Raw genomic sequence first — 144,179 nt, forward strand, 5'->3', positions numbered from 1 at the left:
GAGCAGGGCCAGGCCTGAACTGCAGTGGCTCCTCTCCCCACACCACCCCGGCCTCTGGCCCTTCCTTCCCTTCCAAGGCTACTGTGTTCTTCCTCAGCCCTCCCCAACCATGACTCGGGCACCTTGGCCATGAACCCCACCTTAGAGGCCATCTGACCCCTGCCGAGCCTCTGCCAGGCCACTTCTCTTCACAGGGAGCTAGCACAGCCTCAGAAAAGCAGGTCCTTCCAGGAGGCAGCTACCGCACTCCCCAGAACGTTCTTCCACTGAGCCACACACGGCAGAATCTCAACCAGGCCTAGCCTCAACCACCTCCACATCTAATCTATCTCCCTATGGCAGCTCTGTGGCCACATCCACAGCACCTCCTCCTCTTTCTCACAGTGTCAGAGTCACTCACGTGCTTGGCAACAAGCTAACTACCCCCATCCCAACGCACATGCGCGCACACACACACACACACCATATTCCCCTGCAGCCCAGCCTCCTCGCCTACCAACACCCGTCAGCCCAAATCCAAGCTACTTTGAAAATCGGCAAGCTCCCTCTCCTCTAAGTGTTTAGGAAGCGTGTTTGGCCTAGATGATGTTCTAGAGTTGCATCTGCTAAGAACAACGTATGTTATTAGTTTCCACACACTCCAGAAACTGGGCTCTGTGTACATCCTCCCACAGGGCTGGAAAGTAGTTACGGTGCCTGTCTTACAGACGAGGAAACTGAATTGCCGCTCAGAGAGGTCAGGTGTCTCCCGGAGGGCACCAGCTGGTAAATGACAGAGCAGAGATCTGGACACGGCTGTCTGATCCTAGGGCCCAGGCTTCTTCCACCGGGCCAGGCCCGTGACAAGCTGATAACTCATTCAACCCATCACTCTCTCCACCCTTCCCCTGAGCCTGGCTCCTGATCCTGAGGAGCAGCTGGAAAGACTCATTCCCTGCTCTTCTCTCTTCTATCAGGATCTCTCAGAGGGGCTTGAGGCCTCTCCAAGGTAATGGGGCCCCTGACGATTGGCCCAGACAGAGCCACTTCCTGGCCTAGACGCTGCAAGGGGGCCCTCTCTACGTGAGATGGGCTCTTTTCCACGTGAGGGTTTTTATTGAACCAAATATCCTTCCCTGACACCTCGGGAAGTGAGGCTCACCTGTGCACCCCAAACTGCTCCTCCTGTGCACAACTGCACCTCAAGCATCGAGAACCTCGTCAACAAGCCCTGAAAATTGGTTCCCTACGCAAGCATGGTTGGTTTCCTTTGGTCCATCCTGCTGAAACCTTCATCCCCAAACCCCAAACCACAAGGAATTTTTAACTGTTTTAATTTTTTTATTATAAAGATATATCAGTACTGATTACAAGAGCAAAAATGTTAATAAATGGACATCAACAAAGCAATGTTTAAATTAAAAAAAAATTATATTTATTTTTGAGAGACAGAAAGAGCACAAGGGGGCAGGGGCAGAGAGGGAAGAAGACACAGAATCCGAAGCAGGATCCAGGCTCTGAGCTGTCAGCACAGAGCCCGACACGGGGCTTGAACTCACGAACTATGAGATTGTGACCTGAGCCAAAGTCGGACGCTTAACCAACTGAGCCACCCAGTCACCCCTTAAAATTTTTTTTTAACGTCTATTTATTTTTGAGAGAGAGAGAGACAGAAAGAGAGAAAGAGAGAGCAAGCAGGGGTGGGGCAGAGAGAGAGGGAGACACAGAATCCAAAGCAGTTTCCAGGCCGTCAGAACAGAGCCCAAAGCGGGGCTAGAACCCTCGCACCTGAGATCATGACCTGAGTCGAAGTCCAAGGCTTAACCCACTGAGCCACACAGGACCCCCCACAAAGCAACATTTAGTTGCCTTTCCAGCACATCTGTGAAACCAAGTACTATGTAGCCATTTAAAAGGGTACAGATCAGGGGCGCCTGGGTGGTGCAGTCAGTTAAGCGTCCGACTTCAGCCGGGTCACGATCTCGCGGTCCGTGAGTTCGAGCCCTGCGTCAGGCTCTGCGCTGGTGGCTCAGAGCCTGGAGCCTGTTTCTGGTTCTGTGTCTCCCTCTCTCTTTGCCCCTCCCCCGTTCATGCTCTGTCTCTCTCTGTCCCAAAAATAAACGTTGAAAAAAAATTTTTTTTAATAAATAAATAAATAAAAGGGTACAGATCAGTTTGTACTGACAGGGAAAGATGTCCAGGATACAGAACGGGTAAGAGGGTTACAAGACAGCTTGTATTCTGCGAGCTGCTCATGTAAAACCACACACAAGTCATCCCAGTATGCGGGCAGAGCGAGCTCACTGGGGCTTATAGTAATGCCACATATTAATACCTATAACTGCTCAGTGGTGGGAACTGAGGTGACTTTAGTCTCTTTTATACTTTTCTGCACTGTTTGGATTTTTAAAGTACATCTATATTTTTATAAGCCAACATAATATTCAAGTTATTGCACTGAAAAATAAGAGTAACACAGAGGCGCCTGGGTGGCTCAGTTGGTTTAGCCCCCGACTCTTGATTTCAGCTCAGGTCATGATATCACCGTTCATGAGCTCCAGCCCCATGTTGGGCTGTGCACTAACAGTGCAGAGCCTGCTTGGGATTCTGTCTCCCTTTCTGTCCCTCCCCTGCTTGCTCTCTCTCTCTCTCTCAAAATAAATAAAAATAAACTTAAAAAATAATAATAACAGGGGTGCATGGGTGCCTTGGTTGGTTAAGGGTCTGACTTCGGCTCGAGTCACAATCTCACAGCTTTGTGGTTCAAGCCCTGCATCAGGCTCTGTCCTTACAGCACAGAGCCTGGAACCTGCTTCAGATTCTGTGTCTCCCTCTCTCTCTCTGTCCCTTTCCCACTCATGCTCCCTCTCTCTCTCTCTCAAAAACAAAACATCAAAAAAAAGTTTTTAAATCATAAGAGTAATACATGCACATTGTTATTTTTTCCGTTTTCTGAAGAATAAAGAAAAAAATTAAAATCACACGTAAATCCATCACCCAGAATTAACCTCTGTTAACATTCTAGAAGTTTCTCCCAAGCCTGTTTTCTTCGGATACAATTTTTATATAGTTGAAATAATTCAACAAATATTTATTGAAGATTTACTGCTGGCAAAGCATTTTACAAGGGGATGGGTGAGACAGAAGTGGTACGCGCTCCTTCTGCCATGTTACACCCTGTTCATTCCCCCACTGATGATTTCTGATGGGCCAGCACTTATCCCTGCATCTGGATGCATCAAGTTACTGGGGCATTCCCCGACCCCCCCCACACACACCGGTTCAATGATAAACACCGCATAAAGTTTGGTGGGCATTTGGGAGGAATACATTCCTAGAGACAAAATCATTCAGTCAAAAGTCATGAAAAAGCTGATGAATGTTACAATAACTGGCTCATTCTTTCTCGTGGCAACCATGGTTTATTTATAAGGCAATTGACTTCAACAATTGTTCATTTCACAGACAGCAAAGCTGAGGCAAAGGAAAATGTTAGGGCTTGTCTGAACAAGGTCCAACAGGGAAGGCCAGAACCCCTGCGGTGGGCCGGGGGGTGGACACAGAGCACTCACAGGGACTTCTGGTGACGTATCATACTCACATGCCTCTCTTCTTACCCTTTTGCACCAGCCCCTGCGCAGACCCCCGGACCCATTCCTTAGCCCACCATCAGGCGACTCCACCCCCTCCTCCTCACTTCCTGCTCCCCACTCCACCCCCACGCAAGAAAAGACCTGAGACAGGCAGGCGGAAGAAACAACAGTGCAGACAACGAGGCAAATACAGCCTCTCTCTCAGGAGGCCCTGCTGGTGGCTTCCGGACAAGAATGCCCATGGACACTCAAGCCCCCCCCACCCCAGCCCCCACCCCAGCCCCCTGCCTCCCTCTCAAGCTCTCTTACCCGGGAGCTAAGTGCCTCCTCTCAGGGGAGAGCCCTCTACAGGCAGCCTGGGAGGCAGAGGCAGCTCTCATCCGGCACCCAGGTCTGAGGGCTGCTGCTTAACGAGGCATTATCACCACTTAGGCCATTTAGGCCGAGAGAATGACCTCCACGGGGTAGCTCAGGGCAGCCAGGATTAAGTTTCCAACGTGGGCCAACCACTTCCCCTCAAACCTTCGGCCGAGGCTGCTGGAATGAGGCAAGGAGGTCATTTTTCTCCAGCGCCTGACTCCTCCAACAGGTGGTCCTTCGGTGTCGCCATGGAGACGCCCTCCCAGCAAGCCACCTGGGAAAGAGAAGCTGGGAGAGGCTGCTGTGACCTTCCGACCTTTGCAGCCACAACAGCCGGGGGGGGGGGGGGGGGGGGGGGGGGGGGGGGGGGGGGGGGCGGAGCCTCCAGGGCGGCTCCCAGCCTGGTTTCCAGGAAGAACCCAGATCCAGAGCTACCCAGGCTCCCTGAGGTTCTCGCCGCCAGGGCCCCAAATCCACCACTCATCCCTGCCGGGCAGCCACTGAGTGCAGGCTCTGAGCCTAACTCCTAGCACGCTTCATCTCACTCACCCTCACCCTCGCAGTGAGATGAGTCGTGTTCTGTCCCCCTCGCTGATGAGGAAACTGAGGCACAGACTGGTGAAGCAATTGCCCGGTGCCACGCAGCTAATTAGGGGTGGGGATCAAACCCAGGCCAGTGTGATTCCATGCTCTTTCCCCCACATCACGACGCCTCCTGCCAACAGACTCTGCCAAGCACACCCCTCACCCCAAGTGCTCATGAGAAACTTGGAGGCTTTGGATAGGAAACACAGGGGCCCTGTAATAAGACCCTGTGCTCTGCCTAAGCAGCCGTATCAGGGGGTCCCTGGCCAACTGAGCCAGTGGCTAGGAGCTTGGCCTTTGGAGCCAAACTGTCTGTTCCACCATCACTAGCTGTATAACCTTGGACACGTGGCTTAAATTCCCTGGGCCTCAGTTTCCCCATTTGTCCAACGAGGCTAAGGATAGCACTCACCTCCTAGAGGTGTGGTGAGGCGTACATGACAATATTTCTAAAACACTGAGAGCAGTGCCTGGCACACACAGGTGCTCTCTGGGTCGGTATTACCTGCTGTGAGTATTTCGCTATTACCGCTATCGCTGTCGTGCCCCTCAAGGACCATGGCTCCACCGGGAGGGTGGTGCCCCAGACTCAGCTCAGGCTGGGGCCAGACGGGCAGCACCCCAACGAACAGGGAGGAGCCAGCAGCTAGCCAGGCTCTGCAGGCCCCAGGATGCAAAAGTCCAGGGAAGAGGCCCTAAGGCCATTCTCTCTCTTCCAAAAGTGACGAGTGTGCATCTGCCCTTCTCCCCCAGGAGGAAATACACTCTGGAGGCAAGTGGCCCTGATTTCCATCAGCTCCTGTGTGGTCCTAACCTAAAAGAAAAACCTCAGTGGTGAACGATTTTGAAGAAAATCCTCTGAAGCAAAGTTACCAAGGTAAAAACAAAAACACACAAGGATTTCGTGAATCCTCTCAGGAAACAAAACTCTGATCCCCAGCACCTGCGTGTTTGGTGATAAACTGAAAGAACCCCTGGGATTTCCTAGAGCTGCAGGAATAAACAGCCTGGGTCCCTCCCGGGGTGTTCTGGGGGTCCCACATGCCTCACAGCGTTTCTTGCCCTAAAGCTCCACCACTCCTAGTGCTAGTTCCCTATGGGACCAGAACATCTTACAGGGCCCCAAACCTGCCATGGCAGTGAGGAGGCTCAGGCCACACTCCAAATCCCTTCCCGCCAGATCTCCAAAAAAATAAGCATGCAGCTCTGACCGTAGCTGAGACAGGCCTCTGGGGGCAGGGGGCAGGGAGTAGGGGGGGCTGTATACCTCAGCTCTGTCCTTTGAAATCTTACCCTGGCCAAATCCACGCAAGGAGTGCCTGCAGAGTCAGGAGAACTGAGGGAAGGAAGGATTTCCCTACCCAGCCAGGGCCCACACACGACAGGCTGAACTCCGCAACCCACAGGCCGCCCAGCTGCACACCCATGCCATTGCGCCTGGAGGGCCTGGGGCCCCGCAGAGCCACCTAACAGGGCTCCCCACATTCCCTCTGGCTCCCCTCCAATCTGTTCTCCTAGCCACAGCCAGAGGGATCCTTTCAAGATGCAATCTGATCGTGTCACTCTCCACTTAAGCCCTTCAATGAATCCCCATTGCTCTTGGAATCGAGACAAAATCTCTACCGAGAACTACAAGGCCCGCGCGGCCTGCCCCCCACTCCCCCTTCTGATTCGCTCCCTCCTGTGGCAGGGCCTTTGAACTGCCATCCGTTCTGTCTAGAATACTCCTTCCTCTTTGCCTGATTCCAAGTGTTCCTTCCAGCTGGTCAAGCTCCCTATCACAGGCCTGCAGAACACCCCAAACTCCTCCTCTGCAGCACAAACCAGATGGATTTGGGGGCTTCCTTGGCTGGTGTCTCAGCCCCTGCGTGAGTTTATAAGCTCCCTGAGGACATGAACTGTGTCAGTTTTTTCTCACTGTTGTATCCTCAGGGCATAACACAGTACATGGCACCTCATAGATGCTGCATTAAGTTACTGCTTGAATGCATGAATAGATTTGCATTAAAGTGGACATATTTCAAACAGCAATGGGTTGAGTGGGTTTTCCAATGTTTCCCTGCTCCCCGCACCAAAGGGAAAAAAAAAACCTATCCTAAATAAGAATTACTCTCCCCGGGGTGCCTGGGTGGCTCAGTCAGTTGAGCGTCTGACTCTTGAATTTGGCTCAGGTCATGATCCCGGGGTCATGGGATCGAGCCCTCAGTCTGGCTCTGCACTGAGCATGGATCCTGCTTGGGATTCTCTCTCTCTCTCTCTCTCTCTCTCTCTCTCTCTCTCTTCCTCTCTCCCTCTCTCCCTCTGCCCCCCCACCCAGCTTTCTCTCTCTCTCTCTCTGAAAAAAGAAAAGAAATGCTCTCCCTATCCAATCATTATGTTGTAAACCTGAAACTAATCTAACACTGTGTCAATTCTACTTCAGTTTAAAAATAAATGGGGGCGCCTGGGTGGCTCAGTCAGTTGAGCGTCCAGCTTCGGCTCAGGTCATGATCTCACGGTCCGTGAGTTCTGAGCCCCGCGTCGGGCTCTGGGCTGACAGCTCAGAGCCTGGAGCCTGCTTCAGATTCTGTGTCTCCCTCTCCCTCTGGCCCTCCCCTGTTCATGCTCTGTCTCTCTCTGTCTCAAAAATAAACAAACATTAAAAAAAAAATTTTTTTTTAATAAAAATAAATAAATTTGAGGGCACCTGTTTGGCTCAGTTGGTTAAGCATCCGACTTCCGCTCAAGTCATGATATCACGGTCTGTGAGTTTGAGCCCCGTGTCAGGCTCTGCACTGACCACTCAGAGCCTGGAGACTGCTTCGGATTCTGTGTCTCCCCCTCTCCCTCTGTGCGTCTCCCCCCCTCATGCTCTGTCTCTCAAAAATGAGTAAATGTTTAAAAATATTTTTTAATAAATAGCCAAATTTTTAAAACAAAAAATTTTTTAAATTAAAAAGAAATGCTCTGCCCAAATGGACATCAGCCAAGAAAAGCTCCACACACTGAGGACACTGCTGTGTTACCAACAACTTCCTATAGCCCACAGGTGAAGAGACTGATTTTTACTCAGCTGCTCTCATAGGAAAATTCCAGCCCCCAGGGCTTCAGCTGCTCTGTTCCTCTACTTCCTTCAACGCATCAGCACTTCTGCCGCAGGGCCTTTGCCCATGCTGCTCTCTCAGCCCAGGACTTCCCAGAACAGTCCTTCCCTCCTCACCTGCCCACCAACACATACACCTGACTGACTCCTAACATCCTTCGGGGCTTCAACTGAAACATCTGATCTAGATCACCTCTTTTATGTGTTCACTCAGCTCCCCCTCCAGAGCTGGGACTGGAATTTGGAGTTGTGTGCAATAATATGAGATCCTTTGTTAAAGGCCAGTCTCTCCTGCCAGGCTAGGAGAAGCAGAGGCCACATCTGGTTTGCTCCCCACTTTATGCCCAGCACCCTCCACACAGTAGGTGTTCACTGAATAGAGTGAAAATAGGCTGATAAGCAATCCTGCCCACCGAGCCCGGCTGCTGCTGGCATAACTCGGCCCAAGCGCGGCACACAGTCCCGCCAGCTGGCTGAGCCTTGCCCACAATCCTCAGGCATCAGTGGGTCATGATCAGGAGGCTCCCCCAACACCTCCTGCCCCAGCAGAGACCACGGGCCTGGTACCAAGTGCTGGGACTGCCCTCCAGCATACAAGAAGTCAAGAAGCCCCAGGGACGAGTAGTCAGGGGCCCCATGCCAGGACAAAGATGCTGCTGGTCGCATTCTGCCTCAGGCTCTTGGGGACCCATCTTGCTTCCTTGGCTCGAATACTAGAAATATCTATACGATCACAACCAAGCCAACTCATTTAAGCCTCACGAGAGCATCTGGCTCACATTATGAGGAGACTGAGGCATAAAGCCTTTGAGTAACTTGTTCAGGATCAGCTAGCTGGTAAGTAGGTGGAGGACGTAAGCCTTAGCATGTCTGACTCCAGAGCCCAGGTCTTTCTTTCTCTTTTTTTAATTGCAATAAAATACACATAATAAAACTTACCACTTTAACCATTGTAAGTGCATTGTAAGTGCACAGTTCAGTAGTGTTAAGTGTATTCACATTGTTAAACAACAGATCTCAAGAGATTTTTCATCTTGAAAAACTGAAACTCTGTACCCATTAAACAATAACTCTCCATTCCTCGCCCCCCCCCCCACCGCGCCCTTGACCCTGGCAACCACCATCCTGCTTCTGTCTCTAGGAATTTCACCATTTCAGGTACCCCATATGAGTGGAATCATAATAGTATTTGTCTTTTTGTGACCAGCTTATTTCACTTAGCATTGATGTCCTCAGAGTTCATCCATGTTGCAACATGTGCCAGGATTTCCTTCCTTTCTTAAGGCCGAATTATATTCCAACTGTGTGTGTGCACCACGTTGTGTTTACCCAGTCATCTGTACATGGACGCTTGGGCTGCCTCCGCCCTTTAGCTGTTGTGAATAACGCTGCTATGAACATGTGCAAATATCTTTGAGACCCTGTTTTCAATCCTTTGGCCGCATAGCCAGACGTGGACTTGCTGGATCATCTGGTAATTCTGCTTAATTGTCTGAGGGATCGTCAGAATGTCTTCCAGAGGGGCTACACCATTTTACATTCCCAGCAATAGTACACCCGGGTGTTTCCACACCCTCACCACCAATTGGTATTTGCTGGTTTTTTGATAGCAGCCCTTCTAATGGGTGTGAGGGGGTCAGGGCCCAGCTGTTAACCCCCATTCCATGGTGTATTCTGTTCTGAGGCGTGAAGTCCACCCCAGTCTCTTCATTACCAAGGCCTGGACTTGCCCTCGCCAATCCCCTTCCCAGGTCTGGGGCCTAGCCCTAAAAGCACAGCCCTGCCCACCTCAGGCCCCTGAGAGGCTATCCACCAGCTAACGCTCTGACGCTGAGTCCTCCCACAACACCTCCCCACATCTCCACCCCCGACTCTGCTCACTGAACCCCCACCCTGAGGCTGGACACCTCCCTGTGCCGGCCTGCACTTGGGCCCACCCTGCAAACATGCGCAGGCCAGACTCAATCGCGGCCAATTTGCCTTCATGCTCCAGGGCTAAGCCCCCACAGGGGTTTCACAGGTGCTGAATGAACGTCCGATAAATGAGTGAATGAATGAAAGAAGCCAGGCCTTATTAAGATGCGTGGTGCAGTAGCCAGATTTTAAAGACTAAACACAAACACATCTCAGAGCCTCAAGGCTCAGGGACCCTGGACACCCCGCTCAGCAGCCGTCTGTGCCCCCAGGCACATGGTACGCCTCTCCAACCCACTCCTCAGCAGAGCAGCGATAATAGCTTCCTCCAGGGACAGTTGTGAGCAGAAAAGGGCAGGGGAGGGTAAAGCAGGGCTCTGAGCCTGGCCCGGGCTGGGGGCTTTCCAAGGTGACCACACACCCCATCACAATTCCCCGCTGCTGCTCTCCTTCTCTGACCTGTCTCCCCATCCCCAAGGGTCTGGCTCCTCATTTCCAGATCGCCCCCCAGCCCTCCATGCTACGATCCATCTGCCCCTACACTGCCGAGCCCACTCCCCCTCAGCGCTCCTGCGTGCTTTCCCCTCCCGCAGACTTCCTCACGGCTGACTCACTCCCAACCACCTGCCTTTGCCTCCCACTTCTCCCAGGAAACAGGCTGCCCAGCTTGGCCAGTGACCCACACCACAGGTCTAGAAGCTGTCCTCAGGCAGCCTGTCTGCTCTCCCAGGTGAAGCCCCCTCCCCATCTCCAAACTCCTTCTCCGGCGTGGCCAAGAAACACCTGGCCAGGTTCGGATGCACAAGCAGCCAGGAGCTCTTGTTCTCCACCTTCTCCTCCCCTGTTGCCTTCTCTTCCTCCTGAACCCGCCCACCCCCGTTTTGAAAATTTATTTATTTTGAGAGAGAGAGAGTGGGGTAAGGGGGGGGGGGGGGAGAGAGAGACTCCCAAGCAGGCTCTGTGCTGTGAGCGCAGAGCCTGATGTAGGGCTCAATCCCATAACTATGAAATCATGACCTGAGCTGAAATCAGGAGTCAGACTCTTAACCGATTGAGCCACCCAGGTGCCCCCTCTTTTTTTTTTTTTAAATGAGATATATAATTGACATACAACATTATGTTGGTTTTGGGTGTACAACACATTGATTAGATACCTGTATATATCGCAACATGATCAGCACAGTAAGTCTAGTTAACGTGTGTCACCTCACATAGTTACAACATTTTTTTCTTGTGATGAAGACTTTTAAGATCTACTCTCTTAGCAACTTTCAAATATACAATACAGCATTTCTTTTATTTTATTTACTTTGAGAGAGAAAGCAGATGAGGGTGGTACAGAGAGAGAGAGAGAGAGAGAGAGAGAGAATCCCAAGCAGGCTCTGAGCCATCAGCACAGAGCCCGATGTGGGGCTCAATCCCACAAACTGTGAGATCATAACCTGAGCCAAAATCAAGAGTTAGACACTCAACCCACAGGGCCCCCCGGGTGCCCCTGGAATACAGTATTATCAACTGCAGTCACCATACTGTACTTGACATCCCAGGACTTACTGACTTTATAGCTGGAAGTCAGTACCTTTGACCTTTACCCACATCACCTCCTGCCGTCTTACCATGGGCGGAAGCTAAAGTCAAGCCTCATGAGTCTTCAGAGGATGCACTTTCCTTACCAGGAAACCCAGTGCTTCTCTCCAAATGTGTTCTGGGCACCTCCTGCATCTGAATCGCCTGAATTGCCTTTGCCAAAAACCTGCTGAATCAGCATCTCGGGGACGGGTCTCGGAATCTGCATTTTATACCAGCTTCCCAGGAAATTCTTTTTTTTTTTTTTTAAGATTTTATTATTTTGTAAGTAATCTCTACACCCAATGTGGGGCTCGAACTCACAACCCTGAGATCGAGAGTTGCAGATTCTACCAACTGAGCAGCCAGGCCCAACCACTGCCCCCCGACCCAGGAAATCCTTATTCCTGTTGAAGTTTCTGTTCCACCTCTTCCCTAGGAGGCCTTCCCAACTGTCTCTCCAGTCCACATACTCTACAAAGTAACCATCCCCTATCCCTACCCTTAAGGTCACCTTTTAAATGTAGCTGATTATTGGCAACTCAAACAGAAGAAGTAGAAGCCAGGTTCTCTTCTCCCGTTCAGCCACCCTCCCCAAAGTTCACTCCATTCCCAAGATCATTCCCCCAGGCTGGAGGCTTAGGGCCCCATGACCTTCTCATTAGCTCTCTCTGTACTTCCTGCCTCGGTCCAGTCCTGTTTCTTCCTGTGGCTCTGCCTCTGTGGCTCAACTCCATGAGGACTGTGGCTGTTGCCCACTGGTACCGTAGCAAATTGCCACACGCTTAGGGGCTTAAAACAACACATATGTATTATCTTACAGCTCTGGAGGCCCCTTTTGGCTCATGGCCCCTCCCCCATCCTCCCACCCCTTGCTTCCATGGTTATATCTCCTACTGAAGCTGTTCCTCCTGCCTCTCTCTTACAGGAACCCTGTGATGATGTCAGGGCCACCCTGATAACCCAGGATCATCTCTCATCTCAAGATCCTTCACTGCATCTGCAGACCCCCTGTGCCATGTAAGGCAACATATTCACGGTTCCAGGGATTGGAACAGGGACATCTTTGGGACCATTATTCAGCCCACCATGATGACTATATTTTCTAAAGCAAAGATCAGAACCATAAAATGTCTTGCCAAATGTTTTTATTTTGTTAAACTTTTTTTTTAAGTTTTATTAATTTAAGTAGTCTGTAACACCCAACACGGGGCTCAAACTCACAACCCCTCAATCAAGAGTCACATACTTTTCTGATTGAGCCAGCCAGGCACCCCACGTCTTGCTACATGCTTAAAAAAAAAAAAAACCAACTCATTGAACACATCTTTTTTGAGCACCTACCAGACAATGGGACTACAAAGATACATGAGACACAGCCCTGCCCTCAGGAAACTCAAAACCCAAGGTACCCATCAAACAAACCAGCTTCTTAAAAAGCAATAAAGTGCTCTTCCTTCCAGAAGAATTCCAATTAATAAGTGTAGAAGGAATGAGGGAAATAGAAAATCAAAATTGCATAATAATGGTTGTAGGCAAGATCCATTAATGGATGCTAAAATTAGTAGGTAAGAATTTGAGGACAAAAAGTCTATGGCAGCCTCGATGTATCTCCCCCAAATATTTATTAACAGCAAATGTGAATTCAGTAATGTCACAGGGAAGAAAACAGGCAGACACTGTCTTAACCAAGAGATTAAGGTTAACATCACCAGCAATGAGACCTATCAGTGTCACCTACCACTGACAGGATGGACGGGGAAGGGCACACCATCCCTGCGGCATTCCTGCCAAAACTCTATTACCTCAATCCAATCAGGGAGAAACATCAGACAAAGCCAAAATGAAGAGCCTTCCAGAAAATAACTTACCAGTACTTTTCGGAAGTGCCCATGTCCTGAAAAGCAAGAAAAGACTAAGGAATTGTCACAGACTGAAGGAGACTAAGGGGAAATGACAACTAAACATCATGTGGAATCCTGGACTGGACCCTGGGATAGAAGAAGGACCCTGGGGCACCTGGGGGGCTCAGGCGGTTAAGCGTCTGACTCTTGATTTTGGCTCAGGTCACGATCTCATGGTTCTTGGGATTGAGCCCCACATTAGGCTCTGTTCTGACAGCACAGAGCCTGCTTGGGATTCTCTCTCTGCCCCTTCCCTACTCGTTCTCTTCTTCTCTCTCTCTCTCCCCCCACCCAAAATAAATAACATGAAAAAAAATTTTTTTTAAGAAAAAGGACGCTAGAGAAGAAGTTGGTGAAATCCAAATAAAGTGTGTAGCTTACTTAATAGCCTTGTGCCAATGTTAACTTCTTAATTTTGATCATCACGCTATGGGTAAGAGAGATGTTAACATTAGGGGAAGATGGGGCACCTGGCTGACTCAGTAGAACATGCGGCTCTTGATCTTGGGGTTGTGAGTTCGAGCCATGCACTGGGTGTAGAGATTACTTAAAATCTGAGGCACCTGGGTGGCTCCATCGGTTGAGCATCTGAATCTTGATTTCGTCTTAGGTCATGATCCCAGGATCATGGGACCAAGCCCCACGTCGGTCTCTGTACTGAGCACGGAGCCTGTTTGGGATTCTCTCTCTCTCTCTCTCTCTCTCTCTCTCTCTCTCTCTCTCTGTCTCCTTCTGCCTCTCTCCCTTGCTTGCATGCACACTCTCTCTCTCAATATAAGTAAGTAAATAAATAAATGTTAAAAATAAAATAAATAAAATCTTTAAAAAAAGAAAAGAAAACATTAGGGGAAGCTGAGTGAAGGGTATTTGTATTATTTTTGCAACTTTCCTGTAAGTCTAAAATTATTTTAAAATACAAGTTGCTCACATTTTTGTTTTAAGACTAAAATCACAGCAGTGGCAGTGAAACCACTGTCAATGGAAAAGCCAGAAACCACAGTGACCATAACCAAGTGGCCTCCCCGCCACCAGCCGGTCTCCCCCTCCACACCAGAGCCAGGCAACAGGATGTCGTAAAACACTACTTTGCACTTGTCACCCTCCACTCAAAACCCCTGGGGTGAGTGCTCAAAGGGTCTTTTCGAAAGGACACAGGGGCAGCCCGAAGGGGCTCCCCCAAACGTGGGACACACTCTGAGCATCCAAATAAATAATGATGGGAACAACCCAAGGAACAAAATAATAATCCCTGAATCCACCCTGTTATAAACAGACAAACAGATGGAGGAAAAGGCCAAGTTCTTTCTTGCGGTAGAACGCCAGCTGATACGCAGAGAAGCAATGAGGATGCTAGAAGTGACTCAGCGACGGCTGCTAAAACCAGTGGCAACGGACGTCCCAACGCGACCCACTGAGGACACAATGCCACTTACGTAGCATAACCTGCCAGAAGTGCATAACCTGGGCATAATGATGAGGATGGAACAGACGAAGCCAGACGGAGGGACATTCTACAAAATAACTGGCCTGTCTTCTTCAAAACTGTAAAGGTCAAGAAAAGCAACAGGCTGAGTAACTAGTCCAAATTAAAGGAGACTACAGAGCTGTCACAAGTGAATGCCATGTGTAATCCTGCACACACCTTCCGAGAGCCACGGATGACATTGTTGAGGCAACGGATGGAGTGCAAACAGAACAATGGAGCAGATACCAGTACTGTAGCAATGTTCAGTTTTCTGATTTTGATGGCCGTATTCTCAGAAAATCCACACCACGCTATTTAGACAGAAAGACTTACATTTCAATGTAATCTTCTTTTAAAATATGTTTTCTTTTTAAGCAGGCGCCATGCCCAACACGGGGTTTGAACTCACCACCCCGTGACGAAGAGTCACAAGCTCCACCGGCCGAGAGAGCCAGGCGCCCCTCCAACCTAATCTTAAATAGTTCCAAAAAACAAAACTGTGCCTATGCATACTATATGATACAGCAACCAGGGAAATATGAACAATCGAATGTGGATAACGGGCATATAGGAGCTCCTTATGCTTTTGTTGCAACTTTTGTACAAAATTGAAATTATAACAAAACAGAAAGTTACATGGAGCACCAAAGAGTCTTTTTGGGTGATGAAAATATTCTAAAATTGGATTGTAGTGATGTTTGCACAACTCTGAGGATGAAAAAAAAAAACCACTGAATAGTAAAAGAAAAAAAATTTGTTTTGATAAAAAAATGTTAGACACACACACACACACACACACACACTCCCTCTGATGGCTCCCTATTTCCCAGCCCCATGGCCTAGTGCCCATCCATTACTCTAACCTCCTATCTCAGAACTCACCAACACTAATGTACCCACCGGCTGGATCCGCTCCTTACTCTCCTCCCCAAATGTATGGCACTCACTTTCTCATGCCCCAGGTTCCCCTGCCCTCGCTGCAGCTCGGCCCTTACCTAGGTCCTGCCTGGCCCTCAGACCCCATCAGCCCCTCTCCCCACCCCAACTCCCGTCTCTTCATCTCTGACGCTGATGGACTGCTTGTCCCAGCGTTACTCTAAACACTCTACACAGAGTATCTCATTCAAACTCAGCCCTGCAAGGTAAGTGTCATCATTGGCTCCCCTTTATAGATGAAGTAACGGAGTCACTAGTGAGCCGGCGGGGATCTCTCAGGTGGTAGTGGATGGAGCCAGGATTCAGACTGAGCCACCCTCACACCAAAGCCAGCGCTGGTAGCCGCTGTGCTTTAGTCCCCATAGACATCTTCGCACACCTGCTCTTCTGCAGACAGACCTTTCTCGCCCACCAGCCTGCAAGCTCCCTGGGGAGCGGGTCCACACTCTGGACCTCTCATAACACTATGCACACAGCAGGTGCCCAACAGCTGTTTGTCCGCCACAGGCTGGGTTCCAGAAAGAAGAGGAGGGGGTTGCAAACTCCATCAAAAAGAGGAGCCCGTTCTCCACCCCCACCCCCTCACCCCCACCCCCTCCCCAGCACAGCCCAGCTCCCTGGCTACTGCCCAAGGCCCGGCCGTCATCTGCTCTGGGTAATAAGTATTTGTATGGCGATAATTACAGCATTTGGGGAGAAAATCCCATTAAGCAAGAGCCCTGCCGAGCTGCTAATGCCGGCACAGGACTGGAGGCCAAGCTCCTGTCTGCTTCCAATAATGCAGGAGCCTCCCGTCCCTGCCACCCTTCACCCGGCCCCAGAGAGCACGGCTGTCCCCTGCTCACAGCCCCAGGCAGCCAGGACCACCGAGGACCAGCCCCCTGCCTCCGAGAGGGGCACGGAGGCAGGGGCAGTGCTCTCGGGGGCATCCAGAACACCAGTGGCTACGCGGTGAGGGAAGAGGGAGCGGGGCCATGCTGGGACCCAGAAATGAGTGGTGCCCCAGTTCCTTTCATGTCCTTGCAATTCTGTCACCTTAATAACAATAGTAATACTACCATTTATGGGGCACTTGCTGTGTGCTAGGCCCTGTGCAAAGTGCCACTCCCAGCACTGTCGCATTTAAATCCTCACAACCAGCCTCGCAAGCAGGTCTGCTATCGTCCCCACTTTGTAGGCAAGGAAATGGGGTGCTGAGGAGTCACGCCTTCTCCAGAGTACTTACCCCAGTTTGCCATTATGCGTTTATTCTCATATTGTGCCATTCATCTCTACCTCCCTTACTGGGCTAAAACTCAGGGAGAGACAGGTGGTTTGGTGTTCTGTCCGGCACTATTCACTCAGCACGATGCAGACACTCGATAGACAGCTATCTGTTGAATGAATTAATTAAGCCCCATAACTTGTCCAAGGTCCCCCCAGCTGCTGAGAGGCAGAATGGGGCTAAAATCCCAGGCAGTCTGGCTCCAGAGCCATGTCCTCACGCCATCTACCCTGCAGAGAATCCCTGCAGGCCACCACCCTGCTCCCTCCTGCAAACTGCAGGAGACAAAGCTGCCCAGGTCCAAGGAAGGAGCACTCTGGACAGCCAGACTCCAGAAGAGTCCCTTGCAGCACCACCAACACTCACGTGCTTACCTCCCAAGCTCTCTCCTGCCCCACCGGAATCCTCAAACCTTTGCTTGAGCTTCTCAAATAATAATAATAACATCACCCAGTTAAATCACAAAGCATTTTCACACAGCCCTGTGCCAAGCACACCACCAGGCCCTCTACGTGCATTCGCTCCCTTAATCCTCACCATCAACCTGCAAAGCTGTCATCATCGTCCCTTTTACAGATGGGGAAACTGGGTCTCAGAGCAGATGGAGTGACAGCACCAAGGGCCTACCACCGGTCATGCAGAGCCCAGCAATAAGCCCAGAGCACCTGCTACTGGAGCCGCCAGCCCCACTTAGAGGCAGCCTCCCCTGCACAATGCAGGTCTCTGCTGCAGGAGACCACAGTACAGACATGGCTGCGGTCTGGCCCCCTGACCCCTCTCCATGACCACCACCCAATCGTCATTTGGAATTCCAAACAGGCTCCTGGCTGTCCTGGGAAGTCTTCCTTGGGCATGCCCACCCAGCCCCGTTGAATGGGGCCTCCAGATTCAGGGGGCCAGACCAGGAAAAGTTAAGGGCCCTCCAGGCCTCTGCAGCAGGCAGGCGAGCTAGGGCAGTGGACAAACTGGCCACGATGCAAGAGAACAGGCCCCCAGAACCTAACGAACAGCAGATCATGCTGGGCCTGAGGTACGAACGGAGACCAAGGGGCCTCCCCCAGGGCCTTTCCTGGCCTTAGCATCCTCAGGCCTCTCCTGTCTCTGCACCCTGCACCCACGAGGGCAATCTGTGACAAGTCTAGAATACAAGTGCCTGGGGTGGGTGGGAGAAGCGGTGTCCCCGCATTTTACACCCTCTTATCACACTCTCCTGGACGCTCTAGTCTAAAAGACTGTTTTAATTTTTAAAAACTCCAACTGAAAATCAAAGTCGTTGAGTAGAAGAAAAGACAATTAATAGCGGCTGTGGTTAGGTCCCTCTGAGCCTGAGTTCTACAAAGAGATGAAGCTTCCAGGCCTCCTCCACCACACCCCTAACCCTCACTCCATATTTTAATTGTTCCATTGCAGCGAATTATTCAGCGTCCCTGCCTCACGCAGCCCGCCAGCCCCACAGCCCCTCTGGCTGAACCAATCTCCTCAACAGCTCTGGAGTCTGTATGGCCCTTTCCCAGAAGTCTCTGCAGCAAACCAATCTCTTCCCACTTGGGGGGACAGGCCCGGACCCAGAGTTACGGGATATGTGATCATAAAGTTGCCGGGTCTCATGAGCTGCCATAGAAACTGCCCAGAAGACAAAAGGCGAAGGCACAGCTGCACTCTTTCCCAATTTCACAGCCGCAGAAGCCACTGTCTCAGGCTCTGACACTGCACAACACCCCTATCGATTAGACAGGGCGTTTGCTACAGCTATTTTGCGTCTGCCGGGGTGCTCACCAAGGCCTCTTTTCGGGGTGTTCTATTCCTCTTCAAATGGCTCTTCAGAGGCCTGCCTGCTGCACAGGCTTTCACCGCCTGAGAAGTTTTGCACTCAGCAAAGACCAGACTTCCCCCGGCTTCCCCCTGGTAAGTCACTCCTGGATTCCATCCCTGAGGTCCCCAAAGGAAAAATCCAGAGAGAGAGAGAGAGAGAGAGAGAGAGAGAGAGAGAGGACTTCCTGACTCTTCCTCACCTTCCCAACCTCAAGCCCTGTCACATCCCACTGGATGTGACACGCTGCAGCCCCGGGACAAAGCCGGTCCACTCACCCATCAGGCTGGCACACGCACACCTGCGGGCCTTTTGCCCGAACGTTCCCTCTATTTGGGCTGCCTGCCATCTCTGCTTGGCATACTCCGACCCAGCCACTACTGGGTCCCAAAGTATGCTAATAAAATGGCCCATCCTCTGAGAAGCCCCTTCCCTCCAGAAGAGTGCTTCCCACCCCAATGCTCCCCACCACAGCCCCATCACACTGCCAGCCTGGCCCTCTCCCAAGAGCTTCCAGTTATGTGTCCCCTGCCTGGTCCTCTCGCCTGTATATCTCTTGAAGGCAGGGACTTGCTCACTCCCTGCTGGAGCCTCAGCACCGAGGGTAGCTCCTGGCTCTGTTACACATTTGCTGAATTAAATAGAGACTTTTCTCCTGATCCTATCACAATAATACCTCTCACTTAGTAAACATAATGAACCAGGATGCTTTCCATATATGATCTTTGGTCCTCACAAAAACCATCAGCAGCCCCATTTTCTGGATGGAAAGTAACAAAGGCTCAGAGAAGTTAAGTAACTTGCCCAAGGTCACACAGCAACCTCAGCAGTTGAAGGCCCAACTCTCTTTTGCATTAGGAAATTTCACTTCTGTTCCACTCTGATAGCAAAAGAGTTCAAGAGTTCCTGAACGCCAAAACTGACACTGTCCTCAAGACTAAAGGTGGAGAGAAAGAGCAAGGAATGGGATGACTTCAGCATTCAGGTCCAAAAGCTAAGGCAATGGGCTACCGTGTCACAGACCTAGGCTGTCATCAGCATAACAGCTGCAAGAAAAATGCCTTGTGGATACAGCAAAGGAACAGAGAATAGGTCCAGGACAAACAGGTGTGGAGGGCGACCCTGCAACCTCAGGGGTCCTCTGGGCAGATTCCTGACCCTCAGTCCCTCTCCATAGCCACACAGGGTAATGCACAGGCTGCCCCAAGGAAACCTGATTCTGTCCAACCTCTCCCCATGCCAGCATCTCTCCGCAGCCCCACAACACACATGTACACACACACACACACACACACACACACACACACACACACACACCAATTCCCATCTAGATTGCATCTAGATTGCAAATTCTCTGAAACCTCCATGGGAATTTTTCAGACTCAGCCAAGAAGAGTCTGGGGCAAACGTGTGCTCACTAATTGCTGACCTTGGTACAGAGTTTGATCCAGGAGATAGCTCTCCCCAGGGTCAGATTTCTGCCTTTGGCCAGCTGGGAGCTGTGAAAATGCGCTCAAGTTATCGAGATATGTACGCCTTTCCTGAGAGCCATTGCAGTTGCCCGGGAGTGTGGGGAGAAGGGGCAGGCAGGTTTCAAAGGAGCTGGCAGCCTTCTCCAAAGTCCAGTTCAATAATCTCCCGAAGCAGTCACCTCTGCAGGCAGCACAAAGACCCTGCATGTGACCAAAAATCTACACACATGGCCCATGTACAGGGACTCTCACAACCTCCCACTACTGAGGTGACACCACGGGTACTAGGAATTCACACAGACACACATTCTGCAGGAGAATCTGGGGAAACATTATATAGATCCATACACACACACACACACACACACACACACACACACACACACACCCTACAAAGCTCAGCCCATCTAGAAAGGGCTGAGTTTTCTCAAGAATTTAGAAGTAAGAGACAACAGGGAAAGATGAATTATTTTTAAATGACTTCATGGTCCATGTCTCCACTCCAGGCTCCCGACCCCTCAGCATTATCACACCTACCCTTTTCTGGGTGTCGATGTAATACACCCCAGGCCCCAAACCCAAATCCCTCAGGTCCCATTGTCTGCCTTGGTTAGGGATGGCTGGATGTGAGGTGGGGGGACCAATGCCTGACACCTGCAAGAGAAGAATTCTTAAGGCTCTGGGGCAAACAATGGGGAGGCAGGGGAAGACTGGAAACTTCAACTCCATCCCATCGTGCGGCCCATCACCTGCCTGCTAGCCCACAGAGCCCAGTCCACACATGCAGCTCAGACCACAGCCCAAGCCCCATGTGCCCAAAAGAAGACATGGTGCCTGGCAGTGCGAGGAGCTTCCCCCCTGAGTGCCAGGAAGGCTTGCTGGCACCAAGTCACAGGCACCCTGTAGGAATCAAGTGCTGGTGCAGTGGGAATGGCCTGCCAGGGCTAAGGGCAGGGTGCAGGGGTGAGGATGGGAGCTGACAGCCCCGCCAGGGCCCTTTGAATCCTGGGAAAGGGAAACAGGGGTGCTGCTGGCTCCTGGCTCAAGAAGGACCGCGGCAGGCACTGACCGTCTATTGGCCACAGAGCCGGGGCCCCAGCGGTGCTGCCCCACCCCAGCCCTGAACTCGTCTTGGTGGGAGGGTAACCGCGGGGCTCCCTGAGCGCTGGGGATGGGGGCCGTACTCACAGGCGCTCCGTGTTCCGTGGGATGTTCTTTGGGATGGCCTGCAGCCCCGTGCCGTGGCAGTCCACCGTGGTGCCGGTGCAGGTGCAGAGGGCGGGGCACGCGGTGGCACCCAGGCGCCACGCGGCTGCCCACAGCAGCAGCCAGAGCTCGGGTCGGACGAGCCCCGCCGAGGGCCCCCTCCCGGGCGTCAGCGCCATGGTGCCCTCACCGCGTCCCGCTGGTGTGCCAGACGGCGGCAGCCGCTTACCATCCCCGTCCGGGGCGGCCTCCAGGTGCGGTCCCGGGGCAGCGCCACCGAGGAGACCGCGGGCTCGTACGCGATGCCCTTGCGGGCTGGGAGGCACCTTGCTCCTCCAAGCGACGGCGCCTGTGTGCGGACCGAGGGAGGGCGCCTTGGGCGGAGGGCGCTCGGCTCCTCTCCGGTTTCTCGCTGGCTGCGTCTGTCTCCCTCTCTCCCTCCCTCTAGCTCCCAACTGACTGCTGCGAGGAGGAAAATGGGCAGGCCCCGCGCGCGCACGCACCCTGCGCACACACACACTCACACACACACACACACACACACACGCACAATCACACACTCACACCCGCACGCTCGCTCCCACCCGGCAGTCATCCATCAATCGAAAAGCACACATCCAGGGCCAGACTCCTCCCCGCCCTCCCCCCAGCAGCCCCCTCCCCCGCCTCCCGACGACGACCACTCGGTGGCGGCTGCTGAGAGCAGCGTACAGTTTCAAAGGTGGAACCTCCGAGGCGCCGCGAGGGGGCAGGGGGCTACGGGGGAGGGGATGGGAGGATGGCCACCGCTCAACCTGTCCAGTCCTGGCCCTGGCCGACTACACACACACACACACACACACACACACACACCGCGAGTATGTGCACACTTAGACCCAAGCACTCGGAACCCGCAGCCCCAGCAGCTGGGCCAGAGCGAGGGGGAGATCTTATTTTGCCGTCCGGACCCCCTTCCCCAGGGCCACAGACATGCTTTCCCCGACGTCAGAAAGGCGTCCCAGGCCCCACCAGACTTGCTTTGTGAATACTTGGTGAAAGGAAGCTCCACACCCCAGCTGTCCAAGCTACCTACCTTACTTAGCCTTGGACTTTGAGGGCAGAGCCTTGGGGGGGGGGGGGGGGGGGAGGGAGGCGGAATGTACAACAGCCCTAGGCTAAGTACAGTCTTCTCCCCTGTCTCCACCAAGATGGCAGCAACCCACTTGTCTGAGGAGAAGACAGCAGCTACCTGCTCCCTCATGAAAATGGCCCTGATGTGGACATTTGCTCGTCGGGGAGATGTTATTTCTGCCCAGTCGGCTACACTGGCTTCCCAGGTGGGGATGCAGGGTTTGGGCAGAGTATCAGTGGGGGTTGGAAGTCCAACCCACACTCACAGCAATATTCTTCCATTTCTGACAGATGAAAACGAATATTCGGTCCTGCCATCAGAGGACTGCAGACAGGGCTGGAAGAGGGCTGGGTGGCCTGCTTGGGAGAGAAGCTCCTTCCACGGTCCACCCATGTCAACCCCCCAAGCCTCTTACCCTCCTTTGGGTAGGGACTTTTCTTACTCCAAGGCAGGTGTAGACACAGGTGTGGGCATGGGTGTGAACAGGAAATCCAGAGAGGGAGAGAATTATCCTCAAGCCCAGAAAAGATGAAGGACCTCTGGAAAATCAGGAACAGCTGTGGTTTGCTACCCAGACATCTTTTGTCCATCGTCCCCTGATTCCCGGCCACCTACAGGCGCTGGCAAGAAGAAACAGTTAAGCAGTTCCAGAAGCACCTCCCTTCCCTGGAGCTGGCTACCTGGGTTTCCCCTCGGGAGGAACCAGAAAGAAAGGTAGCTGGTCCAGGAGGTGTCAGGGGTAGGCACAGCATGGACACAGCTTGTGGGGGGCGTGGGGGGATGTGGCTAGTCTCCACGAGATTAAAGCCTTATCCACCAGGTATCCAAAGACTTGGGGGGGGGGGCTTTGTTTTTCTTTTCCACCTTGATGAAATTTTTACTATCTCCACTGTCATAGCAGAGATAGAACTGTGGCCAGTATGTCACAACTAGTGTGACTGGTGTTATGGGCTTTTGACAGTTCTTTTTCAGGTTTTTACACACTGCTCTCCATGACCTCCATCCCAGGCCATGGGTTCTTCAGTATCAATCAAATGACAACTTGAGGGGAAGGGCCCTTCTTGGGGGTCCCCAGGGGCTGTGACCTTAGAGAAGCTTCCCACACATTAAACCAGAACTCCAGCCTACAAGGGCCTCCTCACTCCTCTCCCTCACCAATTTCTGCTGCTTCTCCGCAGGGCGCTCAGCCCCCTCCTCTCACAGGCCCTGCCAGCTGCCTCAGGCAGAGTTAAATCCTCATTCCACTGAGCCTGCTGCTTTGTTTACCCCCTCTTAGCTGGAGCTGTTTACACATGTGGCTCCTTCCCTGACACTCCTCCTGGGGCAGAGCCTGCCTCTCCCCCACGGCTTACTTATTTCCTCGCTTTGGCACTTAACCCAGCACCTGGCACTTAGTAGGCCTGTCACAGACGGCACTCAGACTGTTGAAGATGTCCAGTTTCCAACCTTCTGCTCCAGCGGTGCCTCCCCAGCCCGGTGACCTCAGAGGGCTCCTCAGAAGCCAGGACCCATGTGGGGAAGAGGGAGAGTGTTGATTAACTGGGCCACTTGCCCTGGGGGCTTCAGAGTGGTAGGGTGATGGGATGGAGGGAGGGGTGGGAGCCAGCAGGGGGCTGCAAGATCAGCCCTGCCCGTGTCTCCCAAGAGCCAGCCAGTGCCCTAGAAGCTTCTAGACTGGCCTGGACAGCGAATCCCAAATTGTCACCACCTGGCAAAGCCTGGCATTTCCTATAAAGGGGAGGGAAGGAAGGGGGCCCCTCAGACCCAGGACAAAGACTCCCCATGCCAGCCTAGTCATGGGAGGCCCTGCCCCAGCAGCCAGGCAGCTCCCCAACTTGGCTCCTAGCCCCAGTTCCTCCACCCCAGAACCTGGCTGGCTCCCCAGTTTGGGAGGCAGCTAGCCATGAATGAACGCAGCTCATTAGCGTTCCTAGCACATTTACTCTTGAAACAACCGCCTGGCCAGCCGCTCACCCCCCACCCCCACTCTGCTTTGCTGGTTCAGTTTCCTCTCCCAGGCCCCTCCCTCTGTTGGATCTCCCTGCCCCCTCCCTACAGCAAGGCCACCTGCTCCCTCTGCACGGGTGGGGAGGAGGCAGCCTTGTCATACTGCCTCTGCCAGGAAGGCTCTGCCAAAGCCCACTGGCTACCGTCAGGGCAACCCGGGATGGCGGGGTGGGTGGGGGGGACTTGGGGCTGGGTCTCCCCATCCCGGTGGTGGGCATCTCCTCCAGCCCCCTCAGCCATGTGTGCTCAGGAGTTGAGGGCCACCTCCCACCTGAGACCGGGGAAACCTCTGGGGAGTGCCTCCTTTCAGCTTTCTGCACAGGGCCCTCTCCTCCACCTCCACCAGCCCTTCTGAGGCACCGAGAAGCAGAGCACCTGGGTGAGGCTGCAGAGCACTGCGGTTTGGATTTCTGGACTGCAAACAGCAAGAATGAGACAAAACGCCTGCCATCTGGGCGTTCGTTCAACACCATCTATTAAGTATCTATGTATTATGTACACTGTCCTGGGACTTGGCACTTCAACAGAGAATAAGAACTGCCCTGGCCTGCCCTGAGCTCCCAGTCCAGTGGGGAACAGAAAAAGGAAAGCCCACTCTGCATGATTAGTTTGGTAAGAAGGAGTGTGGAATTGCAGAGAAGCCAGAGTGTGGCACTCAGGGTAGGGCCAGAAGGCTTCCTGGAAGAGGAGGCACTTGAGCTGAATCTTGAAGGATAAATAGGCATGGGCTGGGCAGCAAAACAGGAAGAAAGCCTTTCTGGGTGAAGAGAAGTACAAAGGAAAGGCACACAGATTGTGGCAGCGTCTCAGTGGCTGAGCTGGGGCAAGTTCAGCAAGGCTAAAACGTGGCAGGTGTTCGAGTGGGAAGTGCAGGTAGAGATCTTAGAGATGCCAGGTGGGGCAGGGGCGGAGGAGGGCGGACATCCAAGAGGCCCTGGTGCAGCCATTCTGGCTTTACTGGGCTTGCAGAAGTCCCTGGCCTGTCCCCGTGCTCAAGCACAAGCGCATATATGTAGGTGCCTGCAATGCACTATCCCTGGAACCAGTGACCCAGAGAGGACAGGATGATGGCAGACGAACAGTTTCAGCATATGCTTTTTTTTTTTTTTTTTTTTTTTACTGTTAGGATTTTTTTTAGCTGTATAGTATGACTTAACCTCCCCATCACCGCCAAAACATTTTTAAATACCTTTGTATGCTTATTATAAATGCCAATTCCCAGGACCCACCCCAGACTTTCTTAATCAAAATCTTTACTGTTAACACACTGGGGAGTGAGAAAGTATGATTCTGATGCGGGTTCCGGGGACCATGCTCTAGAGCCTGGTGTGCTGAGTTAATCAGTTTGAACTTGGACCTGAAAACTCTGGGAGCCACTGAAGGAAGGGGCCCCGTGAAGACAAAGGGTCTGAGGCCTGTCTGCCTCCCTCATCTCCAGTCTCCACACACTCTTAGCAAAAATCAGACACATCAAAGAGAAAGGCAGCCATGGGGGACTGGCAGGGAGGGGACAGAGCCACGTGGCAATGGATTCGTAGTAGTAGCTTCAATCACAAGATGTCACAGCTGGAAGGGGATAAAGAAATCATCAAATCCAAACACCACCATACAGTTGGCAGCTCAGAGAAGTGAAGCAACCAACCTAACCTCACAGGGCAAAGGAATGGCAGAGCCGGGCCATGACTGAGGCTGCATCTTGATCTGCTAGGCCACACACCTGAGAAGAACACAGCATCTGGTCCATCCTGGGCACTCCTCCTGACCCTACAACCCCCACAGGGACTGAGAAGCCAGACGTCCCCAGGGAAGTGGTGCCAGCAGGGCTCAGGATATGGTAGCTTTAATCTCTAAACCCCTTGAGGCACTCCAACTTGAAGGAGGCTGGACTGCTTGAGGCTTTCAGTGACAAAGCCTAAAGCAGAAACAAGCTCCTAGACTTAAGATCAGTGGCTTTTCTACAGGCTACCATATGCATCCAGGACAACTCTGACGGTTGAGAAGCAAGAGACACGCAGAGGGGAGAGGGAAGAAAGGAGAGGTGATGAAGACAGAAAGCAGGGGGCAGAGTCTGTGCAGGCAGCCATTTATCAGACACTGACTGCATGCGGACTGTGAGCCACGCATTGAAATACAAGAGATTTTTTGCTTGGGATTCACTGGGCTTCTTGTATCTTGCTCATGGTTTAATTCAAATTTGATGTTTTCCATCATTATTTCTTCAAAAGCTTTTTACATCCCCTCCTTTCTTCACCTCTGGGGGCCCCAAGTACACATATGTTGGGCCACTTGACGTTGTCCCAAAGGTCACTGATGCTCTGTTCATTTTAATCTTCTCTGTGTGTTTCATCTTGGTGAGTTTCTACTGTTGTGTTTTCACGTTCATTATCTTTTCTTCTGCAGCGACTAATCTGATGTTAAGCCCATGCGGTGCAGTTTTATTTCAGACATTGTGGTCTTCATCTCTAGAAGATCTATTTGGGTATTTTTTCTCTCCCATATTTCTTAATGTGCTTATGGTTTCCTCTGCCTTCTCATGCATATGGAATTAGTTGCAATAACTACATCTATGAATTCTATTATCCTGCATCATTTCTGGGTCAGTTTTGATTGGTTGCTTTTTTTCTTCATTACGGGTCATATTTTCCTATGACTTTGTATCCTAGTAATTGTAGATTGGATGCCTGACATTGTGGATTTTACCTTATTGGGTGCTAGATATTCTTGTATTTCTAAAAAAATACTCTAGAACAGAGTCAAGTTACTTGAGAACAATTTGATCCTTTAAACTTTCCTAGGCAAGACCAGAGTAGCCTTTAGTGTAGGGCTGATTTCCCCACTACTGAGGCAATACCCTGTGAATAGTCTACCCAATGCCCTGTGAATTTGGAGGCTTTCTACTCTGGCTGGTGTCAACACCAACTCTGTGGGAGCTCCAAGGATTGTTTCGTCTACTCCATTTGGGTGGAACTTTCCCCAGCTTCAGATAGTTTATAGCATGCCCTGATTGATGTTCAGCTAAAGACTAGGGATGGGATGGGGCATCACAGGGAGGAACCATCTGCAAATCCCTCACTACTCTCTCTCTCTGCAGCAATTTCCTCTCCCATCTCCCTGGAAACTGTAGCCACCTTGGCCTCCCAATCTCTCAGCTTCAACTCCACAATTCAGCTTCATGACATGTTACACTTGGGTGCCCCTCCTGCTCTGTGGCCTGGAAACTCTCTCCAGCCTATAAGCCAAGGCAATTATAATGCTCATCATACTTGTTTTCCCTCTCAAAGGAATCACCATCCTACATTACCAGTTGTCCAATGTCTGAAAGTAGTTGTTTCATTTTTGGGTTTTGTTTTTGGTTTTTGGTTTTTGTTTTTTTTTTTAGTTGTTTAAGGTGGAAGGGTAAATTTGCTCATTATTCTACCTACACAGACACAGAAGTTTGGGGGCGCCTGGATGGCTCAGTTGGTTAAGCGGCCGACTTCAGCTCAGGTCACGATCTTGTGGTTCATGGGTTCAAGCCCCGCATCAGGCTCTGTGCTGACAGCTCAGAGCCTGGAGCCTGCTTTGGATTCTGTATCTCTCTCTCTCTCTCTCTGCTCCTCCCCCACTCCTGCTCTCTCTCTCTCTCTCTCTCTCTCTCTCTCTCAAAATTAAACACTTTTAAAAAATCTTTTTTAAAGACAGAAGTTTGTAAGAGATGTTTAGCAACACTCTATGCCCTTTAAACTCTCCGAACATGCTAAGGAGATACAATCAAGCAGTCACTTGACTTTGACAAGTATCACGAAATTGGCCAGAGAAGAAGGGGCCTCAGTCACATGGGGCTTCTCTCAGTTTATAAAGCAGCTCACACTCTGTGCACAAGACAGTCCCTATGCTAGCATGCTCTTTCTGCCATTCTCAACATGGCTTAGTCCTCCTCCTCCTCCTACGCAACACCTCCTCCAGGAAGCCTTCCCTGACTCCGGGTTGAGTCAGCCCCCTCCCCTGTCATGCAGTCTCCTGGCTCCCTGTGCCCCCTTCAGAACACTGATACTGTCATTTGTAATTGCTCGTTTACCTAATGTCTCTCCTCTCCCCCTAGGCTGGAGCTCCATGAGGGCAGGTTCCCATCTATCTTGTTCCCTAATGCCTAGTTTAGGGACTGGAGCATAGAAAATGCTGAATAAATATTTTTACTGAAGCATGGGGTGGGGGGAGCATTCAGGGGAAGTGTATCTTGAGAATAAAGGTGCAAAAAAGGCAGGTCTCCTGTAAAAATCAGGATAATAAATAGTCACATTTGGCTAGAAAGAGAATTCCCCAGGGAGCAGTGAGTTGGGGTGTTTTGGAAATCCATGAGCATGGTATAGCTTTTCATTTATTTGTATCACCTTCAATTTCTTCCATTAATGTGTTACAGTTTTCAGAGTACAGGTTTTTCACCTCCTTGGTTAAATTTATTCCTAGGCATTTTATTCTTTTTGATTAAATTGTAAAAGAGACTGTTTTCTTAATTTCTCTTTCTGCTAGCTCATTGTTAGTGTATAGAAGAAATGCAACAGATCTCTGTATATTGATTTTGTATCCTGCAAATTTACTGAATTCATTTATTAGTAGGTTTTTTGGTGAAGTCTTTAGAGTTTTCTCTATATAGTATCATGTCATCTGCAAATAATGACAGTTTTACTTCTTCCTTTGGATGCCTTTTATTTCTCTTTCCTGTCTGATTGCTAGGGGTAGGATTTCCAGTACTATGTTGAGTAATGGTAAATCTAATTTTTAAAAAAACATACCAAACATTAACATTATTGGGATTATGGGTGATGTTTAGCCTCTTCTTTCATACTCTTCTATATTTTCTACAAAAAAAAAAACCCCACATTTTAGAAATAAAAGTATAATTACTAAATCTATAATTATTGCCTGAATAAAATTACCATTAAACTTAGTATTCCAAATTTAATTATTTTATGAGCAAACTAACACATTTTACATTCCTGCATTGAAGAGCTGTTATAAATCTGCAAAGGATGCTTAAAATAAGTGATGGCTTGTATGAACTATCTAGAATAGGTAAACTCAGAGAGACAGAGAATAGATTAGAAGTTATCAGGGACCAGAGGGAGGAAAGAATGGGGAATTATTGCTTAATGGGCACAGAGTTTGTTTGTTTGAAAATAGTTAGAGGTGATATTGCACAACACTGCAAAAGAAATTAATGCCACTGAATTGTACACTTAAAAATGGTTAAAATGGATATATATGCCACAATAAAAAATAGTAATGTGATGGCTGCGTGTTACAGAACGCCCATCCGATCACTGGTTTGTCTCCAGCTGCGCAAGATGGATGCAACAAATTATGAAAACGGTAGTTACCACTAACAATGAGCAACTGCTGCCCAGAGGTAAATAAGCTGCTCATCATCACCTGCTGACAGGGATCGGGGATTTGAACCCAAGCAATCTGACCCCAGATGTCACACCTGTAAACCATTTTACTGCACTCGACAATGGCAAAACCGTCTGCTGTAGATTTCATATGACATAGATCGTCTGTAGGTAACCCTGCAAGGAAGGTACTGCTCTTCCTACTTACGGACAGAAATCGGAGAGGCCCACAGTGAACTGCTTGCCAGCTTATCCAGCTGGTGGGGGCAGGGTTCCATTCTTAGACCCAGACTGGTGCCTGCAAAGGCCTGACAACGGTGTAAATGACTGATTGCAGACTGAAAACAACCAAAGCAGTATTTAAATTGACTTGGGGGAAGTTTGGAGGATTTTCAGGCAGGGCAGGAAGAATTTTTAAAATCAACTATTAGGTTGCTTTGGGGCTTCTGCCAAGCCAGTTTGGGTCCTTGGAGGGTGTTTCATCTTCAATGAACATTCATCAATGAACATTCGTCAACCTCAGCCAGGGCAGCGGTCCAGAACCTAAGGTTCTGGGCAGGTTTGTAGACACTTGCTCCCTGCAGGCTCCACCTGGCAGGACATGGATGGGGTGCCACTGCGGGTTCCGGGGAGAGGGAGAGGTGGGTGAGGGCAGCGTGGATGCTCAAGGATGGGGTGGGGCCATGTGGACCTGCTGTCGGGGGGGGGGGGTGCTGCTAAGCGGGGGGGCTCCCACCAAACAGAAACCACTCACTTTTGTTGGATCAATCAGGACAGTGCCTCCGGACAAATGGGGATGGACACAGCACAGAGGCCCTCTGGGAAGTTTCAGGCACCATCTGCAAAGAGATGAGGGCAAACTGTACCCAGGGAAGCACTGAACTGGTCCAGCTCTGTGACCAGTCCAGTATGTCCACCCACCCAGACCTCAGTTTCCCTCTATGAGAACAGATGCATAGCACAGTTCAATGCTTCTCCAGAGATAAACTGCAATCCCCAAGCTACAGCTCCATTTTACAGATAAGGAAATAGAGCCCCTAGAGGAGAAATAACTAACTCAGGGTCACAGAGCTGACTGGCTATCATAGATCAGCTTCCATTATGTTCATGTTTGCTGTCCAGCACCTAGAACAATATCTGGGACCTAGCAGATGCTCAAAAATGTTTATGAAATCAAAATGAACTGTAATGGGAGCAGAAAACCCAGGTCCTCGATCCTTGAGGAAAGACAGAATTTAGAAATCCAGTTATCGTAACAGTCCAGAGCCAGACCAGCTGGCGTCTAGATAAATGTGCCCAACCAGGGACCCCGGACTGCTGCCCAGGCAGATCCACTCCTTTCTGCTATGAAAATCAGTTGCTTACCCCTTTCCCTAGCTGCCCATTCCCAGGACTTAGGGTGAGGAAATCACCTGAAGGCTTTGCCTTAAAACCTTGGAGCTGGAAGGAAACTTCCACAGCCTCTAGTTACAGTTCTGTGTTATGTCTCCTTAAAAGATTTTCATCAAGTGGTTTCAACAAATATTTGTTGTGCATCCACTATGAACAAGGCTCTTTATTGCTAAAACAAGAAGTGTGACTCTTGTTAAAATTAGAAGCAAGTTTATAAGTCAGAAATTTTCTACAACCAGAGGTATTTAGTGAGCCAACATAATAAGTTTTCAATACAAATGGTATATACAGCAGCTATTATTTCAAAAAGCAAAGATCTAGGGTAAAAGAGGTCATTTTTTGGAGAAATTGCCTTCTGGGTGGAAAAAAATAATAATTTCCAGGCATAGAAAACTCATTAGTGGACTAGGGAAGTATCCCAAGGCTCTTCCCAACAGACACAGACAAGATCTGCTCTAGGACAACTAAAGAGAACTGAAGATTTGACATCTGGCAAAACAAACTTTAGACAAGCCCCTGAAAAGTCAAGAAAGAATTAGAGGGAATTCAAGATTTACTCAAGCCTGCAGAAAACCAAAGTTCAATTACATAATTGAAAATATTAAATTTTCTACAAATATTAAAACAGTGAAAGGTTAGAGAACAAGCTGCCTGGTTATATAAAAGTGTTTGCTTTAAAGTCTTGTGCTGAACTGATGTCCAACCTCAGAGTCAGAGTCTGAGTTCAACAGCCTCATGCGGACCGGGAGCCCAGCAGCGCATTTGATGTGAACAGAGACTCGATTCACATTTGATGCAATTCAGTGCTTTGTGAGTAGAAATCCATTCACCTACCCTATGAACCAGCTAGTTCTCTCCTAGGTAGAACTATATGGATATGGCTACAGATATAGATATGGATAGAGATAGAGACAAATTACTGTCTTAGCTCTGGCTGCTACAATAAAATACCACAGACTGGATAGACTGGGTGGTTTGAAAACAGACATTTATTTTTCATAGTTTTGGAGGCTTGGAAGTCCAAGATCAGGGTGCCAGCATGATCAGGTCCCTTTTCCTGGCTTGCAGAAAACTGCCTTCTTGCTGTATCCTCACACGGCAAAGAGGAAGGTCTGGAGTTTCTTCCTCTTCTTTTTTCTTTAAGGTTTACATATTTGTTTTTGAGAGAGAGAGAGAGAGAAATTTATTTTTGAGAGAGAGAGAGAGCAAGTACACACACACATGTGCACGCGCACGCAAGCAAGGGAGGGTCAGAGAGAGAGGGAGACACAGAATAGGAAGCAGGCTTCAGGCTCTGAGCTGTCAGCACGAAGCCCGATGTAGGGCTTGAACCCACGAACCAAACCGTGAGATCATGACCTGATCTCAGTCCAACACTTAACTGACTGAGCCACCCAGGCACCCCCCACCCCTTCCTCTTCTTATAGAGACACTAATCTCATCAGGAGGGTCCCACCCTCATGGCCTCACCTTAACCTAATTACCTCAGAAAGGCTCCACCTCCTAATACCATCACATTAGGAGTTAGGACTTCAAAAAATGAATTTGGGGCGATATAATACTCAATAGAAATGAGGGGGTTAGTCCACCAGAAGACATGTATAAAACTATTTAAAACAGCCTCATTCATAACAGCCCAAACTTGGAAAGGAGTCTGCTGTTCATCAATAGGGAAATGGATAAACAGATTGTGGTGTATCCATACAATGGAATAATGAGCAAGACATGAATAAATCACACAGGCATTATGCTGAGTGAAAGAAGCTTGACACTAGAGTGCATACCATTTAATTCAATTTATATGAAGTAAAACACAAGCAAAACTAATCTACAGTAATAGAGATCAAAATAATGGTCATCTTTGAGAGAGTAGTGACTGAAAGGGACACAGGGGAATTCTTCTGGGCTTCTAGAAATATTCTTTATTTTGATCTAGATGGTAGTTGTGTGTGTGTGTGTGTGTGTGTGTGTGTAAAAATACACCTCGTTGTGCACTTAGGGGTGCCTGGGTGGCTCAGTCAGTTAAGTGTCTGACTTCAGCTTAGGTCATGATCTCACAGTCATCATCTGTGCTGACAGCTCAGAGCCTGGAGCCTACTTCAGATTCTGTGTCTCCCTCTCTCTCTCTGCCCCTCCCCTGCTCATGCTCTGTCTCTCTCTGTCTCAAAAATAAATAAAAACATTTAAAAAATTTTTTAAAAACTACACCTCGTTGTGCACTTAAATTTAAGATATTATGTCAAGGTTATGCCCCGATTAAAAAAAGAAAAACATTTCTATCAGGGAGGACAAGTAGATGGTGGGTGGGCTACCATTATCCCCTCCCTTGTCCATTAATACTGATTGATCACCAGACTCCTTTCCACTGAGCTCAACTTCAGAATCGTTCTCAACCCAACACTCCAGCCAAGTAGCTTTGAATTGAAAACTGTTAGCATCTCCTCATGTACACACACAAGTATCTTAATTAAGATATGCTATCATCTTCCACTTGTTGGTCATGCTTTGGGGAAGCCTGGCTTCTACTGACTGACTGCTGGCAACTTCCCTGAATTCCAGGTTCAGTTCCCAGAAGACAATGGCTTCAGAAGAGCAGACTTGGAAGCTGGAGAACAAGAGCGTGAGATATACAGGACTGTCCCGGGGCCAGGTGATTAAGTCAGCACCACACATAACAATGGGGCCCAGCAAAGGCTAACATTTGACGGGGCCCACTTTCTTTCTTTCTTTCTTTCTTTCTTTCTTTCTTTCTTTCTTTCTTTCTTTTTTAAATATTTATTTTTCAGAGAGAGAGAAACAGAATGTGAGTGCGGGGAGAGGCAGAGAAAGAGGGAAACACAGAATCTGAAGCAGGCTCCAGGCTCTAAGTTGTCAGCACAGAGCCCAATGCGGGGCTTGAACTCACGGACCACGAGATCATGACCTGAACCGAAGTCAGATGCTTGACCCACTGAGCCACCCAGGCGCCCCGATTGGGGCCCACTTTCCACCGCATAGAACAAACTGGCTTTCTCTAGTAGCAGGGAACAGAGAGGGAAGAGGAAAGAAGAAAAGTCTGGACCGTAGGAAATGACACCCTCTTGATCTGCACAAGGTCCTCTGGCAGCTGAAAACATAGCCTCTGTGTCATGTCTTATCAGGAATGCTAACTTCCTGTGGGTTCACTCTTCACAGCTTACAAAATCCCCTACATCCTCTATCACACAACCATGTGATCTGGACAGAGTGGGAATACCCACTCCCATTTTAAGTAAGAAAATTGAGGTTCATCTCTGTTGTGTGACTCACAAACACCCCGTTAACCAAGTAAGAGATCCAGGATTCAAACCCTGGACTGCCTTACTCCTAAGCCCACACTCCTTCTTTGTCTTTTCCTTTCAGTTTTTATTTTTACATCAAAGCTATACATACACAAAAATAGTCAAATGATCCTGTAAGATCAGTTATGAAAATGGCAGTCAACCTCCACAACCACCACCATTTGCCTTCCCAAGAGCTACCAACTTGTACCTCCTACAACTGACCATTTTGGAATTTCTCTCCATGACACATGAAAATAAATCCACCAAGTTAAGTCACTGTGGAGCTTCAGCATACTGAGAACGCAAAGAAGTTCCCACAAGCTCCCAGAAGGAATAAAAATAACATCACCTACAAAGAGCTAGGAATTAGGGTTCTCTTGGCAGCAACACTGGAGCACAGAAGGCAGTGGAATTCTGAAGGAAAAGGACTCCCAACTCAGAATTCTATACACAGTCAAACTATCAATCAAATGTGAGAGTAAAGTAAAGACATTTTCATTTACTAAAAGTCTCAAAATATTGACTTCTCATGTACCTTTTTCTCAAGAAGCTCTCAGAGATGCCAACCCCTTTACGACCGAGCCACCCTTGTGTTGCTGTTATACCTCTTCTCCTTCCTCTGTCTTTGCAGATCCTGCACCTTCAGTCAATTCAGTAGAATTTTAAGAGAGAGAAAATTGACCTATTCACTCCGTTATCATTACCCAGAAGTTCTCTGCTCTTTTTTTTTATTCATTGTTTTTAAGGCAATGGACCCGTTCTTGAAACAAAATCTTATGCAAAAATCTCCATTGGCTCTCTGTTAAGAAAGTCGCTGCCGCTAATTACTGAAAAAAGGAATGGGCAAATTCGAACAACAACGCCATTTTATACCTATAAATTAATTAATGGATCTAGGTATTGAGTATCAGCTGCTGTTAACATCACGCCTTACATGAACACAGGCAAAATAACAACACAATACTGTGTGCACCTTTTGATGAAAGAACACACCATCGCCTATCGACTTGAAAGAATCACAACCTGAATGGATCAAGCTTCTGTATCCAACTACCAATTTATTGTAAATACAGATGCTGAACTGCAGGCAGCACCGGTATGCAGTCAGCAACATGCAGACAGGGGAAGGTCTGCTGGTCCAACGCCCCTGGGATCTTCAATGAATAATTAAAAGAGCGGGCAAAAGGGATGGAAGGAGAATCCGTGGATGAAAAGAGACCTTAAAGACATATCAAATAAAAACGTGGGTAAGCACACACCCACGTTCATAGCAACATCATTCACCCTAGCCAAGAGCAAGGGTCCATCCACAGGTGAATGGATAAACAAAATGTGGTGCCCACATACACTGGGATGTAATTCAGCCTTAAAAAGTAAGGAGATCCTGTCACATGCTGCAGCAATGTGGATGAACCCGGAAGACACTAAGGCTAAGTGAAATAAGCCAGTCACAGAAAGACAAATACTGTGTGACTCCACTTAATATGAGGTGCCTAGAGCAGTCAAATTTAGAGAGACAGAAAGTGGAATGGAAGTTATCAGGGGTGGGGGTCAACGGAATGGGGAGTTGTTCAATGGGTAAGAGTTTCAGTTTGGCAAAGTGAGAAAGTTCTGGAGATGGATGGTGGTGAGGCATGCACAACCAGTAGGAACATACCTCACACCACTGAAGTATACACTCAAAATGGTGAAGATGCTGAATTTTATGCTGTGTATAAATTGATGTGTACAATGAAAAATTGTACTTTTTTTTTTTACTACAACTAAAAATGTTTAATTTTTTTAATGTTTATTTATTTTTGAGAGAGAGAGAGAAACAGAGCCTGAGCGGGGAGGGAGAGAGAGAGACAGAGACATAGAATGCAAAGCAGGCTCCAGGTTCTGAGCTGTCAGCACCAAGCCCAACACAAGGCTCGAACCCATGAGCAGAGAGATCATGACCTGAACCAAAGTCAGACACTCGACCAACTAAGCCACCCAGGCGCCCTGAAAATTTTTGCTTAATTTTTAAAAGTGGGTAAGACTGAATGGTAGGGTTTAAAAAGGTGCTCTTGGGTGGTAAAGTTTACTCAGGAATGTGAGGAAGCGATTACCATAAAAGTTGGGATGGGGAGAAGAAGGGAGCTACGCCATTTCTTGACCGGAGTGCTGATTTACCCTAATGGTCACCTGATAGGAATTCATTATGCCATACATTCATCTTCCATGGATTTCTGTATCTGTTTCAAGTATAATTTAAAAGTAAGGGGGGGGGGGGGGGAAGCCTGAGAAGAAAGAAAGCTGCTACAATCCTGTCAACGAGCCTATTCCAGTAAAACAACCACCTCATTTGAATGAACAGAGGAGAATCTGGAACGAGGCAGCCTGAAGCTGAGCCTACTCGGCTCTTCCTTTGCTCTCCCTGCCCGAATACTTTTGCGAACCCCTGTCTGTACCAAGTCTCCTCCCTGCATTTGAACCTCCTGCGCGCAGCCCGCCTCGACGCCTAGGGACATTCTCACAGAGCTAAAACAGCTGAGCTCCACTGGGGGTCACAGGGAAACAGGACTCGGCAGCATGACAACAACCCAGGGTCTCACCCACATGAGTGCAAAAAGTAAGACTCAGATGCCTTTGTTGTCAGCTGTCAAATTTCATTTTCTGGTTCCCAAAATCTCTAATGTGAATTCTGCTAAAAATCTTTGTGCCACCATAATGTGCTGTCACAGGGTCAGGATGGCATAGTTTTCTGTCAGCCCGCAGTGATGAGCGTCCCAGTATGGAGTCCCTGATGCTCACAAAAACACAGCCCCCGGCGTGCACAGGAGGATGCTGTGGGACACTGGTTAAGAATGCAGCTCTTGTTCAGTCTGCCTGGGTTCAGATCTGGGCTCTGCCACCCGACCTCACACAACAGGCTCCTTATGATCTCTGGGCCTCTGGGTTCCCATAGGTAAAGTGGGGGGGGGGGGGGGGGTTAACAGCATTTGTTCCACTGGGTTGTTATAGGGCCTCAATAAGCTGAAATATGTCAGGTCTTGAAAAAGAGTCTCGCTCAGGGTAAGTAATCCGTGCTTATCCTTATTTCCCTTACAGACACAGCCCCAGGCTCACAATGGCCAGAGAGGAAAAACAAGGAGGAGGGGAATCCATCAATCTACCCATCTTTCCTGCATCCTGGGGCTGGGAGAGCTTGAGAAGTCTTGTAGCTTCCAGACCTATTCCTCCAACTGCCTGGGCGAGTTCATACCTCAAACTCAACACGACTGCAAACCCAGTTCATGAGCTCCCCTGCCGCCCTCCTCTCCCTATTCCCCTCTCCCTATTCCTCTCTCAGCATTTCCCACTCCTGCCTGAGAGCTGGAGATGACCATGCCCATTTGACAGCTGAGGAAGCTGCGACCCAGAGGTAGAGAAGAACTTGCTCTGTCACAGACTGAGTGCCAGTAGACTGGGAACCAAAGCCAGGTCATTGGCTCTCTTCTGGCTACACCAGCAGAAGGGATGGGTTTGATACCATGTTCATCAGGACTCTCCATTACAAGTATAAGGGGTGTGAGCCAGGCCAGCCCAAGCCTAAGAGGCGTGTATCTGCTCCATTCCCAGCTGCAGACCGGGCAAAGGGATGGCTGGGTCTCTCGCTCATCTTTGCTTCTCTCTGACACCATGCCTTCAGACCAGCTCCCTACTAGGCTGGAATCACAGCCACCAGCAGCCTTGGTCTCACATCCTAACAGGCAAGGGCCAGAAAGAGCAGGGGTCTCACTTTCCCCAGGTTGACTTGTATCAGCCATACTTGGGCCCCATGCCCACTCCTTGGCATTGTAAGTCTGGATCCTGAGTGCCACCTTCAGGCTCTGTGGCTTGGCCGCTCCAACCCTTCTATCCTGAAATGAGGAGAATAACAGTAGCCGCTTCACTGGGCTGTGGTGAGGATCATTCATCTCATTCATCTGTCCAACCAACACTTAGCGCAAACCAACTACGCGGCAGGTGGCACGGTAGGTGCTGAAGCCACAGCAAAGGATGAGACCCAGTCCCTGCCCTCGTGGAGTTTACAGTCTAGCAGGAAAGACAGATATTAACTGTATAGACGTGTGAATGAATACCTCTGTTACACTTCTGGTAAGTGTTCTAAAGGAGAAGCACAGAGCATGATGGGAGAGAAAGAAAGGAACCTAGCTTAGGCTGAATGAGTAGCATTAAAAAGCCTGACTCAGGGCATGGAGTAAGCATTCAATCTACAGTAGCTATTATATAGGTTTTCTCCTGGCATCTTCCCAGTCATCTCTCAACCAACTTACCTTAAGAAGAGCTAGGTGACCTGGTGGCCCCGCCCTCCAACTCTGCAACCAATTACAAGGCTCCTAAGGGATGGAGAGAAAGTGTGACGCATGTGTTGGGACAGCTCAAGTGCAGCAGGTCCCCGGGCAGCCTGTTCCTGGTGGATGGCACACACCCAACTCTCACCATCCCTGCCTAGCCAGAGCAGCAGCCCCTTCCTGGCTCCAGCTGAGGCTCCAGGGGCTTCTCAGGCCAGGGTCTCCCAGGCTCCTTCCGCTGGCTCCGTGTCAAGCCCTAAATGAAGAAGTGCTGGAGAGAGATTTACTGCGTAACAAGCCAATTTTCCATTCACCATTGCCAGGCTCTTCTGCTGTCCCCACAGCTCCTGGCCGTAGGGACGAGGGCCCTGCCCCTGTCTCTGCCCCAAGCCCCTGGGCTGTGTAATCATGTCCTGGTGACTGCCTCTGGAGGGACCATTTGCAAAACTCTCTTTGTGATCAAAGGATGTGTCTGTAGAACGCACTCAGTCCCCACCAGGCCCCTCTGGGGTTCCATTACCATCTCTCTTATACAGACACACTGGTTTTTGTTTTTGGGTTTTTTTCAGGGAAGGGCCAAGAGCCACTGAGTGTTAGATTAATTGCCACAAATGGTGACTCCATTCCTACATCCCATCACCATCACCACGACCCCAGCTCAAACCAGCAAGACCCTAATCAGGACTGTGGTGTCAGCCCATCTTGGGGTCTCCCGGCCCCCACTTCTCCCTTTACCACCGCAGAGACAGCCAAAGGGGCTGCCTGGCACACACATCACTTCTCCATTTTGCCACTTTCCATAGTTCTCTGGATCTGAACAATCTGAACCAGTCCACTTAATGTGGCCAACAAGGTCCCCTGTGATCTGGCCCCTCCTAACATTTCCAACCGTGTATTCTCAGGAAACCAAGCATCTCATGCAGGGTTTTCCCAGAACATCATACACTTTCTTCATCCAAGAGTTTTCTAACACATGTCCTTCTCTTGTATTAATTTGTTCATTAAATAATGAATGCCTACTATGTGCCAGCCTCTGTGTTGGCTCTGGGATGCCAACAGTGAGTCACACAGACACAGTCCCTGCCCTTGGGGAGTCCATGGTCTCCTATGAGAGGCAGACATCAATGAAAAACAAAGAATCGCCAGATTTTATAATTACCAAAAGTAGTGAGAGCTGTAAAGGAACCACGTAGGATTCTGGGAGCCCAAAAAGACTTCCAAGAGAGGTTGAGATGACGCCCAACCTGCCATCAGATGAAGAGTAGTGCATCTGGGTGGGAGTCTGGGGGTGGGAGAATTCCGGACGAAGCCCTGAGGCCAGAGGGCATCTGCAAGCTCTGGGATCTGAAAGCCTGGGTGGCAGTGGGCAGAGAATATGGAGATGGGCTGGAGGAGGAAGTGAGAACAGCCAGCAGATCATGTTAGAAGACTGTCCTTGACCCAGAGGACCTGGAGGGGCGTTTGAGCTAATCAATGGACTCAAACAGAGCATGAGCCTCTGGACTGGGAGGAGGTAAGAATGGTAACAGGGAAGTCTGGTGAGATATGATGGGGACTGGACTGACATCACCACAGTTGAAATGCTGGGCCAAAGAGGACTTTATTTTTTCTAACTTTGTACTATGTACACAGATTTTCTACTGTGTATGTGTAAGGGGGTCACCATCCCTAGCCCCCTGACGTTGTTCAAGGGTCAACTGTTCTCAGAGGTACCCCAAAGTTGCAGATATAGTTCTTCTGCTCCCACTTTGTAGCAGCAACCCAACTTCCCTTTGGTTCAGAGACACAAGGGGCTCAACATGGCCAGATGGCAGTCTCAGTTCAATGGACTCATTGTGTTTCCCGATGGAAGCATACCTCCATCAGAACGAATGCCTTCAAACCAGCTAACCTCAAAGTTTCTGCAGGTAAGTTAGAGGAGTGACTTGCCTCAAGGTAACTTAACCAACTTAACTGACCTTAACCAAAGGTAAGGTAGAGGACTGAGAAGGTTGATTACTATGGGAGACAGTCACAGATCTAAAGCTTATAGTGCATCCTGTAAGACAGAACCCAACCTTCCAGGACAACTGGTACCATAACCAAGCCTTCAGGAGGCCATCCCATGTCCCATCAGGTCAACTGCTTCCGGGTTATAGGGCATGTGGTAAGACTAGTGAATTCCCACCAGCACAAATCTGTTGCTGCTCTTATACTGCTCTGAAATGAGATCTGCAATCAGAAGCAATATTTTGTAGAATACCATGACAGTGAATGAGGTATTCTGTGAGCACACAGATGGTTGGGCTGGCAGAAGTATTTCAGGAAAGGGTGGCAAATCCTCATCCAGAATAAGTGTCTATTTCAATGATGACCAAATCGATGCTCTCCATGATGGAAGGGGTCCAATGTAATCAATCTACCACCAGATGGCTGCCCGACTGCTCCCCCTACATTCAGGAATGGTAAGCTTCTAAAGTGTCTGGAGGGCATTTCTTTCCTTCTTTTCCTCACTCAAACAGTAATTTTCTGAGTCTCCCCCTGCACCACAAGCCCACCGCTATGCTCATCCTATAAGTGGCACAGCAGGAGGGAGATAGGCTCTTGGCCATGGTGTCTCAAGGTTTTTATAAACAGAGACATGACAAACAAGATGGCTGTAACTGCCACCACTTCTCAAATAGAATGATGTGGCACAAAGAGCACTGGACAAGGAGTCAGAGCACCTGACTTCTAGTTCTAGACCAGCCATCAGCACTCCTGTGATGTAATGGAGGCACACTGCCTCTCTGGCCTTAGTTCCTCATTCCTAAAACAGAATGAAAGCCCCAGGATAGTAGGTATCTGTGGTACCAAGGGTGGTGTGGTCAGATTGGTTCCCTTTGGGTGCAGGCAACAAGGGAGTCAGTTGTTTATTGAGATTTTTTTTTAATGTTTATTTATTTTTGAGAGACAGAGCACAAGCAGGGGAGGGGCAGAGAGAGAGGGAGACACAGAATCTGAAGCGGGCTCCAGGCTCTGAGCTGTCGGCACAGAGCCTGATGCGGGGCTCGAACCCATAAACCCTGAGATCATGACCTGAGCCAAAGTTGGACACTTAACTGACTGAGCGACCCAGGCACCCCTATGGGGATTTTTTTTTAATAATGAACTAGTAGTTGGTCTGCTTTTTATTATGACCATATACCTGCAATTCTAAAAAGTATCAGTGAAAGAATATTCCTCACCCAAAAAAAGCCTTTTGTTTGCCTAAGTCCTAAACAATTGCTACCATGACTATTAAAATTTAGTAATATATTTGTAAGCTATAAATAAGCACATTTTTACTACCTATCTTTCGATAAACGTGGCATTTTACATGGTTGTCAACTTGGAACAATCCCAATTATACAATTGGCCACAGACACACACAGATCCAGCTACCTGTGTTTATTTCTAGGGTAAGTTTATAATGGTTGTCAATCTTTCAAGCTCACTTCTGACTAAAATTAAAACAAATAAATTAAAGAAAGGGAGATTTAATTGAGGTCCCCACCCATCCAGCCTCTCATGGCTGATGCATTAACTGGGTGAAAGGTCACCTGCGCCATCTAATGGTAGAGGTGGTGATTACAGGCACATGTACTTACTACGAAAAAAAGAACGTAAAATGAATTGCATGTTGCAATAATATTGAGGGAGTGGGGAACAAACAAGAAATTTAATTAGTCAACCCTAGGGCTAACTGCATCACAGGTTTGCCTAGGTAACAATGGGCAAGTCTCTTCACTTCTCAGGGCCTCCGTTTCCTTATTCTTTTTTTTTTTAATTTTTTTAATGTTTATTTATTTTTGAGAGAGAGAGAGAGAGAGCAGGGAGGGGTGGAAAGAGACAGAGTCACAGAATCTGAAGCAGGCTCCAGGCTCTGAGCTGTCAGCACAGAACCTGACGCGGGGCTTGAACTCACGAGCGGTGAGATCATGACCTGAGCTGAAGCCAGGCACTCAACCAACTGAGCCACCCAGGTGCCCCTCCTCATTCTTAAAACAGATTAATGATACCTACATCACAGACTGTAATGATTAAATGTGATACGGCATATAAAATTCCTGAGAGGCAGTGGGTGCTCAGATGTTGGTTTCCTTCCTTTCAGAGCTAATCAAAAGGGGAGAAAAACTAGAGTCGGTAGTCTCCCTAGGCACTGTCAGAAGGTCTGGATTTACTTCCCTTTTCCTACATCATTGCTAAGCTGCAGGTGCTGGGGCTGGGTATTAGCTCCCTGACTTCGAAGAAGCAGCCCCAGCTGCAGCCCTCCTGGGCATCCCACTTGACACTGTGTGCCCACCCCAGCACCAGCTCACTCCACCCTCTGCCAGGTAAGGCTGAATCTGCCTCTGCCTCTGCCTAGGTGTCACCGCCCATATACATGCTCCTCCCCTTCCTGCAGGTTGCTGACTCCCAGCCCCATATTCCACACCCACGACTGGTCACAAACTCTCCACCCACTGCCATCTCTACATCAGTGGTTCTCGGTGTGGCCTCTGGACCAACAATATTAGCACCACCTGGCACCCTGTTAGAACTGCAACTTCCTGGGCAACTGACTCAAACTCCAGGGGGTAGAGGGGCACCTGGGCGGCTCAGTTAAGTGTTCGACTTCAGCTCAGGTCATGATCTCACTACTCCTGAGTTCGAGCCCCATGTGGGGCTCTGTGCTGACCGCTCAGAGCCTGGAGCCTGCGTTGGATTCTGTGTCTCCCTCTCTCTCTGCCCCTCCCCCACTCATTCTCTCTCTCTGTCTCTCTCTCTCTCTCTCTCTCTCTCTCACTCTCTCAAAAATAAACATTAAAAAAATTTTTTTTATTTGAACAGTTCACCCAAAGTACCACCTAAAAGTTATTTCGGGGAAACAATGCCTTTTTTTTTAAACTTTTTTTTTTTTTAACGTTTATTTATTTTTGGGACAGAGAGAGACAGAGCATGAACGGGGGAGGGGCAGAGAGAGAGGGAGACACAGAATCGGAAACAGGCTCCAGGCTCCGAGCCATCAGCCCAGAGCCTGATGCGGGGCTCAAACTCACGGACCACGAGATCGTGACCTGGCTGAAGTCGGCCGCTTAACCGACTGCGCCACCCAGGCGCCCCTCGGGGAAACAATGCCTTAAGTGTAGTCTGGCTCTCTCAGAATACACTCCACCCACCCTGTCCATCCCCCCAGAGCTTCCATGTCCCCTTTGCCTCTCATCTAAATTCCACACTTTTGTCAGTAATACCTTCCTGGACCATTCAGCAACCCCCTTCATCAGCCCCACCTGTGAGGCTGATATCCCTGAGAACTCCCCATGAAACATCACTAGTTCGGGAAATATATATGGAATGACTCAACTCTGGGCCCCCAAGATGTCCACCCCTGCTCCACAGCATCCAGGCTCCCCAACATTACATACTCTGCCTAAGCATTACCTCCAGGAAGTGTCCCTAGGCCTCCCCTTCTCCCATCTTTCCACCTTCTCTCTGCATCTTTCCACCTTCTCCCTATCCTCTCGGCCGACTTTCCACCCTTACCAAGACCAAGAGCCAAACACTTAAATAATTAGTACCTAGTTAAAAATCAATTTCCTTCATGCCCCTCAAAATACACACACACATTCTATTGAAGCATAACATACATAGAGGAAAGTACAAATATGGTTAAGTGTACAGCTCAGTGAATCTTTGCAACGAACACGCCCGCATAACCAGCATCTCAGAACTTCCTCACGCCCCCTTCCGGTCCGTTAGCACCCCATGGCCACCCTCAGCCCAGAGTAACCATTCTCCTATTTTCTAATAGCATGCATTCATTTTGCCCATCTTTATACTTACATAAATTAAATCATACAGCATGTTCTCAGCCATATTGTTACATGTAATTGCAAATCCTCCGTCCTCATTGCTGTGTAGTATTCCACCATATGAATATTCCACGTGTTAGTTTCTCATTCTTGCTGTAACAAATTGCCACAAATTTAGAGGCTTAAAACAGCACAAATCCATGATCTTACAGTTCTGGAGGTCAGAGGTCAGAAATGGGTCTCCTGGGCCAAAATCCAGGTGTCAGCAGGACTGCCTTCCTTCCCAAAGGCTCTAGGTAAGAAAGAGTGTTTCCTCACCTTCTCGGCTTCCAGCAGCCGCCCGCATTCCTGGGCTCACGGCTCCTTCCGTCTCCAAAGCCAGTATAGACTGGTGGAGTCTTTCTCATACCACCGTCTCTGGCCCTTCTGTCCCCCTCTTCCTCATTTAAGGATATTTGTGATACATTTGACCCACCCTGATAATCCAGGATAATCTCTTTAATGTCAGCTGGTTCACCTGTTAATCCCATTTGCTGCCTAATCCCCCTTTGCTATGTAATGCAACACATTCACAGGATGTGAACATGTGGGAGGCAGAACCCACCATGCGGGTATCCATTCGAGTATTCGTGGGCATCTGGAGAGCTCCAGGCCAAGCCTGTTGGTGAGCATATTTCTGTTGGGTATAAACATATCAGCGGAACAGCCTGGGTATAGGCTAGACCTTCCGCTAGTTAGTTGATCCTGCCAGTTTTCTCCAAAGTGATTGAACCAACGTAACACTCCCGCCAGTCACGTGTGAATGCCAGTTGTGCTCAATGGTGCAACACTTGGCATTTTCCATGGCTCTTGCTGACATCGGGGACTCCCTTGCCACTCTGCCCTTCTCCGTGTCTGCGGGTCCAGCAACGTTTCACCCTGACCATCCGTTCATTTCCATTTCTGTTCCCAGGATGCAAAACCTTGTTGCAGAAAATGGCCATTTTCAGAGCATTTTCTGACCCAAACCTCAAATGTGTGTGGGTATTTTGGGGCACTTGTGGCCATTCAGCTAAACCCCGCTACTTACAGAATCTTAGGATGACAACAACTGCAGGGGCCACATACGTTCCATTTTCCCATTCAGAGCAATTATGTCACATGACCGTGGTCTCTCAAGTCGCCATGCCTTAGGCTGGTTCCTGCACCAAAATCTCTTTCCACAGGCTACTTCTCACCATCCTTCATGACATGTGCCCTCCAGACAAGCTTCCCCAAATCTCCCAGTCGGATTCTATGCCGCTCCCCTCTGTCTCCACAGCATTCAGCTACCTACCTACCACCTACCACATCATATTAGAACCCACCATCTCTCCCACTGCACTGTGCCCCTGGGGCCGAGCCAAGACGACTGGACACAGCTCTTGCCCTGTGTCTATCCCTCAAGGTCAGAAACTCAAACTCACTTGTGTTCATTAGTGATAGGCACCACCACTACCAGCACATTTTTATCCAGGAAGGAACAGAACAGCTTCTCCAATGGATAATCATTCCATTATTGGACAGATACATTTACTAAGTACATTTACGAAGAGCTTCCTATGTTCCAGGCACTGTTCTGGTATTGCAGAAACACAAAATAAGGAACAGCTCCTGCCTTCAAGAACTCTGGTTTCCACAAGCCAGATTCACTCTTTCCTGCCATTGGTCTCAGAAACAGTAACAAGGGTCCTCTCTCCTCCACATGGGAACACTCAGATATTTCAAGTCAGCCAGGCAGTGAAAGGAGGCTTACTTAGTCAATACCCCAACTGCAAACTAGGCAACGGAATTGGTGACAAAAGGAATTTCCAGTGATAGAAATGAGATGGTAGCCTGGGGCAGGCACATGGGGATTGACTGTACAGTGGCATGAGAGAACTCTCTGGAATGATGGAAATATCGTACATCTTAATTGGGGTGGTGGTTACAGGGATGTATACATCTTATCCAACTGTATGCTTAGAGTTGCTTTAAAAGGAAAGATGAAGGTGCCTGGGTGGCTCAGATGGTTAAGTGCCCAACTCTTGATTTCAGCTCAGGTCGTGATCCCAGGGTCCTGAGATCAAGCTCCCCATGGGGCTCTTTGCTGAGCATGGAGCCTGCTTGAGATTCTCTCTCTCTCTCCCTCTGCCCCTCTCCCCGACTCATACTCTCTAAAAAATTAAATAATTTTTAAAAATAAAATAAAAGGAAAGATGAATTCAATTCTATACACTATACTCACTGCCACTCACTGGATGTATCACCTCAGGCCTAAGTCACTATTTTTCCAAATCTCCATTTCTATCTGTAAAACATCATTTGCGAGCTAGTTTGATGACTTTCAGGCTCCTTATTTATATAAATTCTTACTGTAAATCAGAGACAAAGGAGCTAGCTCCCTGGCTCAAGTGGGCATGGGGAATCTGGTGGTATGCTTCCAACCCCTTCCCCTCCTCACAATGGCCCTGAGAGGGCGCCATTGTCCCTAAGTCCCAAATAGCTCTGCCAGGCGCCGATTCTGTCTCTGCAAAGGATTTGCCTGAGACTAAATATATCCCCTTTTCCTCCATACCAGATGGTTTCTAGATTGCTCTGGAAAGAGTAGGCTTTTGTGCTTCCATGGAAGAGGGAAGCAGTGACAAAAAAGACGGCCATGCCTCTCCTCTCCATTCTCCTCCTCTTCCTGGTTCATTGCACACAATTCCCACAGCAAGCGTTCAAGAAGTGGCTGCAGTACAAGACCTCTCATTAATGGTCAATTCCAGTTACATTAAAGTACTTAATAAAGCCTGGATTACTGGGTGATTAGGTTTCCAGTAAATCCCAGTGGCTTTTCATCTGGGCCGGCAGAAGGCCCTGGCCCCAGGCCTGTAAGCTGAACAGAAAAATTAATGGGTGTTTTATGCCCAAGACAGTTGGTCATGAGGAAGGAGGTTACATTTTTAACGTTTTCTTTCCTGCTCTGACCAGCACAACTTCCTCTTCCTTTGCTTTTAGAGAATTCATCACTAGTTCCCTGCATTTGGGAAGATGAAGACCCTTAACACCCACAAATTTCAGTTTCTACACTTTACAGCTACATTTTTATCCATATAGAAACTACAGGACACACACACACACACACACACCTTATTATGAATTCATTAACTTAAAAAAGATCTTGATGGATCACAACACGGACAAACACTGAAGGGCGGCATCGCCTCTGGGAGAAGCAGGCCGTGCTCAGTGCACACCCTGACTTGAAGTCCCTTTGTAACAAATCCCAGCAGCCCCCAGGGCTGTGCACACCAGGAGCAGAGGCATTCCCATGGCCAGCCATAGCAGGCAGGAGCCAATCCCAGAGAAGCCGGCGGCTAAACCTTTTATCACCTTTCCTGTGACCTTCCCTCCCCTCTCCAGGGTGGTCTCATGACTAAAGGAAAAGAGAAGATGTGGCCACAGATGCCACTGGAGTTGAGGAGTATGTTCTGGGAAAGAAAGGACAGCTTAGGATTAGAGCCCCAGAGGCTCTGGCACACAGCAATATAACATGAGCCATTTACGTAAATTAACATTTTCCAGTGACCGTGTTAATTAAAAAGGTAAAAAAAAGAAACAAGTAAAATTCATTTTAGTGGTATAATTTATTAGCCCAGTATATCCAAAATATCATTTCAACATGTAATTCTTATAAAAATGGAGACATTTTCACATGCTGTTTTCCTTACTAAGGCTTTGAATTCTGGGGTGTATTTCACACGGAGAGCACATCGCAGTTCAGACTGCCATATTTCAGGTTCTCGATATCCTTTTAAGATGAGGGGCTACCATATCCAACAGTGCCTGTGAGAGAGCAAAGAAATGAGCAGTTCCCAGCAGTCAGGGGAAGGGGGTGGTTATGGTGGACACCCCCCTCCTGCATCCGAATGCCATTCCTGACAGGCACGCCTCCTGTCTCCCAGACCCAGCACTGAGAAGCTCAGGAGAACGTCCTACGCAGACCCAGGGCCCCGCCAGGAGATGCGCAGCAGTGTCACACAGAGGATGCCGAGTGGAGCTCGTGGGCCAAATCCAGGCTGTGGAGGAGTTGTATTTGGCTCCTATGCCGTTTTTCAATCTCTTGAAGCAGTTGTTTTCACAACCTTGTATTTCCCTCCTGGCTCTTTTAGACACTGGGTATGTAACTCCTGTATGAGACCACAGTTCTTGAAGTCAGGTAGCCCTTCATGCTAATCCTGACTCTACTGCTTTTTGGCTGACATTGGATACATTAAACCCTTCCTATGTCTCCTATTATAAAATTGGAGAGAACAATACTTTACAGACATGTGTGACTTTAATGAGATAAGGCATTCATTGGCTAGCACGAGGCTTCGTACATTGTAAGTACTTGATAAATGGTGGCATTAGTGTTTCATTCACGGGAGGCTTGAACTCCTTAGAGCGCCTACCAGTCTTATTTCAATATGGGAAATTGGGAAGTTCATGGACAGGAGCAGCTCTTAAAAGCAACCTCTACTTGCCTACACCGATGTTGACGAACGGCTTCTGCACTAACAACCTTTAGACAGTCTGTTTCTTTTCTCTGTGGTTCAACTGAATTAAGCAGCCCTCAGTACCAAGGCACCACAAATTTTAAAAGGCTTATTTCTGGGAACGAAAGCGGAAGCTAGCAATGACACCAGTGGCTCCTCCTGCTAACCTCCATCCTGGTTCCAAGGTAGAAGACTTGGGGTCTGGGCACCAGATGCTGCTGATAAAAGATACTAATGATCGGGGTGCCTGGGTGGCTCAGTTGGTTGAGCATCTGACTTTGGCTCAGGTCATGATCTTACAGTTTGTGGGTTTGAGCCCCACGTCAGGCTCTGTGCTGACAGTTCAGAGCCTGGAGCCTGCTTTGGATTCTGTGTCTCCCTCTCTCCCCCTCCCCTGCTCACTCTCTGTCTCTCTAAAATGAATAAATGTTAAAAAAAAAAAAAAGATATTAATGATCAAGTTGGAACAAATCTTGGCCATTGCTCCACCCCAATTTTTGCTTTTGCTTTTCATGGAGAAATTAAGTGGCTGGGACTTAAAAACATCTAAACGATGATGAACTCCACACCACAACCCTCTAGCCTGGGGTTCAGGCTCCTTACCATCCCCACCGCCATATGCCTTTACTTTTCATTTTTTAATTTTTTGAGACAGTGAGAGCAAGGGAGAGGCATAGAGAGAGGGGTACAGAGGATCCCAAGCAGGCTCTGCGCTGACAGCCACGAGCCCGTTGCAGGGCTTAAACTCACAAACTGTGAGATCATGGCCTGAGCCGAAGTCGGACGCTCAAAAAACTGAACTACCCAGGCACCCCCACCGTATGCTTTTAATTCAGAGATGTAGGTAGGAGCAAAAAGCGGGCAGCCCACCACAGGGGACAGAGGCCACAGAACTAGCCCAGGAGGAAGGGGAGGCTAAGGAAACCTTTTCCCAGTTCTGTTTCCCATCTTCCCTTTCTGCTATTTAATGCATATCTTGCTTCTTCATTCCTTTCTACAATTCAAGTATTGATAATGTGCCCAGCACTGTACTAGGCATTTTGAACCTCCTCCTATTTTTCAAAATAACTCTTGTCTCCTCCACACCTTTTTCTTTCCTTTTGCATTACTCAGTTTCCCATGTGCTATCTATGAGTCTCTCCATGATTCACTCCCTGGAAAAAGATGTGGCTCCTTTCTTTACAGTAAATAATATATGAGTTGGCCCCTGCGGGCTGGGAAGAGGGACAGACAGTTCTGTGCAGCACCCAGGGAGCCTACATGGCAAACGAGGAGCACATGGGTAGGTAATGGAGTAAAGACAACTGCAGAGGTTTTATTTCAGTACAGATTTAAGTAACTCCTTTGTTATCAAAAATAACTATGTCAGCATCAATAACCTGCTGCTTATAAAATGTATTCTTGGCAGACATAGAGAGAGAATTAACATCTAATGAATACTTGCCATCTGCCAGGCAGAGTGGAAGTCTCGTAGTTCTTGGTATTTTAGTGGTCAAGGACTCCTCTGGGATTCTTGTGGAAGTTACAAAATCTCTCCCTTAGAAAAATTCAAACGTACACAAAATTTTACATAGAATTACAAGGGCAAACAATGTTCCAAAGCACAATCACAGACCCCAGACTAAAACTTCTTGCGAGGGGCACCTGGGTGGCTCAGTCAATTAAGTGTCCGACTCTTGGTTTCACCTCAGGTCATGATCTCATGTTTTGTGGGTTCGAGCCACACTAACAGCATGGAGCCTGCTTGGAATTCTCTCTCTTCCTCTCCCTGCCCCTCCCCCACTTGCACTTTTTTCTCTCTCAAAATAAACATTAAAAAAAAATTGGGCCAGATGAACATGAGGGAAGGGAAACAAAAATAATATAAAAACAGGAAGGGGGACAAATCAAAAGAGACTCATAAATATGGAGAACAAACTGAGGGTTGCTGGAGGGGTTGTGGGAGGGGAGATGGGTTATATGGGTAAAGGGCATTAAGGAATCTACTGAAATCATTGCTTCACTATATACTAATTTGGATGTAAATTTTTAAAAATAAAAAATAAATTAAATACTTCAAAAAAGAAAAAAAATTGGGCACCTGGGTGGCTCAGTTGGTTAAGCGTCCGACTTTGGCTCAGGTCATGATCTCACGGTTCGTGAGTTCGAGCCCTGCATCGGGCTCTGTGCTGACAGCTCATTGCCTGCATCCTGCTTCAGATTCTGTGTCTCCCTCTCTCTGCCCCTCCCCTACTCGTGCCTCTATCTCTCCCTCTCTCTCAAAAGTAAATAAACATTTAAAAAAATAAAAATAAATAAAAAAAGGCTTTTCTGCCAAGCCCTTACATCTGAAAGCATAGCATTATTGAGACAAGATGCCATTAACCCCACCTGACAGATGAGGGTACATCCCCAAGGTCATATACATCATAAGTGGCAGAAACATTTCAACCAGGTTGTCTAAACACCTCAACTTGTTACCCTAGATGAAAATATCAATCATTTTTTACTGTCATTATAACCGTCATTCCTTTTTTTTTTTTTTTTTAAGATTTTAAGTGATCTCTTCGCCTGATGTGGTGCTCGAACCCACAACCCTGAGATCAAGAGTCACACACTCCACCAACTGAGCCAGCCAGGCACCCCATCATTCCTTATCTTTACACGAGGAAGTAAAATCATGTGAGAGACTGAATCTGTGCAAAACATTCTAGACTCAACCACAGGACGCCAAAAATCTCAGACTTCCCAGAGGTTCCAATCCCATTTCTTATCAGCCAAAAGCCCCACTCCCTGTGAACTTCATCTACTCAGCTGGAAAACAAGCCAGAGGTGATTTTCTTAGACAGGTTTCATATTCCTCAGAATAAGAGGCCAACCTCTTTGTCAATATCTCAATAAAACTAAGGAGAAAAAAATTTTTTAAGAAGCAATCTCTCCTTAAGACAATCAGTGAAAATTGGAATTAAGAGACCAGTCAAAGCCTATGGATATGAAACAAAAGATTTAATTTCAGAATATTACATGAATAAAAAAGACAGTGCATATGGTTGTTTCTTTACAGTTACATAGATCTATCCGATATATAGTCAAATAAGAATGATATACAAAAAATGGTGAAACAGTTAAGAAACCTTGTTTCCGTGTTGAGGGAGCTCAGGGAGAATGGGAGGGCAACCCCTGCTATGAAGGGCCCCGGGGGCAGGAGCGTTTTTTTCCCAATAGGCTCTGCCAGGCTCCCAGCAAGTGTGGGCGAGTGCTCTGCTCAATGGCTCTCTAGCCCCCAGGCTGTGGCCTCGAACACTCCAGCTTCCATGGCAACGCAAGCGCTCAGACTATCACCACCCCACCTCCTCACTAGCCCCTGCACTGACTCTCCACTACACGTTGGCATTGGCTGCTAGGGAAGCTAGCTTTTCCCTGGGGAGTTTTAGATTGGGTTAATTACCACTGGTTTGAAAAGCTTGTGCATCTTAGGAACCCAAATCTTCCCCAGATTCTAGAGCAATCTTGCCAAATGCTGGTATCCAGGTTTAGATCAAGGTCTTGTCTTCAGTACAAAAGCTTCAGGGTGGAGGGGACAGGGATGAGGTTCTCCCCGGAAAAGGGAAATCTACTTAGAAAAGACCTTCCAGCATTTGCGTGAGGCCCTGTGTGAAGTAAGGAAGCAGCAAGAGTCTAGAGAAGTCCATTCCCAAAGATGGCTGCCCCAGGTAAGCATGGGCCACACAGCTGGTCACTGCGAGGCACAGTTGCGATGACCACAGCTTCTCCTAGGAGGCAGTATTTTAAACCATATCCTAACAGAGACTCCTGCGAGGCAAGCTGCACAAAAACACTGCTATCCGGGAGGAAAGGCTCTGCTCCGACACTCTGGGATCTGCTGGCTTCCTCACAGGCCAACAAAGGGCTGCCTATGCAGTGGTCATCACCGTCAACAGCCCTGCACTGCTCCATTTCCCAAGGGTGCTCCCTTGTCATTCCTGACAGACCCTAGAAAGATATTCAGGGTGAAGAGTGTATGGAGGACCAACTGCCGCTTCAGTTACGATTTGTAAACAACCATCTCCTTTGACATGTTTTGGCACTCAGGTATCATCAGTATCTTCTAATCTTCTTTTGCTGCGGCAGTGGAGTTTTTCAAACCAGACTCACTGGTCCCAGTGCAAAAGTCTGTCATTATAAAAGGTTAGAAACCCCAGTGACTATGGTTTTCACTGATTCACCCAGTGATGTGAATCAAGGCGGTGCTCTGTCTTTCCATGCTCATGCCCACTGGCACAAATACACTGCCCTGCACTGACGTATCAGAATCCATCGCAACCGACCCCAGAAAGAAATGAAATCTTAAAAATCATAAGAAGAGGCATTTCCAAAGAGACTGTTCCAACATGAAAAATAAACATAACAGATTTAAAAAACATCTTATAGATTAAAAAACTGTTAAATACTGGCTCAAGAATACCCGCCCACCAAGTCAGAAGGGAGACAGTACCCTTCTGTGGCAAATGACAAAGGGCTTTGTCTTTGAGTTCTCCGTAAGATTCCACAGGATTAGAACGCTTACATATTACAAGGCAGAAGGTTATGCTGTTTATTTCTCAAATTTGGATTCCAACTGGATCACAGCTTCTGTTAAAAAATTACCTATCACACCCTTTAAGCAAGGGAAAGTATATTTAATAAATAACTTAAATGAAACACACATACCCGAATACACACATAAATTGCCCAAGGAAGCGAGCTATATAAAAGCATGTGCGTGTGGCAAGCATCTTTCTCACCATCCTGGTGCCAGAACACTACCCTGGGGTATCAATTCCATCCAACCAAAGAAAGTCTCCTAAATCTCAGCCACCTTCCTCAAATAGAACGCCAGAACAAACCTGATGAGAGGGAGCTATGAGGTCACTGCCCTGCTCTCTCCACCTGATGCCAGGCATGTTTAACCGACCACGCCACTCTGGGATGAAACATTTAGACGAATAAAGAAACGAACTACAGAGTTAAGGGAGAGCATTACTTCAGTCTGGTCATACCGAAAGCAGCGTCTGTTTGCATTCACTGGTAGCTGGTGCTTATTTTCTCAATAAGAAAAAAGCCAAATAGAAATCTACATAAGTGAAATTGCTAAAAATATTTTTAAGAATGACATAAAACTGTTTTAGAGAAAAGGGATTCTACGCAGGTTTATACTCCTCACCATCTACCGTTCACAATCCATTGAATTGGAAAGCCAAATTTTACATTTCCCTTCACTACTGCTGTTACAGCAGCAAATGAAACAGGAAGCACGGAAGAGAGGACTGACACCTGGACACAAAACCGAAGCCTGCTCCCCGCAGAGTCATCTTCCGTTTCAGGAGAAACGCAGCCTTTTCAATAGTTTGAAGATAGTCAGCAAATCATACTTTGCCGTGCAACTGCTTCCGCACAGAGCCTGACTCAGCTCCAGCACAGGGCAAGAGCGGCCGCGCAGCTTAATAGAGCAGGCCCGCTCCGAACGTCCTAGCCGGCCACACACCGCTCTCCGAGTGAGTCCGCACACCGGATCAAAGCCATGCCACCGCTCACCTCCAACGCACAGCACGTGAACATCCCCAACCAGGTCAAAGCCCCAGCCCCACCTCCAGACCACTCCCTTGCCCATCCTGACAAGGAGGGGGCAGCACAGCAACCCTCCTCAAGCACGGGTGATAAGCCTTAACTGCTTCCAAAGGAGAACATGCTCCTTTAAATCCTCCCAGCCCTGCAGAGTGATGCTGGCTTCCTCCCTGTGGCTCCAGCTTGCTCTCAGGAGACAGTCCAGCCCGCACACACCATCCCTTAGAAGGATGCAATATAATCCCGTCCACAAGGAGTCACCACGGTCATAAAGCCAGCTGGCCCCATCCTAGTCACACTCCAGAGCTTCCACTACATTCAGATGTATCAGCAAACCTCTATTAAGCCATCAGTGACTTTCCTTGAGTCACAGTGATTTCGCACAGAAGTACTGGCACCAGAGATGTTTTAGGTGAGAGGAGACTGAATGAAGGAGACGAGTTCAGCAACCACACAATTACTTTGGCATCACTGAGGAAAGGGGAAGAGAGGGAAGAAGGGAGAGATGCAAGGAGGGAGGAAGAGACAAAGTTTAACAAATGACATTTGTTAAAATATTCTATCATTCTGAATTCTCCCTTTTCAATGCCATCGGCCAAATACCCTGCAATCTCAGGCCCAAGAAATAATTTGTAAATTTCCAGGAAAGCTGTTAAGTTCTTTGGACACAAATGATATTGAGGAGTACAGCCACATGAGACAAAGAGCTTTCCCAAAGCTTAAGGTGAAAAAGAAGGGAAAGACACCTGTCTTAAAGGCAATTTAGAGTACCTATCCGAAAAATGGCTTTAAAAAAGACAACAACAAACAAACAAGAAACAACCAAAATACCCCCAACACTAACAAAACAGAGAAAAGCCCCAAATATCAGTTAAAAATAGTATCAACCCACGAGGATTGACAATACTTTTTTAAAAAATCACTGACAGTTGAGCACAACTTTCATATTTTTAAAAATAATATCTGCCTGAACAAATACATGGAATGAGCACTGAAGCCCACCTGGTCCTGCCCATTTACTGCGCTGTGTGAGCTGGTTGGCTAGTTCAGTGGTTTCCCCATGATATTTTCAAAGAGAGAGAAAGAGAGATGCCAGCACTCATTCAGTAGGCAGAGTCTATAGACATTATCCAGTGAGTGGGGTTAGAGGTGTCAGTCAGGTCACAGGATTAGGTGACTCTCACAATTCAAAATGCAGCAAGCAGGCTGCAAGTCCAAGTTTCTCCACGAGCGGTAATGATGCCTGGCCCACTAAAGAGAAAATTCTGGGTGGACAACAGGAGAACTCTGGATCCTTCAGGGGAACCCTAGGCTGAAAGAAAAACAAGAACATTAAGCACATTTATAAACATTTCTTTTTGCAAACATCCCACCTAAAAGCTAGAGAATCTACACTTAATATTTCTACAAACTAAAGGTTCAATAGCTTGAGAATTTCTGACTCTCTATCAAATAAACATCACTTTGTCCACTTGCCCTAATCTCAGTTCATTGTAACAACTTGGGACACCTGGGTGGCTCAACTGGTTAAGCATACAACTTCGGCTCAGGTCATGATCTCAGGGTTGTGAGTTTGAGCCTCACATCAGACTCTGTGCTGACAGCTCAGAGCCTGGAGCCTGCTTCGGGTTCTGTGTCTTCCTCTCTCTCTGCCCCTCCCCCACCTCTCAAAAAATAAAGATTAAAAATAAATAAATTAAATTAAACTAAATTAAATTAAATTTAAAAATGTAATGACAATAACAGCTACCACTTTACTGCTCTGAGTTTCTTATATACCTTATCTCATTTATCTTCATAACAATTTGTGCATGAGATAACACTCTTGCCATTTTACAGGTGAAGAATCTGAAGCCTACACAAGTTAACTTGCCCCAAGATAAATAGCTATTGAGCAGCAAAGCTGGGAAATGAACCAAAGCCTAACTGAATGCAGAGCTCATGTTCTTACCACTACTACGCCTCTCACCAGCAAATGTTTACTAAATGCCTACTAGATGTCATTACTGGGAGAAAAAGAACAGGAGACAGGAGACCACAAATATATTCTTAAGTCTGGCCCTGTCTTTCAGAAAAGAAACTAGCTACAGATATTAGATGATACAAGTGAAGTAAATAATAACGATAAATCATACTAAATGTCAACATTTTAGTAGTGTCCACAAGAATCCAAAGGAAAACGCACATCTGGCTGGGTTAGCCAAAGAAGGTTTCAAAGGGGAGATGTGTGGTTCAGGTTAGGCTTTGAAGAATGGGTAAGATTCTAACTACTGAAAGTAATGCTCATTAATAAGGAAGTGCTACATCAGCAATTCTCATCTGGGGGTCCCCAGAGGACACTTGGCAATGTTTGGAGGCATTTTGGGTTGTCAAAACTGGGGGAAGGGTGCTACTGGCATCTAATGGGTAGAGACTAAGGGATGTTGCTAACCATGGTACAATGTACAGGGTATCTCATACAACAAAGAATTATCTGACCCAAAATGTCCACAGAAGCAGTTGAGAAACCCTCTGCTAAATAAATCTCTTTGGAGAGCGTGTTCTTTTTTTTTTTTTCTTTTTAATTTTAGAGAGAAAGCGCAGGTGCACGTAAGGTGGGTAGGAGGGGCAGGAGAAAAAGAGAGAATCTTAAGCAGGCTCCACACTCAGCCTGATGCGGGGCTCAATTCCATGACCCTGGGATCATGACCTGAGCCAGAATCATGTCAGATGCTCAACCGACTGAGCTACCCAGGCGCTCCTGGAGTGTGTTCTTGATGATGATAATTAAATTACATTATTTCCCTCAAATAATATTTGTTCCTTTTATAAAATCACCATCAAAAAATCTAGTTATATTGGGAATGCAAGCTGGTGCAGCCACTCTGGAAAACAGTTTGGAGGTTCCTCAAAAAACTAAAAACAAAACTACCCTATGACCCAGCAACTGCACTACTAGGCATCTATCCAAGGGATACAGGTGTGCTGTTTCGAAGGAACAAATGCACCCCCATGTTTATAGCAGCACTATCAACAATAGCCAAAGTATGGAAAGAGCCCAAATGTCCATTGATGGATGAATGGATAAAGAAGATGTGGTGTGTATATATATACATACATACATACATACAGTGGAGTATTACTCAGCAATCAAAAAGAATGAAATCTTGCCATTTGCAACCACGTGGATGGAACTGGACGGTATTTTGCTAAGTGAAATTAGAGAAATATCATATGACTTCACTCATATGAGGACTTTAAGAGACAAAACAGATGAACATAAAGGAAGGGAAACAAAAATAATATAAAAACAGGGAGGGGGACAAAACATAAGAGACTCATAAATATGGAGAACAAACAGAGGGCTACTGGAGGGGTTGTGGGAGGGGGGATGGGCTAAATGGGTAAGGGGCACTAAGGAATCTACTCCTGAAATCATTGTTGCACTATATGCTAACTAATTTGGATGTAAATTTTAAAAAATAAAAAATAAAATCAGGAAAAAAAAGAAAACTTCACAGTACTTTCTATTATAGCATTTTTGGCTAAGATTTAAACAGGAGAAACCTGGAGCTTCGATGTATAACTTGAAAATTTGTAATTTTTCACAGCAGTTTTTAATCCAAAGAATTTTGAATAAAATCTAATTAATTATGGGAAAAAAATACGAATAAAGATTTCCAAATAACTATTAAAAAAATTTAGTTATATTCATTGCATTAAAAGAATCAGACAGCAGGTAAGTGGATCTGTGTCCTTGGAAACTGGAAGAGAATTCAGATCTGGAGATGCAGGTCTGGCAGCAGTTATCCTAAAGAGAGAATAGAGCGGTGGATTAGCCCAAGCTGCTGAGAGGGAAAAAGCAAGAGCAGAGATAAGCAGGGAACTCAAGACAGATCACTTAAAAACAGGAAGCAGAGGTAGACCAGCAACAGTAAGCCACCACAGAAGTGGAAAAGAATTAACAAGGAAGGAGAATAAGAATAGGATATCATCATGACAGCCAAGGAAGGCTTTTCAAGATGGAGGAAATGACTAAGGGGAGGGCAAAGCGAAAATGCCACTGCTTAATCCAATCAAAGGTGCTCATTATCTGTGGGCTCCCACTATTCTGAATCCTTAACATTTTTTTTTTTTTTTAATTTTTAAGTAGGCTCCACGCCCAACATGGGGCTTGAACTCACGACCCTGAGATCAAAAGTCGCATTCTCAGGGCACCTGGATGGCTCAGTTGGTTGAGCGTTCAGCTTCAGCCCAGGTCAAGATCTCGGAGTTCATGAATTTGAGCCCTGCATCCGGCCCACTGCTTTCAGTGTGGAGCCCACTTTGGATCCTGTGCCCTCCTCTCTCTGCTCCTCTACCGCTCATGCTCTCTCCCTCTCTGTCTCTCTGTCTCTCTCTCTCTCTCTCTCAAAAAGGAATCAACATTAAAAAGAGAGAGAGTTGCATGCTCTACCAAGTCAGCCAGGCACAACTGAATCACTAACATTTTTGAGAATCTAACAAAACTATATATTCTGTCCTCCAAAAAAACGTACATAGGCATCTACAAATGAAATAACATTAACAATACTAGGAACTTTATCAGAGTCTTTAGAAGGTCCACAGGAACAGCTCAAGAACCCTTGCTCTAAATCTTCTTGGTAAGGGGCACCTGGGTGGCTCAGTCAGTTAAGTGTCCGACTTCAGCTCAGGTCACAATCTCATGGTTCGTGGGTTCGAGCCCCACATTGGGCTCTGTGCTGACAGCTGACAGCCTGGAGCCTGCCTCGGATTCTGTGTCTCCCTCTCTCTCTCTGCCCCTCCCATGCTCTGTCTCCCAAAAATGAATAAAAAAAACATTAAAATTTTTTTTATAAAAATTAAAAAATCTTCTTGGTAAAATATGAACCTGGCTTCTTTTTTTTTTCTTTTTTTTTTAACTGTTTATTTTTGAGAGAGAGAGCACAAACCGGGGAGGTGCAGAGAGAGGGGGACAGAGGATCCAAAATAGGCTGTGCGCTGACAGCAGAGAACCCCATGCAGCGCTCGAACGCACTAATGGAACCATGAGATCATGACCTGAGTCAAAGTTGGACGCTCAACCAACTAAGCCAACCAGGCACCCTGAACCTGGCTTATTTCTGTAATGCATTTCTCTCTCCTGAAAGTAGAACTGTCAATATAAAAAGACTTATTATTTCTTGATTATTTTAAAAAATAAAAGCCACAAAAGGTATAATTGATACAAAACAATGTATCCTTCAAAAATAACTTATACTTAGCTTTGATTCATGGATATATAGGTTAGGTAAAAATATTTAGACACACATAACTCAAACACCCAACTTGCCTCAATCAGACAGCCCCTCCTTTAAGTCCGAAGATGGAAAGAAAAAGAGCTCAGATAATTCATTCAAGGATAAGGAATAAGACTATACTGAAATCTGGGAATGCAAGCTGGTGCAGCTACTCTGGAAAACAGTACGGAGGTTCCTCAAAAAATTAAAAATAGAACTACCCTACAACCCAGTAATTGTACTACTAGGTACTTATCCAAGGGATACAGGTATGCTGTTTCGAAGGGACACATGCACCCCAATGTTTATGGCAGCACTACTGACAATAGCCAAAGTATGGAAAGAGCCCAAATGTCCATCGACAGATGAATGGATAAAGAAGATGTGGTATACACATACAATGGAGTATTACTAGGCAATCAAAAAGAATGAAATCTTGCCATTTGCAACTACATGGCTGGAACTAGAGGGTATTATGCTAAGTGAAATTAGTCAGTCAGAGAAAGATATGACTTCACTCATATGAGGAATTTAAGATACAAAACAGATGAACATAAGAGAAGGGAAGCAAAAATATAAAAATAGGGAGGGGGACAAAACAGAAGAGACTCTTAAATATAGAGAACAAACAGAGAGTTACTGGAGGGGTTGTGGGAGGGGGGATGGGCTAAATGGGTAAGGGGCATTAAGGAATATACTCCTGAAATGATTGTTGCACTATATGCTAACTAATTTGGATATAAATTAAAAAAAAAATAAAATTAATAAAATTTAAAAAAAAGACTATATTGAAATCTAATCTTTTAGAAAAGAATAAAGATTTATCCATAAGGATTGGATTTTTGTTCTCTTTCTGTTGCTGATATCTCAAATCATAATTATGCTCAGGTCTCATTAGTAAAGTGCACATGTCAAACCAGAGATCACTTCATCTGCCACAGGAGCCTTTTAAAATAAGACCAAGTCTCAACCATTTTTCTCTAGTCACACTAGCACAACTTATCAATGCTTCTAAAACACTATTTCAATGAAGCCTCACAAGATATCTGTGAACTAGATATAACTATTATCCTTATTTTCAGAGAAGGAAACAAGCTCAGAGAGAATGAATGGTCTTCCTGGGCCAGAGGAATAATGCCTTAAATCAGGTCTAACAACAAGTCCCCTGGTCCTCCCAGTGGGCCACATGGCTTCTTCAGAGGAAAGCACAGCAGCCGCTACTTTTCATCCCCAAGCCTCGGGCAACTGGCAGTCAGTGCGAAATAATCTTTTTCGTTCTAAGTATCGTCTGAAATATGTTGTATGATATGATTTCCAGGATCCGTCAGCTGTTTATTCACTGAAAGCCTCACTGAGTAAACAAGGCCAAAGTCTACACAGAAAGAGAACATAACTATTCCATGTTTATTGAGCATATTCTTAGCACTTCTGTACTTGGTTTCACAAATTAGTTTACACTTGCTTTAAATTTTCTTAACAAGTATTCTTAAGATTTTGTTCACATGTGTCCCATCTGTCCAAGAATGCAGGGACCATGGGGGCTGTCTTCACAGCTCTGCACCTCAGCACTGGGGACAGCGCTAGGTATGTTATCAATAACCATCTGCTAAACGAACTCAAGGGCAAAAAGACCCAGTCTTTCTATTTTACGTTGCTTCTGACACTGGGAATTCAAAAACTGCTCCTGACTGACTAAATGCAGAAAGGACTTACATTCAGTAAGAATAAATATAATCAGTACCTTTTTTCCCCTCTTTCTTCCCCTCAGACCATTTCAATCTTGTTGGCATCAATGTGACAGCTGGAGAACCAGGAAATAACTGTAACAAGAAAATTTTATAGTGGCTTAATGTGCTTATATCATTCTTATACATGGACTACTAACAGAAGAATTATTTGCTTGTTCCATTTCAGTGTGAAGAGTTTCACGGAGGCAGATTGTATTTATATCACTAACCTTAATTGATTTTATTGCTGGCTTGATGAAGCAGCATGTCTAGTATACCTGAGACTACCCAACAAGTAATGCAGTGTCAAGCAGGCCCAGCTCAGTGTTATCTGCCCCCTAGAGTCTCCCCATAAGGACTGGAATAGTTCCAGCACTTTGTGGAGCTATTTCACCATATTTGTCACCTCTGCGTATGACTGGCTATACTCTCCTGGAACTGCACATGTGTTTGTTTTGACCATCAACATACGTGAAAGGACTGAAGAAAAGGCATAGTTTCATGGCCCAGAGAAACACAACAGGAAATAAAACAGATGACAGACAGTATAGCAATATTTCTCCTTTCTACAAATGTACACAAAGAGAAAGTCTGAAGAACAGGATCTTACTAAGTTCATATTTTCTTTGCTGGCTCTCTTCAGTTCACCCATGGCTATAGATTCCGGAGTAGGGCACTTGTTTTTCTTTTCTGACATCATCTGATTTCCCAGGACCTTCCGCTGATTTAGGAAGAGAAAATATGTGATTTATAAAGATTGACTCTATCTGTATAATCGCTATACTGATCTTTTAAACTACAGTTTCTTTCTTTTTTTTTTTAAGTTTATTTATTTTGAGAGAGAGAGAGAAAAAACGAGCAAGTAGGGGAGGGGCAGAGAGAGAGGGAGAAGGAGGATCCAAAGCTGGCTCCATGCTGTCAGTGCAGAGTCTAACATGGGGCTTGAACTCACAAACCATGAGATCATGACTTGAGCCAGATGCTTAACTGACTGAGCCACCTAGGTGCTCCACTACAGTTTCTTGGTTTAAAATTTTTTGAAACAAATAAAAAAGTTACAAAAATTAAAATAACTAAAAATAAAAATTAAAAAATTTCAGCTTTCTGATAAATTCTGCCAGGGCATCTTATACAAAGGAGTCCAAAGCATGTTACAAAAAACCTTGAAATTATTGCCTTTCTTTAGGTGATCACTTTTCCTCTACATTTAAAATAGCTGAAATGTAAGAAGCAATTTTATAGTTGATTTAAACTAGCTAATGCAGGCCAATTACAGTGTGTTTCTAAGAACATTAAAAAACAAAACAAAACCCCCAGTTATTTACCAATATAATTTTTTTCCCAAAGACATGTGGTCTCTGGCAGCTATTAAGAGTCCCCTCCCCGGGTGCCTGGGTGGCGCAGTCGATTAAGTGTCCGACTTCAGCCAGGTCACGATCTCGCGGTCCGGGAGTTCGAGCCCCACGTCGGGCTCTGGGCTGATGGCTCGGAGCCTGGAGCCTGTTTCTGATTCTGTGTCTCCCTCTCTCTCTGCCCCTCCCCCGTTCATGCTCTGTCTCTCTCTGTCCCAAAAATAAATAAACGTTGAAAAAAAAAAAAGAGTCCCCTCCCTACTAAAGGACACTTCTGCGAGGTCCACTCTACAGCCTCCCTGTCACATCCTCATACAGGATTAGAAAATTTGGGGAGAGTCTTTAAGAGTTTCTAATACAGCCACAAGAGCATGCAGGTCTTGTTACGAGGGTCACATGCCTATATTGTCATTCAGAGCAGGACAAAAAGCCCTTTCATCTCTGAACAGCTTAGAAGCTCACCTAACCTACTGTAACAGCTGACAGTGACAATTCTATCATCTTTGAGGAAATCTTCCCGTTTTTCTTCTTAGATTAAGTTTAAATCCCAAAAAAGGAATGTAACAAAACTAAAAGATTAAACTTTACAATATAAATTTTAGCAGCAATATTAAGAATATTCCAATGCAGGGGCACCTGGGTGGCCCAGTCGGTTAAGCATCTGGACTCTTGATTTAGGCTCAGGTCATGGTCTCAAGTTTGTGAGTTCGAGCCCCGTGTCAGGCTCTGCGCTGACAGTGGAGAGACTGCTTGGGATTCTCTCTCTCTCACACCCTCTCTCTCACCCTCCCCCACTCTCTCTCTCTCTCAAAATAAATAAACTTTAAAAAAAAGAATATTCCTGGGGCGCCTGGGTGGCTTGATCCGTTAAGCGTCCGACTTTGGCTCAGGTCATGATCTCATGGTCCGTGAGTTCAAGGCCCACGTCGGGCTCTGTGCTGACAACTCAGAGCCTGGAGCCTGTTTCAGATTCTGTGTCTCCCTCTCTCTCTGCCCCTCCCCTATTCATGCCCTGTCTCTCTCTGTCTCAAAAATAAATAAACATTAAAAAAATTTAAAAAAAAAAAGAATATTCCAATGTAATAAATTATTTACATGAGAGGAATTCTGGAGGAAAGGGTCTAGCCCAAAAAAAAAGGGATCAAAGCAGAATATAAATCAAATACCTAAAACATAGAAGTACCAGAAAAATGAGACCACTACATCTTCCTTTCTGAAATCAGGTATCACCTTAGAAAAGCTGAAATGGGGATCCTAGGAGCCATAGGACAGGCTATAAAGCTTCCAATGAACTTTTAAAAAGACATTTCATTACCCCGTCTCTATTGAGCAGAAACCTCTATTATTAGCTCAAAAGTCTCTTCATTTAGAACAAAAATACTTTATCCTTCTGTTTCATAAAATTTGTTAATGTTTGTATTTAAAGTTGCTGTTCTAAAATGTTTTCTCCTGGCAGAATTATAAACTCTATTATAATTCTAAAGCTCTAAATTCTCTCTCAGTAAGTGGGCACTTGCCAAAAGGATATACTCTATATTTACATCTGAAGCAACACTTAGCATGACATCTAGAGCCACCGCAGAGACCTCACTAGAAAGAGAAAACTACACCATGTAGCTTCAGTTAAAGAAACATTTGTTTGACACATAGAAAATATCTGACTAACAACTTTTCTTGTTATCAATAATCTCAATGACAGGAAGTCAGAGGAAATGACAGACTTCCAAGTAAAATGAACCAAAAAGGATGTTCATTTCATGAACTACACCTAAGCAGGTGAGTATACTGCTAGGGTTCTAGCAAAATAAATTACTTTTTAATTATAGTAAAATATACACAACACAAAATTTACCATTTTAACCATATTGAGTATGTAGTTCAGTGGCATTACTTCCATTCATATTGTTGTGCAACCATCACATCATCCACCTCCAGAATTTTCTCATCTTCCCAAATAGAAACTGTCTACCCACTAGACAATAATTCCCAACTCCCCCCGCCCCAAACCCTTAGCCCCTAACAACGACCATTTTACTTTCTTTCTCCATGAATTAGACTATTCTAGGTCTCTCGTATAAATGACATCACATAGTACGTGTTCTTTTATGACTGGTTTATTTCATTTGGCATAATGTCCTCACGGTTCATTCACGTTGTAGTATATGTCAGAATTTCCTTCCTTTTTAAGGCTGAAGAGTATTCCACTGCGTGTATATACAACATTTTGTGTATCCATTCATCCGTCAACAGATACTTAGGTGGCTTCCACCTTTTGGTTGTTGTGAATAATACTGCTACAAACACGGGTGTACAAATATCTGGTTCTTACCCTTGCTTTTGATTCTCTTGGGTGTGTACCCAGAAGTGGACTTGCTGAATCATATGGTAAAATCCTTTTAATTTTTTGAGGAACTGCCACACTGTTATCCTTGGCAGCTGCGCCATTTTCCATTCCTACCAATAGTGCACAAGGGTTCCAATTTCTCCACATCCTCCCTGACACTTGTTCTTTTCTGTTTGTTTTTTTATTTTTTTTTTATGTTTATTTAGTTTTGAGAGAGAGAGAGAGAGAGAGGAGAGAGCGAGCGGCAGAGGGGCATTGAGAGAGGGACACAGAATCCGAAGCAGGCTCCAGGCTCTGAGATGTCAGCACAGAGCCCAATGTGGGACTCAAACTCACGGACCGCAAGATCATGACCTGAGCTGAAGTTGGACGCTTAACCGACTGAGCTACCTAGGCACCCCTGTTTGTTTGTTTTTTTAATAATAGCCATCATACTGTGTATGACTTGCTATCTCACTGTGGTTTTGATTTGCATTTCCCTAAAAGATAAGTGATATTGAGCATATTTTCATGTGTTTATTGGCATTTGTGCATCTTCTTTGGAGAAATGTCAGAGTCCTTTGCCCATTTTTTAATTTTCTTTTTCTATTGTTGTAAGAGTTCATTATATATTCTGGACTCCTTACCAGACATATGTTTTACAAATATTTTACATTCTGTGAGTTGCTCTTTCATTCTGTTGATCACAAAGGCAATTTTGATGTTAAGCAAGACTAATGTAGCAGAAGGTACTCACCCCCCACAGATCAGGATTGAGAGTGAAGTCTAAACTTCTATTAATGATAATAGCTAAGACCAAAATTAGGGCTAGATGACATAGCAATGGCTAACAACTGCAGCTTACAGAAAAAATACATATTACAAGGTCTTTATTTTTTTAGGGAATAATGTTTACTTTTAAACAGAGCTCCTTAATGTTGCTGAATTTATAGATTTTAATAACATTAAAACAATTTTTTAAATAAAAACAGCAGAACACAGAACTGTGCTTAATCTCTCTCCAAGTTAACCAGAACGTTGCCTTAGTTTATGCCTGAAAATTTGAACCCCATAATTGGGTTATCTACTGCCACCTAATGGCAACATCCCTTAATCACAAGTTGAGATCATCCGTGAAGACCTGTGAATTCAACCTACAAGCATAGTGAGGGCAGCAACAGCACAGAAGTAGATACTGTATTTGTTTTAAAAACAAGATTTTTAAGTAATTTGATACAGAGGAAATATACAACTGATTGAAATAATAAGCTTACAAAAATTTCAGCTACCTGAAACTCACTAGGCTATCAGAAAATCCATTTTCTGGGGGCACCTGGGTGGCTCAGTTGGTTAGGTGGCCAACTTTTGATTTCAGCTCAGGTCATGATCTCACAGTTTGTGGGTTTCGAGCCCCACATCAGGCTCCACGCTGATAGCATGGAGCCTGCTTGGGATTTTCTCTCTTTCTGTCCCACCCCCGCTGGTGCACAAGCCACACACGCTCTCTCCATCTCTCTCTTCTCTCTCAAAATAAACTTCAAAAAAAAAATCCATTCCCAAACCATTTGCACAAGCCTGTCAACTCCCTCACTTCTCCAAGAGCTTTTGTAAATTGTGCAGTGAAATGTGTAGCACAAAACAAAGAACTCTCTACACTGCTCAGGAATGGGACTCTGTCCTCAGCCCCCAAAGAGAAGGAAGGACCTTCCTTTTATTCTTCCCTTCTCCAATCACAGAACCCCTTCTCCAATTTGAAACAGAAAAATGCTATAAAAACTAAAAGTTTTTCCAAATTCTATCCTTAACCTCTTACAAGCAAACCCTTTATAGGATCCCAAAGAATAGAAGAAAACTGTTTATGCATAAGAAAAGTCAGACTGTTAAATTTTCTCTAAGTCAATGCTGAAAACGACAGCACAGCCTACCTACCTTGATAAGGCCACTGAAGGAACGTGAACGGGCTCTCTTCTGTACCTGAGGAGTAGAAGATTCTCGCCCTGGTGTCTGAGTCACCGACTGCTTATTAAACTAAGAGAAAACATAAACATTTTACTATTATTTCCCCCATCAAGAGATAGGATTCTGTAATCATCAATAGCTAAGTATAAATATCCAGAAAAATCCAGGAATAAGTGTGTCTCCACACATATGGATTGGTAGGTTGGCAAGCAAATCTCAAAGCAAATGATGTTGCCAAAAAAAAGTCAAAATTTTTTAAATTGCTCTAAGAAGACTGCACTTCATTTTCCTTTTCACATGTACTATATGAGGTTGGAAATGTTACCCCTATTTTACAGACAAGGAAACTGAGACTCTGGGAGTCATGTAATTTGTCCAAGATCTCCAGCTGGTAATCAAGACTTTTCTGCAGAAAGTACCTTGAACAAAGAGAGTGACTAGCACAACCTAAAACAGTCCTTAATTTAACATAAATTGCACACAGAATAAAAAAGTGACTAAAGCTCTTTAAATGGACATCTGTCATGATTGCTTGCCAGCGTTATTATCAGAGGAAATACATCAGAATAAAAATTTGTCAGGGTACCTGGGTGGCTCAATCGGTTAAGCATCCGAATCTTGATTTTGGCTGAGGTCACAATCTCACGGTTTGTGAGACTGAGCCACGAGTCAGGCTCTGCACTGGACGTGGAGACTATGTAGGATTCTCTCTCCCCCTCTCCCTCTGCCCCTCCCCAACTTGCTCGTACCCTCTCTCTCAGAAGAATTGGCATTTTTATCAATATCAGCTCTCTGTTTAATAGTATCTAACATGGAAAAATGGAAGACCTAAGACATTATATAGTCTTATTTAATGCTTTGATTAGCCATTCATCTTCCCAGTTACAAAAAAATGACATAGTATTTAATTCTACTTATCTTCCTTTTCGACATATCGTTTTTACACGTGAATTTTAATTTTGCAAATTTTTATCAGTTCAGGTTCAGTTCTGGAGACTTTAAAAAATGACACTTTTCATACATATTATATAGGTACCAAAATGTTCTCGACATTAATTATCTCACCTGACAGAAAATTTAGTCACTTCTAAAGAGCTTCGCAAGCAAGCATCCCTCCAGGGTATATTGGGACAAGTGACAACCCATCATTCCTGATCATGTTGGACAGGTACAGTAAGGTGGGTTCTCTTGTATCCAGCTTGTGAAAGCGTTAATAATTTTCTGGGAAGCTGTTTAGCAATGTATGTCCAGAGTCTTTTAAAAATGCATACAGTAGCCCCCCTTTATTCATGGTTTTGCCTTCCGTGGTTTCAGCTACCTGTAATCAACCACAGTCCAGAAGCAGATGATCCTCCTTCCGATGTACGGTCAGAGGTCAGTAGTAAGCCTAACGCTACATCATAATGCCTACATCATTCACCTCACTTCACCAAATCACATGAGCATTTTATCACTTCGCATTATCATAAGAAGGGTGAGAACACTATAGTAAGGTATGTTGAGAGAGAACACATCCACATAACTTTTATTACAGTATACTGTTATATCTGTTCTATTTTATTATTATTGTGGTTATTGTTATTGTTGTTAATCTCTCATTGGGCCTAATTTAGAAATTAAACTTTATCATAAGTATGTATGTATTAAAAAAACATAGTATATATAGGGTTCAGTACTATCCACAGTTTTCAGGCATCCACCGGGGGTCTTGGAATGCATCCCCTGAAGATAAGAGGCAGGAACTACTGTATTCAAAAACTCACACCACCTATGAAGTTCTTACCAAAAATCAAAAAACCTAATTGATATTCAAATCAGTTTCTATAATTAGATCTAACTACAAATGTATAATAAATACAGAGGATGGAGGAACATGTTAAATAAAACCGCAGAAGTGCAACCAGCAAGATCCAGTCTGTGGAAAACAATCTGGTTTGTTTCACAAATGAAGTGCAGAGAGAGAATGTGTGTATTTAAACACAAATGTGGTAACCTGGATTAGATCCTGACACAGAAAAAGGGTATTAGCGAAAGAACTGATAAAATCTGAGTAAAATCTATCATGTTAATAGTAACATTAAGTTTTAACAATTTTTTTTTTATGAGAGAGAGAGAGAACACAAGTGCGAATGAGGGAGACAGAGCAGAGACAGGGGGAGAGAATCCCAAGCAGACTCCACAACGGTGCAAAACCAGACATGGGGCTAGCAGAAGATCATACATGACCTGAGCCAAAATCAAAAGTCGGATGCTTAGCCAGCTGAGCCACCTAGGCATCCCAGTCTTAACAATATTAACATCAGGAGTGAAGGGTACCCTGAGTGAAGGGTATGTGAGAATTCTCTGTATTATCTTTGCAAGCTTTTCCTAAATCTAAATTCTATTTATTATTTTTTTAATGTTTATTTATTTTTTGAGAAAGAAAGAGAGACAGAGAGTGAGTGGGGGAGGGGCAGAGAGAGAGAGGGAGACAGAATCAGAAGCAGGCCCGAGGCTCTGAGCTGTCAGCAGAGTCGGATGTGGGGCCCAAACTCACAAACCATGAGATCATGACCTGAGCTGAAGTCGGACGCTTAACGAACTGAGCCACCCAGGTGTCCCGTAAATCTAAATTATTTTAAATTTAAGGGCCAGCTGGGTGGCTCAGTCGGTTGGGTGTCCGACTTCGGCTCGGGTCATGATCTCACGGGTCAGCTCTGTGCTGACAGCTCCAGGTCAGGCTCTGTGCTGACAGCTCAGAGCCTGGGGCCTGCTTCGGGTTCTCTTCCCTCTCTCTCTGCCCCTCCGCCCCCACTCACATGCTCTCTCTCTCTCTCTCTCTCTCTCTCTCTCTCTCAAAAAATGAATATTTAAAAAAAAAAAATTTAAGTTTACTCAGGGACGCCAGGGTGGCTCAGTCATGTAAGCATCTGACTTCAGCTCAGGTCATGATCTCACGGTTCGGGAGTTCAAGCCCCGTGTCAGGCTCAGAGCCTGGAGCCTGCTTCGGATTCTGTGTCTCCCTCTCTCTCTGCCCCTCCCCTGCTCACACTCTGTCTCTCTCTCTCTCTCAAAATTAAATAAACATTAAAAAAATGAAAAATAAGTAAATAAACAAATGAATTTAAGATTATTCAAACAAACTTTGGCAATGTTTTAGGGGGAAAAGGGGGGGGAGAGAAAGAGAGACCTATATATTAAAAGGGATCTAGGGGCGCCTGGGTGGCTCAGTTGGTTAAGCATCCACCTTCAGCCCAGGTCATGATCTCACAGTTCATGGGTTCAACCCCCATCTTGGGCTCTCTGCTATCAGCGCGGAGCCCGCTTCAATCCTCTGTCCCCCTCTCTCGCTGCTCCTCCTTTACTCCCGTGCTCTTTCTCTAATAAAAATTTAAAAACTTTAAAAATAAAAAGGGGGGGCCCCTTGGTGGCTTATTCAGTTAGGCACCCCACTCAGCTCAGGTCATGATCTCACGGTTCGTGGGTTCAACTCCCACTTTGGGCTCTGCACAGACAATGCAGAGCCTGCCTGGGATTCTCTCTCTCCCTCTCTGCCCCATCTCACTCACACACTCTCTCTCAAAAATAAATAAACTTTAAAAAAAAGTGACCTAATAGCTATAAGCTACACCCAAAAAAAAAAAAAAAAAAAAAAGCATATCCTTGGGTCATGCCACTTCTAGGAAAAACTCTGCAATGAAAATAGCTATAAGCAAAAATGTATAAGCTAAAAACAACCTATTTCCCAAACATGTTCAATGTTAGGCAAATTGTATATACATTAGATATGTGATGAAATATTATGCAAGTGTTAAAAATGTTCACGACCCTTTTTGTTGTTGTTGTTTTTTAATATTTATTTGTTTCTGAGAGACAGAGAGAGAGAGAGAGAAAGAAAGAGACATAGAATCCGAAGCAAGCTCCAGGCTCCAAACCGTCAGCGCAGAGCCCAACGTGGGGCTTGAACCCACAAACTGCAAGATCATGACCTGAGCCAAAGTCGGACACCCAACCGACTGAGCCACCTAGATGCCCTTGTTCACGGCCTCTAGAAAATGATCATGATATAATATTAAATGAAAAGGACAGGAATATAAAAACTGAATATATATTATGATCTCAAGCAAAAGAAAAACATGTCAAATACATATTCATGGAAAGAAACGCTAGAAGAAAATACTCCCAAATTTTTATTGGTGGTTATCTCAGGATGATTACAGGTGATTTTTCTTCTTTACACTCTTCTGGAGGTTTCAATGTTTCTATAGTAAATATTTATTATTTTTATAACCAGAGAAAAATCAGGAAATAGTAAAATTACACTTTCCACAAAACAAAATGGCAGTATTTGAAACGTATGCAAGGAGTTTGCAAGCATGCATGAGAAAATGCTTATGCTGTAATGTTTAGTAAAAGAGATAAAGAAAGTATGTGGTATGCTCCTAATTATGTAAAAATTTATTCATAGGAAAAAAACGAAAAGAAATACCAAAAAGGTAAACACTGGTGGGATGAGTGATTTATTTTCTTCTTAACCTTCTCTATAATTTCCTATTTTTCTAAAAAGACCAAAAATGATGCTAGCTTTTTCCTTCATATTATCTTTAACCCTCTGCATTCTTGATGACAAAGTCATTACACTTGTCCTAAGTTGCTGTCTTAGTTTCTATCAAGAATTAAATCACTGCAGTGCTCTGAATCTGTGATAATACTCAGACAACACCCCTGAAAATTCCAGTCATAACACGATTTGCTAGATCTCAAAGTAACTTCAAAGAGTGTAACAGAAAACTTTTCTTAAAAGAGTCTATCAACTATTAAGAATAGCTCAGTTACACTTTTTCTGAGCACTTGGTTATATCTGGCCCTACGCTTGAGATTAGGTATAAAAAGAAAAAGTAAAAACACAGACTTCCCTCAAGAAGGTCCCAGTTGAATAAGAAGTCAAGAGGCTGACCTTGCCTATTCAGCTAAAATTCAAGAGGGATTGAGACAAAATATATTTCCCGAGAAAGAAATTAACCAAGTCGTTGGGATTTACTCCTGCTACACTTCAAGTCTCAAAATGGCAAATGAGAGCACTAATTTGTTCCCACGGCTCCAAAATCAACAAATTTAGCTACCAGAATTCCTACCTTCTAATATCAAACCAGGCCCGCTTTATAGTGTTTCCTAACTGCAAACAACTCATTAGTAAGAGCTACCGCTTTCTGCTATGCCAGCCACTTTACATAGATTCTTTCTAATGTTTATAGTCATGAAACGTGGACATTTCAATTACCATTTTACAAACAAGGAAATTGGAATTCCAAAGGATTAAATTATTTGCCAAGAATATCTGAAGGCTTTAAACTCCAGAACAATATATTGTATAACTGCTGGTTCTCTCTCAGCATATTTGGTACATGACCGAAATTAGAGAAACTCTAACTACACTTGGATCCTTCTGTTTAACTGCAGAAATCCAAGAGCCTCCCTCTACTCCCTTCCCTAGTGGGGCAGTAGTATAGACACTGCCACTGAGATTCCACTGACAAGTTTGCTTCCTTGGCCGAGCCAAGTGTAGGTCAATACGAGCCAAAACTTAAACGAGATTTGTAACAGTATTCCCTAGTGATTCTACAACCTGACTACATTCCTAAAGCCCGTCACCATTTCCTGCATTCAGGTACCTGTCTAATAAGCTGTTTCTTCTTCGCTGACTCTGGCATATTGTGAACGTGTTGGAACAGCTCTCTCAATGCCTCTTCTGTACGCTGCTGGGTCTCCTCCTGATGAGAGCAGGAATCAACCCAGTTCCGTTTCTGAGATTTTGCCAGCTGGAAGGACTTCGTATGACATGAAGCTATCAGATCAAGATCATCCTAGAGAAAATTTTAAAGAAAAGCAAATTAATATATCCTGCCAGCTTATTTTCAGGTTCCCACAACCCTGGAACAAAAGAGGGGGGAGAAATGGGGAACATGGTACACTCTTAAATCAAGGAATAAGAAAAACCTAAACATAAAATTACCAGATGAAGAGAAATCGCTAATTATGGACTACATTAACAGCCCACTCCCACGACCTACATAGAGAACCTAAATTCATTTAGAATATTGCCACCAAAAATTATATTTATATAAGAGTTCAGTTTTCAAAGCATCTTTTAATCGCATATAACTCTCACTGCTATCCTATGAGGTAAGCAGGGAAAGTATCATCATTCCTATTTGATAAAAGAAAAAACTGAAGTTAAGCTATAAGTTTAAAGTCATTTAGATATTAAAAGGGACAGACCCATCCTGGAGACCAAGTGCACGGGCTCTTGGCTGGGTGCTCTTTCCTACACATGACAACATGATGGGGTAACTACACTGCAGCGGTGGAGGAATGGCAACAACTCTCTAAGAAAAACCAAACTCCACTTACACTAGTTGAACTCATATACTGTCTTCCAGGTCACACCAAATATTTACTGAAGAAGAGGCAGGAACAATAGCATAAGATGACAGCTTAAGTTTCTAACCAAGACAGACTAAATAGAAATCGTTAAAAAGTACTTGTGAAGTTTTTTAAACTTCTCAGTTTTAAAGCACAAGAATCATATGCAATCTTGTTAAGAAGCATCACACATTTGCTTTCTAAGCTCATGTGGTCTCAAGCGTTTGAGACATTTGGTAGACCACTGAACATGAAATAAGAATGTATTATATAAAACTAATTTACTGCTGCAAAATATTTAATACATTGCTATTTACAGACTGCTTATATCATATGCTGTAAGAATGCATAGGGGCTTTATGAAAAACTTCAAACATGCAGTCTATGTCATCACTCACATGTAGAGGATACCATCTACCAGTGGAGCACCTCTGAAAGGAAACAAGAAGACTGCGGGGGGCGGAGGGGGCACTTTTGTTTCAATACATAACTTTCTTCTCCGTCTTTTTCCTTATCTCAAACTGACTAGATAATTTTGAACTATAACACTAACATTTTATTTTCCATGGATTATTTTTATTTCATACTTTGTTTTATTATTTTTTCAAAGTTTATTTATTTTGAGTGAGAGAGAGAGAGAGAGAGAGTGCGAGCGAGGGAGGGGTAGAGGAGAGGGAGAGAGAGAATACCAAGCAGGCTCTGCACTGTCAGCCCAGAGCCCCATGCAGGGCTCAAACTCCCGAACCATGAGATCACATGACCTGAGCCAAAATCAAGAGTTGGACACTTAACTAAGTAAGCCACCCAGGCACCCCTCACACTTTGTTTTAAAACTCCACTAATCCCGGGGCGCCTGGGTGGCTCAGTCGGTTATGCATCGGACTTCGGCTCAGGTCATGATCTCGTGGTTTGTGGGTTCGAGCCCCGCGTCGGGCTCTGTGCTGACAGCTGGGAGCCTGGAACCCGCTTCGGATTCTGTGTCTCCCTCTCTCTCTGCCCCTCCCCTGCTTGTGCTCTGTCTCTCAAAAATGAATAAATGTAAAAAAAAAATTAAAAAAAAAAAAAAAGAACTTCCTTCCCTTTTAAAAAAATAAATAAATAAATAAAAATAAAACTCCACTAATCTGGGGGGTGCGCCTGGGTGGCTCAGTTGGTTAAGCACCCAACTTCAGCTCAGGTCATGATCTCGCAGTCCATTAGTTTGAGCCCCGCGTCTGGCCCTGTGCTGACAGCTCAGAGCCTGGAGCCTGCTTCAGATTCTGTGTCTCCCTCTCTCTCTGCCCCTCCCCTGCTCATGCTCTGTCTCTCTCACTCTCAAAAATGAATAAATGTTAAAAAAAAAATTTTTTTTTTTAAAAAACAAACTCCACTAATCTGGGAGCCTGGGTGGCTCAGTCGGTTAGGCGTCCGACTTCAGCTGAGGTCATGATCTCACAGTCAGTGAGTTTAAGCCCCGCATCGGGCCCTGTGCTGACAGCTCAGAGCCTGGAGCCTGCTTCGGATTCTGTGTCTCCCTCCCTCTGTGCTCCTCCCCTGCTCACGCTGTCTCTCTCTGTCTCTCAAAAACGAATAAATGTTAAAAAAAAATTTTTTTGTAAATAAAATAAAACTCCACTAATCTTAATTAACTCTTTCTTTGAATAGGCTAAGAGCAATTTCCTATTCTTACCTTTGATGCTTGAGATCTGGAGCCCAAATAGTGCAATCTAGCACATTCCCGAATATAAACAGGAGCCTGGGCGGGATATAAAAGAAAACCAAGAACAAATGGTTAGCAGTATCTAAATTTCTTTCAGGCCACAAAAACAGTGACTCTCAAAATAACTGGACTAGCAGATTACTTCTGAAAAACAAAAGATCCCAGGGGCACCTGGGTGGCTTAGTCAGTTAAGCATAGTTTGAACCCCACATTGGGCTGTCTGCTGTCTACTGTCAGAGGGGGATCCTATGTCCCGCTCTCTCTCTGCCCCTCCCCGACTAGTGTGCATGCACACCCTCTCTCTCTCACAAAAATAAACATTTAAAAGAAAATTTTAAAAAAAGAAAGAAAAACAAAAGATCCTCAAAATGCCCTATTCCATAGCTTCCTTTCTCTTGCCCCCAAAATGGTACTTCAACAAATCTGATAGGAAAACTGTTTTTGAGAAGACACTATTATAGATATAAAAATCAAATATGGGGCACCTCGGTGGCTTACTTAGTTAAGTCAGTTAAGCATCTGACTCTTGATTTCAGCTCAGGTCACGATCTCATGGTCGTGACATTGAGTCCCACATTGGGCTCTGTGCTGAGCATGGAGCCTGCATGGGATTCTCTCTCTGCCCCTCTACCACAAACGCTCACTCTCTGTCTAGCAAAATAAATAAATAAACATTAAAAAAAAAAAAACCACTCTGGATATATTTCAGAATGGTTACTTTCCCCCTGGCCACAATTTAAATTGTCATTTAAAAAAAAAAAAAAAAAGAGGGGGTGCCTATGTAGCTCAGTGGGTTAAGCGTCCAGCTCTTGATTTCAGCTCAGGTCATGATCTCACGATTTGTGAGGTCGAGCCCCAAGTTGGTCTCCATGCTGAGCACGAAGTCTGCTTGAGATTCTCTCCCCCCCCCTCCCCCTCCCCCACTCATACTCACACACTCTCTCAAAAGAAATAAGTAAACTTAAAAAAAAAGATTAAACACAACCTAAATGTCTTTTTTTTTTTAATGTTTTATTTATTTTTGAGACAGAGAGACACAGAGTGTGAGCAGGGAGGGGCAGAGAGAGGGCGAGACATAGAATCCAAAGCAGGCTCCAGGCTCCGAGCTGTCCGCACAGAGCCCGACGCGGGGCTCAAACTCACAAACCGCAAGATCATGACTGAGCCAAAGTCGGACGCTTAATGGACTGAGCCACCCAGGTGCCCCCTAAATGTCTTTTAATAGAAAACTGGTTGAATGAATTTTTATACATCCATACAACACAGAACTATCTAGTTACTAAAAACGAAAGAGGGGAGAGGGTAAGGGAAAGAAGGAAGAAACACTTTATGAATTGATATGAATGACTTCCAGGATCTACTGTTGAATGAGAAAAGTCATGGAACAGTATATAAAGCACCTATGTAAGAAAAAGGAAATAGGAACATACATACATATGCACACTTATTTGTTTTTATAAAAAGAAACACAAAAGGAACCAGATAAACCAGAAAAGGATAAGCCAGAAAATAATGAAAATGGTTAGGAAGACGACTGAGATTTCTCTAAGTATATACCCTTTTGTGTAGTTGGGCTTTTGAAGCATGTAAATATACTACAGAGTCAAAAAAATACACTTAAACCCAAAAGGAAATAAAGGTAAACCGTAAACTGAACACAAACAGGGAAAAAAATGAATATATCTGAGTATATGATTGACAACATAAGCACAGAAAAAGAATTATTCCACCTAACTTTTGGAAACTGTATTCTAGGGGCATCGGTTAAGCATTCCAACTTTGGCTCAGGTCATGATCTCATGGTTCATGATTTTGAGCCCCACGTAGGACTCTACGCCGACAGCTCAAAGCCTGAAGCCTGCTTTGTTTGCATTCTGTGTCTCCTTCTCTCTCTCTCTGTTGCTCCCCTGTTTGGGCTCTAGCCCTCTCTCAAAAATTAAACATTAAAAAAAAAAAAAAAAAACTGTATTCTAATTATACATCCTGAGTGAGATATATTCTAGGGGAAAGGAACTATAAGGGAATCTTAAACTTCCATCAGCATGTTTATATAGGTGTATTTTTTAAACTAATTTTTTATATGTTGATATTTTATATATTGTAGGATAAAGCAAATAGCATATAAATGCTACTAAAATCTTGAATTTGCAATGACTGAAAACAGATACAAAGTAAAAGAAGTCAAGAAAAAGCTCTGGAATGATAAATCTGAATTGGAAATACTAATATGAACTAATAGTTGCTTTTAAAAAAAATTTTAGGGGCGCCTGGGTGGCGCAGTCGGTTAAGCGTCCGACTTCAGCCAGGTCACGATCTCGCGGTCTGTGAGTTCGAGCCCCGCGTCGGGCTCTGGGCTGATGGCTCAGAGCCTGGAGCCTGTTTCCAATTCTGTGTCTCCCTCTCTCTCTGCCCCTCCCCCGTTCATGCTCTGTCTCTCTCTGTCCCAAAAATAAATAAACGTTAAAAAAAAAAAAAAAAAAATTAAAAAAAAAAAATTTTAATCTACTTCCTGCCCTCAAAGAGCCTAGAAAGCAATGACACCCCAGAAACAATGAGTATATCTAGGGTCACTCAAAAAAAAAAAAACAGGGCTCCTTAAAGAAAATAATTGATTCCAGGCCCAGGGCAGAGCAAATGCAAAGTGAGCTGGGGACATTTTATGCCAGGAAGGAAACACTCAGACTGATGGAGTCCTGTCAAAAAGACAGCAGGAAGAGCTGGCAAGGGCTCTCACTGGCCAAATCTGAGACAATTTGAAAATTAAAATTAACAACTGAAATTGACTAACACCTCGAATAACTATAAACCTATGAGTCTATAGGGGTATTCATTAAAAAAAAGAGAGAGAGAATGAAACAGAGGAAAGGAAAGCTCTCCTCCACAGGAAAAAAAAAGTCAGCTAATAAAGATAAAACAGAATTAGAAAAACACTATTTCGTAATACCCAGTATCACCATAGATTCCAGCAGGATTACAGATGGGTGCTAAAATCATTACATTAGGTAATCATCCTGCAGGTTACTTACTAATTGCAAAGGGAAAAATGTACCTTTGTAATTAAGAGATGTGGCAGTTAGCAAAATTAGCATCACTGAGGGTGAGACAATCTGACATTCTGTGCCTCTGAATGTGATGCAACATGATGCAATAGGAGATACACAAACATCACCTATAAATCTTTGCCAAAAATGCTTAATATGAATCTAATCAAGCCTCTAGACCTAACTTAACAGTTTACAGGAACTACATAGAAAGGGATACATAGGAACAAGTTAAATAACCTTAAGAAAACAGTAAGACAAATTTAGAAGACGGAATATTCTGTAACACAGTTGGCCTGAATACTTCAACAAGTCCATGACATGAAGAAAAAGCATAGGGACTATTCCAGATTAAAAGTGACATAATAATCAAGGCAATATATGAACCTCGATTAGTATATGTTATTAAAAACAGCAGCTATGAAATACATTCTTAGGATAAATGGGGAAATTTGAATCTGTACTGAATATTAGCTAGTATGAAATCCTCATTAATTTTCTTAGACATGATAATGGTACTGTGACTATTGGGACAATGTTCTTATTCTTAGGAGATGTACGCTTAAGTACTTAGATGTGAAGTATCATGTCTGCAATTTACTGTCAGGGGTTCAGCCAAAAACAAACACCAAAAAAAGCATAAATATATAGAGTAAAAAAAAAGCAAATATGGCAAATGGTAACATTTGTTGAATCTGACAGTTATATGAGTGTTCACTGTTTTACTCTTTCACCTTTTATCTGTATTTGAAAAACTTCATAACAAAGTTTTAAGAAGACTCTTGTGACAAAAACATTATGATATCTTGTTTAATTTCTACCTTGCTAAACTATAAAGCAGAGCTCAAAACCAAAGGAAATTTCCTCCAAACAAGAATATGACAGAACCCACTCCACCTATTCTATAAACTTCATTTAAAAAAAAAAAAACAAAAAAAACCAAAAACCTGGGGCACCTATCTGGCTCAATTGGTGGAGCATGTGACTCCTGATCTCGGGGTTGTGACTTCGAGCCCCACATTGGGTGTGAGATTATTTTTTTTTAATTTTTAAATTAAAAAAAAAAAGAAAAATCCCTGCCCCCAAAAGATACTATGAGCTTAAGACATATCCAGAAAGGGAGACAGAAGCAGATGGGCTTAAATGAAAATCTGGAGGTGTTAAGTATTTTACAGTTCAGAGGGAATCAACAAAAGGACTTCTCACATAAAATGGGAATTGGCCTTAATTGTATATCATTATAAGTCCCTAGGAAAAGATGTTGTGACTCATGTTAGGGAGACATAAAACCAGATTGGGTCAGAGGGACTGATAATAGAAGACAGAACTAGAAATAGGAGGAATTTTAAGGAAAAAAATACAAAGAACACAGAATCTGAGGATTAGGAGGTAAAAACTCTACCCAAAGAAGCCTGAGAAGAAGAAGACACAGCAAAGCACAAGAACAACAAACCGGGGGTACAATAGGACCTCAGAATAAGTGATAGAGCACACAGAACAATCGACCATTTTTCATCCAAAGGAAAAGCTCAGGAAAGAACCTAATTAGCCAAAGTGGTAAAGCCCCATAAAGACAACAGTTCTGATGTGAGTATCAAAGAGGAGAGACTGAAGACTAAAATCTCAAAAGAAATGTTTTTTTCTCTCCTTCAAAGATCAACAGAGGCTCAAAGAGTGCTCACACTAGTCTGGAAACAAAGGTAAAGTAGCAAACAAGAATCAAAACCCCAAAGATGAGGAGCTGAAACAGGAATCTATATAAGGAAAATGTAGAGTAAAAACAGACTGTTTGAAAGGGTCTATTAATTAGAACTGTACCAAGCTGAATTACGTCCAGGAGCCCATACTCTTGTTTTATCTCTAAGATTTGTGTGATTTCTATTCTCAAAATCCTTCACAGTGATATGTTATCTTACATGGTAAAAAGGACTTTGCTGGTGTGACTAAGTTAAGAACCTTGCAATGGGGAGATTAACTAGGTTATTCAGATGGGTCCTTAAAAGCAGAGAACCATTCCCAGCCGTAGTTAGGAATAAGAGAGAGATACAACATTGCTAGCCTTGAAGATAGAGGAAGGGGACCATAAGCCAAGGAATGTGGGCAACCTCTGGAAGATGGAGAAGGCAAATAAACAAATTCTCTCCTAGAATATCCAGAAATGAAAGCATCCCTGCCAACCTTGATTTTAGACCAGTGAGACTCCTGTAGACTTATGACCTACAGAACTGTAAGATAACAAATTTGTGTTAAGTCACTTAAAATCCTTCATAGTTAAGTACAACCTCATTGTATACTTGAACTATGTACATTGAAATCATGCACAAGGGAGAATGGATTCCACAGGTAAAGAGATCAGAAGTAGAAAGGCTAAAAACCGTGGGGTGCAATGAGATCTCTGAGATCCCACTTCTCTTTTAACTTGTGAGTGGTGGACTATGAAAAGTTAATCCTATAGCAATAGTAACAAGAAAATTCAATGAAGGAGAGTTCTATTAGGAACTGCACCTAGAAACTCTCCATTTTGATTCACAACTACAGTCAAGTAATTGCCTTACTGTTCATAATCACAACTCCTCTCTACTTATTCCCATAAATGCATGTTTTGGAACTAGCTGTTCCCCTCATCAGGAAGTATATAATGAAGAGGTCTGAAAGATCTTTGTTCATCATTAAAAATCATTTTTTCTCCTGTTGTCCTTTGACTACTATTCTAATTCACTTATCTAGATCTTGACCTCTAACTGATGATAATCTTTGACCTGGGCACCAAAGCCCCTGATGTAGCCCTGACTCTTTGTTTTTTAACCTAAGATTCTGATCTTTCATTTCTAAACTCTGGACTCTGGATCACTCACCACCTTGTAGTCAATAAATCCCAGGGAGGCCTCCATGTTTACACCCTGCATTTACTACAAAGCTATAGTCATCAAAATAGTGTGGTACTGGCATAAAGACAAACACATATAGACCAACTGAATAGAGAATCCAGAAATAAATCCTTAAATGATTTTCAACAAGCATGCCAAGACTATTCAATGGAAAAAGAACAGTTTTTCAAGAAATGGAGCTGGGAAAACTGGATGTCCACAGCAAAAGAATAAAGTTGGACACTTACCTAACACCATATTAAAAAGTTAATTGAAAATGGATTTATAAACTAAATATAAGACCTAAAACTATAAAATTATTTTTAAAAAGCATAGGACAAAAGCTTCATGGCATTGGATTTAGCAATGATTTCTTGCATATGACATCAAAGTCACAGGCAACAAAAGGAAAAAAATAAACTAATGGGGGATTTCACAGAAGTTTTTACATTTTGTGTAGTAAGACTATCACCCGAGTAAAAACGCAACCCACAGAATGGGAGGAAATATTTGCACATCATATATCTTATAAGGGATTACTAATCAGAATATATAAAGAACTCCTACAACTCAACAATAAAAAAACCCAATTCAAAAATGGGCAAAGGCCTTGAACATTTCTTCAAAGAAGACAGGCAATAAGCACATGAAAGATGCTCAACATCTCACTAATCATTAGGGAAATGCAAATCAAAACTACAATGAGATACCACCTCATAGTTACTACCAAAAAATAAAAAATAAGTATTCATGAGGATGTAAAGAAATGGGAACCCTTGTACGTCACTGGAGGGAATGTAAAATGAATACAGCCACTATAGAAAACAGTATGCCCGGGGGCCCCTGGGTGGCTCAGGAGGTTAAGTGTGCAACTTTGGCTCAGGTCATGCTCTCACAGTTCGTGAGTTCAAGCCCCATGTCGGGCTCTGTGCTGACAGCTTAGAGCCTGGAACCTGCTTCTGATTTCTGTGTCTTCCTCTCTCTCTGCCCCTCCCCCACTCGTGCTCTGTCTCTGTCTCTCAAAAATGAATAAACGTTAAAAAAAAATTAAGAAAGATAGAAAGAAAGAAAGAAAGAAAGAAAGAAAGAAAGAAAGAAAAAAAGAAAGAAAGTAGTATGTCTAAAAAACAAATAATCCAGTGAAGAAATGGGCAAAAGACATGAACAGACACTTTTCCAAAGAAACATCCAAATAACAGACACATGAAAAGATGCTCAATACCACCTCACACCTGTCAGAATGGCTAAAATTAATAAGGCAGGTAACAATAAATGTTGTCAAGGATGCAGAGAAAGGGGAACACTTTTGCACTGCTGGTGGGAATGCAAACTGGTGCAGCCACTCTGGGGAACACTATGGAGGTTCCTCAAAAAATTAAAAATAGAACTACCCTATGACCCAGCAACTGTACTACTAGGTATTTATCTAAAGGATACAAAAATGCTGATTCGAAAAGGAACATGAAACCCAATGTTTATAGCAGCACTATCAACAAGAGCCAAATTATGGAAAGAGTCTAAATGTCCATCAATTGATGAATGTATAAAGAAGATGTGGTATAATATACAATGGAATATTACTCGGTGATCAAAAAGAATGAAATTTTGCCATTTGCAACAACATGAATGGAACTAGAATGTATTATGCTAAGTGAAATAGGTCAGGCAGAGAAAGACAAATACCATATGATTTCACTCATATGTGGGATTTAAGAAACAAAACAGATGAACATAGGGGAAGGGGAGAAAAATAGATAAAAACAGAGAGGGAGGGAAACCATAAGAGACTCTTAAATACAGAGAACAAACTGAGGGTTGCTGGAGGGATGTTGAGTAGGGGAATGGACTAAATGGGTGATGGGCATTAAGGAGGGCACATGTTGGGATGAGCACTGGGTGTTATATTTAAGTGATACATTACTAAATTCTACTCCTGAAACCATTATTACACTATATGTTAACTAACTTGGATTTAAATAAAATTAAATTAAAAAAAGAAATAGCAACATAAAAAAAAAAAAATGAAAGAAGAAAAAAAACAGTATGGCAGTTCTGTTAGAATTACCATGATCCAGTAATTCCACTTCTGGGTGTATACCCAAAAGAATTGAAAGCAGTGTCTCAAAAAAGATATTTGTACATCCATGTTCATAGCAGCATTATTCACAAGAGCTAAAACATGGGAGAAATCCAAGTGTCCTCAACAGATAAATGATAAGCAAAATGCAGTATATACAATGACAGGGATATTACTCATCCTTAAAAAAGAAGGAAATTCTGACAAGTGCTACAATATGGATGAATCTTGAAAACATTATGCTAAGTGAAATAAGCCAATCACAAAAAGTGTGATTTCTCTTATATGAAGTACTTAGTCAATTCTCTCTCAATTCTCAGTCTTTCCAGATGGCAAGATGCTAAAATTGAGAAATTCACTATCAGGAAAGTGTGCTCTAAAGAAAAAGCCAAGGATATGACTGTACAACTTTTTGTTAAAATCTTAGAAGCATCAGGGCGCCTGGGTGGCTCAGTTGGTTAAGCATCTGACTCTTGGTTTTGGTTCAGGTCATGATCTCACAGTTCATGAGTTCGAGCCCCACATCAGGCTCCACGCTCACAGTGCAGAGCCTGCTTGGGATTCTCTCTCTCTCTCTCTCTTTCTCTCTCTCTCTCTCTCTCTCTCTCTCTCTGACCCTCCCCTGCTCATGCTGTCTCTCTCTCTCTCTCTCTAAAATAAATAAACATTAAAAAAAAAAAAAAAACAATAATGAGGCACCTGGGTGGCTCAGTCAGTTAAGCAACCGACTTCAGTTCAGCTATGATCTAGAGGTTCAAGAGTTCGAGCCCGATATCTGTGCTGATAGCTCAGAGCCTAGAGCCTGCTTCGGATCCTGTGTTTCCCTCTCTCTCTACCCCTCCCCTGTTCTCTCTCTCTCTCAAATAAACATTTAAAAACATTTTTTAATAATAATAAATAAAATAAAATAAAATAAAACAAAACAAAATAAAATAAAATAAAATAAAATAAAATAAAATAAAATAAAATAAAATAAAATAAAATAAAATAAAATAAAATAAAAATCTTTAGGGGCACCTGAGTGGCTCAGTTGGTTAAGCACCAGACTTTGGCTCAGGTCATGATCTCACAGTTCATGGGTTCGAGCCTGCATCAGGCTCTGTGCTGACAGCTCAGAGCCTGGAGCTTGCCTGAATTCTGTGTCTCCCTCTCTCTCTGCCCCTTGCCCACTCACACTCTTGCTCTCTCTCAAAAGTAAACATTAAAAAAAATTTTTTTTAATAAAATCTTTTAAAACATCAAAAGGTCAAAGTTTTCGGTCACACAAAGGACCCTTTCAAAAGAATAAAGATCCTCTCAGTCAGACCAGAGGGCCTCTGGGAAGGTTAAAGGTATTGTCCTTCAGCCTTCTCAGGAGGAGACCAAGGGAGAGAAGGGTTTGTCTTAAAAAGATTTGTATATGTGGTTTTTGTCTAATGGAGTGAATCCCTCTGAAATCCACAGAACCACAAAGTTGAAAAAGTTATATGGGCAGAAACATTGATAGTGTGGACTAAAAGGGACAAAGAGTACAAAATGAAAGCAGACTGTCAGACCCTCAAAATTCTCCTGGCAGGAAGCAGACAGAATAAACTCACTCAACTGCCAGTACAAACTGCCCTTCGTGAAAAAGTAAGGGTGTCCCAGGTAGGGCCAGTTATCCTACTCAGCCTCCAGGTGCCTTACTATTTCTCCCCACCTTAGTTGTTCTGAGTTTTGCCACTGTCCCATCTGGTTTCAAGTCCGAGGCAGAGACTTTTTTATTAGTCATCCTTGTAGCCCTACTGAGGATTCCACCATGCTCCAACCTCCTGTCCTATCACCACTCAAATCCCATCCCTTACCTACCTTAAAAAGTTTCTGGGAATGTTTAATCATAAAAGCCATCCCGTTGTTCAACTTTGTGATATTCTCTTGAAGGTCATTGGCAGTGGCCTATTCATAGGGAAAGAAACCAAAAGAGGATTAAGAGCTGAGAAGTAGAAGAGATGTTCCATTTACTTACCAATAAGCCTATTCTTTCAAAGGTATAAGGGTTTCTATCCCGAACAAAGGTGTCTGTACTATAGTGTTTAATTCTGGAAAGGCTTTTCAGTTCAGCAAGTTTCTACTGGATTGGACATATAACCTAGAAGAGACCATGTGTCCCCAAACTCAACAAGAACCTATGAGAACCAATCTTTATTTCCTAATTCTGCTAGAGAATTATACATGCAAGCAGTGTTGATAAAGAAAATCTAGTCTAGGATCCAAAATGGGCAGGAAGAACAGAATCTATACAAACTACCAGGGACGCTGCCTCTTCAGAGAAACTGGAGTTTCTCCAAAGGTGAAAGAAAACCATCACTAGTAATTGATACCAAAGGTAACATCTGTTTCTTAAAAACGCAAATGGTCACTGATTCTCTTATTTCTCCTGTTTTTTAAGCACTTGAGTATCCATCTCTACTATCCCAAAGCCCTCATCCTCAACATGCATCTTTGTTACTTAATTTGTTTGCTTTAACCAAGATCTCTTAATTTTTTTTTTTTTTTAATGTTTATTTTTGAGAGAAAGAGAAAGCACACGAGCAGGGCAGGGGCAGAGAGGGAAGGGGACAGAGGAACCAAAGCAGGCTCTGCACTGACAGCAGAGAGACTGATGTGGGACTCAAACTCAAGAACAATGAGACCATGACCCAAGCCAAAGTTGGACATTTAACCAACTGAGCCACCCAGGTGCCCCAGCATTTCTTTTTATAGACACAGATTACTCACTCTTTTTTCATGAGATCAATTGACTGGTTCTAAAATTCTTTCATTGCAGCACCTGGGTGGCTCAGTCAGTTAAGTGACCAACTCCTGATTTCAGCTCAGGTCATTATGTCACAGTTTGTGAGATCGAGCCCCGAATTGGGCTCTGTGAGGGCAGTGCAGAGCCTGCTTGAGATTCTCTACCTCTCTCACTGCCCCTCCTCCACTTGCTCTCTCTCTCTCTCTCTCTCTCTCTCTCTGACCCTCCCCCATTTGCTCGCATTCTCTCTCTCTCAAAATAAATAAAAATAATTTTTTTAATTATTAAAATTTTTCATTAGGGGGCACCTGGGTGGCTCAGTCAGTTAAGCATCCAACTCTTGATTTCGGTTCAGGTCATGATCTCACAGTTCATGGGTTTGAGCCCCCACATCAGGTTCTCACAGAGCCTGCTTGTGAGATTCTCATTCTCTCTCTCTCTCTCTCTCTCTCTCTCTCTCTCTCTCTCTCTCTCTCTGCCGCTCCCCTGCTTGCACTCTCTTTCTAAATAAATAAACTTAAAAAAAACAACAACAAAAAAAAACTCATTAGGAGGCTTGATCTCCTTAATATGGACAAATGTTAGTGTGTCCTTTTCTTCTTACCCCACCCCCACCTTTGTGTGGGGTGGGGTTCTTCCTAGCCTGGAACATTACATTTTTTCACTAGTTACTTGTTAGGTAAAATGTTCCACACAACTGTTCTCCTTTTTTTTTTTTTTTAAAGTAAACTCTATGAGGGGCGCCTGGGTGGCTCAGTCGGTTAAGCGGCCGACTTCGGCTCACGTCATGATCTCTCGGTCCGTGAGTTCGAGCCCCGCGTCAGGCTCTGTGCTGACAGCTCAGAGCCTGTTTCAGATTCTATGTCTCCCTCTCTCTGACCCTCCCCCGTTCATGCTCTGTCTCTCTCTGTCTCAAAAATAAATAAACATTTTAAAAAAATTTAAATAAATAAATAAATAAATAAATAAATAAATAAAGTAAACTCTATGAGCCCAAGGAGTCCAACACAGGTGGGGCTGGCACTCACAACCCCAGGATCAAGAGTCTACACTCTACCAATTGAGCCAATCAGGCATCCACAAGTGCTCTCCTTAACCCTCCTTTTCTCATTTCTTATAATCCCAAAAACCTTTTATAAATCACCATATCCTATCATCCTATCTACTTCCATTATCTTCCAAAACCTTATAAGTGATAAAATACTAATTTACGCCCAGTTTACAGAGGAAGAGCCTAAGCATAACAAGGGTAAAGGACACAGATAACATAGCTGGTTTGCAGCTTCCAACCCAAGTGTTCTGGCTCCCAATTCCAGTATGCAATAAAACTTATATTATGAATGTGCAGGAATAGAAAGCTGTACACCTCCAGGTCAAAAATTAGTTCAAAAGACATTTAATAATTTATTTCTCATGTAAGTCACTGAGAAAGCCATGGTCTCAGTAATAAAAAAATACATTCAGCTTTATCCGAGGAGAGCATATCTACAGAAAATAGAAGGGTTAGGATAAGAAAGGATTGCTCTATCATCTTACCTGAGGGCTTAGTGACATTATCCAGTAAAATTGTATGGCTCTAGTCTAAATTTATGCCATTCAATCTTCAGATATCAATTTGATTTCTCAAGAAGGCATATATATTGACCAGCCAAAACAAATATTCTATTTTAGTTAGTAGCTATAATTTTCCCCTAAAAGCTTCCACTAATAAATGTCTTTCAGCTTTATCAGAGATTGATTTACACATGAGGTTAACAGGAATTGGCCCCTCATGTTAGGTGACTCTTAAACGTATTCATGAAGTATGTCCCTAACCTTGTAAAGCTGAAGAGTAGACCTTGGACCCTTGATAACCTCACCAAGATACAGCCAGAGGATTAGGACCAGCCCAAGAAAACCAAGCACTCTTTGCTCGTCCCCTCAACACTCACATTTTTCGGCCACAGGACATGGGGTGCAAACATAAGGGCAAGGTTATAAGCAGACATCTTATTCTTGTCTTGTTTCTTTGCTGTCTGGTACAGGAGATCAAGCAATAACTTCAGCAAGTTACGATTAGGTGGAGGGAGAATGAGGAAGAGCAACTGGAGAGCCTCAATTTGCCGCTCCTTATCTGGTACATTGGTCTTGTTTCCTTTATCATCAAACTGCATCAAATCTTGAGGACAAAAGAAGGGAGAAAATACAAGCAAGAAAAATCAACATGTCTACTATTATCCTCCCCTGAACTCCAATCAAAATGAGAAGAAAGATGTGGTGCATGGGGGGCTCAGTCAGTTAAGCGTCCAACTTCAGCTCAGGTCACGATCTCTAGTTCGTGGTTTCCAGCATTGCATCGAGCTCTGTGCTGACAGCTCAGAGCCTGGAGCCTACAGCCTGCTTCACATTCTGTGTCTCCCTTTCTCTCTCTGCCCCTCCCCAGCTCACATTCTGTCTCTCTCTCAAAAATAAGTAAACATTTAAAAAATTAAAAAAAGAAGAAGAAGAAGAAGAAGAAAGGGGCGCCTGGGTGGCTCAGTCGGTTAAACGTCCGACTCTTGATTTGGGCTCAGGTCATGATCTCACAGTTTGTGAGTTCAAGTCCAACGTTGGGCTCTGTGCTGACTGTGGAGAGCCTGCTTGGGATCCTCTCTCTCCCTCTCTCTCTGCCCCTCTTCCCCATTCATTATCTCCCTCTCAAAATAAATAAATAAACTTAAAAGAAGAAAAAAAGAATCAGGCATAAACAGAACTTAGAGCAAAATATAATAACAAATAGTGTCAATACAGTTCAATAATAAAAAGACCAAAATTTTTAAATGGGCAAAAGATTTGGGTTTTTTTTTAATATAATTTATTGTCAAATTGGCTTACATACAACACCCAGTGCTCATCCCAAGTGCCCTCTTCAATGCCCATCACCCATTTTCCCCTCTCCCCCACCCCCCCCATCAACCCTCAGTTTGTTCTCTGTATTTGAGAGTCTCTTATGGTTTAAATGGGCAAAAGATTTGAATAAACGTCCTCCAAAGAAGATATATGAATGGCCAATAAGCACTTGTATACTCTGTTTTATTTGCTATCAGTGCGATGTAAATTAAAACCACAATGAGACACTACTTCATACCTCCTAGTATGGCTATAACCCAAAAAACTGAAAATAACAAGTGTTGGCAAAAATGTTGAGAAAATTAAACCCTCCTACATTGCTGGTGGGAATGGAAAATGGTACACTTTGGAAAACAGTTTGTCAGTTCCTCAAAAAGCTAAACATAGCGTTACCATATGACCTGGGAATTCTACTCCTAGGTATATATTCTTAGCTATACAGAGAGATGAAAACATGTCCAAAAAGATCTTTGATAATGCCACCCTCTTCACTTTTCCTCACACAGGGAAAGAAATATGAGAGTGAATTATGCCCTGATAACAGGATAATCTAGGAGCTCCTCATGACATCAGAATCACTGTTTCTCCCCTAAGAGGCTACATAGGTTATCAATAAAAACAGTCCCCTGGATAATCAGAATTTCAAACAATACAAATAACCATTTGGATATAAATCATATAGACCCAAAAATAGTTAGTATGTTGTTTAAACTATTTAACTTCAATAATAAATCCAAGTTTAGGAAAGACAGGTATTATTTCTAGAAACTATTCCTTGTTAATATGAAACCAAAAACAAAAATACCTTCCAGTTATCAGCAAGGCATATCAAATGCTACAACTGTGCCACACCTCAATATGATTGCAAAGAAGTGTGAGTCACGGGTGGTGGAGCGGAGGATTTCAAGTATGGCACTAAATTAACTCAAAGTAAACGGAACGAACATTCTTCATATTAACACTTACAAAAAACGTACCAATATTTTCCATATCTTTTTCAAGATCCAAGTTTATTTCTCTCCAAAATAATTATAAAGTTATACAACGTTTTAATAACATTTACTCATTTATATAACCTGAATGTCCTGAGAGTGCTAAAAAGAAAATCTAATCTTAATTAGAGGTTAGAAATTCAAAGCTAGTTTTTTAAGTAGTAAAAATTATTCAACAGAAAAAATAATCTTATATTTTACTTAAAATTAAAAGAAAGAGGAAAATACCCAAGGACACAAAATCAAGTAAGTGCAGTATAGATTTTGATGTCATGTGCACTTAGAGCCTATAGCAGCCTAACAGCTGTACAATTCAAGAATGAATTCCCTACCATACAGGCATAAAAGAGAATGAGGTAAATATGAGCTGAAAATGGAACATCCTCCAAGATATATCAAGTGAAAAAAGCAAACCACAGAACCATGTATATAATACCCTACCACTACCAATACCTAAAAGAGAGAAAAAGAATATATGTATTTGTTTGTAAATGTATAAAATACCTCTGGAAGGATACATAAGAAATCAATAGCAATGGTTGCCTCCAGGAAGAAAATCTGGGTAGTGGGGGACAGGGGCAGGAGAGAGGCTTTTCACTCTATACTTTTAAATCTTTTGAATTTTGAACCATGTGAATGTATTGCCTATTTAGAAAACAAAATTATTTTCAAAAAACAAGTCTCCTAGATTAGAGATGATCTCAACTGAGGCATAATAATACTTAATATTAGCAAATGCCTCAAGCCAAGGTAAATATAGCAAACCTATAAACATCTCAGGTATGTGAATCAATCCAATGAAAAGCATTCATTTACTGAGCAACTAAAATGTTCAAAACACAATGCTAGGATCTATCAGAGATACAAAAATAAATAAAATCCGGATTTTATTTTCAAAGAAGCTGATTTAGCAAGAAAAACACCTGATTAAAACTAAACTGGCCAATACCACCCAGAGAGCCCCAAATACCATGAATTCTTAACCAATTTTGGCGAAAGTATTACTGCGGGTTACAAACAACAGAAAATTCCAAACAACTTTACTCAACTAAAAGAAATGTATTCATTTACATCTCCTTCTCACCTCCTATACTCACCAGCAATTTTGAGGTGTGCATGGAAATGTTTATGAGTCAGCAGCGGCTCAGGTAACTCTCCTAGAAACATCTTCAGCAAGGTAGCAACATCATTTGAATGAAACTCCCCTGATTCCAAGTCAATATCAGTTCCATTATTGAGAGCATCTCTTAAAATCTGCTGTCGGACACTATTCCCTGGTACTCTAAACAAACCCTCTACTCTCAAGTCTGTTTAGCATGGAAAAAGAACAGAAGACATGCAAAAAGGAAGCAAAAAGAGAAATTACAATTAAAACAACTGATCTAGAAGACTACTTTACACTTGAAGGACCCTTTATAAACACCTTGAAGGAGATTACCCCACCACCACCACCACCATTTTCCCAGAGAAGTTTAGAATCTACTGGCCCTTGAGGAGACTTATCTGAACATCCCTGAGCACCTGGACATGGTCTGCCTCAGGCACATCTGGAGACTGAATTTAACCTGAACAATGATTAGAATGAGCTTGAAAAATAAGTGGGAAGAAAGCCAAATCTTCCAGAAGTCCCCTTCCCTTTGGCCATCCCAGACTTTGTTTAGAGGTGCTGAATTCATCTGTGGAAGTGTGTTGCCCCTGTAAATGGTTTCCCAGCCCAAAATGAATTTGGAGTCTCTGCACTGTTCCAGAAATTAGAACTCTAACCCGTCAGATCACCTTTCAGTCTGAGATTCCCAGAAGCTTAGGATCATCTCAACTAAACTGTTCTCCCCTGCCAACTAGGTTCTAAGCTAACCTAAGAGGATTTAAAAGGGGGGGAGGGGGGCAGAATTATAGTTTTGGTCTGATCTAGAAGAAGCATAAAAGTTCATATTTTCAGCTGAGGTATATATTTACCTTTGTATAGCCTCCTAATTCAGGGGCTCAAGTTCAAATGCCTACAAGGGCGGGCAGGTAACAGTAAATGAATGAATAGGAACCAAAACAAACTGGAGAGCACATAGTTGTGCTCCAGTTGATTGTATCCAAGTGGGGGCCCCAGGATGCTAGATCTTCCTATACCAAAAGAATTTTGAAAACCTGGACTTCCACCAGTAACTAATTTTATTTTGATTTTAATACTTTGCCAAGCAAACAACACATGAACATAGAGGACGCAAGTCCTTACATTATCGGTTTACAACCTCTGCTCTAGCTCCTACCACAGTGCCCCACATAAATAAGTCATAAATAGGGGTGCCTAGGGGCGCCCATGTGGCTCAGTCGGTTAAGCTCTGACTTCAGCTCAGTCATGATCTCGCAGTTTGTGAATTCAAGCCCCGCGTCAGGCTCTGTACTGACAGCTCAGAGCCTGGAGCCTGCTTCAGATTCTGGGTCCCCCCCTCTTTCTGCTCTTCCCCCACTCACACTCTTATCTCTCAAAAAATGAATAGGGGCGCCTGGGTGGCGCAGTCGGTTAAGCGTCCGACTTCAGCCAGGTCACGATCTCGCGGTCCATGAGTTCAAGCCCCGCGTCAGGCTCTGGGCTGATGGCTCGGAGCCTGGAGCCTGTTTCCGATTCTGTGTCTCCCTCTCTCTCTGCCCCTCCCCCGTTCATGCTCTGTCTCTCTCTGTCCCAAAAATAAATAAACGTTGAAAAAAAAAAATTTTTTTTTAAAAATGAATAAACATTAAAAATTTTTTAAAACAAATTCTCTCTGAAAAGAAATTTAAGAAGAAATATATTTAGAAACATGCCACCTAAAATTATAATTGGTTAGTGTCTTATGTTCATTAGCACCTACTAACTCAAGGAAGTTCATATAAAACTGACAACTCGGGGCGCCTGGGTGGCACAGTCAGTTAAGCGTCCGACTTCAGCCAGGTCACGATCTCGCGGTCCGTGAGTTCAAGCCCCGCGTCAGGCTCAGGGCTGATGGCTCAGAGCCTGGAGCCTGTTTCTGATCCTGTGTCTCCCTCTCTCTCTGCCCCTCCCCCGTTCATGCTGTGTCTCTCTCTGTCCCAAAAATAAATAAACGTTGAAAAAAAAAAAAATTATTAAAAAAAAAAAAAAAAAACTGACAACTCTTCATTAACACAGAACAACAAAATCCTGAGTAGTCTTACTTTTGTGTAGATACTCAATCAGTTGGTATATCTGAGCAATGCCTTCTTCCGTCAATGGGGATCCAAATACCACTCCTTTTTCTAAAAAAACATACAACAGGACAGGGCTATATTTTCCGCAAATAGTACAAAATCATCATTCTTAAAACCACTCAAGCATCCTACATAACAATCCAGCAAATGTTTTCACAGGTTCAGTAAACAAAAACCTGAAAGCTGTTAGTGCCCCCAAAAATGCAACAACTCTCAATCAACTCTGCATGTTTAAGATTAAACTGTAGGTTCCCTGAAGGCAAAAACTATCTTAAGTAACAATACTTAGCATGTTGATAATTAGCTTAAAAATGAAAAATAGAACTTAGAGCCATGATTGTCAAAGTATGACAGACTATCCACTAGAGTATAGGGTCTAATCTATTGTCATGTTTAAACATTTTTCTCTACCTTAAATGATTTTCTCATGTTTAATAAAATGAAATAGTACCTCTTAGTATCTTATCGAAAGTAGTGCTACAATTTATTTTCTAGGGAGGCTTTTATTTTGGGTGACTCATAGCTCTTTGATAATGCCTTATCAAAGCATTCCATAGAATGAAAACATTTGAGAACTGCAATAAAAAATGTTTATTCTTGGGGCGCCTGGGTGGTTCAGTCGGTTAAGCGTCCAACTTCGGATCAGGTCATGATCTCACCATCTGTGGGTTCAAGCCCCATGTCAGGCTCCGTGCTGACAGCTCAGAGCCTGGAGCCTGCTTTGGATTCTGTCTCCCTCTCTCTCTGCCTCTCTCCCGCTCGCATGGTCTCTCTCTCTCTCTCTCAAAAACAAATAACCACTAAAAAAAAATTATTTTTAATGTTCATTCTTTACTCTTCAGCTATGTCATAGGGCATGAAAATCAAGGTGCCTCTGATAACTACCTAAACTAAATCATGTCATCTCTCTCAGGGACTGATATACTTGCTTTAACTTATCTATTTTTTAAAAATTTTTATTACTATTACTTAAGATCTTACTACTTATGAAAATGAGAAAAATGACCAAAAAATACTTTAAATAACAGCAACTCAGTGAATGTGCAGATGTTAGGAATAAAGCCCAGGGAGCAGCTGAGACCTGCCCACCCTTCACAGACACATCCCCTACCCTTCCGCTTGAGAGACATCAGAGACCGGAAGAATCCCGGTGCTGGGCTGGCCCCACCAGGCAATTTAAGGTCCACTTCCCCCATCAGCTGAGCCAACTCAGTTCCAGGTAAGTCGATGAGCCTCGTGATATTGCTGACCACCAACTCGGTGAACACCTCAGGTTTCTCATGTCGGAGTTTCTCCACAAAAAAATCAGGATTGAAGATAATGGGCTGCCCTCGAAGGGAAGAATCATTGCAGATAACAAAATTACAGATAGCATCACTGAAAAAAATGAAATAGAAGACTCGTTAGGGGGATCATTTCTGCATGCTTCTCATGCTCTCTAAGCCATACAATTATTCACTCTTTCTGTGGGTTAATCTACATATTGGTCTTTTGAAAAACCTAATCCTTAATCTGCTGACTGTACAAAAGAAGACAATTTGAGCTTGTTGCTGTTTAGGTTATACCCACGCAGATACTTAGGAATTTCATTCAAAACAATTTTTCTTTAATGTTTATTTTTGAGAAAGAGAGAGAGAGGCAGATTGTGAGTAGGGGAGAGCCAGAGTGAGAGGGAGACATGGAATCCGAAGCAGGCTCCAGGCTCTGAGCTGTCAGCACACAGCCCAATGCAAGGCTCAAACCCACAAACCGCAAGATCATGACCTGAGCCAAAATCAGACACTTAACCAACTGAGCCACCCAGGCGCCCCGTGTAATTTCATGTGATAAAAAGACACCAAGGGGCTCCTGGGTGGCTCAGTCGATTAAGCATCCAACTCTTGATTTCTGCTCAGGTCATGATCTCACGATTCTTGAGATCGAACCCTAAGTCAGGCTCTATGCAGACAGTCCAGGGCCTGCTTGGGATTCTCTCTCTCTGTCCCTCCTCAGCTTACACACATGTGTGCATGCTCGCTCTCTCTCTCTCTCTCTCTCTCTCTCTCTCTCAAGATAAATAAAACACTCTAAAAAATTAAATTAAATTGAAAAAGAAAAGACACCGGGGCACCTGGGTGGCTCAGTGGGTTAAGCATTCAATTTCAGCTTGGGACATGATCTCACAGTTTGTGGGTTCAAGCCCCACATCGGGCTCTGTGCTAACAGCTTGGAACCTGGAGCCTGCTTCGGATTCTGTGTGTCCCTCTCTGTCCCTCCTCTACTCATGCTGTCTCTCTCTCAAAATAAATAAACATTAAAAAAAAATTATACTATTTCCCATGCATCATCCCAACTGTTCACAGTACCACATTTAGGCCAGTCTCAAATGCCACAGAAACACATGATAGTAAGCATAAAACTATAAAAGAGCTAAAACTACATCTAAATAGTGTAGTAGACATTTTGGAGACATTTACTCTACCCATAGGGTTCTTTGGTTCCTGGGTCCCTATACAGGCATTTTCTAATAATCAGCTCCCTTTAACTGAGTCAGCTGCCCTTGGATTCTATTCCTCATAATCGGAAAGCCTTCCCCAGAATGAAAAGCCTTCACCTTTACAGGTATATAAAATAAATTAATTCCACCTTACCCAGGTCCAGAAATAGGCTTGTGGGGTTTTTTTGTTGTTGTTTTTTTTATTATTATTTATTTTGAGAGAGAGAGGCAGAAAGAGAGAAAGAGGTAAAGTCTCAAGCAGGTCCTGCACTATCAGCAGAGAGCCCATGCAGGACTCAAATTCACAAACCGTGACATCATGACCTGAGCTGAAATCAAGAGTCAGATACTCAACCAAGCCACCCAGGTGCTCTAAGAAATAAGTTTTATTTTACAATCCTTCAACTCTAGGGTGCCTGAGTGGCTCAGGCAGTTAAGGGTCCAACTCTTGATTTTGGCTCAGGTCATGATCTCACGGTTCATGAGTTCGAGCCTCTCATGGGCTCTGCGCTGACAGCACAGGGCCTGCTTAAGACTCTCCCTCTTTCTCTCTCCCTCCCCCACACATACTCTGTCTCTCTCAAAAATAAAATAAAATAAAATAAAATCCTCCAAGTCTAGATAACTCTGCCCATCATCTAAGTCCAACCTTTGTTCAGACAGTTTCTTCTCTCTAGGGCACTTGGCAAACTTCTACATCTTGCTCCTAATTTCACTTTTCTCTCACTAAATAATACTAAGCTGATATGTTCTGTGGGCCCCTGATCTTAGCTGGTTTTCCATTCCTACATTACTCAGGCTGCACTCCTGGCAAAGTTCCTTTGACTCTCAGGAAATATTTTCTTCCCTATTCATTGTTTTCTAATACCTAACTACTATACTCCTTTGTACTTCATGTGATTCCACCTCTGAGAGCAGACACAACAACACTTGTTTGTATCCATTATCAAGTATCTCTAATGGCTTGTTCTAACCCTTATTATATAAAGGCATCTACTATATAACCAAAGAGTAGAACACAAGCCAGAAAGGACAAGTCATCACGTCTGCCAGGCGAAGTCAAAATCCACCTGACACACACAAACATTCCCACAATAAAAAAATAAATTAAAAAAATCACAACTTAAAGTCTTCCACAACATCCTAGGTACCAAAATACTGTTGAAGGAAAAATAACACTCTAAATATTAAATATTAGTGATCTATAATCCACTTTGTCAACACTACCTGGATAATTTTTAACAATGGCATAATGGAAAAAAGGCATGGGAAAACTTCAAAGTTTGTCACTACATCCTTGAAAAATTATCACATAACTTCAATCAACAGCCCAAATCTTCAATTGGTGGCTACTAATTCCTTCTTTTCTCTGGAATGACAATATAAGAATTCATGTAAAAATTTTAAATTATGCGTATTCTCAAGCCAAAGAGTCAGTAAAGAAAGATACCTTAACCTGCTTATCTCTTCAACCTTTTTACACACAAAGAAAGGTTATTTTCCCTGTAAATATGCCAATGATGAGAAGCCAATTAAAACCAAAAGTAACCATTGGCAAAACCTCTTTTTTTTTTTAATGTCAGCTTATTTCAGTTAAGAACCAATAGTCAATATAAAACTACTGTTTATAATCACTGCCAATCAGAAATCACTACTCTGAGACAGCCAGAAAAATCATGAAATGTATCAGCACTGAAAAGATTCTTATAAGTTACTGAGGCTAAACTATCATTTTACGGATTTCACACTCCTTTTAATTCTGAAAAACAGATTTCAGATCAAATTAGTTCTAACGTGTATATATACATGAATAGCATCCATTATATCCCTGAAGTAGAACCACATACAGACATATAACTTTCAGATCTTTAGTTTATTAATATCCAGAGAAATACTCGGTTAAAATTCTAAAATTTCCATCACAGATGACCCTCCAGCACTAAACTGGATCACATACACATGTGAGAAAGGAACTAGAAGCACAAAGCCCTAGCTACATAGTTTCTCAACAGAGTCCTTCCTGCCTGGCCATTAGCCCCCAAGTGTGCCCCCTCCTAAACAGGTAGAACTGGTAGAAGAATAAGTAATTCAAGGCTGCCCCTACCTACTCACAAAGAATACCAGAAAAATTCCCTTGGAGTCCTAACACACAGGTCACAAATAAGCAATCTCCTCTTTTCTCCTTCTGCTTTTCCTCCCCTTCCTTCTCCTGATCATTCACTCTTGTTCTGCCCTACTTTAATGTCTTTAACCTAGTTTTTTGTTTCCTCTTCCTCACTTTTTCCGAGGGGGGCATCTGGTAAGACAGGATGTAAGAGAGAGAAATGGTTAAAAAAGAAGTAAAATGGAAGATGAGAGGTGGAAAAGACAGATACAGTGGGATACATTTTTTTAATTACCCCCATACCACACAGCCCACTAATCCCTTTCCGCAGAATACACAATATCACAATACAAAGGTAAGAATATCAAGGAACACATTAAGAACTTAAGAGACTTCTAGGACTAACAAAAAAATACTACATTTAAGCAAAAACAACTTCCTACTCTATGGTATCTTATTTTAAAACAAAGTCTAAGTTTGCTCAAGTCCAAGAAAAAAATTTAATTTCTTACATAAGTGCTGAAAGCTTCTGATGAGGCATTGGTAAATCGAAGAGACAGGAAAAAAGCTTTCTCCTTGTTTGTTATGACAAAGGAGCCTTCCTTTCCCTGCCCCATCACAGCCTACACAAATTCCAGACATGTTAGAGGATACAAGGGCATATTATGGGGCCTGAAAGGCAGTACTTATCAGGACTCTAAGCACTCATCTGCAAGTAGGAACAAAACAGAAATTAAAAACTGGAGCAGTTCATTGTATTTGCCAATGCGTACTTGAAACTCAACCGTAGTTCCGCATCACACTGAAAATTGTATTAGACAAAACAATCACATAACGTAAGAGTATAAGGACAAGTAGTTTTATAATATGGAGAGGATGATCCCTACCTCACATCATACACAAAAGACAAATTCCAGACAGAACAAAGATCTAAATATAAAAAGTCAAACTTTAAAAAGTTTAGAAAAGAGCAAAGAATAAATGAGACAGAGGAAATGTCTTAAACAAGGCATAAAAAGCACAATCCACAAAGAAAAAATTGATATATTTAACTACATTAAAACTTTAAACGTCTGTACAACAAATGGCATTATGAACAAAGTTCTTTAAAAAAGAAATCAAAATGCCTCTGGAGAGAGGAACAGGAATGAAAGAACAGGAGTGGGAGAAAAACTTTTCACTGTATGCTCTTTTGTATTTTCTGCATTTTTTATTCATGTGAACATACTACTCATTCACATACATAAATAAATAGATTTAAAACTTTAAGGGGTGCCTGGATAGTTCAGTTGGTTAAATATCCGACTTCAGCTCAGATCATGATCTCGTGGTTTGTGAGTTCAAGCCCGTGGAGCTCTGTGCAAATAGCTCAGAGCCTGGAGCCTGCTTTAGGTTCTGTGTCTCCCTCTCTCTCTCCCCCTCCCCCTGCTCACACTGTCTCTCTGTTTCTCTCTCTCAAAAATAAATAAGCATTAAAAAAATTTTTTAATAAAACTTTAAAATAACAAAATAAAAGGCATAAACTGGAAAAAAATATTTGTCATGCATATAAAAGGATTAGTATTCAGAATTAATCACTCTAAAATTTTATGTCTAAAATTTATAAGAAAAATACACTCGGGGCACCTGGGTGGCTCAGTCAGTTAAGCGGCCGACTTCGGCTCAGGTCATGATTTCGCGGTCTTTGAGTTCGAGCCCCGTGTCCGGCTCTGTGCTGACAGCTCAGAGCCTGGATCCTGTTTCAGATTCTGTGTCTCCCTCTTTCTGACCCTCCCCCATTCATGCTCTGTCTCTCTCTGTTTCAAAAATAAATAAACGTTAAAAAAAAATTTTTTTTTCAAAAAAAAAGAAAAATACACTCAACTCAAAGAAAATTAGACAAAAGATATGATGAAGTAATTCACCAAAGAGGAGCCCTAAGTGACTGACAAACATGAAAGGAATCTCAACTCTAAAAATTATAAGGATAGAAGCACGTGGGTGGCTCAGTCGGTTAAGCAACCAACAGGCTCAGGTCATGATCTCATGGTTCATAAGTTCAAGCCCTGCATTGAGCTTTGAACTGACATTGCAGAGTCTGCTTTGGATTCTCTGTCTCCCTCATTCTCTGCCCCTCCCCTGTTTGCACTCTCTCTCAAAAATAAGTAAACATTAAAAGAATTTTTTTTTTTTAATTACAATAGTTGGGGCGCCTGGGTGGCTCAGTCAGTTAAATGTCCAACTTCGGGCTCAGGTCATGATCTCATAGTTCATGGGTTTGAGCCCCACATCGGGCTCTGTGTTGACAGCTCAGAGCCTGGAGCCTATTTCGGATTCTGTGTCTCTGTCTCTCTCTCTGCCCCTCCCTCGCTCGTGCTCGCTCTCTCTCTTTCAAAAATAAATAAAACATTTTAAAAATAAATAAATAAATATGGGGCGCCGGGGTGGCTCAGTTGGTTAAGCGACTGACTTCAGCTCAGGTCATGATCTCACAGTTTTTGAGTTCGAGCCCCACATCAGGCTCTGTGCTGACAGCTCAGAGCCTGGAGCCTACTTCAGATTCTGTCTCCCCTGATCTCTACCCCTCCCCTGCTCACGCTCTGTCTCTCTCTGTCTCTCAATAATAAATAAACGTTAAAAACAATTTTTTTAAATAAATAAATAAATAAATATCACAAGGGTAAAGCAAATTGAAGAATGGTACCTTTCCCCATCCATCATTTTGCCAAAAACTATCAGATTTAGGCATTATCTTTTATTCCTAGTTTGCTAAGGGTTGGTTATTTATTTATTTATTTATTTATTTATTTATTATCATGAGTCAGTGCTTAATTTTATCAATTTTTGTGCATCTATTAATATGACTTTTCTCCCTTATTTTGTTGATGTGGTGAATGACATTGATTAATGTTAAGCCAATTGTGCATCTCTAGAATAAATGTAATATTGTTATGATATATCATTTTTATATATTGTTGAATTTGGTTTGCTAATATTTAGATTTCTCCACATTCATTCATAAATGAGAAAGTCATGGAATTGCTTTCCAAAAGTATAGAGTTCCTATGAAATCTTTCATTAAGCCAAAATGGCATAAAGTGAAGAAGCAGTCACCATTAACTCATACGGAAATTTTTTTTTGCATCTTGACCCCCAAAATAACCCCTCTTAGTCTTTTCAGATCCCTTAGGACCTATAACTCACAGATCCTCACAGACACAGTTCAGAGTTATGGCAGCTTGCTACTGAGATGCTAAGTGCAGTGGGAAGGAGCTTGGTGGGGCCAGTCTCGTCGATCAGGCTCTGAGCCACCTCTATAATGGCTCAATGGAAAATAAACGCTGAATACTATTTTCACTTCTTTGTCTTTTTTCATAAAAATGGAAATCCTCTTTGGATTGCTTTCAGTTAGTGAAAATAGGCACTAATGGAGGTCCCTCATAAAAGTGGCCAAACACAGACGGTCAAAATGCAGGTGATACCTGTGCAGTGGTGCCACCACCCGTCCACAGTTTCACTTTCTGGGGTCCACAGATAATCTTCCTCTGACCTATCATCAGAAGGTCAACAGTAGTCTAACAACTACCACAATGCCTACATCACTCACCTCACGTCTCACTGCACAGGCATATTTTCATCTCACATAATCACAAGAAGGGTGAGTACAGCACAAAAGATACTCTGAGAGAAAGACTACACGCACATAATTTTTATTATAGTATAATTGTTCTATTTGATTGTTATTTATTGCCCTATTGTATCTAGTTTTTGTTATTAATCTCTTAATATGTCTAATTTATACATTAAACATTATCATAGCTATGTACATATAGGAAAAAAGTATATATGGGGTTCAGTACTATCCATAGCTTCAGCCATCCACTGGGGGGTCTTGGAACATACCCCCCATGGACAGAATGGGACCACTGTATTGTCTTCATTGGGTTTTATATAAAGGTTGTGCTGGCCTGGGGCACCTGGGAAGCTCAGTCAGTTAGGCATCCAACTCTTGATTTCAGCTCAGGTCATGATATCACAGTTTGTGAGATGGAGCCCCACATCAGACTCTGCACTGACAGTGTGGAGCCTGCTTAGGATTCTCTCTCTCTCTTTCTCTCTCTCTCTCTCAAAATAAATAAATAAACATTAAAAAAAAAGATTGTGTTTCCATATAAAATTAGTTGGGGAATATGTCTTATTTTTCTATTTTCTGAAAAAGTTTATGTGAGATTGATGTTATTGCTTCTTTAAATATTTGATCAAATTGGCTGATGAAGCCATCTAAACCTAGAGCTTTCTTTGTGAGGTTTTTAATTATATATTCAATTTACTTTATGTTACAGAACTATTCAAATTTTCTATTTCTTCTTACATTAATTTTGGTTAAGCTGGACATTTCTAGGACTTTGTCTATTTCACATAAATTTTCAAGCTTTATTGGCATAAACTTGCTTATAATATCTTCTTAGGTGCTTTTTTTTAAAGATTCCTTATTTTTTATTATTTTTTTAAATGTTTATTTATTTATTTTGAGAGCGAAAAAGAGAGAGCATGCATGCGTGCAAGCAGGAAAGAGGCAGAGAGAGGGGGAGAGAGAGAATCCCAAGCATCCTCCACGTTATCAACACAGAGCCCAAGGCAGGGCTCAAAGTCACCAACCATGAGTCATGACCTGAGCCAAAATCAAGAGTCGGACACTTAATCAACTGAGTCACCCAGGCACCCCCTCCTTTTAGGTATTTTTTAATGGTTCCTCTTAAGAACTACAAAGTTACATAATGATGTCCTTCTCTTTGTTCCTGATATTGATAATTTATGTTTTCTCTTTTAATTTATGAATCTTATTAGAGGTTTATTATTCGTTTTGTCAAGGTTACGGCTTTTGATTTTGCTGAATCCCTCTATCACGTATTTGCTGTTTATTTCATTAATTTCTGCTCTTATCTTTATTGCTTCCTTTCTTTACTGGATACAGGGTAAAGGTGGCACTGCAAATCAGTGGGGAATCAATGACCTTTTGACTAAATGGTGTGGGACACTTGGCTATCTACAGGAGGAAAAAGTGAAAATTGACCTCTATCACACAATATACACAAAGATCATCAATTGCAGGTGAGTGGCAGATCTAAAGGTGAATAGCAGAACCATAAACCTACTAGAAGGTAATATAGAAGAATACATTCTTGAACCGAAGCTGAGGAAATTTTTTAGTTTTTAAATACCGCATTAAAAATATTAACCACAAGGGGGCGCCTGGGTGGTTCAGTCGGTTAAGCATCTGACTTGGTTTCCGCTCAGGTCATAATCTCACAGTTTCATGAGTTCAAGCACAGAGCCTGATTGAGATTCTCGGTCTCCCTCTCTCTTTGCCCCATCCCTACTCATGCTGTTTCTGTCTCTCAAAATAAATAAATAATCTTAAAATATACATATATTAACCATAAAGGTACCTGGGTGGCTCAGTTGTTTGAGCATCCAACTCTTGATTTTGGCTCAGGCCATGATCCCACTGAGCGTGGAGCCCGATTAAGAGTTTCTCTCTCTCTCTCTCTCTCTCTCCCTCTGCCCCTCTCTTCCACACACACTCTTTTTCTTTCTCTTAAAAAAAAAGAAGAAACAAACCCAATAGAAAAACAGGCATGAAATTTCAATAAAATCTCATTAAAAAATTAGCCAAATGGCCCATATATTCATAAAGAAAAAAACTGTTCAATATCATTAAATATCAAGGAAATGCAAATTTTAAAACAATGACATACTATTATCCAACAGAATGACTAAAATTAAAAAGAATGACAATACCAAAGCTTAGACAAACTGACAGTAACTCTTTTATACTGATAGTGAGGCTATAAATTGATATAAGCATTTTGGAAAACTGTTTGGTCTTATCTACTAAAGTTGAACAAAAGTGTATCCTGTGACCCCAACAATTCTAAAACATGTCTAATGTATGCAGCCACGTGTGCACCAAAATCATTAGTAGAAACATTAATTTCTAAACAGCCAAAATATCCAGAATGATTCCTTAAATTGTGGCATATATAATGGTATATTTTACAGCAATGAAAATGAGCAAACTCCAGTCACATGCACCATCATGAATGAATCTCACATGTAATGATGAGCAAAAGAAGTTTCTCATACCACACATACACACACACACAGACTACTTAGTATGCAAGACCATTTACATCAAATTTTGAGAACAGACAAAACTATATTATTTAGCAATACTTACTTAAGTGGTAAAATTGTAAAGAGAAGCAAAGATATATTTACCATAAAATTCAGGAAACTGGCTACCTTTGAGGAGCAGTAATTAAGAAAAGGAGGCAAAAAGGGGAGTTGAGGGGAATTTCCAGGGTGCTAGCACTATTCTTGTGATAGATCATGGAGCTATGGGAAAAAGGAGCTTCATTTGAATGACTTATAGCTAATGTTAAGGTTTACTGAAGCTGGGCAATAGGAAAATACTAATCATATTATTCTACATTCTTGTATGTAGAACCACATCTTCCAAGATAAATCTTTTTTTTTAAATTTTTTTTTTAACGTTTATTTATTTTTGAGACAGAGAGAGACAGAGCATGAACGGGGGAGGAGCAGAGAGAGAGGGAGACACAGAATCGGAACCAGGCTCCAGGCTCTAGGCCATCAGCCCAGAGCCCGACGCGGGGCTCGAACTCACAGACCGTGAGATCGTGACCTGAGCTGAAGTCAGACGCTTAACCGACTGAGCCACCCAGGCGCTCCCTTCCAAGATAAATCTTAAGAAACCAAGCAGATTTGACCTAAATCTTGCTACAACTTGATGTTAATATCATAGAAAGTCAAAGTGAATAGTAAAGGTTAACTTCCTCATCACAGGAGTTTTTGATACATGAACAGAACCAGGAGAATTAGTAGTTAGGCAGTAGGCATACAGAGATAGTTAGGACTCCAGTATTTCAATGCATATATTAGGTAACTATCCCAAAGAAGAATAAGAGGCAGGGTCTATTAAAAAGGAAACTTTGGGGGCATCTGGCTGGCTCAATTGGTAGAGAATGTATGTGACTCTTGATCTCAGGGTAGTGAGTTCAAGCCCCACCTTAGACATAGAGCTTACATTTAAAAAAAAAAAAAGAAAAACGGCACAAAAAGAGACACTCAGATCAATGAAACAGAATAGAGAACCCAGAAATGGACCCACAAACATATGGCCAATTAATCTTTAACAAAGCAGGAATGAATATCCAATGGAATAAAGACAGGCTCTTCAGCAAATGGTGCTGGGAAAACTGGACAGCAACATGCAGAAAAATGAACCTGGACCACTTTCTTACAGCATACACAAAAATAAACTCAAAATGGATGAAAGACCTAAATGTAAGACAGGAAGCCATCAAAATCCTCGAGGAGAAAGCAGGCAAAAACCTCTTTGATCTTGGCGGCAGCAACTTCTTACTCAACACATCTCCAGAGGCAAGGGAATCAAAAGCAAACATGAACTATTGGGACCTCATCAAAATAAAAAGCTTCTACACAGCAAAGGAAACAAGCAGCAAAACTAAAAGGCAACCAACAGAATGGGAGAAGATATTTGCAAACGACGTATCAGATAAAGGATTAGTATCCAAAATCTATAAAGAACTTATCAAATTCAACACCCAAAAAACAAATAATCCAGTGAAGAAATGGGCAAAAAACATGAATAGACACTTCTCCAAAGAAGACATCCAGACGGCCAATCCACACATGAAAAAATGCTCAAGGGGCGCCTGGGTAGCTCAGTGAGTTAAGCCTCTGACTTCAGCTTCAGGTCATGATCTTGCACTCTGGGAGTTCGAGCCCCTCAGGCTCTGTGCTGACAGCTCAGAGCCTGGAGCCTGCGTTGGATTTTGTGTCTCCTTCTCTCTCTACCCCTCCGCCTCTCACGCTCTCTCTCGCTCTCTCTCTTTCTCAAAAATAAATAAACATTTAAAAGAGAAAGAAAAAAAAAGAAAAAATGCTCAACATCACTCATCATCGGGAACTACAAATCAAAACCACAATGAGACGCCACTTCAAACCTGTCAGAATGGCTAACATTAACAACCCAGGCGACAACAGATGGCGGCGAGGATGCAGAGAAATAGGATCTCTTGCATTGTTGGTGGGAATGCAAGCTGGCGCAGCCACTCTGGAAAACAGTATGGAGGTTCCTCAAAAAATTAAAAATATAGAACTACCCTATGACCACCAATTGCACTACTAGGTATTGATCCAAGGGATACAGGTGTGCTGTTTCAAAGAGGCACATGCACCCCAATGTTTATAGCAGTGCTATCAACAATAACCGAAGTATGGCAAGAGCCCAAATGTCCACTGATGGATGAATGGATAAAGAAGATGTGGTATATATATACAATGGAGTATTACTTGGCAATCAAAAAGAATGAAATCTTGCTATTTGCAACTACATGGATGGAACTAGAGGGTATTATGCCAAATGAAATTAATCAGAGAAAGACAAACAGCATATGACTTTACTCATATGAGGACTTTAAAATACAAAACGAACATAAGGGAAGGGAAGGAAGAATAATATAAAAACAGGGAGGGGAACAAAACATAAAAAACTCTTAAATATGCAGAACAAACAGAGGGTTGCTGGAGGGGTTGTGGGAAGGGGGACGGGCTAAATGGGTAAGGGACATTAAGGAATCTACTTCTGAAATCATTGTTGCACTATATGTTAACGAACTTGGATATAAATTTAAAAATAAATAAATTATTAAAAATAAGAAAGAAAGAAAGAAAGAAAGAAAGAAAGAAAGAAAGAAAGAAAAATTTGTATAACCTACTCATTGTCTGCTATGATTACTCTTACCACTAGATGGAAGTCTACATGTAAGGTAATCTGCTTAGTGAAAGAACTAGAAACAGAATCCACAGCTGAAAAATCAATTACAGAATAATGAAATGCAAGTGCTTTTGAGGCATGTTGAACCCATGAATCTGCAAAATTCAAGACAGTGGGGGGAAAAATATGTATCCTGCAGATGTATCTTTTGGCTGACTGCTACCAAAACTGCATACCCACAAAAACTAAATGTTTCCTCCCTAGTGAATTGCTTAACTTGATTTGTTCTCCAAGAACCACAACCTTGGCAACATCTATCAAAATATGAGCTATATTTAAAGTTGTCTAAATCTGACTTACCACCCTAAGAGAAGTAGGCACTCTCTGACTACTTTTTCAACTGTCTGGCTCTGAAATATGGCTTTCAATGTGTCACTTTCTGGGAGAGCTGTTAGATAGGAATACACAGAAGTATTAAACGAGAGGCTATTCTTCCTTTTTCTGCATATAAATTTAAACTGGTATCATGAAAAGTTGTATATATAGAGAAAGGATAAAACAAACCCCATGTGCCCAAGCTGGCAGCATTTTTACATAACAAAAACAGTTCAAAGTTGACAAGTAGTACTACAAGGTTTCAGCAAATAATATCCAATTTCTTAGACAAGAAACATTTATATCCTAAAGTCCACCCTTAGAGTAGCTGTCCAAGGTTTTGTAATTAGGACCTCTTATCTCTAATTTAGACTCCAAAAGTCTGCAAAAGTATATTTGTCCTCTACATTTGATCTCAACATAAACTAATTTCAAAGTACTAGAGCAACTTAACCTGAAATAAATTATTTAGAAATTAAAGAATTCCTGGAGCGTCTGGGTGGCTCAGCGGGTTAAGCATCTGATTTTGGCTCAGGTCGTGATCTCATGGTTTGTGGGCTGGAGCCCCGCATCCGGCTCTGTGCTGACAGTGGGAGCCTACTTCAGACTCTTTCTCTCCCTCTATCTCTGCCCCCCACCTCAAAAAATAAACAAACATTAAAAAAAATTGTTTTTTAAGAAACTAAAGAATTCCTGATTGCTTATCTTAACCTTAACATTTTTGGAAATCTGACCTAAGATTTTGCCCTACAGAATGACGACCCAATGTCCTCAGTCAAGAGGGCTAATTATACTTCCTCAAAGTATCAGTAACACAAATTTATTAACATGTATTTACTTGCCAATTTGTATCCTTTTTGGGTGTCACAAGAATTGGTATTAATTCTGCTGCTGCCACCTCTCTTAATTTTTCTCCGTCAGGCAAGTATACAATAAGAAAGTTTATTTGAATTAGAAAAATTACATCAAAATTCCTTATTTGGAGAAAGTTCTAAAAGATGTTTTGCTGACAATACAGTGTCTCTCTTATCATTACCTAAAATCTGTTTACCACTCAGAAAAGTATAGTCCAAACTTCAGGAGACTCTCTTTTCCAACAGACTTTAAAAGACATGAGCCTCAGGCAACTAAAACACAAAGTACTTCTATGTATGATCAGATTAGGTTCCAAAGACTACTTCTAAATCTATTTGTTCCAAAGTCCAGAGTGATCCTATCCAAGAGACAGCAAGTGCTTTTGCTCTGACATGTGACATTCATATCTTTAAAAAGAGCTTCTATTACCTTAGTCAATATTCTACAAACCTAATCATAAGTCTCTTCAACTAGCATAAGAAGGTGAAATCATAGTCACTCGTGTGTCATTTAAAATCAAACTAACCATGATCTACTGAGTGCTTTGTAATTTTAAATCATAAGGTATAGGGACAAGACACTAAGGTAATTTGCTGGCCTCCAGAAGTTTAAAATTCACTCAGCTTTTATTTTTTTCCCCCCACTACCTCTATTTTCAAAAATACAAGTAGCCAATTGCAGGTATAATTAAGCACAGGAGCACCTAGAGATGACTTTGAAAATTAGGTTGTAAACAATTTTTGTTTGATTGTATTTGCATATATACGTTATTTTAAAGAGCTCTTTGGGCAACTGCTAAAAATTCTTTGCATTGCAAGCGATTATGAGACTTTTTCACAGTAGTACGTCTTAAGCAACCTCCACTTTGGGAAAACACATACCTTCCCACTCCGTCTGAATGACACCAAGTGTTGAGAAGATGGAATGCTGAAAAGATGGCATTCTAATATATGGGATTTTATGGTGCATCAAGTATGTAATACTTTCGAAAAAATTGTTAAGTATTTTGAAAAATACTTTTTGAAAGTTTAAATATTCTAATGTCTTTTCAACACTTTTATTTCTCAACACCCAAAAAGAATCTATGTTGTCAGTTAAAATACTTACATTTTAATAAAATTTAGGCTTTATCCCCTATACAATCTTAATATACATACCCTGTATTTAAATTTTCAATAAAGGGGCACCAGGGTGGCTCAGTTGGTTAAGTGTCCAACTTCGGCTCAGGTCATAATCTCACAGTTCACGAGTTCAAGCCCTACATGGGCTCTGCGCTAACAGTGTGGAGCCTGTTTCAGATCCTCTGTCCCCCTCTCTCTCTGCCCCTCCCCATAAACATTTAAAAAATAAAAATAAAAAAATAAATCTTCAATGAAAACTGTTAACACATGATGTAGGCATGTTTCACACTGGTGGACTTTGATTACAAGAGCCTGGTCACAAGGATAGCTGCCACAAAATGACCTTACCAAAAGAAAAAATATTAATAAAGTAAGCCTTGACACCTGAGTGAAGAAACTATTACTGCAACCAAGGGAAGGACTGTGGGGATTCTAAAATGCAAAAAAACCTTAAAAATGATAAATAGACTTAAGTATACAAAAGCTAGCCATACTTCAAAGTACAACTTCCAGTGCATGTAGCAATCTCCAATCAAACTATAAAAGAAAGTCATTGATGATAATGCCAAGTATCATATTACTAAATTGTATCACTGTATACTTTCTTGGTTTCTCCCCCAATTCTGTTTCCTATTATTTGGTGAGTTATTCTTTAGCGTCACTAATATTACTTACTTGGTTTTATTTTTGTAATTGTGTTCAACATGAAAATAAGTGAAGAACTTTCTCATTATATAATCCCAATATCACTCTTTAGGTTAGTTTCTAAATTAATAAGGTTCTCCCCTACCCAAAGAGGAGATAAAGAGGGCTTTATCTCTAATCAGATAATCTGTCTAATCAGATGACATATTATCTTAAAACTGTCAAATAATGTTTTACTTATTTACAATAACACATTTCAGAGACTTAGACAAAGATCAACCAAACTATTTTAATTTTCTATGGGAAAAAATGAAAAGAACAAAAAAATAAAAACACAATCATATAATGTTACATTTCTGAAGTGGATATAGCTTTATGTGATATGTTGGACATTTTCTGTTAAACTGGGGGAAGTTTATTTGTCATAGATTGGCTCAGATTATTATTGCATTTTTGTAATCTTACTGAGTCCCAAGAAATTAGTTTTATGCTACATAATAAACTCTGGTCAGTAAACAAGAGAAATAAAGCTCAAACTTGACTACATTTATTTGAAACTGATCCATATGTCTTTATTTTTTAAATTTTTTTTTTCAACGTTTATTTATTTTTGGGACAGAGAGAGACAGAGCATGAACGGGGGAGGGGCAGAGAGAGAGGGAGACACAGAATCGGAAACAGGCTCCAGGCTCTGAGCCATCAGCCCAGAGCCCGACGCGGGGCTCGAACTCACGGACCGCGAGATCGTGACCTGGCTGAAGTCGGACGCCCAACCGACTGCATCACCCAGGCGCCCCCCATATGTCTTTAAACGAAACATCTCATCTCCGTATTTGTGTATACAAGCAATATTCTAATTATGTATTAATTTTTCAAAAGCCAAAGTGTTATTACTTCAGCACAACTAAATTCAGTAGGGGGTGACTAAATTTTTCTATGGTTCCGTTTCATTCTGGTGTCCAGCTTTCATGTAATAGTTCAACCTGACAAATCACTTTTTTTTTTTTTTTTAATTTTTTTTTCAACGTTTATTTATTTTTTTGGGACAGAGAGAGACAGAGCATGAACGGGGGAGGGGCAGAGAGAGAGGGAGACACAGAATCGGAAGCAGGCTCCAGGCTCTGAGCCATCAGCCCAGAGCCTGACGCGGGGCTCGAACTCACGGACCGCAAGATCGTGACCTGGCTGAAGTCGGACGCTTAACCGACTGCGCCACCCAGACGCCCCACCTTTTTTTAATCTAGTAACTGATACTATTATTATGTTTTCATATGATCATCTTAAAAGTTATGGCTTTATAGTGTTATAGTTATGAATTTCACACTAACACATTTCCCGTTATAAAATGTACTATCATTAATGCACTCCATATTTGAATAATTACTTATAAGGTAGATCACAAAACTTGTGAACATCTGACAAAATCATTTTCCCTACTATATTACTACAGTTTTACACTTGATTACAAAAAAGAATGATAGCTTTCCTACAAAATTTTAAGTATAACTAAAGACCATAACACAAAAGATAATACAAGATCATTAACTGCCCAATCCATGGTACAAACAATAAAAGATGTACAAATTCAGCAGTAGGAGAGAGGCGCCTAGGTGGCTCGGTCAGTTAAGCGTCCAACTTCAGCTCAGGTCATGATCTCACGGCTCATGAGTTTGAGCCCTGCATCAGGCCTTCTGCTGTCAGTGTAGAACCTCTTCAGATCCTCTGTCCCCCTCTTTCTCTGCCCCTCCCCCGCTCATTCTCATACTCTCTCTCTCTCAAAAATAAACATTAAAAAAAAAAGAAGGTAGGAGAGAAACTCTCACTCTTATACAAGAGATGAGATTTGAGGTAGATCTTAAAGATGAATAGGGTTTGGACAGTGGAAAAAAGAAATAAGTAGTACTTAAATAAGGGGCTTGTTGGTTTGGTTGGTTTTTTAAGAAACATAAAATGTGGGGCACCTGGGTGCCTCAGTCGGTTAAGCATCCAACTCTCAGTATCGGCTCGGATCATGATCCCAGTTTCATGAGTTCAAGCCCCTCATCCGGCTCTGCTCTGGCAGCGCAGAACCTGCTTGGGATTCTCCCTCTCTCTCTCCCTCTCCCTCTCTCTCTCTCTCTCTCTCTCTCTCTCTCTCTCTGCCCCTCTCCCACTCACACTGTCTCTGTCTCTCTCAAAATAAATTTAAAAAAGAAAAGAAAAGAAAAGAAAAAAGAAAAGAAAAGAAACATAAAATATGTTCTCCACATACTTATGGCAAGCCCTTTTCAAAACATAACGTTAAATAGAGGGGAGTATACAGAGGGGTTAATGAAATAGTGTAGTGGACATCTGTTTTTTGCATACCCGACATCTATTTCCCCCTTCCTCTGGTAAGAGCACCCCTACTCTCCTTTGTGCAATAAGCTCTCCCCATCTTTCAATGTATGTGGTTTGCCACCAATATCGACCCTACTCCCTGGGCAGCAAGTGTGAGCTCAGGACCCAGGCTTAACCAATGGAAACATTCTATCCTCCTCATTGATTCAGACAAAGGCCCACAGAGTCAAACCAGGAAAAGATTTAATTCCAGAGTCATGCTAGATGCTAAGATTGCTAAACCTGTGGAATGTGAGACTGAAGCTGCTGGTGGTCCTTTACTGCATCTTTTGTAAAGAACTTGCCTTTTCAAAAAGCAGGAAAAAAAGGAAGGAAACCAGATCTAAGAAAGCAAGAAGCAGATGCCTCATGACATAGAGATTTGAGAATTTCAATACAGACTAAGCCATGCTCGATCTACCCCTTGGACTTTTCATTTTCTTAAGCCAATCGATAGCATCTCTTTGCTTAAGCTAGTTTAAGTTTCTGTCACATATAACTGAAAGAATCCTAATAAATATAAATGCTAAAAATGTCACCCCCTAGGGGCGCCTGGGTGGCTCAGTCAGTTGGGCGCCCAACTTCGGCTCAGGTCATGATCTCACAGCTCATGAGTTCGAGCCCCGCGTCAAGCTATTGTGCTGACCATTCGGAACCTGGAGCCTGCTTCGGATTCTGTGTGTGTGTCTCTCTCTGCCCCTAACCCACTCACATTCTGTCTCTATCCTTCTCAAGAATAAATAAACATTTTTTTTTAATTAAAAAAAAAAAAAAGTCAGCCCCTAGTATAAATCCCAGCCCCTCTTTGGTCATTTTGGTATTCCGCCTCCCTACTTCTTCCTTGGGAAATCTCTCTTCTCCTAGATCACCTCTTGCTGGGCTCATTATCACCACTGCCTCTAAAGCCTGCCTTATGGCTGTGGCTGGCAGCCTCTACTAGGAAGTTACCCTCTCTTCTCCATATTTTCTTTTTAATTTTTATCTTATCACTTGTGCTTCTCCTTTCCGTACCATTTTTCCAATGCTTCTTGGCTTTTTAATAAGCCAGTCTTGGGTTTTCTTACAACGTGAACTTCTGTTCAGCCAAATGCACCAATCACAGCACACAGCATGCAGCCTTTGGTTCTTCAGCTCAGCTCATTTCGGTGATTTTCATTGTCCCACATTATTCAAAGGTTCATTTTAAAAAAAAATAACAAAACTTTCAAGCTTACTGCTGTGTTATGCCAAATAACTGATGCTGATATTAAATCTAAATTCAGGATAAAAGGGTATTACTCTAATAAGTATAACTAAAAACTACACTTGTTCAAAAGATTCATGTGCAATACCCAGACCTAGAACAAGGCCAAAAAAAAATTATTATACATTAGACCCTGGCAGAAATGCAATTAACTCTTTTAAAATTACATAGATTTCAAGATCATTACAAACAACAATTTCTAAAACCTCGTATAACTACCTACTGGAAACCCCATTTAAAGATAGGGAAATACAAAAGTAACTTGCTCAAAGACACAAACTGCTTTAACTGAGAGAACAGTATCAATAAACAACACACCCTCTGGGATCTCTGCAAGTTTGAAACTGCAAAGATCAGTAAGGTAATACTAACACTTTACACATCAGCATGCCTCAAAAAAATAAAATACAGATAAGCAATAGTTATCAGGTTAAATATAATTTAACAGTCTTGGGGGGCTTAGGTGGCTCCATCCGTTGAGCGTCCAACCTCAGCTCAGGTCATAAATCCACAGTTTGTGAGTTCAAGCCCCGCATGAGGCTCTCTGTTGTCAGCACAGAGCCCACTTTGGATCCTCTGCCCTGCTCTCTCTCTGCCCCTTCCCTGCTGGTTCTATATCAAAATAAATACATAAACTTTAAAAAAAATAGATAAATATAATTTAACAGTCTTGCTCTAGGTTCTTTATTCCAGGAAACAGTGATTCCATCTAGAAAGCATATAGACTTTTACAAGTTTACATGCAAATAAGTGTGTCAGTGCAAATTTAACCACCCATCACTCTCTTGTCTTCTCTGATGTGTTTCTGTCCCTCCTCATTCTTTCAGATCCTACCCAGTATCTCATACTCTTCCATAGAAGTCTTAGGAAGTGCTACAGCAAGGGAGGCAAAGAACTAGAGTGAGATGATTATCCACATGTGCCAGTTATTGATTTCATGCCTCTCACCCACGGTTGCCTACTCTGCAAAAATGGAGCTGGAGCCCTTAAATATATTTCCTTCTCCAGGCACCTGGATGGCTCAGTTGGTTAAGTATCCAACTCCTGGTTTCCACTCCGGTTATGATCTCAGGGTTCGTGGTTTGACACCCCCCCCCCCCCCCAGTGTGGAGCCTGCTTGGGATTCTCTCACTTTCCCTCTCTCTCTGCCTCTCCCCACTCATAAGCTCTCTCTCAAAATAAATTTGTTTACTTAAAGTTTATGTATTTTCTTCTCCAGCTGGCATGACAGTGAGAGTTCATAAAGAACACAGGGGTGACACTGCAGGAGGAGGAGCCTTTCCCTTTCCCTGGCCCCAGGGCACTCCACTAGGAAAGCTCCTGCAGCATGCACAGCTTCTCCAGTACCCAGATCCCACACCATAGGCGGCTTCTCCAGTGACAGCCTCCTGCAGTCTATGGCACTGAGCAGCACCCATAAGCCAGTAGCTCCCTAGGAACAGCTTTCCCCAGTACCCTAAAGCGTGGATTTCTAGCAGGTTCTATAAGGTGAATTTCCAACAAGTTCCACCACAGCAACTTTTCTGCCATTCAATGTGAGCCATAGCCATGCCTTAAACAAAGCGTGGACCTCTTTCTTGTACGTTCTATCTCAGCCCTAAGGATTATAGTGGATTCTTTTTTTTTTTTTTTAATCAAGGTATAAATGGCATATAAAATTGCAAGATGTTTAAAGTGTACAACATGATGATTCAATATATATAAGCTGATTCTGATATCTACTATTTATATAATCTTTAGAGATCTCTTTTACTTACTAGCCAATCCCTGTTAACTCCAATCCCACTATAGTTAACAATTCTTTATGTTAAACACTTTTTGCTCAAATTACTGTATAGTTTCTGTGTCCTAGTTGAACCTCAACTGATCTATCAGGTAAAACTAGCAAACCATCAGCACAAAATAGATGGGCTCTGGCATTTCTAGAAAAAAACCCATCCTAAAAAATGATTAATAACAGTGTAGTTAAGAGAATTCATACAAGGTAACCAGAGGGTATCTTCAAGAAGGAAATGAGATCACTGCTGTTAAAAAATAATAATAATAAGCATTAATATAATCAACTGTAGTGTATCCCTCCCAAAGATAAAATAAGGCAAACTGGTGTACATAACTTGTATATTCTTTGTGCAAATTACCAAATTTGCATTTAGCAATTGGCTTCTTGTGAGCCTGAATGGAGTCAGTCTCCTCAAACCCACCTAATGGATAAAATAGTGTCTGAACTCACAATAACAAAAACAGACTGCCACTCTCTGATGACCTTCCACATAACCAACCAGCAACCTCCAGCTTTAACATTCGTTAAACTCACAAACTCTACAAAAGGTCAGAAGCAAAGAAAAGTAAGCCACTTTTATGTGGATTATTTTAAAATTCTATTCCTTCTTCCCCTCTCCTTCCACAAGACTGGCCTTGTCTATAAATATAATGATCAAACTCTCTAAGCCAGGTAATTGATAAAAATATAAAATGAAATGATTCAGATTCAAGAAAGACCATTGAAGCAGGTCTGCATGGCTCAGTCAGTTAAGTGTCCAACTCTTGATCTCAGAGCACATCATGATCTCACAATTCATGGGGTCAAGCCCCAAGTCAGGCTCTGTGCTGACAGTGTGAAGCCCGTTTGGGATTCTCTCTCTCTCCCTCTCTCCCTGTCCTCCTGCTCACTTGTGCTCTCTCTAAATAAATAAATAAATAGACTTTAAAAATGAAAAAAAGAAAAATCACTGAAGAATCTATTCCTGTGCCTGCTTTGGCAGCACATATACTAAAATTGAAGAATCTATTCCTCATTACCCTTCACATAGAATATTTTTTAATGTTTATTTATTTTTGAAAGAGAGAGAGAGGGAGAGAGAGAGAAAATACAAGCGGGGGAGGGGAAGAAAGAGAGGGGGACAGAGCCTGTCACAGGGCTCAAACTCATGAACCGTGAGATCACGACCTGAGCCAAAGTCCCACACTCAGCCAACTGAGCCACCCAGGTGCCCCCCTTCGGATAGGATTTGACAGCACAAATACAAAACTGGATTCAGGTGTTTAAATCATGTTTTCCCACTTGTGCATGTGAGAAGAGGCAAGTCTTCCAAAGATCAGTAAAGGTTCCATTTTTCACTTTTTTTTTTTTCCATCTATCACTTTTCTTAAGGGCCACACTGCTGTCTTATCAAAGGAAGAACAATATAACAAAAAGTCTTCAGGAAATTATGTGTTGAGTAACCAATATTCCACTCTCTATGGTGTATTTAAATTAGCAGAATACAGGACCCTTTCCCCTTCTATAGGACTTTCCTTATCCTCCAAAAACAATTCCAAAATGGAATGCAAGCATCCAGTAAGTAGTTGTTTCCTAAGCTTCCTGCTGTTCCTAAATTCTAGAAACAGGCTTGGGCCCCAAAACTTGGACACTGCTGGCATATTAACTGTCACCAACTTATGACAAATGTTATCACTACCATGGCTTGTTATGCTTCCCTCCAACCCTGGATGTTCCCATTTGCTTTTCTAGGTTCACAGCAGGTTTCTTTTTCCCCGTGAATTTTGGGGTTAAAAAGCTTGTGACTCTTTGTTATCAATTTCCCCTCTTCATCTAATAATAGCACTTTTATTATATGTCTGTTTAATTCAAAAAGTACTGAACTGGGCGCCTATGTGGCTCAGTTGTCAAGCAACTAACTTCGGCTCAGGTCATGATCTCACGGTTCATGAGTTCAAGTCCCACATCGGACAAGCTTGAACCCTGCATCGGGTGAGCTTGTGCTCTGCTTCAGGTGAGCCTCACTTTCTCTTTCTCTCTCTCTCTCTCTCTCTCTCTCTCTCTCTCTCTCTCCCTCACTCTCTCTCTTCCCCCTTTCTCTGTCTCTCTCTCCCTCTGCCCCTCCTGGGATTCTCTCTCTGTCCCTCTCTCACTTGTGCCCTCTCTCTCTCTCTCTCTCAAAAAAAAAAAAAAAAAAAGGTACTGAACTGTATTTCCCTACTGCCAATTATGTAGGAGAAATGGCTACAGATTTTCCTGCTTTAGCTTTTCTCTCTTTGGCCTTTAAAAGTCTTAAATATTTTTATATTGCTATTGGTAGAGTGGATAGCTTCTATTTGTGGATTCCCCTTTAGAATTGTTCACTTAAGAGTAACTTGAAGGTAGGGGACCCTGGGTGGCTCAGTCACTTGAGCATCCAACTTCGGCTCAGGTCATGATCTCAGTTCCTAAGATCAAGCCCCGCATCAGGCTCTGAGCTGACAGCATGGAGCCTACTTGGAATTCTTTCTCTCCCTCTCTCTCTGCCTCTCCCCCACACAAGCACACACACACATACTCTCTCTCAAAATAAACTTAAAAAAAAAAGACTATTATTCATTCATTATTGACCACCTATGCAAAGCTAAGCACCGGGAATATGTAATAAAAATAAACATGTGTCCTGCCCTCAAAAAGCCTTACAGAAACCTGAATTTTCTTTTATAATAGGAAATTGATAAAAGTTTCAAATTAAATAAAATTCTGTAAATACCTGCTGATCATATAACTAAACCTGGCACTTAAAACTTAAATTCAATTGGCAACATCCTTTAAAGGAATTCAAACTACTCCTGCTATAGACTAGTATTTTGTCTTCAGGTTTTCATCACAATTCAAGATTTTAAAGCAGGATGAGAGATGAGTTCATCAAATTTACCAATCCCCTCTACAGTGTCCAGGCACCAATGATCAACCATTTATAGACACCTCCAAGAGTGAAAAACTCTTCCCTGTAAGATATTAACACACTCAACCATGTCTATCTCAGCTAGGGAAGGAGTCCAGTGCCCATTCATAAACCCAACTTCCCAAGACTTGGAATCTCTTATTCAATACAAATGGCACCAAGAGACACCAAAGTGTTTACACTTTACACTGAGGCAATGAGAATAATCTCACTCTACTAAATTCTAATATATAAGTAATCAGTTGATCAGTTGAGACAACTAAGGTCTCAAGGCTGTGGCAAGACCACCTGGAAATTCTTTCTGGGAAAAGCTATCTTTTGGTGTGCCTGTAGAAATTATGATTTCTTAAACTGCAGATCTGTTCTTTAGTTCTACCAGGAAAAAGAAAATCTATCACATAATGAAGGGTTATTACCTGCTAGGCTCAGTACTAAGCACTTTTTTTTTTTTAATTTTTTTTCTTAATGTTTATTTATTTTTGAGAGAGAGAGAGAAACAGAGTGTGAGTGCAGGAGGGGCAGAGAGAGAGGAAGACACGTAATCTGAAGCAGGCTCCAGGCTCTGAGCTGTCAACATAGAGCCCTACACGGGGCTCAAACTCTCCAACTGTGAGATCATGACCTGAGCTGAAGTTGGATGCTTAACCAACTGAGCCACCCAGATGCCCCAGGTCTAAGAACTTTAAAAGGACTGTCTAATTTAATACTGACATTCTCTGGAGTAGACACCATTGTGCCCATTTATAAATAAAGACACTGAAGCTGAGAGAGGTTTAAAAATTGGCTGAGTATTTTATATATGATCCAGCAATCCCGCTTGTATTTATCCAAAAGTATTGAAATCAGGATCTCAAAGAATTACTGGCACTCTCACGTTCACTGAGGCACAATTAACAATCACTAAGGTATGGAACAAGTTAAATGTCCATGGACAGATGAATGGAATAGCAAAATGTGGTATATACACAGAATGGAATATTACTCAGCTTTTAGAAAGAAGAAAATTCTGCAATAGGTGACAACATGGATGAACCTTATAAGCCAGTTACTGGAAGGCAAATGATTCCACTTCTATATATGAGGTACTAAAATAGTCAATTTCATAGAACGGAAGAGTAGAATGGTGGTTGCCGGGACTGGGAGAGGGGCAATGGGAAGTTACTAATTAACAGGCATAAAGTTCCAGTTAAGCAAGATGAATAAGCTCTTGGGGCGCCTGGGTGGCTCAGTCAGCTGAGCATCCGACTTCGGCTCAGGTCATGATCTCACAGTTCGTGAGTTCGAGCCCGCGTCAGGCTCTGTGCTGACAGCTTGGAGCCTGGAACCTGCTTCTGATTTCTGTGTCTCCCTCTCTCTTTGCCCCTCCCCCGCTCATGCTCTGTCTCTCTGTCTCTCTCTCTGTCTCTCTCTCTCTCTCTCTCTCTGTCAAAAATAAAAAACTTAAAGATGAATAAGCTCTTGAGATATGCTGTACAACATTGTACCTATCGTCAACAATATTATCTCATACACTGAAAATTTTGCTAAGAGGGTTCGCGCGTGGATGGCTCAGTCGGTTCAGCGGCTGACTTCAGCTTCGGTCATGATCTCAGGGTTAGTGAGTTGGGGCCCCTACACAGGGCTCTCGGTCAGTGTGGGGTCGCTTGGGATCCTCTGTCCCCCTCTCTCTCTGCCCTTTCCCACCCTCAGAAATAAACATTTACTTTAATTTTATTTATTTATTTATTTATTTATTTATTTATTTGCTAAGAGGGTAGCCCTCATGTTAAGTATTCTAAAGCACAACGAAAATTTTTATTTAATTGGCACAAGAACTCAAACCCATTTCTGGCACTCCAACCCTCGCTCCGACTTTAACACATACACTGCGGTACTGACAGAGCTCTCTCCCGGCACTGTGTGACGTTAGGGAATTCGCTTAACAGCTCTGGGCTTGAGTTTCCTCACCAAGGAAGCTCAGCGCAAAAGCAAGCAGAGCTGCCACCACCAACCGGTGGGTCTGCAGCCAACGCTGCGGACAGACCTCCGGAGGGCATCAACGGGACCAAGCGGAGGCCAGGCTGGATCCCAGCTCCTGAGCCAGACCGCAGGCGTGAAGGTGAGAAACGCGGTGGCAGGAAACAACAAAGCGTGGCCCCGCTGGGTCACCACGACCCAAAGGAAAAGCGTCAGTACGACCAGCCCACGGCCTCGTTTCCAAGGAAGCTGGACCAAGAACTCGGCTCACCTCCGGCGGGAATCCCTGGCTGGCACCTCCCCTTCACTCTGCGCCTCTGTCGCCATCTTAGTCAGCAAACTTCTTTCTCCGCCCCCATCTCCGGCCCCGCCCCCACGCCTTTGGATTGGCTAAGGTGTTTCCCCCCTCTTCCATGCGATTGGGTGACTTTACCACCCCTCCGCAAACTAAACGGTTTCATGATATTATTGGTCTATTCAAATTGCTAACGGTCATTGGTCGCCCCCAGCCCTGGCGGAAAAAAAAAAAAAGGATCCCGGAGGAGACCGAGCCCCGAGACCTGCTGGGGGTTGTAGTTTCTTGTTTTGATTAGCCCTTCGTATTCCACCTACTTTTTAAGGTTCAAGTCAGAAATCCCCAGCCTAGGCTCAAATTATGACACAGAGACACATGCCTAGAAGGCTAGGTATAGCGCGGCAAACAAGAAGTATGTAACTATTACATTTCGTTCACAGCCCGCTTGCTTCAGACAGTCACACAGCACAGCCGTGGGTCACTTCTGCTTCTTTCCACACGCTCCCTTCCGGCTTCCCAGAGAACCCACAGACTTTGCCTCTCTGGTCTGAAACATGGAACCAAAGGCTGCCTAACTTTGTCCCTGACTGAGCTTTAATGCTTAGTGATAGAAATAATCATAATTCTGCTTGCTCTCCCTGCCTCATGGGCTTCTAGTGAGGATTCACTTCTAGTGAGGCAACAGATGTGGGAACATTGTAAACCTAAGGCATTAATGTTTTTTTCTGTACTGTTTTACTATGCAGGATTTTTCTAGGGATATTTTTCTTGGGGTTCCTTCGGACATCCTTTCCTGTGAGGTTCCTCCCAGCATTCTTCCCTTTCACTAAGCTCTACCCACATGTGTTTCAGTTTCTCAGCAAATTCTTCCTGCCTCCAGCCTTTGCACTTGTTACTTTTTCTGACTGGCCCATTTTTCACTTTATTATTGGTCAGGTCTCAGCTTAAATGTCAGTGGTTGGGATGGCTTCCATGGCCCCCACTATATTAAATCAGTTTACCAACTACACTTTCACAGAGCACTCTATACTCGCCCTTCATAGCTTTCATAACCACTTAAAATTATGTAGTTGTTTGTATGACTATTTATTTCATGTGAAGTTTCCCAACTAGACTTCCTACCACACATGCACAGAGACTACATCTATTTTGCTCCCCATGGCTTCTGACACATAGTGACCTTTCAATAAATAGTTTTTGAACAAATGATTAAACAAGTCCTCAGATTATATAATCCAAAACAAAAACTGAATCTCATGATCCAATAGGTTATTTCAGTTGATGACTTCATATTAAAAGTTTGATGAAGGGGCGCCTGGGTGGCTCAGTCAATTAAGCATCTGACTCTTGGTTTCTGCTCAGGGCACGATCTCAGTTCCCGAGTTCGAGCCCCACGTCTGGCTCCACACTAACAGTGAGGAGCCTGCTTGGGATTCTCTCTTCCTCTTTCTCTGGCCCTCCCTCACTCTCTCTTTCAAAATAAATATAAGAAAAAAATCTTTACAAAGTTTGATGAAAGTGTTAAAATAAAATTGCTTTATTTTATTTATTTATTTATTTATTTTTTAGAGAGAGAGAAAGAATATGAGAGGGGAAGGGGCAGAGAGAGAGAGAGACAGAGAGACAGAAGATCTGAAGTGGGCTCTGTACTGACAGCAGAGAGCCCAATGTGGGAATGGAACTCAACAAACTATGAGATCACGACCTGAGCTGAACTCGGACGCTTAACTGACTGAGCCACCCAGGTGCCCTATTTTATGTCTTATGTTTAACAGATGATCTCTGTTGAACAAATACATGAAAAGAAACATACAATTCAACAAACACGTATCAGTGAAATTGTTCATTGAACCCGCGACAGACTTGGAAAATCCAAGCTGCATATTTGGTATAAATACAAAGCAAGGAACACAAGGCTCAAATCCTGCAAAGAATTTCTCCCAAGAAGGAACAAGTTTTGTTTTTTGGGTTTTGTTTGTTTTGTTTTGTTTTTTTCCTAGCTGCATGAGACCCAGCATCAACTGACTGATTGGATTGAATGGCTGTTTTCACGCAGAAGAAATGTTCACAACTTTAAAATTTCACTGCTACAACCAGGTAGAATACCACACCACTCTATTTCTGGTTTATCTGTTTTGATGACATTTTTATACAAAGCCCTTACCGTTTGGAGAACTACAGCACGGTAGTTAAGAGCATGGGTTCTGGAGCCAGTAAGCCTACTTTGAAATCCTAGCTCTGTTACTTCTAACCGTGACCCAGACAGCTTATTTCACTTTCTGAGTCCACTTCCTCCTCTGAAAAACGAGGATAATAATAAGTACTCCCCAGCCGACGAGCCTGCCGACAAGCAAGGGGGTCCTGGCTCCCCTGAAATCATCCTTACTCAGTCTGGCTGCTGACTGCCAGCCTGGTAATAAGCATGGCTGTACAGCAGGTATTCATGAACAGTTCAGAAAGTCATCTTGTTTCCAACAGTCTGGCTGAACCGAAGGTCATGGAAAAGTGGCCCCAGCCCTGCAGGAGTGACAGACTGGGAGAGACAAAATGAACACACATAAGTCACATACAACAGAAGTCAGGTTAGAATTACAGAGGAGTGGGGCGCCTGGGTGGCGCAGTCGGTTAAGCGTCCGACTTTGGCCAGGTCACGATCTCGCGGTCCGTGAGTTCGAGCCCCGCGTCAGGCTCTGGGCTGATGGCTCGGAGCCTGGAGCCTGTTTCCGATTCTGTGTCTCCCTCTCTCTCTGCCCCTCCCCCGTTCATGCTCTGTCTCTCTCTGTCCCAAAAATAAATAAAAATGTTGAAAAAAAAAATTTAGAATTACAGAGGACTATATATTCAAGCAGAGAAAAGACTCCTAAGAATTCAGAAGTATGGCGAAGGGAAGAGGGCCAGGGCCACAAATGTCACTGCACCTCCATCTGCCTACCTCCAACAAACTGCAAGCATCTTTTTATATTGTTTAATGACACATATAATACGTGAAGATATTCCCCTTGTAAAAAAAAATTTAAATAATACAGATAAAAATCTCCCTCGTCAACCGCCCCTACCTCTAGTCCCTCCTCTAAGAAACTATTTTCAGTTTAATATATGTTCTTCTAGATCTTTTTCCATACAGTACATTCATTCAAGAAATATTTATCGAGGCGCGCCTGGGTCGCTCAGTCAGTTAAGCATCTGACTTCAGCTCAGGTCATGATCTCGTGGTTCATGAGTTCAAGCCCTGCATTGGGCTCTGTGCTAACCACTCAGAGCCTGGAACCTGCTTCGGATTCTGTGTCTCCCGCTCTCTCTGCCCCTCCCCCACTCATCCCCTGTCTGTCTGTCTGTCTCTCTCTCTCTTTCTCTGTCTCTCTCAGAAATAAACATTAAAAAAAAATATTTATCGAATATGTACGATGTGCTAGGTCCTGTTCTAGGCCTGGAAATATAAGTGTGAACAAAGCTAAATTCCTTTTCTTATGGCATTTCTTTCCTTTTTTTTTTTTTTTTTTTAGGTTATTTTTTTAGTAATCTCTACACCCAGCATGGACCTCCATCTCATGACCCTAAGATCAAGAGTCACATGCTCTACCAACTGAGCCAGCCAGGCTTCCCTTAATTTTTAGATAAATCGTGATATATTGTACACATTATCCTTAGAAGTGCATCTTGGACATCTATGTCAGTACACATAGATATGCCATTACCCTTTTGAACAGCTGTGTAGTATTCCACCTTACAGATGCTCCCTGGCTTGTTTATTTATTTAATTTTTTACGTTTATTTATTTTTGAGAAACAGAGAGAGACAGAGCACGAGTGGGGGAAGGACAGAGACAGAGGGAGACACAGAATCCAAAGCAGGCTCCAGGCTGCTGTCAGCACAGAGCCCGACCCAGGGCTCAGACCCACAAACCGTGAGATCATGACGTGGGCCGAAGTCGGACGCTTAACCGACTGAGCCACTCAGGTGCCCCACTCCCTGGTTTATTTAAACCACTTCCTCCAGACATAAAACAGGTTTATATCAATCTGGATTCAAGCACTGGAAAGTGACTTTGGCTAACAGAAACTGGATTTGTTATGAGGATACTAGGTTGAAGAGCTGGCAGGAAGGAAGGGGGCTAGGGAGCCAAAAACCCAGCCAAGTTCACACCATTCAGTGCACATTCACCCCTCCACTGATTTCCCATCTGTCCTTAGGTCTCCCCATCAATCCCTGGAGAGAAAGAGTCATGAGTGAGAACATCTGATTAGCTGGGCCAAGGTCACGTGCCTCTACCTTTCGGCCTGGAGGAGAGCCCTATCTCCCACCAAAGTTCTCCCAGTGGGGAACTACCCACTAAAGGGGGGCAAAGTTAAAGGACAAAGGTAGGCTACAAATCACTCCCAATTTTCTTGCTTCCTGGGACACCTGTTTATTGCGGGCTACGGCAAAGTTTAACCATTCAGTCTCCTTCAGACACACCAAAGACTAACACTTACATTATTCCATATGCCAAAAAACGAAGTTATCTCCAGCTTTGCTATGGAATCCTCTTTAAGACCGGCCACAGGGTAAGTGGAGGCAGGAACTCAACGGGGTGAAGAGAAGAGGAACCGATTCTGTGCAGCTAAAAACAACCCGGGTCAGGGCTGGAACCCCACGGGAAAAACTCTGGGGGTCATTTTCCCCAGCCAGGATAACAAGCTGGGAAACAGCCAGGTCACTGGCAAGAGGCTGGCAGAGAGAAACACTGGAAGCACATTCAGTCACGGAGCATTTGTGATTGGGATTTACCATCTGTCAAGCACTGAGCTCAGCATTGAGCATTGAGCCATGAACCCTACCTCAGAAAGTTCAGACTGTAGCTGGGGGCAAAGGGGCAGGCTGTCTGGGCTTCAACAGAGGCAAGGAACAAACTCTCTGAAAGCCTGAAGGTATCGCAGGCAGCCAGGCCTGGCGCAGGGGTCGGATCTGAGGGAGGCTTAGGGTGGTCCTGAGTCTTGCAGAGTAAGTTTAAAGTCCCGAAAACTGACCAAATTATTCTGTATTGGAATCTTTCTGGCCCTCTAGTCAAAAACACCCAGACCTCAGGTCAGGAGGCCCCAAGTGCTGATGGCTAAGTTTCAAAGCAGTAACATGTATGTGATGTTCAGGAACGGGCAGGAACATTATGAACTCGCTGTGTTGGGTGTTATCTCCACAGTCATGTGAGCTGAAGCCTGGATGGATCCTTTTTTCTGCCACTATAACCCATCCTTATGGAGATTGCTTTGGTATGGAGAGAAATTTTGCACATAAAGTTTCTATAGCTATTAGGAAGTAGGGTGAAGGTCAGAAAAGGCCCCAAGGCTTCCCCTATCTCTTTGTTCTCTAGGGGAGCCTTCAGAGTCAGGTTGTAAGATTCCCCATTCAAAATAGGAAAGTAAAGGAAATTGTCCTTTAGCCCTCTGTAGGCCTGTACAACCATCCCCACCCATATGATCCATCTTCTTTCAAGGGTGTAGAAAGAACGGCCTTGCTCATTCAGTCATTCATTTATTCACACTTCAGTGTGAATTAAGTCCAAGGGTACCTCTTTTGGAACATGTGAATGTAAAGGACCACTTCTAATTGTGAAAGGCTTGTTGCCCGGTTAAAATAACTTCACACAGTCATTTAGATTAGGAAACATGAAAACCTTCTGGGGACTCAAATCCATCTCAGATTACCACTGCTGCATTTCTAGATTTGTTTATAGATTGCTTGATTAGTTTTGGAGACTGGAGGCTCTATGAGTTAAGGACTATATTTAGTTTTGCTTACCCAACTATTTGTTGAAGGAATAAAGGAACGAGTTAATCAATTAAATCAAGGAAGTAATAAATGAAACAATAAAGTTGCTCAGGCCTTCTGGAAAAACTACATCCTGCCAATACTGGAAATGGGCTTTTGTTTTGATGCACCCAGCAACTCTTAAGGGATCCTCTACTTCCCTATCTCAGTCCAAAAGTTTTGGGTATGACTGGCCCTATCTCTGGCTATAGGGGTGGGCAAAGAACTCAGGCCTGACCAATCAGAGGACTCTCACTTCTGAACTTAAGAGACTTACAGTCTACACCAGCCCAAGTAACTACTGAAATAAAGAATGTTCTAACAGCCCCCACTGAGGGAACTGAATGGGGTGGGAGAGCAGAGGGCTGAGGAACCACCACCTACTGGGGAGAACAGAGACAGCTTCATGAAGGAGCTTCACTTCACAGACTGAGCAAGACTGAGATGGCTAGAGATGTGGGAGAAGCCATTCTCTGCGCAAAGAACAGCACCAAACACAAGAGACAGGAACCTGGCTTGTGTGGGGGTGGAGGACAAGAGGTTTGGAAGAATGGATCAGGGCCAATCCTCTAAGAGTTCTGGATACTGTGTCAAGGAGCTAAGGGTTTTACTCCGGAGGCAACGTGCACATATTCACAGTGGGAAAGGTGGGTAACCTGAGCAGGATTGGGCATTAGGAAGTTGATCTGCCACAAGAGTGGATTAAAGGGAAAGAGGCTAGGGTCCAGAAACAAGTTGCATGCGCCCAGCCAAGGAAACACGAAGGGCATCCGCAGTGGGACCAGAAATAGGGCATGACTGCTAGCAGAGGCACTGAAGGCCTTGGGGAATAAGAACTAGGCAGAGGTAAGAGACCACATCGCTGCGCCTGGGTAACAGCATGTGGGTAGTGGCTTGAGAAGGGCAGGTCTAGGCGTCAACCAAAACAGAGTTTGAATCCTGGCCCTGGCACTGGTAGTCTGGGTGATCTTGGGCAAGTTTTCTTATCTCTGGGCCTTGGTTTTCCTCTCCATAAAGAGGATAAAACCAAACTTAGAGGTTACTGGAAGACTAAAGGAAATAACATCTGTAAAGCACTTTTCCGTAGAGCTTTTAGGTACAAAGTTTCTTTGGGGGATGATGCATATATTCTAAAGTTAGATTATGGGGATGGTTGTACAACTCTGGAAATACACTAAAGGCCACTGAACTGTACAATTTCAATGGGTGAATTTTATGGCATGTAAATTATGTCTCAATAAAACTGTTAGAAAGAATAATCAGTATGTGGTAGCTACTATCATTATCAGCTTCGGTTCCTGATCTGAGTATTTCTCATAGGCCTGCCTGACTGGCATTGCTCTCCAAACCAGCTTTGCAGATTTTCTGATTATAGTAGCATTATCTTCACAAAGTTTCTGGTTGGCCTAAACAAGGTAGAATGTTATTTCTTCCTCACAGAAAAGAGATCCAGAGGTAGGCAGTCTAAGACTGCATTTGACTCTTCAGACGTTGTTTGAGATTCCTTCAAATGCACTGCTCTTTTCATAGATCCGTGTGGCTGCTGGAGTTCCAGCTAACACATCCACATTCCAGGCAACACGAGGAAAGAAAAAAAGAAAGGTTTGGCCCCTTTCTACTAGGGTGACTTTCCAAAAGTACCACACGGCACTTCTATACTTCTGACTTCTAGCTCACTGGCTAGAATGTCATCACATAGCCCCATCCAGCTGCCAGAGAAATTCAAAAGTGTGATACTAGAGTGCTTCCATAACATGGGGTTCATCGAAGGGGAGAATGGTAGCTGGGAAGCAAACAGCAGCTTCTGTTAAAGCTTCTAGCTAACAAAGGGAGGCAAAATACAAATACAAAGATACACACACACACACACACACACATACACACACATACACACACATATCTTTAAAAGAATAAATGGTAAGGGCACCTAGGTGGCTCAGTCAGTTAAGTGTCCTACTTCCGCTCAGGTCACGATCTCGAGGTTCGCCAGTTGGAGCCCCGCGTCAGGCTCTGTGCTGACAGCTTGGAGCCTGGGGCCTGCTCCGGATTCCATGTCTCCCTCGCTCTCTGCCCCTCCCCCACTCGTGATCTGTCTTTCTCAAAAATAAATAAACATTAAAAACAATACTTTTTTAAAAAACAATAATGATTGTATGGTTTGCCTCCAGGTTGGGAGACCGGGTGGCTGGGAACAGGGATGGGGTCAGAACTTCCACTTTTCCCATTTTGACCTTTAGAATTTTCAACCACGTGGCTATATTATCTAGTCAAATAAATAAAACTAGAATCTTTTTTCGAAAAGACTGAATTAGGCCACCTGACCTTGTGTCTCCTGATTTCCAATTCTGTTGATTCCACTGCTGTCCCAGGCATCCAGACAGTCCCAAAACCTCTGCAGATCCAAGACCACCTGCCTGAACACCTACTCTTCCCTTCCTGCTGCCATCCCTTTGGCAAGGACAGCGCAAGCTTTTCTGCAGTTCCAGAAATGTGAGTGCTAACTGCATCAGCCTATATGGGGTCATCCTAATAATCCCTGTGGGATGTGTTCCCGATATGGCTTTTATTTATTTATTTATTTATTTATTTATTTATTTATTTATTTATTTATTTATTTTACATATGATGAACACACAAAAAGGGGTTATTGGCCCCTTGTTTTTTTTCTCTCTTTATTCTTTATTCCTGTTCTCATGGCAGATGTCGCTGGGCCTAGCATAACCCAACATCTATCAGAGGGGCCCTCAGCCCTTCAATTTTTTCCACTGATTCTCAGAACTCCCCCAGAGCCTTCAATAAATTTCTCCATGGCTTACATGTTTTACACAATTTCTTGAAATTACTCCTAGTTCCCTAGGACTGCCGTAACAAATTACCAAAAACCTGGTGCCTTAAAACAACAGAAATTGATTCTCTCACAGTTTTGGAGGCCAGAAGTCCAGTATCAAGGTGTCAGTTGGCAGGGTTGGTTCCTTTCTGGGGACTCTGAGGGAGAAGCTGTTCCGTGCTCTCCATAGGTGACTGCTGACAATCCTTAGTGTTCTCTGGCTGGTGGTGACACCTCTCCAATCTCTGCCTCTGCGGACACGTGGCATTCTCCCTGTGCGTCTCTGTGTCCAAATTTCCCTCTTTGAACAAGGACACCAGCCACTGCATTAGAGCCCACCCTACTCTAGTTTGACCTCATCTTAACTTGCTTACATCCGCAAAGACCCTCTTTCCAAAATAAGGTCCCATTTACAGGTTCCAGGCAGGCAGGAATGTGGAGGGAGCTTCATTCAACTCAGTGCACTACTCAAGTCTCCACCTGCCAGCTGCATCCCTCTCAACCTCTTCCCCAGTCTTGAGTCATTTCTACCTTTATGAATGGCAAAACTATTTCACACTGCTGCATCACTGTTAGCCCAAAGCCGTTCATCCAGTTTAACTACAGAGTTACAGACACCACTGTCCCATTTAACCAGTGGCCAGTTATCTTTCCCACCCTATCAGCAGCCTCAAGACATTTTCAACTTCTGCCCTCTCAGTTTGCAGCTTCTTCAGCGCTACTCCCCCGAGAGGTGTTTACTATCTCATTAGCACCTCTTTGCACCTCAGTGTGAATCCCCTAATCCCTTAAATTCTCTCTGTACACATACCCCCCCCCCCCCACCAACCTCCAACCAGCTCAGTTCCTCCAGCCTCCCTGCGTGGGCGCTGGGTGGCAATGAAGGGACTGACAAAGAGGCGAGCCCATGTCTGCCCATCGCTCAGCACTCAGGGATGTTGCTGGCCTCTGAAAATAGTGTCAAGCCTCATTCCTGCCATACAGTTTGAAATCCTCCACAGTGGGCAAGAATTTGGTCAGCCTGCAGCAGACTGTCTACATTCTTTCAACACTGGAGAATGAGTCTACACAATTCCCCTGCCGTGTAGCAGGCAACCTGCCAGCAGGGTGTTTCCTTGCTCCCTTCCTTCCCAGTTGTCAGCCCTGAGCACCCCACCACCACCACCACCCCGTGTCCCGGGCAGTTCTGAAGGAAGCCATAAAATTAATCAGCTCTTTTCTGTGGCTTATTTTTTCCCAGCATTTTATTCTAAAAATTTGCAGTCAACAAAAGTGAAAGAATTTGACAGTGAACTACCCTATTACCCAGCACCTAGATGTTACCATTAATATTTTTTAGCATTAAAAATTGATATATATCTCACATCTAAAGTGAATTATTTACTTGTTTATTTATTTATTTATTTATTTATTTATTTATTTAGAAAGCATGCACCCACACGAGTTGGGGAGGGCAGAGGGAAAGACAGAACCGTAAGCAGGCCCCATGCCCGGTGAGGAGCTGGATGCGGGGCTCCATCCCACCACCATGAGATCATGAGCTGGGCCGAAATCAAGAGTCGGCCGCTGAATCGACTGAGCCACCCAGATGCCTTCTAAGGTGAATTTTAAAGTGTATACTTATGAAATGTACATTTTAGTGGCTTTTAGTATACTCACTACATTGTGCAAACATCACCACTAATTCCAAAACATTTTCATCACCCCAAAAGAAATCCCCGACCCATTAGCAGTTAGTCCTAATCCCCTTCTCTACCCTGTCAGCCATTAATCTACTTTCTGTCTCTGTGGATTTGTTTTTTTTGGATATTTCATATAAACAGAATCCTACAATATGTGGCCTTTTGTGTTTGGTTCCTTTCACTTAGAATAATGTCTTCAAGGGGCACCTGGGTGGCTCAGTCGGTTAAGGGTCTGACTGTAGCTCAGGTCATGATCTCCCAGTCCATGGGTTTGAGCCCTGTGTCTCAGCACAGAGCCCGAAGTCTGCTTCAGATTCTGTGTCTCCTCTCTCTCTGCCCCTCCCCTGCTTGCACTTTGTCTCTCTCTCTCAAAAATAAGTAAACATAAAAGTATTTTTAAAAAACACAAATTGTAAGCTGCTACCAATTATTTACATCTTAAGTTTTTAAATAAGTAGATTCAGAATATTGAAGCTAATAAATGCCTGCCTTGATTGTACATTCACATGAATAATAATTTAAGGGGCACCTGGGTGGCCAGTCAGTTGAGCGTCCGACTCGATTTCAGCTCAGGTCATGATCCCAGGGTTGTGAGATTGAGCCCCATTCTTGCATGCACACATTCTCTCTCTTTCTCTCTAAAATAAAATTTTAAAAAGAATAGTGATTTAAAATGAGGGGATAGTCCTTTCGTGATAAAAAATGCTCAACAAACCAGGAATAGAAGGGAATGTTATCAACCTGATGAAGCCACCTTTTTATAAAAACCCACAGCCAACGTCATACTTGATGAAAGACTGAATGCTTTACCCTAAGATCAAGAACAAGACATGAATGCTTGCCCTCACCATTTCTACTTAACCTTGTTCTAGGAGTTCTAGCTGGACAACTAGGCAAGAAAGATAAAAGGCATCCAGACTAGAAAGAAGTAAAACTATCTTTCTTTACAGATGTTATGATCAATATATATAGAAAATCCTAAGGAATCTACTAAAAAGATATGATGAATTTTATGACACCCTGTAGAAGTCCCCATTTCCAAGATTTAAAAATTCCCTGGCTTTTTTCAAACTGCCTCTTCCTTTATTCCCACATTCTTCTCTCCATACTTAGCAAGAATAAACCCAACACTTTTTAAACAATTACCCACCTATTCCCTCCACCCCATCTCTCCTTGGAGGTTTGCTCTTGTAATTAGCATCTTTGGAACTGCCCACCATGACCCTTGTTTCTCCCCATCTGGACGGTCTCCAGTCTCTTCCTCTGGCACTCCCTTTCGAAATTAGGCTACTCTCCTGCTGCCTATCCTAAAGTAGCCCCCTTCTGCCTGGCTTCTGTATTTGTGTGTGCATGTGTTGTGGTTAATTTTTAAAACAGCTTTATTGACATATAATTTACATATGAAATTCACTCATCTTAAGAGACCATTCAGGGGCTGGGGGGGGGGGGCGGGGCGGGGAGGGGCTCAGTAGGTTGAGCAACCCACTCTTGGTTTCTGCTCAGGTCATGATCTCCCAGTTTATGGGCTCCAGCTCCACATTAGGCTCTGTGCTGAGATTCTCTCTCTCCCTCTCAAAATAAATAAATAACTATTTTGGGGAAAAGAGAGAGGGGCACCTGGGTGGCTCAGTCGATGGAGCGTCCAACTTCGGCTCAGGTCATGATCTCAGGGTTCATCAATTAGAGTCCCACATCTGGCTTTCTGCTGTCAGCGTGGAGCCCACTTCGGATTCTCTGTCCCCCAGCTCCTTTCTCTCATGCTCGGTCTCTCCCTCTCAAAAATAAATAAATGTTAATTTTTTTTTAATTTTTTTTTTCAACGTTTATTTATTTTTGAGACAGAGAGAGACAGAGCATGAACGGGGGAGGCGCAGAGAGAGAGGGAGACACAGAATCGGAAACAGGCTCCAGGCTCCGAGCCATCAGCCCAGAGCCTGACGCGGGGCTCGAACTCATGGACCGCGAGATCGTGACCTGGCTGAAGTCGGACGCTTAACCGACTGCGCCACCCAGGCGCCCCAATTTTTTTTTTTTTTTAAAGAAAGAGGCCATTCAATGATTTTTAGTAAATTTACTAAGTTGTTCAACCATCACCATAATCCAGTTTTGAATATTTCTCTCACGCTGATAGTATACCTCCCCTGATTGGCTTGTAAAGGCTGGGCCTCTACACTTGGCCACCTACAAGTGTAGAGTTTGGAAGTTAGGCCTGAGGGATTTGGGATTTTGAATAAAGGTCTAAAACCTCCAGGCAACAAGGCAGTGAAGAATCATTTTTCCATCCCTCCTCCTTTTAAAAAATGAAGTCTTGGTTAATCATTAAGCCAATCATGATATCTGGAAGAGTTAAACTGATCCATATCTCCATTTTCATCCAAACAGCTTATTTTCCTCTCCTGTGTTCCCCTCAGAGAAGATACTCCCCTGCTGAGCTGAGGCATTCTTAGAACTTTCTAGCTCAGTTCACACACCCACCGCCCAAAACCAACGACCTCCTCCTCTCCAGGAATGTCAGCCCCAGTCCAGGCCCCATATACCCATGCTCCTGGTCAAGAAACATTGCTCTGTGTCCTTTCTTTGCCTATTCTAACTCTACCACCCACCGTCCGCCCCCCGCCCCCCGCACTCCATCACACCACAAGGTCCTGGGCTTCCTTTTCATCCCTGTCAGCCTCGTTTCCCTAATCTCCAGACAGATCTCTCGCCTGACCCCTTCTCTCCATCCTCGCTTCACTCGCCGGGTCATCACTTCCCAGACGCGGGCACCCGGGACCTCAAAAGCGCAAATGCCAAATCCAGACGAGTTGACGCGCCTAAAAGAGGGGAGTGTGTGGGTGTAAGTGTCTGTGCTTGTGTGTGGAAGAAACCAACTGAGTCCACGCCGGTGTTCATTTTCTGGAAATGCCAACCACGCCCGGCTGACAGAGCGGGTATCCGCAACCCAGTGCGCTCCTGCACACAGCACTCAGGGTTGGTGGACTCAGAAGCAGCTAGGTTTCACCCTGCACCCGGGCCCAGCGGGCGCCCCGCCCCCCAACCGTACAGCGCACCCCCGTCCTCGCGCGGTGGTAGGGCCCGGCGGCGACGTCACCCATTGTTTACAAATCAACCCGAGCCGGTAGGATTCCGGCTCCCGCGGCTGCAGGCGCGCGGCTCGAGTGCCTGGCTGGTTCCCGCTTCCGTGTCCGCCCCGGCCCCGGCCCCGGCCCCGGCCCCGGCCCCCGCTCCCGCTTCGGCCTCAGCACCGCTCCCCGCTCCGCCGCGGCCCATCGAGCCCGGCGGGCCGCCGAGCCGCCAGCGCCGGCCGCCGAGCTCCGTGTGCCCGGGCGGGGGGCCATGCCGTGTCGGAGGGAGGAGGAAGAGGAAGCCGGCGAGGAAGCGGAGGGGGAGGCGGAGGAGGAGGAGGAGGAGGACAGCTTCCTCCTGCTGGAGCAGTCGGTGACGCTGGGCGGCTCGGGCGAGGTGGACCTGCTGGTGGCCCAGATCGGCGAGGCGCTGCAGCTGGACGCGGCTCAGGACAGCCCGGCCTCCCCGTGCGCGCCCCCGGGGCCGCCGCTGCAGCCCCCGCGGCCCCCGGCGGCCGTGCGGGCGGACAAGGCCCGGCCCCCTGCGCTGCCACTGCTGCTGCCGCCCGCGCCGGCCGAGGCGGTGGGCCCGGCGCCCCCGGGGGCCCTGCGCTGCGCCCTCGGGGACCGCGGCCGCGTGCGGGGCCGGGCTGCGCCCTACTTCGTGGCCGAGCTCGCCGCAGGCCCCAGCGCTCTGTCCCCACTGGCCCCTCATCCCGGCTTTGATGGGCCTTCGGGAGCCAACAAGCGGGGCGCCCCGCAGCCGCTGTCCGGCCCGTGCCGGCGAGGTTGGCTGCGAGGCGCCGCCGCCTCCCGCCGCCTACAACAGCGACGCGGGACCCAGCTCGAATCCCGCACCGGCGACGACGATCCGCACCGGCTCCTGCAGCAGCTGGTGCTCTCGGGGAACCTCATCAAGGAGGCTGTGCGGAGGCTTCATTCGCGACGGCTGCAGTTACACGCAAAGCTTCCCCAGCGCCCGCTCACGGGGCCTCTGTCGGCCCCAGTGCATGAGCCCCCTTCGCCCCACAGCCCTCGCGCGGCCTGCAGCGACCCCGGCGCGTCTGGGAGGAGGGCGCAGCTCAAAACTGGCGACGGCGTTCTGGTACCTGGCAGCTAACACCCCGAGTGGCCACAGTGCCAGCCTCTGCCTGGAGGGCAAGGGATTCCGCTGAGGGCTGCATCCCTATTCAGACTGGTGAACTCGCGCAGTTGGAAACGGGAAAATAAGCTAATGCAGACGAGGAATGGAAAAACCGCGAATATTTCCTTGGGGAATTAATGGAGGGCTCCAGTGTGTTTGAAACAGCTTGGTTGGCCCTATTTGTGAGGCAGATTACAGAGCGCACTCCCAAGCTCACATTCAGTAGGACTCCTTATTTGGCTTGACCAGCCCCGGCGGTGCAGCTTGCAGTTCCACGCAGCCTCTCGGAGCCCTTCAGCCCGGCGACCATGTGGCCACACTCCACGCTTCTCGGGATCGCCGAGCGTCTGAAAGACGAGGATGATCCCAGTTACTTTACCTTTTCAGGGCTGGTTCCTGATCCACTTTGGGGGAGGGGAACATGAGTAGACCGTCATTTCAGGGAAAACCTCAAACTGCCAGACTTGAAAATTTGTGACTCTTAAAAAAAAAAACAAAAACGCATCTCATGTCTTTTGGGTGCTGGTTCTTAATACAAAACACGCGGTACCATGAAAGGACTTTTTGGGAGTTGAATAGGAGTAACGTTTTCTCTGTCCCCCTTTTTGCAACTGGCTGCGGTTCTCAGCGTGGCAGGGAAAGGTGTGCGAGATTGGCACGGGAGGCGGGGGCGGGCGGTGCTGGGGAAAGGTAAGGTGGGACGTGGAGTGAACCCTCCTTCCTCTCTAAAATATTTTCACAGCCGTCCCTCTCCTCCTCGGGTTCAAGGTCACTGTTTCCTGAGCACAGGCAGGGTTCCGGGGTTCCAGTAGAGCAGAAGAGTTGCCGGGTTCTGCCTGTACTCCGGAGAAGAGCTCGGTGTTTTGCAAGTACTGGAGTCTCCTAAGGACACGCGCACCGCGGCCACCGCGGGTATGGGGAGGCGGGGACGTGACGGGCGCCGGTGCCTTCTGCGGGCAGCCGCGCCCTGGGCTTTCACAGAAACTGCCCAGAGTCTTAGCCTCGGGTCCCTGCGCTCCCCCCACGGCTCTGCTGTCCTACTCCAAGTGGGTGGCGCTGGTGCTCCTCGGGGCCAGGGCTGGGGGCTGGGGAGACGCCACGTGACGCGCACTCCGGGGACACAGCCTCGCACAGCAGCTTATAATGGACTCTCCGGGGCCATTTGCAATAACAGCTGCAATTCCCTGGATAGACGGAGTTGATTTCCTCCCTCTGCCCCTCCCCCAGGCATGCCAGCTCGCCTTTGTAAGTGAAGGAAACCGAGTAGAAAATGTGACCCTCCAAACGGAGAAGCTGCAGGCTTTGCCATTGTGAATGGTGGTAAAGTGCTTTAACATACCGTTCACTTACTCTGAGGGATCTAAAACCGTTTTGTGGGTGTTTTAGTTTTGTAAGATTCAATGGCTTGTTCATCATCCAGATGTGGCTATTGACATATCTACACTTCGCACCGGAGTGTCTGGAATTGTGGCTATCCTGATTGTAGGATTTTAACTTAACTGAAATACTTGTTTTTAATAAATGCGTTGGGTTTTTTTGTTGGGTTTATTGTTGGGTTTTATCTTCTACTTGCCCTCGGTGCGAAAGATGCAGAGAACACATTTCTCTAATTCATAAACCTTAAAAACACTTGAAATCCTTGTCGGCCTGCCTTGTGGATGGTAATTAGAGCGCCTTTGTGTCTGAGCGGCTCACTAGTTAAGCAGGGTCTGTGTGGCTGGGCGTGTATTGGTGCTGGCATGAAATTAAATGAAAGTGAGGTCAGGTTTTGGACCAATCCCATTCACTAAAACCTTAGAGCCTGTTGGATTACTAGTCAGTGATGGAGTTTTATGAAGCTGCCTCTGACTATTAGCAAAGGACATCAGTTCAGCCTGTCACTGCAGACTGGGAGGCTCATCACTTTTTTTTTTTTTTTTTTTCTTTCTAACGTGGTCATTAAGTGGACTCGTTTCACAAGGCAGCCCTTAAGGCTGCGGCAGCTCTTGGTTAGCGGCCGATCAGGATACAAACCCACGGTGGGAAAGCTGTCTGGCAGTGTCTGAAAGGACTCCTCTCTTTGCTCTTAGCATGTTTGCTGCCATTCTCTCCAGGAGCGGTGACATAACGGCCTGTCTCTATCCCTCCCTTTCTGAGTTACTTCAGCCTGTTCCCTCCAGGAAGGAGCCACACTAGGCAATATATTATGCAGGGTTCAAGGCCATTTATTAAATGGGGACCTCGGACAAGTTGCTGAACCTCTGTGGGCTTTTGGTTTCCTTCTGTACAATAGACGAGAAGTGAGATGTGGAAAAGTTTGCTGTGACTGGCACATACTGGAGAAAAACAGTCTCTAGTCCCTACTCGTTCCTTCCCAGGACTGCCCCTTGGTAGCCATATGACTGGGTCCTAGGTTTCTCATGAAAGAAGGGCATGCCATGGTCCCAAAAGTGCTTTCTGGATACAGTTCGTTCGTTCTTTCTTTCTTTCTTTCTTTCTTTCAATTTATTTTGAGAAAGAGAGAGAGAGAATGCAAGCAGGGGAGGGGCAGAGAGAGAAGGAGAGAGAGAATCCCAAGCAGGCTCCCTGCTGTCAGCGCAGAGCTCGACTCAGGGCTCTGTCCCATGAACCCTTGAGATAGTGGCCTGAGCTGAAATCAAGAGTCAGATGCTCAACGAACTGAGCACCCGGCACCTCTACAGTCCTGACTTTCTAACTCCCTTCTGGACTCCATGCCTATTGTCTATACCTCCCCATTCTCTCTGCCCCTGATAGTCTGAGATACACCTCCAGAGCGCACCAAGCCAGCTGTTCCGTACACCCTGTCCAGAAAATGTTGTGGGAGGCTTGTCCAGTGGGGCTCAGCAAGGGAAGGGTGATTATGTAGGCTCTAACACTGAGGAAGGGGACGCTCCAACAGTGTAGGTGGCTGCCACGACTGGGCGCTGAGCAGGAGGAAAGTGGTCAGGTGCTGACTTCCTCCAGCATTGGAGTACGCCTGGGGTCATCAGCTCTGCTTCTTACTGGGGATGGGATTTCCTTGAGGTCAAAGGGTTAGGGGCAATCGAGGGCCAAACCGGCCATGATTTGATGCCACTGCACCGGCCGTGCTGGCTTGTAATGATCAATTAAGGCCAGACTCAACCATGGGGTTCACATAGTACTACTCCCTCCTTAAAAAAGGAAGACTGGAGAGGAGCCTGAGTGGCTCAGTCAAGCATCTGACTCTTGATTTTGGCTCAAGTCACGATTACAAGGTCATGGGAGTGAACCCTGTGTCGAGCCCCCGTTAAGCCCGTCAGGCTTCATGCTTAGCGTGGAGCCTGCTTAAGATACTCTCTCTTGCTGTCGCCCTCTTTCTCTCTCATTCTGCCCCCTCCCCAATTTGCACACTCTCTCTCTCAAAATAAATAATTAATTTAAAAGGACAACTGGAGAAAACTAATCTCTACTATCAGGCACTTTAAATGCACCATAACCCTAAACCGTCCAGCTTTTAAAAAATCTTGCAGGGGCGCCTGGGTGGCGCAGTCGGTTAAGCGTCCGACTTCAGCCAGGTCACAATCTCGCGGTCCGTGAGTTCGAGCCCCGCGTCGGGCTCTGGGCTGATGACTCAGAGCCTGGAGCCTGTTTCCGATTCTGTGTCTCCCTCTCTCTCTGCCCCTCCCCCGTTCATGCTCTGTCTCTCTCTGTCCCAAAAATAAATAAAAAACGTTGAAAAAAAAATTAAAAAAAAAAAATCTTGCAGGCCTTACTAGTCACCCCAAAATCTTTTTTGAAATAAGTCAAGGTTTACACAAATGATTGTTAAGTTATTAGACCACTTTCTATATATATAGGTGGAAAAATAGTCCGGTAAGGGAACAGGACAGAGTCACCTACCAAAGTCACTTATGAAAGTCAAAGGCCTAACAGAGTCTAGAACCCAGGTCTCTGGGCTCCCAGTTCAGGCCTCTTTCCAATAGACTAACACCGTCATACACAGTCCAATATCGTTCACTGCACAACTCCACACATATACTACAATGTGAGTGACACCCCTGTAATTGTCCAAGATGGTGGCCCTGCCACTGGAACCCTGAAAAACATACCCCAGATCCCTAGGCTGAGCTAGGGAAAGCCAGATACGCCACAACCATATTCTTACAAAATATTCAGCATCCTATGAAGACAGCTAGTTGGCCAGAGAAAATAGCCTGGATGAGATAAAAGACCAAGCTAGAAAGTCAACGAGAAAAATACAAAATAAATTAAAACACGGAAACTGGCAAGTAACGAGTGATGTGGAGAAAAGAATGCCACACCTCACAGAGAACTGCACAGTCTGCCACCCCAGGATTTCATTCTAAATTAGGCATAAACGCTACAATATTTGGATTCAGTTTTCGCCCTTCTTTTTCCAGCTCATAAGCAAAGACATGGAATGAAGATCAGACACCACTTTCGTATCCAGCAAAGTCTGTGTTGAACCCTGTGATCCCTTCCTTCCAATCAGAAAAGAGTTACCCTGGCAACTAAATTACTAACTCACTCAATTAGCTCCCCCCTCTTCCACCAATGCTCAGTAATCACAGAATGTCAGCCCAGGGAGAGCTCAGCCTTAGGCGGTCTAGTGCTACCATAGTTCTATTTAGTCATAGAAGCCCAGAGAGGTTGCCCCTCAGAGGTGCACTCGTTTGAACACAGTGCAGGCTCCTGCAGGCCCAGGGGCAAAACCTCTCCCGTGCAGTACATCTTCATGGTTTTCCATCCATCACTGATGGGGGAACAAGTGACCTGCCCTTAACAGTTTCCCAGAAGTAATAATAGATAAGACCTTGGGCTCTGCAGGCAGCCCTACCCTGCCTCCACACAGGCAGCTGTGTGATTTGGGGCAGAGTCACTAACCTAATTAATGAGCTCAATGAACTCATCTGCAAAATGGGAGAAGGGCCTACCTTGGAAAAATTAGGTGAGTGTTCAATTAGATAATGCATGGAAGTAAATAGCAAACAATAAACCCTCGGATAATAAGACATTGTATCTGGAAGCTATTGCATGAAGGTCACGACTTTGTTTTTTGTGGAAAATCCTGCCTCTTAAAAAGGACTTCTTCCATCTGTTTCTTGAAAAGCATAAACCTGTTTCCTCTGAAGACTAGTTGCTTGAGCATATGCCCCTGTTGTATAGGTAAGTGCTAAGGGAAGTATAGAGAACCCTTTACTCAGTCTAGATGAGGTTTAATCTGATAAGGGTGGCAGTGCCTTTCATCCCAAACCTTGAAAGCAGATCAGGACTAGTAGAGTAGGAGCAGCAGGAAATATTACAAAAGGGAGGGTTTGTGCTGAGGACAGCCTGGGACCACAGCTCTTAACGCCCCCATCAGAAAACCCATCCCCTTCTGGAGCACCTGGGTGGCTCAGTCGACCAAGGTCCAACTTCGGCTCAGGTCATGATCTCACAGTTCGTGGGTTCAAGCCGCATGTCGGGCTCTGTGCTGACAGCTCAGAGCCTGGAGCCTGCTTTGGATTTTGTGTCTCCCTCTCCCTCTGTCCCTTACCCACTTGTGCTCTCTCTTTCAAAAATAAACATTAAAAATAAATAAATAAAACCCATCCTTCTAATTCAAATTCAGGGCTCAGTGAAGTTTTGTGTGCCCACTCTGTCCACTCGTGTATAACCTGTACTGAGAAACTCATGTAATTTCTTCGCAGGGAGTGATCTTGGAGTTCATTTTGTTCTTACTCTTCATTATATTTACTGTCATTATAGGGTTATCTCAGGAACTCATATGTGAATGTCTTCCCTTCCCAAAGAGATTAGATATTCTTTAATGGCAGAGGACAAGATGAAGAGGATGTGTTGGGCAGATTATCAGGCCACTCAGTGTAGGGGATGGTCTGAGGTTGAGGGGGGACATTTATGGTAAGCTAGATCAGTTGCATGGCTGTTATAACATCCATGCACCAGGTGATAAGGGCCTTGGTGGGAAGAGAGACGAAAAGACAAGACACACTTTGAAAAGAAAAAAAAAAAACAACAGAAAAACCCACAGGCCTCCATAGAGTACCTTGTGGCAACTAAAATGTCAGTTCTGGAGCCAGAATGCCTGGGTGGCAATTCTGGACCTTTCCTTTAAAGCTCCTTCCTGTGACTTCAGGCCAGTCACTTCACCTCACCTAACCTCACGTTCCTCATCTGTGAATTCCAATAGTAATAAAGTCCCTGCCTCACAGGGTTGTGAGGATTCACTGAGCTAATGCTAGTAAAAATGCTGAGCCAACTGCCCAAAACATAGCTGCATTTAGTAACGCTGCTTTGGTATTGGCATTTAGTAAATATTTGCAGAGCAAACAAATGGGGCGATTTCAACAGACCTATAGAGGCCAAGGGAGTGGGGTGCTTGGGGCACAGTGAGGAGCTGTGGTTCCTAGAAACTCAAAGAAGATGAGAAAGGAGGGACAGCAGCTAAAAAGGAAAAACTGGGCCAATGGAAGGATTCGCTCAACCAGGAGAGACTTGAGCTTGTCTGATGGCCATGGAGGATGTGCAGAGGGAGAAACTGAAGATGTTCTCAGGGGTAAGCTTGCCTGAGGAGGCAAGAAGGCACAAGATGCCCCGTGTGCACAGGTCTGAAGGGCAGGGCTCTGGGGGATGGCGTGCCCACTACGTGACAGCACCTATGTCACAAACTCCTAGCACAGCAAGGCTGGGCACCTGAGAGTTGGCTGTTGAAACCACTTTGTATAACCCATCATGCCTGGGATCGCTGGTGTGTTTCTGTTGTTGTGTGAAGGAATCCTTCTTCTCTGAACCTTCCGCTACAACTTACGCCACAATAGAATGGAAACTAAATCTGGTATCAAGTTTGTTAACTGCTCCCTCTTATCAATTAACTGACTCATAGAAGGTAAAATTCACAACCCCAGTCGATAGGCTGTTCAGGCACTTTGTTTGACTTATTGATTTGGGTGGGTTAAAAAAAAAAATCACAAGCTGGTTATCTTCTTGTTACCTTTGGCCTGCCTTTTTGCCTGTTTCTTTTTTACCAGCGAAATTAGATTCCACAACCTAGCACGGGTGACAAATGATTTCCTAGGTTTTCCCAAAAATCTTCCCTAGACTGGAGTCATAATCACCTTTCTCCAGATGCACCATAGATAGTACTTTGCGTCAGCTGGATTAAAGGGGGAGAAACTCACAGTGCAGATGTTCAAGACCTATTGTTTAATGGTGCTGAGGCAGAGGGTGTAAAAAAGATAGTGAAAATCACGGGGCACCTAGGTGATTCAGTTGGTTAAGCATCTGACTCTTGATTTCGGCTCAGGTCGTGGTTTGTGAGATCAAGCCCCACGTCAGGCTCAGTACTGACAGCACTGAGCCTGCTTGGGATTCTCTCTCTCTCTCTCTCTCTCTCTCTCTCTCTCTCTCTCTGTGTGTGTGTGTGTGTGTGTGTGTGTGTGTGTGTCTCCCCTGTTCACACTTTCACTCTCTCTCAAAATAAAAAAAAAAAAAAAAAAAAAAAGAGGGCACCTGGGTGGCTCAGTCGGTTAAGCGTCCAACTTCAGCTCAAGTCATGATCTTACAGCTTGTGTGTTCGAGCCCTGCATCAGGCTTGTGCTGACAGCTTGGAGCCTGGAGACTGCTTCCGATTCTGTGTCTCCCTCTCTGTTCCTTCCCAGCTCGTGCTCCCTCTCAAAAATAAATATTAAAAAAAAAAATAGTGAAAGTCACTAAGATCTGATTCCATATACCTTGGACCTAGCCACAGAGGATGTACAGAGATAACGTAGATACATCTGTTCGTGTGCATACACCCATAAGCATGTGCAGACACACTCACATACCCACCATCCCTTACAGTCTCCCGTGGTTTCTCGGTTCTACTCTTTCTGTCTATTCCTATTGTTTACTTTTTTCCCTCCCACATAGATGTGATGAGTTGGTCTTTATAAAGAACTTAGAACAGAGCCTGGCACATGGGAAGCACGACAGACATTAGCTAGTGTTATTACTGCTTCCCAACTGCCAGCGTCTCCCAGGATCCATCCACCCATCTTAGCTCTAACTGCCAAGTCTTTATCTTCAGCACAGCTCTAATCATTTATGAGGCACCAGGCTGCCGTCCCTATAACTTCACACATGAAACTCCTGATCAACCCCCACCCCCACCCCCACAACCAGCTAGCTTCTCCTTGCCACTTCCCTATTTTTCTGGATCTTCTAAGGGCTCAAAACTTGCAGAATGTTACCAGGGAAACCTAGGTCCCAGCCCCTTCAGAAGATGGGAGCTGTCTCAATTCTGCCAGCTCACATCCCCCCAGTTCAGTGCCCAGCTACTCAAAGGGCTAGGGATATCCCAGCCACAGTCATTCCTGGGCCAAGCACTAGGAATGGGCCATCCCAAGCTCCAATACCTTGGAAATGGCCATTGCCTCAATATAGAGAGACACTTGCCCAGGCCCAGGCCCAGGCTTTGGCTCCCTACAGCCTTTGCAAATGGCTGAATCCACAGAGGGGGCTGTTCATGACTAGAGATGTGGGTGGTTCAAGGCAGGAGGCAAGAGAATCAGCTTAATGCCATGAGTTCAGACCCTGTTCTACCACCAATAAGTCCTACCTCTCCCCATTGTAGAGAGCAAAGGAAGGTCTCATAAAAGGTGTCAACAGAGCACCTGCCCTTAATAGGTATCACTTCTCTTTCCTTCTACCTTGCTTCTCAGGTCCCATAGCTCTTCTCTCCTTGTCTGCAGGCACCATTCTAACCTCATTCCCAAGTGCTCTTGGGAATAGTGCAGACCCACAGGACATCTGCTCTGGGTGAGACTGCACCATCTCGGCCCTATGCCCTCATCTTAGACAACTCAAGGTTCTAAAAGCAGCAGCCAGGTACCATTTGTTATCCGCGCCCTTCTTAGGCAATTTTTCCTATCTTATGTAAAGGCCTCGGCCCCAAAGCTGCTTGCGAATTCTCCCAGGAGGTCTCAAACCCTGCCGCATCCCACAGCCCCAGCACTTTGCATATACGTGGCTGGTGTTCAAGAGAAGTTTGAGAAAAGTGATGCCATTGTGTTAAGGTATTTAGTGGGATGCTCTTAAGAAACCTTAAGAAACCCAACATGGGAGAAAATGGTGTCAAGGAAGTCTCATACAGGGGGTACAGTAGACTGGAAGGTCTGGTTGAGGAACAGGAGATCCTAGAACCAGACTGCCTGGCTTCAAATCCCAGCTTGTCCACTTAAAAAGTGGTGACTTCAGGGGCGCCTAGGTGGCTGTCGGTTAAGCATCTGACTCTTGATTTTGGCTCAGGTCATGATCTTAAGGTTTCTGAGATGGCGCCCTGCATCGGGCTCTGCACTGACTGTGTGGAGCCTGCTTGGGATCCCCTTTCCCTCTCTCTGCCCCTCTCCCGCTGGGACGTGCGCATGCGTGCGCACGCAACCTCTCTCAAAATAAAACATTAAAAAAAAAAAGGTTGTGACTTCAGGCAAGTCAGTCAGTCTCGTGGGCCTCAGTGTCCTCATCTATAAAATGGAGAAAACAGTCTCCACGTTATGGCCCATAAAACCATGACATGATGAGAGGATACCCAGAACAGTGACTCCTGGCACATGTCTACCCAGTGAATACAACCCCCAGAATGATGAATGCAGAGATAGACTGGTTTGGAAGGTTACGTGGAAACAGATTTCTGGAAGGAGTCAGAACGAGGGATGTGTAGGGTACAGTAGCAAGAGACTGGGACAGCTTG

General features: G+C 44.3%; 2 protein-coding genes across 4 annotated transcripts; one reads left to right on the plus strand and one right to left on the minus strand.

Annotated features, from left to right (window-relative positions):
* Window positions 1-51,896: 51,896 nt before the first annotated feature.
* Window positions 51,897-120,036, minus strand: ARHGAP19 (Rho GTPase activating protein 19). 3 transcript variants are annotated; one of them, XM_047826119.1, is made up of 12 exons: window positions 119,945-120,036; window positions 94,140-94,405; window positions 92,996-93,076; window positions 90,928-91,137; window positions 87,902-88,128; window positions 85,046-85,132; window positions 75,204-75,269; window positions 72,784-72,975; window positions 67,103-67,201; window positions 62,109-62,219; window positions 61,513-61,591; window positions 51,897-55,825 (listed from the first exon to the last, which is right to left on the minus strand). In XM_047826119.1, the coding sequence occupies exons 1-12, from the start codon at window positions 119,998-120,000 to the stop codon at window positions 55,821-55,823; spliced, it is 1,479 nt and encodes a 492-aa protein (XP_047682075.1). In that variant the 5' UTR covers window positions 120,001-120,036; the 3' UTR covers window positions 51,897-55,820. The 3 variants fall into 3 exon arrangements, with proteins under 3 accessions (XP_047682075.1, XP_047682077.1, XP_047682076.1); XM_047826120.1 differs by lacking the exon at window positions 51,897-55,825 and adding an exon at window positions 57,937-58,303; XM_047826121.1 differs by lacking the exon at window positions 90,928-91,137.
* A 13,373-nt stretch (window positions 120,037-133,409) lies between these two features.
* Window positions 133,410-136,018, plus strand: FRAT1 (FRAT regulator of WNT signaling pathway 1). The gene is made up of 2 exons (XM_047824317.1): window positions 133,410-135,112; window positions 135,213-136,018. The coding sequence occupies exon 1, from the start codon at window positions 133,598-133,600 to the stop codon at window positions 134,444-134,446; it is 849 nt and encodes a 282-aa protein (XP_047680273.1). The 5' UTR covers window positions 133,410-133,597; the 3' UTR covers window positions 134,447-135,112; window positions 135,213-136,018.
* The last annotated feature ends 8,161 nt before the right edge of the window (window positions 136,019-144,179 follow it).

The sequence above is a fragment of the Prionailurus viverrinus genome, chromosome D2 (genome assembly GCF_022837055.1).
Source record: "Prionailurus viverrinus isolate Anna chromosome D2, UM_Priviv_1.0, whole genome shotgun sequence".
In the NCBI taxonomy this organism is placed as follows: Eukaryota; Metazoa; Chordata; class Mammalia; order Carnivora; family Felidae; genus Prionailurus; species Prionailurus viverrinus.

What these genes read in the sequence shown, in the direction of transcription:
- ARHGAP19 (XM_047826119.1), bottom strand. Translation starts at nt 120,000, where the DNA reads ATGGCGACAGAGGCGCAGAGTGAAGGGGAGGTGCCAGCCAGGGATTCC. An exon ending in TGCACACCTCAAAATTGCTG is followed by an intron (nt 88,129 to 90,927) that starts GTGAGTATAGGA and finishes TTTGTCCTCAAG; the next exon opens with ATTTGATGCAGTTTGATGAT. An exon ending in CCTTCAGTGGCCTTATCAAG is followed by an intron (nt 62,220 to 67,102) that starts GTAGGTAGGCTG and finishes TTCCTAAATCAG; the next exon opens with CGGAAGGTCCTGGGAAATCA.
- FRAT1 (XM_047824317.1), top strand. Translation starts at nt 133,598, where the DNA reads ATGCCGTGTCGGAGGGAGGAGGAAGAGGAAGCCGGCGAGGAAGCGGAG.